This window comes from Oryzias latipes, chromosome 21 (assembly GCF_002234675.1).
Source record: "Oryzias latipes chromosome 21, ASM223467v1".
Classification (NCBI taxonomy): domain Eukaryota; kingdom Metazoa; phylum Chordata; class Actinopteri; order Beloniformes; family Adrianichthyidae; genus Oryzias; species Oryzias latipes.
This window is the reverse complement of record NC_019879.2, coordinates 7179259-7306208: the sequence shown is the minus strand read 5'-3', so window position 1 is coordinate 7306208 and position 126950 is coordinate 7179259. Positions and strand designations below refer to the sequence as shown.

The 126950-nt window shown below is 38.7% G+C and overlaps 4 protein-coding genes across 6 annotated transcripts; all 4 read left to right on the top strand.

The window, feature by feature from the left end:
* The first annotated feature begins 5510 nt into the window (after nucleotides 1-5510).
* Nucleotides 5511-23236, top strand: cdc16 (cell division cycle 16). The gene is made up of 18 exons (XM_004081442.4): nucleotides 5511-5721; nucleotides 5913-5967; nucleotides 10671-10768; nucleotides 11108-11146; nucleotides 11268-11405; nucleotides 14244-14403; nucleotides 14533-14627; nucleotides 15467-15600; nucleotides 16662-16741; nucleotides 16826-16875; nucleotides 16958-17031; nucleotides 17167-17292; nucleotides 18157-18309; nucleotides 19358-19421; nucleotides 19536-19597; nucleotides 20190-20325; nucleotides 21049-21139; nucleotides 22514-23236. Exons 1-18 carry the CDS (start codon nucleotides 5674-5676, stop codon nucleotides 22765-22767), a joined length of 1857 nt encoding a protein of 618 aa, XP_004081490.1. The 5' UTR covers nucleotides 5511-5673; the 3' UTR covers nucleotides 22768-23236.
* A 2213-nt stretch (nucleotides 23237-25449) lies between these two features.
* LOC101167578 (regulator of nonsense transcripts 3A) lies at nucleotides 25450-34417 on the top strand. 2 transcript variants are annotated; one of them, XM_011489296.3, is made up of 10 exons: nucleotides 25450-25636; nucleotides 27227-27333; nucleotides 27434-27540; nucleotides 27693-27791; nucleotides 29273-29383; nucleotides 29499-29554; nucleotides 29638-29796; nucleotides 29871-30004; nucleotides 31726-32026; nucleotides 32962-34417. In XM_011489296.3, exons 1-10 carry the CDS (start codon nucleotides 25499-25501, stop codon nucleotides 33148-33150), a joined length of 1401 nt encoding a protein of 466 aa, XP_011487598.1. In that variant the 5' UTR covers nucleotides 25450-25498; the 3' UTR covers nucleotides 33151-34417. The 2 variants fall into 2 exon arrangements, with proteins under 2 accessions (XP_011487598.1, XP_020568604.1); XM_020712945.2 differs by having other exon boundaries at nucleotides 25452-25636; nucleotides 31726-32014.
* Nucleotides 34418-34543: 126 nt separating this feature from the next.
* On the top strand, nucleotides 34544-39348 carry LOC101167328 (P2Y purinoceptor 8). Its single transcript, XM_004081559.4, has 3 exons — nucleotides 34544-35342; nucleotides 36329-36640; nucleotides 38199-39348. Exons 2-3 carry the CDS (start codon nucleotides 36354-36356, stop codon nucleotides 38896-38898), a joined length of 987 nt encoding a protein of 328 aa, XP_004081607.1. The 5' UTR covers nucleotides 34544-35342; nucleotides 36329-36353; the 3' UTR covers nucleotides 38899-39348.
* Nucleotides 39349-41027: 1679 nt separating this feature from the next.
* asmtl (acetylserotonin O-methyltransferase like) lies at nucleotides 41028-62333 on the top strand. 2 transcript variants are annotated; one of them, XM_023950820.1, is made up of 15 exons: nucleotides 41028-41109; nucleotides 42338-42453; nucleotides 44935-45066; nucleotides 45154-45201; nucleotides 45284-45348; nucleotides 45439-45503; nucleotides 51502-51610; nucleotides 55300-55597; nucleotides 55685-55918; nucleotides 57902-58064; nucleotides 58761-58954; nucleotides 59067-59199; nucleotides 59286-59426; nucleotides 59507-59629; nucleotides 61282-62333. In XM_023950820.1, exons 2-15 carry the CDS (start codon nucleotides 42361-42363, stop codon nucleotides 61485-61487), a joined length of 2004 nt encoding a protein of 667 aa, XP_023806588.1. In that variant the 5' UTR covers nucleotides 41028-41109; nucleotides 42338-42360; the 3' UTR covers nucleotides 61488-62333. The 2 variants fall into 2 exon arrangements, with proteins under 2 accessions (XP_023806588.1, XP_023806589.1); XM_023950821.1 differs by having other exon boundaries at nucleotides 41079-41119.
* The last annotated feature ends 64617 nt before the right edge of the window (nucleotides 62334-126950 follow it).

Genomic DNA, 126950 nt, shown 5'->3' with positions numbered 1-126950 from the left:
TCAACAATGTGTGGATCAGCTTTAAATTCCATGTCACACAGCCACTTTGTACATTTTGTGCATTTTACATGTATGATATTTTTGGTCTTTCGTGATACATGCGTGATATGATGAATTCCTACGTTTTTCTTGCGTTCGTCATTCCTCGATGTGCACAGATGTCCGTTGAGGGTTTCCGCCGCCAGGTCTTTACGTAAATTCGGTTTTGAGCTGTTCAAAATTATTGGTCGGTTAACACAGTGTTTTTCAACCCTTTTTTGAGCCACGGCACACTTTAACCCTGACAAAAATCCCGCGGCACACCAGCATCCAAAAAAAAAAAAGCAGAAATTCATGGTCTGTATTGATCGACCGCCCCCCCCCCCGCGCGCAATCTCACGTGGATTTTTGTGATAATTGTGCCAGAAAAAGCAAGAAGTTGCGGCTGTTTTTTTCTAAGAGATGATATTTTTGTTAGAACTGAGCGACTTTATCAGCAGAATTAAGAACAAGGAAGTGAAGACTTTCACCACTTCTGATTGGTCAGACTGATGACATGTGATCAAGTCTTCAAGAATGATTGGCGGAGACAGTTAAAGGGCCGGGACTTTTCCTTACACAGTTATAGCTGCAGCTGAATCGCGGTACCGTGATTCTTATCAAAATGTCTTTAATAGAATTAAATAAACACAAATAAAAAGTAATTTTAAGATCTTTTATATTCCTAACTACTCAGTGTTTTATCAGGGCCTGTTTGGATGAACACAGAGCTGAAATCCTGGAGATGAAAAATGTTTTTAGATCAGTGAATGAGGGCAATTTCTCCACGGCGCACTTGACCATCTCCCACGGCACACTAGTGTGCCGCGGCACACTGGTTGAAAAACACTGGGTTAACAATTACATAGTTGCGCATATTTTACATAGCTTATACGCAAAATTATGTAATTCTTAGACAATTGTGCTTTATTTACCCAAATTTACACACGCATTTGTGGCTTTCCACAACTATTCCATGTGTGTCTAACAGACTAACGCCTGTACCACTGATGTAAAACTTTTACATCGCGAATACGCCACACTTATCATGTCCAAATTCGTAAATGATGCACAAATTACTTATGAATTGTATCTAAACAGCCAAATAATCACACACGGTTCATGTTCTACGTTGTTTCACATGTTCTTTGCGTGGTGTACACTTATCGGTACTTCTTCCGTGGTTTAAAGGTGGTTCATTTGTGATAAATTTGTGAAAATTTTACGTAAAGACCACTACTTTTTTCACCTATTCCACAGCTTTTAAATGTACGTAGTGACTGTGTGATATAACCTTCAGACAGTGGGGGATTTTTCCTGAACACTCATGTCAATATTTTTGCATCTTAAACTAACATTGTGAGTAAAGACATAATTGATACTATCTATGTGTAATAAAAAAATAAACAATATCTCAAAATGTTTTTGTGGATTTAATGAAACAATGAAAAAAATAAAGTAATTAAAAAAAAACATTCTGACCATACTTTTAGTGGACTTTTCAGGGTTTTTTTAAGATTCTTTTGAATCATATGATTTAATTTTTTGTTACATCACATGTAGACTAATATATGTATTCCACTCACAACCTATTTTAAATCATTTTTTTTAATCAAGAGTAGGCTGGTTTCTCTGTGTCTTATAATTAGAGCTCAATCGTACATGAGCTGTGTGTGTTGAATGTTTGCACAAAATATGTTATAAAGATTGGTGTCAGTTCACAAGTGGCCTAACTGTGAGGTCAGCAAAGGTCTGCAAGCCATGGGTGTGAAAAACCGTTTGGCACTCATTAAGAAAAATCGCTTTGGTTTCATCTGTAAACTGCATGAATCCCAGCTTTCATGCAGAGGCTCGTTTTAAGCCAGGCGCTCCCGTCTCCTCACCAATTAGCCTATCTACGTGCATCAGTGTGTTTCCTTTTGCAAAAATTACTTAACAAGCACATCATTTAAAACCATTAATCCTTTTCTGTGAGGCTGTTGTCGTGGCAACCGTGGATAATTGAATGAAAATCGCAATATCCAAGCTGTGGTTGGCTCAAATAATTCAATGCATCTTTAGGCAGATTAAGTTAATTCCACATTAAGACAGCTATAATACAGGTTATAGAGATTGAGTGAGTAGGTTACAATTGACCACTATGATTCATCTTTTCTTCCTAATTTTGATAATCATTCACAAAAAGACAAAAATTACATGTGAAGGATGTTAAAAGAAACTCTTGAATGAGTGTTTTAGTTTTCAATGGAAATAGGCAGTTGTTCAAACACGGTGTTCAATTAAATAACATGCATGTTTCTTTTTTTCTTCACATTTTTCCTTTAGTAAAATTTACTATAATTTCCTATATATTTCTGTGATGTCTCATCAAACACATTTCTGACCATTTCCCCATATTCACACTATGTTTTCTCCTTTAGCTAAATATTTGAGGCTTACTCCACGCTAACAATCCCACCCAAAATTCAGAAGCAAATTCTAATAAACTCCTGCCACTCTGCAGAAACCATCCATCCATCCATTCATCCATCTTCTTCCTCGAGGGGATAAAGCTAGCACAAACAACATGCCCTGAAAATAAAAACATGAAGGCTACACAGGGGCAATCGGGGTTTTTAGCACCACCTCATTAATTTCACCACATTAACATTAAAAAATATAGCATCATTTATATATTATAATATAGTGGCCTACATGGTGTATAGACAGGTTGCAATAGTTGTCTCAATGGGCTTCATACAGTTAATTGTATAAAAACATGAAATCAGTCACACAATTCAATAGGTAATGGCCAAACTAAACTGAACAGACTGAACTAAAGTGGGGATTCCTGCCCTTAGACCCTCCTTCTCAGTTAGATAAAAGCCCACCCCAAAAAAATGGGAACTGAACTGTGAGTTTCAACTCAGCCAGCTAAGCTGATTTTTATTCACTGGGGAAGTAGCCAGTTCCAATGTAAAATGGAAGGTACTTAGATCTGAAATGATGGGGTTATGAGGAAGGACACCCAGTTGGCTGATCTCTATTCTGAGTTAAAACAAGGTCCAGGGTGTACTTGTGAGAATGAGTGGATTCATTGTGTTTTGTGTGAAACCAACATTATCTAATAAAGCTGCAAGCATTTCCTATACAGCCACAAGGGTCATCAATGAATTTTAAAATTCACTAGGGCAGTGCTTATGCATTAGCGCACATGCATCAGTAACTGTTTTTCTTTTATTAGTATCCCTTACGTTTCATTTAACAAAGAGACTATACCAAAGCTAATTGTTTACTCACATTTTTTATTAGTCGGCTGTGGTTTCAGGGAGGCGTCCAAGAGGTCTGATGAGGTAAGTGTAAAACAAAATTGTTTTTTTTGTGTGTTAAGAAGAAGAAAAATCACAATGTAACTTGAAAAATATTTTATTCCTTTACCCACCACTAGATGAACCCAAAATTCAAGTTTTGCTTTATAAATGCACTTCTAAGTTAATAAACACAATGTAGTTAAATTAAATGCTTCATATATCTTTAAGAATATCACTAATGCAGATGATAATTTATTTTGTCACGAAGTAAAACAATGAATAAGTGAAAACATTCAAGTAAACATGTGTTAGTGTGTGTTGATATGACCAATCTAACAGAAGTAGCTTCCTGAAAAAGCCAGGAAAATTACTACATGAAAAAAAATTAAACAGTTTTGATAACTGTAACTAATAAATCAGAGTATTTCTAACTACATCAATTGTTACTAAAATTTCTAATTTTGAAATAAACATGTGTCATGGTCTGCTTGAACTTTATAAGGAAACCTGAAGAAGTTACTGCTACAAACCTGATGAAAAAGGAGGTAAGTTAAAAAAAACACTTGAATGTTAGTGGAGTTTGATCCCTTCTCATATAATAAAGTATATTTAAATTGTTCATTCTTACATAAACTGACAGGAACAACAAATCAAACAAACTCCAGGTTCAGTGTACACTCTATTATTACCATCTAGTGGTTTGTTGTAGCATTTACATCTTGTTCATTTAACTTTTGGCCAGACTTTTGTTTTATGAATACTTCATGTATCAAAAGTATGGCCTTTTTTTGGTGTCAGCTTAACAGTGATGGTTTAATTTTTGCATGCAGAGGACAATTAACAGCTGACAGAAAATTATTGACCAATTTAAAGTAAATAAAGAGAAAATTTTATGTATTGATTGACTGCATGAATCGAATGTTAAGAAAATGTCTCTTGAAAATTAAATAATCTTCTTTTGAAAGACTTTTTATAACACAGTTTCTTCCATAAATGCAATACATTTCTCAGTATATCAGAAATTGTGTTACATTCAGTTGTTGTCAAATGTAATGTTAACATTCAATCACTTTAGGAGAAAAAGAAAATCTACCATGGTCTTGTTTGTGTAATTTAAATGATACAGCTGATGTGGTCATTGTTTGCTGGTAGCTCCCCTGCTAAGTTTGCTTTTGAAATCCATGTGTTTTAAGGTGGAAATGGTCATGTGATAAGATTTGAAGATCAAAGCTGGCACTTTTAATTTGAGTAGCTTTTCATTTTTGGTAAAACCTGTCAACTTTAATTTTGACAGACATTTGGGAGCTGACTGGAATGAAAAGACGTGAGCATGATAAGACGTTAACCTTATTTTTTATTTTTTACATTTGATTTGTTTAAGGTATAACACTCCACTTTATAGATACATTCAAGTCCAACGGGTCTGATACTATTTACCACACAACTAAGTATTAATTGCACTTAATAATGAAATAAATGATGAGGATTATTATGCTAGTATTCAACTAATGCTATCCAAACACAGTGTCTGGTTAATGCGAGAACTTTTTACTACATAGTGCAAAGATAAATCTGTTAAAACCAGTTTTCTTTTTTTCTAAAGAGCTAAGGGTCTCAAGAGCAGGCAGGGAACCTCTGAAGTTTCTTTAGAAAAGACTGACTTGCAGCGCTGCTGATTCCCAGCTGTCGTATTGTTGCTTTTCAAAGACACCAGCCCTTCACCTCTGCCCTATATGTCACCTCACTGCGGGTGCATATCTTATCTGTGAGCAGTGGTAAGTGTTTTTTCCCCAGCACCTTGATGTTGTTCTGCTGTGCATTTATCTTGTGCACTTGCATGTGCGTCTGGTGCACATTGGTTGTTGAGATGACTTACATCCCTGCATGCACGCTAAAAACAGGTCGGGGGGTGGGAATGAACATTTTGCTCAGGGGGCACATTCCTCCGGTATACCCCCCTGCATCCTAGGGTGGATGCAGCGGGGTAAATCATAATTTATTTACAGGGTAATTTTTTTAAACCCTGTTGTAAATCAATGAAAAACCAAGTATGATAATAATTATTGTAATAACTATAATCATTATTCGTTTAAAAAAATGTGTCAGCATCATAAACATTTCTTATAACATTTAGTTGAGAATACTGGGCAAAGGTTAAGGTAAGACAACACAAGGGGAACGTTTGAACCACATTGAGTTTCCACCACGACATCATTTCCTGAAACACACAGTGCAAGAAGAAGCCGCGGGTTTGATTTTTCGCCGCTAGCATGCTAGTTTTTAGTGCTTTGTAGTGCTGTGTTTTTCCTAAAGTGAAGGAATGACACATTTATAATTTTTGGGAAATCCACTTATAAAACTAAACATGAATCTCGACAGGCTTCGAAAGCGTGTGCGGCAGTACATTGACCAGGTAGGAATATGTATGTTAATAAATAAATTAAGTGTAGTGCGAGTGGATTGTTGTTAGCCATGCTAGTTTTCATGCACACAGTGAAATGAATCGTCGAGTTTACCTGTCGAGTAGATTTTTTTGCTTCAGTTCGGTAAAGATACTTCAAAGAAAACGTGTATTTGACAATGTTTTTGTGTGTTTATTTACAGCATCAGTATCAAAGTGCTCTGTTCTGGGCCGACAAGATAGCGTCACTTTCTCGTGGTGAGTTAAAGGCGGTTGTGTGTTACTCATCTCTGATAGACACACACCGTTACTTCAGTTTGAATGTGTACACCGGATGTATTAGAACGACTTAACGCGTTATCGAAGTAAATGTCTAGTTAACCATCTCAAAAACCCAAATCTAATATCAAAATAAAACTTTTAAATATATTTGAAAATGACCTATTCCAATTCTAACAAGTAAGCAAATGTGTGTACATCCGGATGTATCTCTGTCATGGATGTTCTCGCACCTTTCCTAATATATTAACACGTTTTTAGTGTTCATTCCCATCTCCGTTAACTTTGAAATTGTTTCCCCAAATTGACAAATTTGTGGAAGGCTACTTATATTTGTATCGGATCTCTAACAGGGTTTTTTTTAAACCTTTTTTGAGCCAAGGCACACTTTATCCTTGACAAAAATCCTGCGGCACACCAGCATCCAAAAATTTAAAAAAGGAGAAACTCTACAGTCTTTATTGATGAACAGCCCCTCTGCAATCTCACATGCATCTTTGTGATAATTATGGCAGAAAAAGCAGGAAGTTGCAGCTGTTTTTTCTAAAAGATGTAATAAAAGTTAAGTTAGTTTTCAGTAATAATTGTTGAATAAATTATTTGAAATTTTACCCTGGTAGTTGTTTTTCCCTTCAGTTTATTAACGTGCAAATGTATTTAACCTTGCAAAAAAACAAATATATTCTATAGTAGTATAAGTATATGATCACAATATGTTTGATAAAATTCCAAATAACATGTGTGTTATCTGTAGCTATACAAAAAGTGAACACGTTGAAGTTTTATCCGTTTTTCTTTTGTCTTAATCAAAAATAAAGACTTTGAAAACTTTAACAAAATTTTTACGTCTTTTTAGATAATTGAATTGTTTCAATTTAGTTTTATTGTGTCTGTTGGGCACTTCACCTCAATTCTGTTTCTTAAATGTTGTTTTTACTTCTTCTTAAGTTTAACATAAAAAATAATCCAGATGTTATAATAAAAGTGTTTCAGTTAGAAAGATGACTTTGGACCAAACTCTGGGATGTTCGGGTGTTAATAAACACAAACCTTGAAGGAGAACTAAACTGTTGACCTCTGATTTCATCAAGAAGATTTAAAAACTGTTTGAAGTGTGTTCGTTGTGGTTTCAAGACGTTTAACAGTGAAGACTCTTTTTACGCTGAGACGCTGTCACTTTAACACAGTGCATCATGGGAAATGTGTGCAAAAACTGCAGCATCTTTTCCGAGCTTCATTGTTTTGTTCACTTGTTCCACGGTCTGACACCGGATCCCGCGGAAAGCTACACTACTAAAGACGAGCTTTAGCTGGTATTTTTGTTGGAACTGAGAGACTTTATGAGCTAAATCAGAACAAGGAAGTGAAGACTTTCACCACTTCTGGTTGGTCAGACTGATGACGTGTGATTAAGTCTCCAAGAATGATTGGCGGAGACAGTTGAAGGGGCGGGACTTTTCCGAAAACAGAGCTGAAGCTGCGGCTAAATCGCGGTACCGTCATTCTTATCAAAATGTCTTTAATAGAATCAAATAAACACAAAGAAAAAGTATTTTTGATCTTTCATATTCCCAACTACTCAGTGTTTTATCAGGGTCTGTTTGGATGAACAAAGACCTGATATCCTGGAGATGGAAAATGTTTTTAGATCAGTGAAAACACCCCGACTCTGGCTGCTTCATCACCGCGGTGATTAAAAATCCCACACCGTCACAGCTCTACTTCAGAGCGGGTTAATAATAATAATAAAGTAAAATAAGAAGGAATCAATCACCGTTCTTCTGGGGGAAACCTTCTTTTATTACTGTTCTCCTTCATTTCGTAACACCAAACATGACCGCGCACCCCCAACACAACACCGTGGTTATTGCTGCTTCATCACAGCGGTGATCAAAAATCCCACACCGTCACAGCTCTAGTTTAAACTTGCCTTCTGGAATACCCCCCTGAATACAAATAGCAACCAAACACAAGCTGTAAAAATGATTGTAAAACAACGCAACAGTATGAGTATGGGGTCCAGGGAGCCTTACTGAGGGCTGTCTGGTCTCTGTATGACCAGAGTAGGAGCTTGGTTCGCATAGCCGGCAGTAAGTCAGACCTGTTCCCGGTCCACGTTGGACTCCGGCAGGGCTGCCCTTTATCACCGGTTCTGTTCATAGTTTTTATGGACAGAATTTCTAGGCGCAGCCAGGGGCCGGAGGGGATCTGGTTTGTGGACCACAGGATTTCCTCTCTGCTTTTTGCAGATGATGTTGTCCTGTTGGCTTCATCGAGCCAGAACCTCCAGCGTGCATTGGGGCGGTTTGCGGCCGAGTGTGAAGCGGCTGGGATGAGGGTCAGCACCGCTAAATCCGAGGCCATGGTTCTTGACCGGAGAAAGGTAGCTTGCCATCTCTCGGTGGGTGGAGTATCCCTACTCCAGGTGGAGTTTAAATATCTGGGGGTCTTGTTCACGAGTGAGGGAAGACCGGTGCGTGAGATTGACAGGCGGATCGGAGCGGAGTCCGTAGTTATGCGGTCCAGGGCTCGACATAGCCATTTGTCCGCTGGCCCGGTCCTGTTTTTCGAGCAGTAGGGACCACAAGACTTTATTTTTTACTTGTCCGCTCGGGCCACTAAAATATCTAACAATTAATACATTTTTCACCTTTTACAATAAAGTATATTTTGCGAAAACGTGTAGATTTACCTCGTTTTTATAATTCACTTTTTCTGCTAGTCCTGTGTTCAGACTTCAAGGGTTTCTATGGGAAACCTTTTATCACTCTTCTCCTCCTCTCCCGCCTGCGCGCCCGGCTGTCACTGCCGAGGACCACGCGGCACGCGCTCACTCAATTTTTTTTTCAAACTTTATTGAATGCAACAATTCAATACTAAACAATGTTAAACAGCAACAACGAAGGAACAAGCCAGTGGGTTATTATTACATTTTAGGCAGATATATTTAAACTGACACACATATCAGCGCGCCCCCTGGTGGTTTTTCACCGCGATGATCATAAATCCAACACCGTCACTGAAGAGAGACTGAAGCATGTCAGAGATGTGGAAGACATGGCAGGAATAGATAGGAATATATTAGATGGAGTGACGGGTGGAATTAGTGCTATGGACAGCAAGATATTTAATGAATGCATTGAAGATGAAACTGTATGCACTAAGCTTTAAGCTGAATGTCAAAGAATCAAAGGCAACTCAAAATACCTGAATCTCAGACTCAAATGGAGTATAAGGTCAAACTACTTAATTTTGTTTTTCTTTACAACACTGTAAGCAGTAAGTATTTCTAGTTAGCTGAATGATCTCAGTAATTTAATTGTATTTAATTTTTCAATTATTTAATTTAATTAGGTAACTAAAGTAACTAAAAAGTAAATGTAACTTTGCAACAGTAACAAAAAGCAGAACCTTAAGGCAGTCAGGGCAAAAAAGTCAATACAACTTCTTAACTATTGATTACGAACAAATGTGAAATAGCAGTGATTAGAAGCAGCATGAAAACTTCTTAACTAGTATTAACTACTTCACTGCAGTGCTCTCTTCAAAACATCTGAAACAGACTAGAGCAGATTTAAGTTTGATATGCTCTATTTTTAGTCATTGAAAAGTGTATAAATAAGTGCTAGATGTCACCAGAATGCACCAAATTGCACCATATTAAAATTTTCCGGGGGAGCATGCCCCCGGACCCCCCTAAAGTTGCAAGCACCTGCGGAGCGGCGGGTCTCGCTGTGCGCGGTGTCGGGCCAGTAACTTTCAAAAACTACTGGCCCTGTGGGCCAGTGCAAATTTCTGGGCTATGTCAACCCCTGCGGTCGCTGTATCGGTCCGTTGTGGTGAAGAGAGAGCTGAGCCAAAAAGCAAAGCTCTCAATTTACCGGTCGATCTTCGTTCCAATACTCACCTATGGTCATGAGCTATGGGTCATGACCGAAAGAACGAGGTCCTGAATACAAACGGCTGAAATGAGCTTCCTCCGTAGGGTGGTTGGGCGCTCCCCTAGAGATAGGGTGAGATGCTCGGTCACCCGCGGAGAGCTCGGAGTAGAACTGCTTCTCCTCCACATTGAGAGGAGCCAGCTGAGGTGACTCGGGCATCTAGTCCGGATGCCTCCTGGACGCCTCCCTGGAGAGGTGTTCCGGGCATGTCCCACTGGGCGGAGGCCCTGGGGAAGACCCAGGACACGCTGGAGAGACTACGTCTCTCGGCTGGCCTGGGAACGCCTCGGGGTTCCCCCAGAGGAGCTGGAGGAAGTGGCTGGGGTGGGGGAAGTCTGGGGATCTCTGCTCAGTCTGCTGCCCCCGCGACCCGGTCCCAGATAAGCGGAGGAAGATGGATGGATGGATGGATGGATGGATGGATGGATGGATGGACAGACAACGCAACAGGTGTTTGGTGTAGAAACACTCCTCACACTCGACAGTCTCTTTCAATTATTGAAACAAATTTGTCCTCTTCCCACTTTTTGCAGCAACAGCCTTCAAACAGAGAGTGCATCATGTGGTTTGATGCTCCACTTCTGAAGTCACAAATCCGAACCAGTTCCATAGAACTGGAGAAAGTGTTGCTGTTTTGGAACAAGCTCCCCTTTGCCACCTGCCATTTTTAACATCTGCATGTAGCGAGAAGCGTAAGCGTAATAATATTTTTATGACACGGCTCTTCTGTTTTGTGTGTAGAGGACCCCCAGGACATCTACTGGTTAGCTCAGTGCCTTTACCTAACCTCCCAGTATCACAGAGCCTCGCACGCCCTCCGTTCCCGAAAACTTGACAAGGTAAGTTAGCGTCCCGTTTTTCCAAGCACTGTGTCAGCTTTTGACAACAAAGATTTTCTACGTTAGTGAACAGATTTATTCTTTAATGATTGTATTTTTTTTTTTTTAATTGTCGTATCTCTAATGATTCTAAAAACATATGAGTGTTACAAGCTTTTGTTGTTTGTGTTTTTAAAAAGTCAACGCTTTTATTATTCACCATTCTTATACAATTTATAAAGAACTTTGGACACAAAACACATTTAAATCTTTTAGATTATTAATTTGATTTTAAGCCCGATTGTTTGTTTATTACACAACCGTCTTTATATCAAACACATCATTTTATATCTTACACAGTTGTATGGAGCTTGTCAATATCTTGCAGCCCGGTGCCATGTAAGTACATGCACAATTTCTAATACTACAAATCACTTTTTGACAACTATTGCATTTTATTAAAAAAAATTGCCATATGTAATTGTTTTTGCTGGATTTGTTTTTTTCCCCCCTTAATTAGTATGCTGCCAAAGAGTTCCAGCAGGCCTTGGATATCCTAGATGCAGAGGAGCCCGTTAATAAGAAACTGCTGGACAGGAGTGGGAAGGTGGACAGTGAGACAGAATCCACTAAAGACTGGGGCATGTCCCCTGCCTCTGTAAGCGCTGCTTGCTTATTTAAACGATATCTGTTACTTTTGACGGTGTAGTCGACTTTGCTTCCTGAAGAAATGTTTTTCTAATATAGTATTTTAGTTAAACGTATTAAGAACATACAGTGTTTCCTTGTTTATCCTCGAGTTGATATAAAAATAACCCGCAGAGTAGGATAATAGATGTTTTTAGGCTGTAAAACCCCCTTACACAATTTGTACACTTTTCTCAGACAGACATTAACATTTTGACATATTTTTCTCTATAAACTTTCAAAGTTTAAACCTTCGTAAAAGGAAAATCCAATATAACTAAGTTGGATAAGATCACTGATTGTGATCGAACATTTATGTAAATTTAGCTAGATGGGTGCATAATGTACAGGAGACACGGGACAGAGGAGATCTATGTTCATTTCCCAATGTTGAGACCAGGGCTGGAAATCACCAATAATTTCCAGAATTGGTTCGATTGGATTCACGATTTTTTTATTTTTTGTTTATTCTTCTGATCCACTTGATTTGATTTGATTCAAATCAATTTGAAATTTACACGGTTTACAAATTTAGACATGTTTGTATAGAAATACATTTATAATCTGTATATGTTTTGAAGATTTTCATATTTAGTCAGCAATGTACAGTGGTGGACAGAATTGTTGGTACCCCCCAGTTAAAGAAAGAAAGTCCACAATGCTCACTGAAATGAATTGAATGGTATAAAAGTAACAATAAATTAAAATTTATTAAAAATTAAATAATCAAAATCAGCCATTGTTGATTAAAAGAATTATTTAAAAAAACAAACTAATGAAATGGGGCTGGACTAAAATGATGGTACCCCCATAAAAGACTGAGAACTAATTGCCCAGGGGGTCTTGATGAACTCAGGTATGTCCTGAAACCCTTGTGCTATCCTAGGTACTTTAACATTGGGAGTTGGGTCATCTAAACCCACTAGACAGTGCGCTGAATATGTTTTCTTCAATGATTTGTGATCTTCACTGGTGTCCATGGATTACATGAAATCTTTCCACCTTTGTCATGGTAGGGAGAACACGTCAATGTAAGGGTGGGGTCATCTAAGATAGCAGAAGGGTTAACGTCACAACTGTTTTCAAACCCATAATCAGTCAGTCTGCCTATTTAAAGGGAGACAAGTAGTCACGTTGCTGTTTGGTGAAAAGGTGTGTAACACACTGAACATGGACAACAGAAAGCCCAGGACATTAGAAACAAAATTATAGACAAACATTGTAAAGGTAAAGGCTATAAAACCATCTCTAAGCAGCTTGAAGTTCCTGTGACGACAGTGGTATATATTATTCAGAAGTTTAAGACCCACGGGACAGTAGCCAACCTCCCTGGACGTGGCTGGAAGAGGAAAATTCGTGACAAATTGAGGAGACGGATAGTTGGAACTGTATCCAAAGAGCCCAGAACAACCTCCAAAGACATTAAAGGTTAACTCCTAGATCAAGGTGCATCAGTGTTAGATCGCACCATTCGTCGTTGTTTGAGCCAGAGTGGACTTCATGGGAGACGACCAAGGAGGACACCACTGTTGAAAGGAAATCATCAAAAAGCCAGACTGGAAGTTGCAAAAATGCATGTTGACAAGCCACAAAGCTTCTGGGAAAATGTCCTTTGGACGGACTTTTTGGTAAGGCACATCAGCTCCAGCACTATGTTTGTAGAATCAAAAATAAAGCATACAAGGAAAAGAACACTGTCCCTACTGTGAAACATGGAGGAGGCTCAGTTCTGTTTTGGGGCTGCTTTGCTGCATCTGGTACAGGGTGTCTTGAAGTTGTGCAAGGTCAAATGAAATCTCCAGATTATCAAGGCATTCTGGATAGAAATGTGCTGCCTAGTGTCAGAAAGCTTGGTCTCAGTGGCAGGTCATGGGTCTTCCAACAGGACAACCATCCAAAACACACAGCCAAAAACCCCCAAGAATGGCTAAGAGAAAAGCGTTGGACTATTCTGAGTTGGCCTTCTATGAGCCCAGATCTGAATCCCATTGAGCATCTGTGGAAGGAGCTGAAACATGCCATTTGGAGAAGACACCATTCAAACCTGAGACAACTGGGGCAGTTTGCTCATGAGGGGTGGGCCAAAATACCAGTGGATAGGTGCAGAAGGCTCATTGACAAATACAGACACTGTTTAATTGCAGTCATTGCCTCGAAAGGTTGTGCAACAAAATATTAAGTTATGGGTACCATCATTTTTGTCCAGCCCTATTTCATTAGTTTGTTTTTTTAATAATTCTTTTAATCAACAACTCAAAAGTAATGGCTGATTTTGATTATTTAAGTTTCAATAAATTTTAATTTATTGTTACTTTTGAACGTTTCAAGTCATTTCAGTGAGCATTGTGGACTTTCTTTCTTTAACTGGGGGGTACCAACAATTCTCTCCACCACTGTACATTGCTGACTAAATATGAAAATCTTCAAAACATACATAGATTATTAATGTATTTCTATACACCACTGTACGTTTAGGTCAACCGGGCGTTAGCACCAGCCATCTTATGGGAAATTCCATTATGCGTTAGCATCAAGCTAACGGACTTAAGCTTTACTGCTGCCATGCGTTAGGTCACCGGTAAAGGAAATGCATAAAAAATCAATCTCTGCTTTTAAGGATCGATTACTGATTTATTAAGCCTGGATCGATACAGATCGATTAATTGATCCAACGCCCCTTTGGGTATGTGCATTTCTGTGTTTTTGTGGCTAAATGACTTTCTTTATGATGTAATCCTGTCTATGTATGTACCATGTGTTTTTGCTTTTCACCATCAGACGTTTTTTCTCGTCCTTTGAAAATGTTCAGATCAGCAGCTCCATCTGCCTCCTGCGGGGAAAGATCTATGACGCTATGGACAACCGGCCACTGGCCACCTCCAGCTACAAAGAGGCCTTGAAACTAGATGTGTACTGCTTTGAAGCTTTTGACCTTTTAACATCCCACCACATGCTGACTGCACAGGAAGGTGTGGTGGACATTTAGCAGTGAATTAGATTCACTTCATCTGTATTTAACGTATACAGTCATTAATTTTTTACTACATTGTTTTGATGTTTTTCCTTTGTTGTGAGACATATTTGCTTTACATCCACAGAGAAAGAATTCCTTGACTCACTTCCTCTGAGTCAGCAATGTACTGACGAGGAAGAGGAGCTGTTACACTTCCTTTTTGAAAATAAATTGAAAAAGGTAACTGTACTGTTTAAATGTCTTACAGAAATGAGACTCAACATGAATAATGAGGTTATGACATTTGTTTTTGTTGTTTCTATGGCCGAAGGAACAAAAATCATTCATTTAACACTTAAAGGTTAAAGGACCTATATCGTGCTTTTCTTGAGCCTTTCAGTGTTTAAACTATATTGGTATATATCATCCTTTATTATTTTTGGCACTCTAAAGAACAATTTTGAATTAAATATTAGTTATTTTTAGCCTATTTCCCTATCCAAAAGTAAGACGATTCGTTCTGTGAGGCACCGCCTTTCGCTCCTTGTGGGTGCCGCCCATTTCATGACGTCGGCCCCGGCAGTGTGTCTGCGTTTTTTTACCTCGAAAACAAACAACATCCGATCTTTGGAAAAATTGGATGTGGATATTTTTCATATTAAAGGAAAGCAGAGAAAGTGTTTGTGTGTGTTCGCCTGCGGGCTATGCTGGCAGCACACTCTTCCTGAAAGGGGCGGTTTTCACTTTGTGACATCACAATTTGAGGAACCGCTCGTTTTGGTGGGTTGGGTGGGGCTGATGCTGTAATTGCAGGTTTCTGCAGAATCAGTTAAATATATTAGAGGAAAAAGGGGAAAATACAGAACAGAGATATATAAAATGTTACCAACTATACTGATTTGTTTACATTCAGATTCATTAAGGAACGGTCTAGTTAGATGAACAAATCAATTCATTTTTGTCTTTGTACATGTATACATTTATATATACATATAAATTATTTTTATTTTTAATATTCTTTTGTGGTTTTTTTAAGTCTAACCAAAATAAATCCCTTTTCTTTTTCTTCTTCTTTGCAGTATAACAAACCCAGTGACCTGGTGGTGCCAGAGATGGTCAATGGCCTTCAAGACAACTTGGATGTAGTGGTGTCTCTAGCTGAGAGGCATTATTATAATTGTGATTTCAAAATGTGCTACAAGCTCACATCAATGTAGGTGGCCTTACCTTTCATTTTGTCTTTGGTTGGTGACGTATCCACAAAAGAGAACAAATACCCAGTCAGTGCAGTCGTTCGTTTTTAGTTTTGGTTCTCAGTGTTAAAGTTAAAATTTGGTAACTTTTGGGGGGGCTTGGTTGATAAAATCGATTAATCGACCTAAATCGATCCAAGCTTATTAAATAAATAATTGATCCATAAAAGTAGAGATCGATCTTTAATGCCTTTCCTTTTCCGGTGACCTAACCAATAACAGCAGTTAAACCATAGTCCGCTAGCCTGATGCTAACGTATCACAGAATTTCCCATAGGACGGCTAATGCTAATGCTTGTTTGACATTGCTCACCAAAAGAACAGCTTTATAAACTCAAAAGCATGAATTTTCCAAACTCTTTTTGAGAAACAATTTTTTTAAATGTAACCATTTTTACTTTATGCTCAAACTTCTGCAATAAATTGTAATGCTACAGCGCGAGCTCCACCTAGTGGCCAAATTGAAACACCCTCTAGGAGAGGCAGGACACTGTGATCTGGACGTTTTTGTTGGAGCTTTTGAGAAATCATGTAACCTTGTAATGTTAACAATCTCATTGGTTTATTATGTCACTAATGCATTTTACAGTATGTGAACTGTATCAGATGAATATGAAGATCTACAAAGCATATATAGATTATTCTTGTATTTCTATTCAATTCTGTCTAAATGTATAAACCGTGTAGACTTAACTGAATTGAATCGAATCTGGAAATTATTGGTGATAACCAGCCCGAATTTGTTTACGTGTTGACTTTTTTTTACTTGGATGTACTACCAATTTAACATTCTTCATATATACATATATGAAAATATCATATAGTTATAGTATATTCAAAAACTGCGTTTATTTTTTATATTTATTTTACAGTTAAAGATATTTTGATATAAAATTGATGACAAAATGTAATTTGAGATTTTTAAACTAAAAATAAAAAGTTAATTACGTTCCTTTGATTTCATGGCAAGGAGTTGAAAATATTTTTAAAAGAATCCAACAGTTTTTTGTCTGCTGTTCAGGGTGATGGTGAAAGACCCCTTCCACGCCAGCTGTTTACCCGTTCATATTGGAACGCTGGTGGAGCTCGGCAAAGCAAACGGTAAAATGCACCACACATCAAAATGTTACTTCACCTGTTTGTCCCGTGGATTAATTCTAGTTATTTTTGTTCCCTCCTCTGCAGAGCTGTTTTACCTTTCCCACAAACTTGTTGATTTGTATCCTAACAATCCAGTAAGTTGAGTTATTGTAATTCACATTTACCTGCTGGTGATAAGATTAAAAATATTTAACAAACGCATAAAATTGTTGCCAGGTGTCATGGTTTGCTGTTGGATGTTACTATCTCATGGTTGGCCACAAAAACGAGCATGCTAGGCGATACCTTAGGTATGTATCCACACTATGAAGGAGAAGTCCTCTGTTTAGTTTCACATTTGTTTTTACATTTTTTAACTGTTTAGTTTCACATTTGTTTTTACATTTGTTAACTCAGGTGTACTGGTTGTTGTGAATGTTTTGCAGTAAAGCCACAACCCTGGAAAGAACCTATGGCCCTGCATGGATCGCCTATGGCCACTCGTTTGCAGTTGAGAGTGAGCACGACCAAGCCATGGCTGCATATTTCACTGCAGCACAGCTTATGAAAGGGTTAGTAAGTGGAAAAGGGGTTCTGTTTGAGGTTAACAAAAACCCAATTTTAAGAAGACATCTGTTGTCTAATTATTTATTAATGCAGATATTGCAAAACTAAAAAGTTTAGACGTTCTAGTTTTATTTTTTAAGATGGGCACTACTAAAATTTAACAAGCAAAAGTAAACAATAAGTATTAGTATGACGAAGTATTAGTGCCACCATGAAGGTAAAGTATAACAATACACAGGAATTCATTTTTTTATGCGATTAATTTGTAAAATTATGAGAAAAGAAATCATAATTTTTTCATGGAAAAAACATGTTTTTCTGAAAATAAAGTTGGTAATTAAACCACCATCCACATTACGTTCTGCCTAAATCCATTAATGCAGCTATTTATGGCAATGTCACATGGCTTTGGTTTATCAAAGACATTTATGTCCCATAATGCACTGGGACCTCTGCTGCTAGAATGCTGATGACGCCCAAAAAAAAACACTCCATGTAGGTCAAGAATCTTCTTCTGAAGAGGCCCAGTTTACTGCTAGTTCTGTCCAATGTCCTTCTACTTCTCATAAAACAACATTAACTCACTAAAAGACTCAGTATTTCTTTATCTGTGAAACCAATGCTAGAGTAACTGGGAACAATGTGTTCTACCTCACTTCATTGTATTTTTCTTAGTAAATAGCTTTTTTGCTTCCTAAATGTATGGTTTTATTCTTGTATTGATAGAATTATAATTTTATTCTCGTAAAAATAAAGATTAACAACTTTATTATCATACATTTATCCATTTTTTCCATTTCTATGGTCGCCCTAATACTTAAACATGTGGCAGTGCTTGATCTTTGTATTTTCTTAACTTTCTCCCTCAGCTGTCACTTACCCATGCTGTACATTGGACTGGAATACGGTCTAACCAACAACTCCAAGCTGGCTGAACGGTTCTTTAGCCAGGCTCTTAGTATCGCTCCAGAAGACCCATTTGTAATCCATGAGATGGCTGTGGTTGCATTTCAAAATGGAGAGTAAGTATGCCGACATAAACACTAATTAAGTCCTGCATTGAGAGCATTGCCTGTCTATGAGAACTAGACCGAGGGACCCCTCCCCCCCGTGGCGTTCCAAACAGGAAATATCCGCTGGTTCCAAGAAGCCCAAATCACATGGGTTGTGTCCGAATTCCTTCACTACGCACTATATAGTGCGTTCGCCATTTTGTAGTACAACCTGTAAGTCTCTTTAAAAAACCAGTGTGCATCGATGCTCACTAGATTAGCGAATATAGACCACAATGCATTGCGGCAAAAAAAATTCTGCCAAAAAAATCTATTTAAATGCATTTTTTTAATAAACCATCAACGTTTTCATCTTCGGAACTCAGTGGATTCATAAAACAACCGTCGCTCATATTAATGAGATTTTCACTTTGTGAAACTGATGACGTCATATCTGCCGTTTTAAAAAAAGAAAAGTAGTCTGCATGGTGTCTGAATTGCTTTTAAAATTTAGGGGACTCAATGTCCCGCACTAAAAAGGTTTTTATTAGTTAGGGGTTAGGGTGGGAATTCGGACACAGCCGTAGACTTCTATAGAGAAAGAAACAGCTACTGTATTACTCAGTCATACTATTTGTTACAATTATTCTGTCACAATGTTCTTTCCACTTCTGTTTTTTTTTTTTTTTTTTTTTTCTGTAGCCAAATTTATTCAAGTTATAAACTAACCAATCAGACGCCTCAATAAAAGTTTGGACACTGGACTCACTCGGTCCAGTGTGTGACACGAATGTTGGGCTACATTTTTAGCGTAACACTTGTTACATTTGGTTTTAACTCTACTAAAGCAGATTTGTGCTACAGGTTCAAGAACCTAGGGATTACTACAAATGAGGTTGTAGTCAATCTAATCTGGTTGGCTTTGACTTTCCTCTGATCACTTTGCTAAAAACGAAAAAGTTATCTTAGAGTATTGAAGTATTTGATTTTAGCAATTAATGAAGATTATAGAGTGAGTTTTTTTGTCTTTTAAAGGCGTATTTCCATATTTGCTCACTATTCCCATCCCTCTTTACAGCTGGAAGACAGCAGAGAGGTATTTCCTTGAAGCAATGGAGAAAATCAAAGCCATTGGGAATGAGGTAGGAGTTCATGTCGTCATTACTGTCCGTGAGTTTGGCCCTCAAAAAGTGGAAACCTTTCAGTTGAACATTTTGCTATTTTATTTATTTTTTCCTGTGTTTTTTTATTTGAAGGTCACTGTGGATAAATGGGAGCCTCTGTTAAACAACCTGGGTCATGTCTGTCGGAAACTAAAGTAAGTATGAAGTCTGTAAAGATGCATTTAGCTTAAAAACTGCACAATTTCCTGTAAAATATTACTTGAATGTGTTTTCAATCTCCTTAGAGTTATCTTATAAATAAGCCCTTTAAATTTTTGGAAAAACCATCCAACTGGATCATGAAAAAGGAAGTATATACGCCTAAATGCATACATTTTTTATATAAACAGACAGAAGACACTGAACCCCATCTTGCCTCTGGTGGTAGGCGGGCGCCTGTGTTTGGCAGCGGAGCCGCCACTAGTGTGTGAAAGTGTGTGTGAATGTACGTGTGAATGGGTCTATGACTGTAAAGCGCTTTGGGCCTTGTAGAAAATAAGCTTTAGCTTTTAGAAAAGTGCTAAATAAGTATACGCCATTTACCATTTACGCCATTTACCATTTACGCCATTTAGTTATAGAGTCAATATGTAGTTTGTGATGTTAGGACAGTGGTAGCCAATTGAATATACAGCGGTGATCCATATATAATCAAGAAAGTGTAGTTATTTTTGCTTAAATTATCTATTTTTACGATGCATTTATCTGGATTTGTGGATTCAAAATGTATATCTTTGTTCAAACTAGGAAGTACGACCAGGCTCTGGAATACCACCGTCAAGCACTGGTGCTGATCCCTCAGCACGCCTCTACTTATGCAGCTATAGGATATGTGCACAGCCTCATGGGAGACTTTGAAAGCGCTATTGACTACTTTCACACAGTAAGTCTTAAGAGTTGCATTTTTCACTTTCTTTAGCTTTTCTTGGGTTTTGCCCTCAGTTGAAACCCATTCTGGCTAGTTTCTCTGTATTTTTTTAAATGTTGGCTACACTAATCATTAAAAAAAATATTTTTCAGCCATCTAAAGGAGATAAAAGTGTTTTAAGAAAGCAGTGCTTTCCACCCATCCATCATTTATACCAGCTTCATCCTAAGAAGGTCACTGTGGTTGCTGGAGCCTATCCATGCTATCATAGAAAGCAGGGTTACAGCCTGGATGATGTTGACAGGTGTTTTTTTTTTTACTTTTCATATTATAACGACTCTAAAAATGGAATTATTTCAAATCTGGTCTTTTCACAATGGCTAAAGACATGTCACACAAATAACAGAAGACTGGACTGAGGTTGGGTAAAAGGAAAAGAGAGTTATGGGGAAAAAACATGTTTAATGACAAACCTGACAAATATTTTTTTTTCTCTACTTGGCTAAACATTTCAAACCCAAGTTGGAGGCCGTAGCACTGGAAGACTCAAAGGGAAGCAGGTGTTAAGTGTAGTTTCACACATTACAATGAGGTGTCTTACAGTTGGGTGAATATGTTAATGTGTGTAAACAAAACATTTCTAAGTTTAGAACCTGAAACATGCCCAACCTGAACTGTTGGAACTATATTGCAGTGACTCTGATTTTTGTATGTAAATATTGCTTTCGTCTTCAACAGGCATTGGGACTGAAAAGGGACGACACTTTTTCCGTGACGATGCTCGGTCACTGTATTGAGATGTACATCGGCGACACAGACGCATACATAGGTTTGTTTGATCTCAAATATCCTAAAGAAGAGATTTTACTATATGAAATTATACTTTAAATTAATTAAATCAGCAAAGTTTCTAAAAAGGGTAATACTTTACTGTTAAAATCACTAAACAAATTTCCTTTATTTGCATTCTGGATGAACTTGCTTCCCACAAAATAAAAAAAATAACAATTTATTTTTCTCAAAAGTCCAAGTTTAGTGGAATTTATACATACCGACATTTTTTTGTTTAGTTTGTTTGTCGATGTTTTTTGGATGGTTGAAAATGTTCAGAATAAATCTTCTTGTGGATGATTACAAGTCATGCACACAAGATTTCGTAAAGAAAATTGTGTTTCCCCGTTTTGTACGAAATCTAAAGGATGTAGAAGCATTTATCATGGGAGTTGCGCTCTAATGATAACATGCAATAGACTAGATCCACAAAGTATTCCTGTTTATTTTTCACAACTGCTATAGATGTTTTGAGGCTACTATACTTTTCAGACTTTTCTCTTTTTGTTTAAATTCTTTAGGTTCAAACCTTCATTGAAAGATAAGTCCAGTTTTGTGGAACCTGAACAAAGATCAGCTTGCTAGATGAAAGCGTTCTGTCAAGGAGACACGGCTCGTAGGAGATTCATTGAAAATAGTCTACAACCAATCTGTATGTGCTGTTAAAAAAAAGCATACAAATTGAGCTAAACAAACACAAAACCTGTAGGCGAACCGCATTATAGCAACTGTATTCGTATATCTATACTTAAACACCACAGTGGGAAAAATACCGTTAAAGTCGGAGCAGTGCTAAACATACATTCCTCAACATCCTGTTTGCATGTGGTGTTCACACTGGACGAGCTGGAAGGGGCTTCTTCTTTCTCGTTTTCTATGGTTTACTAGCGCATGTCCACCACCTACAGTTGGAAGAGGCTTGGTGCCAAATATCAAAGCGGTGTGCATCTTGCTTATTTTGCTCCCGGCTTTTTCTGTCACAGCTCTAGCCTAATATATAAAAGACTTAGTCGTTGAATTCCAGTCGGGTACAAACGGCAATTATTCATTTCTCCTCCATGATCCATTTTCGAACAGTTGGCACTTTTGTGAATCAGAAGATACGTCACTATTAAATCGGAGTCCCTGATTGGTCAAAGTTCAACGTGGTTTAACTTTGAACGCGCATTTTATACTTGGCGCCCAAAGAGTTTAAAACGCGCGTTTACATAGACTTTTCATTGGAAGTGGCCACTTTAAAGTGCATTTCTGAGGATGATGTGAACGTATTCCGGCAAAACGGCAAAAAATGTAACTTAAACTCAGAAAAACACGGTAACTTTTTACTTAGATTAGCTTTATTCTTATCGTTCTGTGTGTTGTTTTTGTAAAGGGACGGACATTAACGACAAGGTGAAAGGTGACTTGAACACTCCAGCACTGATGAAGATGCTCAACACATCAGAGCCCAGCGAGACTCTAGCGACATCGAGGCCGGAAGAGGCTAATGTGGCGTCGCTGGAAACCCCTGTGTCCAATCAGGACAAGATGATGCTGGACACTCCTCTGCGGCTGTCGCTAACACTAGAGAGTGACATGTATGAGAGCGACATGATGTTGGAAACTTTATCGGACACCAGCACATGATCAAATCCTGACAGGAGGCGGAGCTGTTCTGAGCAACAGGTTGTCAAATGAACACATTTCAAAGCTCAAGGACAACATTCAAACCCACAACCTCAGCAGACCTTCTCCAAATGTGTAGACTCCCCTGTTTGTGCACTGTGGTTGTCCGATCAGCAACAGAACTTTGAGCATGGGCCTGTGAAAGTTGTGTGTAGCACCTGCTGTACACCAATTAAGTTAGCGAGAATGCACTTTAAAAGGAGAAATAAACAGTTGCCTTGGGTTCAAATGTTTTTATTTTAAACTTCAGCTTCAAATATCCTCAATACACTTGACAAAAGCCGCACAACTTTCATTAAACTCGAGTTCAGTCACTTGTGACTCTCGTGCCAGGACACTTGTTGCTTAACCTGTGGAATTTCAGCCAGAGCAAAGAAATGTTTTGATAACAGCTTAAATATTCCTACAATAAACTGTGCATTTAAAATGGTTTTATTTTTGAATTAGCTTTCCAAAAACAGTGATACTGTCCTGCTGCTGACAGCTAAGGCAAAGATTTTACGTTGGATTTCCTTCCTGACACAATCTTCTGTATTTATCCGGGCTTGGGACAGGCACAGTGAGACCCTGGCTTGGTCCCTTTCCTGTTTACATTTCGTGTTGTGCCATATTAGTGATCAACATTGCCGTGATGAGATGACTTGGGATACATGAACGACAAGCAAAACAAATACGTTCTTTCCATTTCACTGCAACAGTTTCATTTCAAGCAAACTTAGTTACAACTCTAAATAACCCACGTTCTCTAAGGAGGTGGACATTAACAAAAAATGGTCACACATCCGATTTGTCAAATGTGTAAAAAGCTATTTTTGATTCATGTCAAGTCCCCAAATTTTTCCTTTGTGGCCAAAATTAAGTATTTTATGCACACAATTTAATATTTTGTGCACACAATTTAGCATTTTGTTCCTTAAAAAATTGTGTTTTATGTGCACAAGTGAGCAGCTTGCGACAGACTCGGGGGTTAATTTGAGCAGACAAAAAGCTCAATGGTTCCCACAAATTGCTAATTTGTGTGCAAATACACCAAATTGTGGCCCCAGAATTCTAATTTGTGTGCACAATATACTAAATTGTGGCATCAAAATGCAAATTTGTGTTCAGAACACCAAGTTATGGCCATAAAATGCTAATATTTGTGCACTAACTACTAAATTGTGGCATCAGAGTGCTTATTGGTGTGCACAAAATACCAAATTATGGCCACAAAATGTAAATTTGTGTGCAAAAACACCAAATTGTGGCCCCAGAATTCTAATTTGTGTGCACAATATACTAAATTGTGGCATCAGAATGCAAATTTGTGTTCAGAACACCAAATTGTGGCCATAAAATGCTAATATTTGTGCACTTACTACTAATTTGTGGCATCAGAGTGCTTATTGGTGTGCACAAAATACCAAATTGTGGCCACAAAATGTAAATTTGTGTGCAAAACACTAAATTGTGGCCATAAAATGCAAATTTGTGTGCACAAAATACTAAATTGTGTCCGCAAATGCAAATTCGTGTGCATTCATTCATCTTCCATTTTGACCCTTTCGGGGTCACAGGGCTCCCGGAGCCTATCCCGCCAACTTGTGGGTGAAGGCAGGGGACCCCCTGGACAGCTCGCCAGTCTGTCGCAATTTGTGTGCAAAAAAATCCAAAATTGTGGTCATAAAATGCTCATTTGTGTGCACAAAATACCAAATTGTGGCCATAAAATGCAAATTTGTGTGCACAAAATACTAAATTGTGTCCGCAGAATCCATGTACCCTTTCGGGGTCACAGGGCTGCCTTAGCAATTTGTGGGAACCATTGAGCTTTTTGTGCGCTCAAATTAACTCCTGAGACTGAGGCTAACTTCTTGTCTGTTTAGAAGAGTCCTCTGTCTTCCATGTGAGGGGAGGAGAGACTTCTGCTTGAAGGGGCAACATCCCACCATCCTTTCCTGACTGTCTTTCCACCACTAGATCTAAGAGTGTTTGTTTCTGGAGGAGGGATGGGTTGTACTCCGTCCAAGTCCACAGGTATTTGCACTAATGAGCGGGTCTGCAGGGATCTGGACACCTGCTCCACGCTCCTCTCCAGCAGCCTGAGGAGCTCCGTTTCCACACCGGAGAGACCCCGAGTGCGCGCCGAGAACAGCAGCGGGAAGCAGGCGTTTTTAAATGGTGAGACTGATAAAAAATAATTAAAAAAAATTGTCAAATAAATGTTTTCGTCAAAACAAAAATATCTCTACCAGTTTGTAATCAATATTCCTGTCCCATATGAAACTTTAACAAATATGTGGTTTCTCCATTTTGGTTCTGTTTTCTCTAGTTCCCTCTCGAGATGTTCAGGGGTTGTCAGTGATTCGGTCCTCCAGCTTTGAGGGAAGCGCAGTTTCCAGTAATCCGATCACAAGCGATGGCGAACGGATCGCGTAGATCATCATCCCAGCTGCGCGGTAAGAAGAGGGAGCATATGGAGATGAACAGCGTTTATGTCAAAATATGTATTGAATTATTGTTTGCCTTTTTCTTCTACTCGTTACAAAATAAGTGTTAATGAAGGTCACACATAACATCATTATGTAACTAAAGTACTCAAATATATGTTTTCATTAAACATAACACCCGCATCCAACATCGATCTACGCGTACTCTCGCGATAACTTTCGTGAGTTATCGCGAGCACACAGCTCGTAGGAGATGTAGAGAAATGAGGTCTGAAAAGGACCAAATGGCCGTGGACACGGAGAAAAGTGTCGAAATACAATTTAAGGACATTCCAAGAGAGCAGGAGAGCCCAGGTTGCCATCTCAAACAAAAAGAAGAGAAGAAGGAGGTCTTTTCAAAGGTGAGTGAAGCAGCGTTTTGGTACGCGCCGTATTGTTTACTCTTGATGAAGACAACAGACATGGAGGAAGTGGCTGATCATTTCAGCACCGAGGACAGCGAAAAAGACTGTAAATGCACGATTTTCAATCATTTCCACTATGTTTAGCAAATATTTCATCTTTACCTCACAACAATGTCACATTATGTGGCTCCATATCTTTTAAAAATGAAAGACGGAACAAACAGTGGGAGTCAGCAGCCTTTAATACCAAAAGAGCCATTTGGGCTTTTTCTCACGGATTACCTAAAGTCTTTTTTACCCTTTCACATATTTTGACACTGCTCTGCATTCGTATCGTTGTTACTGTTGAAATATGTTGAAATTGTATTTATCCACTTATTTATTTGGCTTGACTAAAATTAAAAGCTGTCAGAGAAAAATTATTGGAAAAAAATGAAATTGTTTTTTTGTTTTTATTTTGATGAAGAATTGCATGTCTTTCTTTTAAATAAAATATATTCTAATAGGGTCATTCCTGTGTCGCTAGTACACTCCTATCAAATTTTAAAACAATGAGTCAATAAAGGCATTTTCTCTTGTTATAACCTAGGTCTTCCTTGGTGGGCACCTTTTCCCTATAACTCCTATTACTGCTGCTGACATATATATATATATATGTGTGTGTGTGTGTGTGTGTATGTGTGTGTGCGTGCGTGAACATGACTTTATTATTTTATGATGCAATAGACAAAATATAGAATCACAGGTACTGGACCTGTGATTTTATAAAACCTAACAAATTTAAATAAATCAAACAGACAAACCCTCACTTTAGGATGTAATTACTATCATTTTATTTGTCTTTAGCCAGCGAGCTACTATGAAAGGTAAAAGACCCACATGTGGGTCTGGAGCTTTAAGTTGCAGACCCCTATTTTAACTATTTCATAATGCTTTCTGAACCCATGTCAATAAATTTAACCTGCTTTGTTTAAAAACAACTGCACTCATTTTTAAGTGGCAGCAGTAATAAAACAGGCCGACGAGGACATGTTTCTATTATTCTTTTGGCACAGTAGACTGTTTTCAGGAATTGAATATTTAAAATGTGGAAACAAACAAGGGTGAGAAATCAGTAAAATAACTTAAAAGATCTTTCCATGTCACTCAAAACATCTTTTTTTTATTTTTTGGTTATTTAATTTTCTGCATATCCTGTTGCACTTCAGGATTTGTTGTCTGTTGACTGTTGCCCATTTTGATGCTGTTATATAGTAGGATAAACATATTTTGAAAACTAGCCAAATACATTTTTAAAAGTATCATACAGAAATACTTTTGTTGTAGCTTTAACTACATTTAAAATAATTGTGTATTCCATGTCATATCCTGCATCTTTCTTTTACAGGTTCCAGTATTTAGTTTTATTAGTCTGCTTAAATGAGTCGGTAATGATTTGAAAAAAATGTTTGAACTTGTCAAGCTTTTGGTCAGGACTGATAGTTTTTTTTTTTTTTTTAAATAAAGTTAATTCTGAAAGTTTGTGGAGAGACTTTACACTCATTGAGAACAGCAGTTAATAACCTTGGAGTAACTGGTTGTACACAGGTTGTGATCAGAAGACTGCCACCTAACCTTTCAAAAGAACAGCTTGAAGAACAACTAAGTCCGCTCCCATCGTATGATTACTTTGAGTTCTTCTCAGCAGATCAAAGGTGTGTTGTGATTTATTACTTGTTTGAAAAACTACTCATTTTTTCAATAAATATGTTTTATATTCTTAATTTTATTTTTTTCCTTCTTTTTTTATTGCAGTCTGTATCCCCACCTTTTTTCAAGAGCATATATCAATTTTAAAAACACTGAGGATATCGTGTTGTTCAGGGATCGATTTGACGGCTACGTCTTTATCGACAACAAAGGTATTGGTTCAAATTTCTTTGACTTTGTTTATAATAACTACAAATAACAAAACACAAACTGTAATATTCTCTGTAGGCACATTTATGGCCTTTAAGTTAAACTATTAACTTGATTATCTGCTAAATAACAAATTAAAAAAAAAAATTTTTAGGTCAAGAATATCCTGCAGTGGTGGAGTTTGCCCCCTTTCAGAAGATTTCCAAGAAAAAACTGAAAAAGAAGGATGCCAAAACTGGAAGCATTGAAGAAGGTACTAAAATGTTCTTGTGAATTTAGCTATTTCTAATATGTTCTTGCTAATTGCTGCATATAAATACGTCTGTGTGAGTTTTTTATATTTAAGACAAATATATTGTTGCTAAAGTAAGAAATCTAAAATGTGAATGTTTTTCTTTAAAAAAAATGTAAACTAAGAGCAATATATATTTGTTTTTGAGTGATGGAAGACCAAAAAGTACAAATTTTGCTCAAGTATGTCCGTCTTTCAGTCTCACCTTCCATTGTTGAAAATTCCTTTCTGATGCAGATATGCATCTAAAATACATTTCCTGATTTATGAGTTTAGTAAATCCATCATCCAAATGAAGCATTGTTGCCAGGTCTCTTTAGCTAGCATGTTTTTCCCCACAATGCGAGTTTTCACACTCCAAGAAAACACATAGTCTCCAGGAAAAAAAAAAAAAACTGTAGTACACATCAGAAATAAAAGCACAAAAATATTTATCATTGTTTGATGTACTTCCAATATTTTTTTAAGATCCACTCCTATGAAAATTGTGTTTGTGGTGTTTTTAACCCTTGTGCTATCCTAGGCACTTTAACATTGGGAGTTGGGTCATCTAGACCCCACTAGACAGTGCGTTAAACCTTTTTTCTTCAATGATTTGTGATCTTCACTGGTGTCCATGGATTACATGAAATCTTTCCACCTTTATCCACCTTAGTCATGGTAGGGAGAACACGTCAATGTAAGGGTGGGGTCATCTAAGATAGCACAAGGGTTAAAATGTTCTTGTGGCATTAATCCTAAAATTTCGGAATATTTCCTTATTCGAATCGTGACCAGATAAAAAAATTCAATTTGAAAAAGATTGTATTTGTGACGTAAAAAATACGCTGGGCGGGCCGCAAGCTTCCTGCTCCGCCCCATTGTGATGCATCCGCTTTTAGACGACTACATCCATGAACGTCTTTGTTTTCCTCATCTGGGCTGGAATCTGGCTCAAAACTGTATGGCTGGATAGCTCCAACATTGCTCGCCATTTTTGTTGCATCCATTATGTTTGGTTGGTGGTGTGAGGGGCGGTGAGCTAGTGGGGGAGAGTGCAAACAAAGGGATCATGGGAAATGAGAGAAGGTTTACGCTGCGTCAGGAGTGCCGCCTACACCTCAGAGGTGAATTTCAGATGAACTCCTGCTGCTCTGCAGAAACTATGTCCTAGAAAAATAACACGTGTTTTAGATTTTGGCTAAAAATGGCATAATCATAATTAAAAGACCACTGGGAACACTTTTACAATAAACAAAAGATGATTGAGCGAGACTTTGAATATTTCTGGTCGATTTTGTTTTGTAAAAGAGGAATTTTTGAAAAAAAAGTTTAGAAATGTAAAGGCTTACTTATACTGTGTCATCTATACAGGGTTTGAAATTTCCAGAAATCATTGTTGAACCTTGAGATTTTAAATCTTCACTTTTATTGTTTTAAATTGATCTGTTAAACTCTTATAGACCCAGAATACAGGCGATTCCTGGAGAACTATTCTTGTGATGAGGAGAAGTCTATGGCCAACCCTGAGACTCTACTGGGGGAGATAGAAGCCAAAACCAAAGAGCTCATAGGTACACAATGAGGATACTGTTTATTAAGCTGTTATCCGCTTTAGCATTATTAGTAGATCTTTAAAGCCCAAACCAAATATAACTTTCGTAATCTTCTTTTTGTTTTTTGACTCAGCCAAACGGACAACACCCCTACTGGAGTACATAAAAATTAAGAAAATTGAAAAACAGGTAAAAAAACAAACCTCATAATTTGTTTGTCAAAAAATTTGGAAGAATATTAGAAAATACTCACAAGTTTTTGGTCTGTACAGAGAATAAGAGAGGAGAAAAGAGAGGAGCGAAGAAGAAGAGAGCTTGAGAAGAAACGGCTAAGGGAAGAGGAAAAGAGAAAGAGGAGAGAAGAGGAGAGGCGCAAGCGAAAAGAAGCAGACAAGCAGAAGAAACTGTCGGATAAGGATGTTAAAATTAAGGTAACCTTTGTTTTCCAGTCAAACTGTTTGATGCTGACCTTTTCACCAAGTTCAGTCTCTATGTCCATTTCCAGCTTCTGAAGAAGACTGATAGAGATGACAATCCAGATTCAGACAGAATGAAGGACAAAAGCGACACTGGGGAGGCAGAAAGGGGCAGATGGGAGAAAGCTGGAGGACAAATGAAGTCCAAGGAATCCAAGGAAAAGTAAGAAGTGCACAATCATTAATCAGAGAATTTCATTATGTGACATCATTTGTCTTAACTATTCAAAAACTTATTCTACACCATGACACCACCACCACAAACCTCATAATAGATGTAGATACGTGCAACAGGTAAATATGCATACACCCTCACCGCGTACCTTATTGGATACACCTTGCTAGTACCGGGTTGGACCCCCTTTTGCCTTCAGAACTGCCTTAATCCTTGGTGGCATAGATTCAACAAGGTACTGGACACATTTGTCAGAGTTTGGTGCACATTGAAAGGACAGCATCACACAGTTGCTGCAGATTTGTCGGCTGCACATCCATGATGCCGATCTACTGTTCCACCACTTCCCAAAGGTGATCTGTCGGGTTGAGATCTGGTGACTGTGGAGACCATTTGAGGACAGTGACCTCATTGTCATGTTCAAGAAACCAGTCTGAGATGATTCCAGCTTTATGACATGGTGTCTTATCCTGCTGGCAGTAGTTATCAGTAGATGTGTTCACTGGTCATAAAGGGATGGACATGGTCAACAACAATACTCTGGTTGGCTGTGGTGTTGGAATCATGCTCAATTAGTGCTAACAAGACCGAAGTGTGCCAAGAAAATATCCCCCACACCATTATACCACCACCACAACCAGCCTGAACCATTGATGCAAGGCAGGATGGATCCATGCTTTCGTGTTATTGACGGCAAATTCTGACCCTACCATCTTAGTGATAGAAGGAAAAGAGAAAAGGAGACTTATCAGACCAGACAACGTTTTTCCAATCTTATATTGTCCAGTTTTGGTGAGCCTGTGTGAATTGTTGTCTCAGTTACCTAGTCTTAGCTTACAGGAATGACACCCGGTGTGGTCTTCTGCTTGTTTAGTTTAGATATGCTCTATCTCTTACTGTTGCCTTTTTTTCAGCTCGAACCAGTCTGGCCCTTCACCTCTGGATCTTTAAATCCAGTCTCAACACCTATCTGTTTAAGCTCGCATTTCTGGAACACAATTTCTCATCTTCTGTCAGCTGATGAATCTAATTTATCTATTGTTTTTAACATGTTGTGATTTTATTGTGTTTTACCTCTAACTTTGCACGGTGACCTTGGGTGTTTTGAAAGGCGCTTTTATATAAAATTTATTATTAATATTATTATTATCAACATAGCATTTCTGTCTACAGAACTGCCGCTCACTGGATAGTTTCTTATTTCTGGCCATTTTCTGTAAACTCCAGAGATGGTTGTGGGTGAAAATCCCGGGACATCAGCAGTTTGTAAAATACTTGTCTGGCATCAACAACCACGTCACATCAAAGTCACTTCAATCCCCTTTCTTCTCTGTCCTGATGCTCTGCTTCACCTGCAGCAGATCGTCTTGACCATGTCTACATTCCTAAGTGCATTGAGTTGCTGCCATGTGATTGGCTGATTAGAAATTTGCATTAGTAAGCAGTTGGACAGGTGTGCCTAATAAAGTGGCTCATGAGTGTATAATATTATGTCAACTTTAATTGATGTAAACTGTTTACAGATGTTAGTCAAAAGTAATTATTACATTAAATAACCGGAATGTATTTTGTTTTGTATTTTTTAATAATCTGTAAAATAATAATAAAGACATTGAAACTTGCTATAAAAGTGAATTCCAGATGTCAAAATAAGAATTTTGCATAATAAATTTATACAAATTATATGCAATTTGTATTCTGTCCACTAGAGGCCAGCATGAGAGTGAGAAGGAGCAGAGAGATCAGCATGGGCGCAGGCAGAGAGACAAAGATTACCGCGGAAAAGATGAAGAGAGGAAACGGCAGCAACACCACTATGACTTCGAGAAGTTCATGAGAAGGAAAGATGAAACCAAGTGGGGAAAGGGCTACTGCCAAGACCGAGCCAAGAAAGAAGGGCACCATCATGGTTTTTCTTACTGTGCTGATGGAGGAGACAAACTGGGAAAGGAGGAGAGGGAGGACCTGAGTAACAGAAAGGAACGCCTCCGAAACAAGGTGAGCGAGAAGGTGAGCATGAGACAATCAAAGGTCATGACGGGTTTTTCATGCAATGAGGATTCCTGAAATGTCTCAAATATTTACTTTAAAGACCCACTCCCATGAAAATTGTGTTTTTAACATGTTCTTGCAACATTTTTCTCACGATGGAGGACCTGTGTAACGAAAATTAAGCTCAAAATTAGATTTCTGAGTATGTCTTTATTCAAATCACGGTGAAACGAGAGCAGATGAAAAAATGTGGCCAGAAAAAGCTTGTAGGTGTGACAGTAAAGCTACTACGGCAAGCCAGAAGCTCCATTCTGGACTAGATCCATGTATGTCTTTTTTGTCCTCATCCAAGGATCAGAGTGGAACTTTAAATTCTTCCTTTTGAAAAATAATTGTACACATTAACTTCTGTAAAACGATTTATTTACACAAATTTAATTTTCTCTTTAAGTGCTTTAGAAGCATAGTGATCTTTTTAAAATAACTTGGATTATTAAAAAGTAGATGTTAAGTCAAAATTGTGATCATTCTGTCATTGGTTGATGTTCTTTAACTAAACTCATTAGAATATAAACAAATAAATCCATCCAAACTTCTATTTTTTTGTTTGCGGATGCAGCAGTTCCTTTTCGCTGATTCACTAAAATGTAGATTAAAGCATTTTCAATACTTTTTTCTCTTTCATCATCATTAATATTTAACAAGAAATGTGGGTTGGCGATATATTTTTGCAGCTGCAGAAAATATAAATGGGATGGGTTAGTTCTCTAGACTCTCTCTGCGTCATCATCTAGCATCCCACACCTCTGTCATCCCTCAATCTTTCCATGTTCTGAAACAAAGAAACTGAAAGTAATGAATGAAACCGGAGCTCTTTGCGTGTTGTTGTTTTTTTTTCATCTACATTTTTACCTGACAGTTCCGTTCTGCTTGCCCTCTCTGTGTCTCCGCAGGACCGTCCAGCCATGCAGCTCTATCAGCCCGGAGCTCGCAACAGGAAGCGCATGAGCTCATCCAGCAAGGGCTATGACTGCATCCATTTGGGCCACTCACCTGAACGTGAGACGGATCATTGTTATGAGGTGGTTACCATGGTAATGGGGCTGGACAGAGGCTTTGAGAAAAGCAAAGATGAACAGTAAGTTGTCACAATGTTAATGGGGAGGGGAATTTAAATTATATATTAAGTCATGTTGATGTTTTGCCTGATTGTCATTTGACTTTAAATGATAAAAACACCCTAAAAAGAGAGAAGAATTTAGTTGTTAACTTTTGTTTGTGTTGTGAGGAAAACCATAACTCAGTTTCCTTTTTAAGCATGATTTATTCAGCACTATAACATCTAAAAAAATATGCATATATCTTGAAAAAGTTCAATACTTCTTTATCAAATTCATAAAGTGAAACTCAAATATCATATAGAATCTCTACACATATTGTAAACATGCTGATATTTATGATTATGGCCTCTTAACAGCACAACAATTACATTGAATGTCTCAGATAATCATAATATGGCATTACACCGGTCAAAAATGTTTATTGTAAGCACACATTTCAAGTTTCATAAAATAAAAATATGTATTTGTTCATGATTGAGTGACTTAAAGATCAAGAATAAGAGAGCATTGAAAAACTAACAAAAACTTTACAGGTGTTTTGAATTAAGAAGCCGATTAGGGTAGGACATCATGACTTGTCAACATTAAATTTTTCCAAAATATGCAAAAAAAATGTTGTTGTTTTTTTTAAAGATATAGTCAACAAAACAGAAATAAAGATTTAAAGTATTTTACTTTATGTGTAAGGATTTCATACACAGTCTAAGTCTAAGTTTTTGAATTGATTAAAACAAAACAGCACAAAAATACATTCAGTTTTTCATCATGTTTAATATTGATCATTAGTATTAGTATTTTGTGACACTTCCCATAAATGTTCTGGTCTCAAATTTTCAGCACCTTTATTTATTTATTTGGATTTTTTTCTAGTTAACTTGCAGCACTCCATTGTTTATAATCCGTGGTAGGGTGGAGGTCGTATCTTAATTAGCACGTGTCAACTGTTAAACACTGACCTTGTAAAAGACTCTTTTGTTTAAAGTTTGTTATTTTCTGCTCAACCTGTATGTTTCTGATTATCATAAATTTTATTCAAAGTGAAAAATAAAAGAACTGTCAAACAATGGATGGAAATTATACAAAAGAAACATTTTTAGGGCATTGTTTTGTGTACTGTTGAGCAAATTGTCAACATATTTGACCTTTAGTCCATTTTTTTTTTTTAATGTGTCATACAATAAGGTTTTTCTGTGAGCCAATATTTGTATTTCATCCGTTGTGTAGCCTGGAAGAACAACTCTGTGCTCATTACCTTGAAATAAATGTAAGTGAAGCACTGAAAGAGAAAGAAGTACTAGTCTGGTCTGTTGCATATGTTTCTGTTAATGGGTGGGGGTCATGTTTTGTGGGTAAAAGGGGGCGGGGAGGTTAACTGAACTAGATGAACAAAAATGCAACAAGATTTGGGGTTAGATTTGTGGCTGTATAACTAATCGGGGTGAGGCATAAACTGCACGAGTTCCTCATGAAATAAACAGTAGTACTCTCCCCCCGTGTAGTGTTGACTTGCTAAGGCTCATAAGGGAAGTACTTTTTGCGTGGTGAGTTTTATTTACTATGAAAATGCTTGGTGGGAGACAATCGAGAAGCTATCAGTAATTTTGTCAAAAGGTGGTGTGGGTTACACTTTTACCCAGATAAAGCAGAACTGTCATCATCAACAGGAAGCCAGAGACAAAAGAGCACACACACACACACCATGAACTTTTGAAAGCCTGTTTTTTTCACTCTGTTTTAGAAAAAATAATGTATGTACCTGTTTGTAAAAGTCTGTGTCTGGATGTTTGAGTTTTTCCTTCTTTTTTTAGTGATATACCACAAGCCAGTCAAATCAGTGACGTGCCGACGCGTGTGAAAGTGAAAAGAGCTAATCAAAAAACGGATTTCTTACGTTTTAAAATGCAGAATGCAGTTGTCAAGGAGTTTCAATTACCATTTGGGGATAACTATGACAAAGAAAGGAGAAAATGTGAGTAATCTGTAGACTTGTTGACAGGTAGGGTGAGTCTTCCACGTTCTACGCATATTTAATACTTACTGATAAGTGTAGCCGTTTCTGCAGTTGGATCGAGTTGTCACATGGTGTGTTTCCTCTCTGGCACACTCAAACCCCATTTCCCTAGTAGCTGGCTTCTGCCACAACATCTGTGTTTCAATCAGTAACTGACACACGTATTTGCCAGCCTCCTTCGACTGCGTCTGACTTCACAAAGGTAAGTTCCAATCTTTACACAAATTCTGGTAAAAAACCTTAAAGTTGTCCATGTGGTACATCAGTGGGAGCACATGGCGGGTGTTTTTTTTCGTTCTTTCTTTTTTTTTTTAATTTAAGCTTGGAAATGACTTGAACTGTTATGTGAAAAACATGTTACACTTCTCTTTATGGTAAATTTGGGAACACAAGACAATAGGAAACAACACAAAACATTTATCACACAGTAACACACGGTTTTATGTTTCAAGTTAGTTTATGTACATTGTGCTCTAAGTATTGAATATGTGTGTACGATACAAAATGTAAGAAATAGTCTAAAATTTAAAATAGAATTTAAAACTTAAATTTCTTTAAATTTTTCATAAAAAAAAAAAGTTAAACTGTTTTGTTAAATGTGATTTTAGAGTCGAAACTAAGGTTGTTTTTGTTCATTCTGGCCAAAAGTTTGGGTACTTTCCACAGCTGAGCAGGAAAGTACTGTAACCTGAGGACACAGTTCTGCTTATTGGATGTTTGTTGTTCGTTATGGTGATAATTTTCCCCAAAACATTAAGAGAAAGGTGGTTTTCGTCCAGTGTTTGATTATTTTCATGAAAAGTAGTTCAAATCTGTACGTGCTTCACTCCACAGCTTAAAAAGTTAAATATTGTTTAGCTATTTAGAAATAGCTGCTGTGTGACTGTGGCCCATTTATTTTTCAAAGTTGCATTTGTACGCCATGTACTCGACAGTTGGCAGCACTCACCACAATTCAAAGATACCCTCTTCCTGTGTGAAAGCTCCACCCCACACGTGCTTTTCTTTTACGTAAACAACAGCCTAGACGTGAAAGCTATCACATTGAAATCAGTATCATTTTCACACCTTTCGTCAGAAAAAGTACAGATTGGTTTTCATTTTTTTGTGTGTGTTTTTTTATTCATGAGAAGGAACTGCAAAGCATGCTAAATCTAACCTTTTGATGTGTTAAACTTTGGCACACAGGTGGAAGGCCCCTACCCGCCCCAACATGACAAATACTAGTTATAAACTGGACAACGCGACCCTCACCCTGTTTCAGAATACACAGACCAGCATCGTCATCTCCGTTATTTACATGATCGTCACTGCCATTAACTTGTCAGGAAATGGCATGTCCATGTGGCTCCTGCTCTTCCGTACCTCCCCAAAGACGCCGTCCATCATCTTCATGATTAACCTCACGCTCACGGATCTGGCCCTGGGATCTGCACTGCCTTTTCAGATTTCCTACCAGCTGCAGGGATATGACTGGAGATTGGGTCCGAGAATGTGCAGGTATTTAAACCAAATATGGCAAATTTGTTATGAAAACAGTTCAATCACTCTTTTTCAAACATTTTTTCTGCACCGTAAATTTATTATGAAGGCTTATTTGTACTTTATTTTGTCAGTGCAGGAGCGGAGCTACAGGGGGCAAAAAGGGGGACAGCTCCACCCCACACGCAAAAAGCATCCGTCCATCCCTTGCCCTCCAATTTTTAAGTCAATATTAGTATCATTATTGACAAAGATTTAAAAAATCATCAAAACAAGCTTCTTAAAGCATTTGTTATTGCACTTTGGCTAATAGAACTGCTGTTTTAATAATAGAAACAATAAGAATAATAAAACTGTTTGATAGACGTTTTTTTAAACTTTTCATTTATAATGGCCTTCCACTATGCTGTTTTCATTTGCCACCTCTTCCAAACTCTTCTGCCCCTCCTGCCCCACCTTAGAAAACGTTCAAGCAAGCACTAGCAATGAAAAGTCTATGTAAACATGCGAATAATTGTGCTTTGGGCTATGGGGTTCGAAACTTTAGCATTCAGGCGTTGCTACGCAAGTTCTTAAAACCGTTTTCGGGCTCTACATACAAACCATGCAGCCAATGAATGCGCGGTATAAGGTAAACCAAGTTGAACTTTGACTAATCAGGGACCTAAATTTGACACACGCTATACTACATTGAAGTGACAACCATTTGAAATGTGATCATGAAGGACAAATCAATTATTTTGTTTTGTGCCTGGTTGGAATTCTATGACACAAAGTCTTTCAGATGTCAGAATAGAGCTGTGAAAGAAAAAGCCTGGATCGAGATTCACGTGCATTTCACACCAAGCCTCTTCAAACTGTAGGTCAGGGGTGTCAAACTCATTTTCACTGAGGGCCACATCAGCATAGTGGCTGTCCTCAAATGGCCAGATATAACTTATACACGTAACTAAATGTAATGAAAAATAAATTTAACTACTCCTTAATGTTAAATAACTCATTATTTATTTATAACTTTATAAGTGACAATTACAGTTGCATAGAAAACATATGTTTGCTTGTTGACACAATAAATCCTTTTAAATTTGATTCTGTCAGGTTATGTTATATGGACAGTGTTTAACTCCTAATGTACAGTAGCCCAATCCCATATTTCAAGTCCGATTCCCCCTACATATGAATAAATACACCAATTTTTCTTTTTTATCTTAAAAAATTAAAAACTTTTATGCTCTCGCGGGCCACATACAATGACATGGAGGGCCACATTTGAGTTTGACACGTGCTATAGGTGGTGGACATGTGCTAGTAAACTGTAGGGGGAAAAAAAGAAGAAAGCCCCTCCTTGCTTCTCCAGTGTGAACAACATATGCTGAAAGCACATTTAAGAATGCTCATATATCTGCCTTTTTTATACTTTTTTTGTCTGTGAACTGAGCAGTAACAATTTTCCTTTGTTTATTGCAGATTTAACTAAGTTTATTCATAAACTGACGTGAAAATCCTATCTCTATGAAATCTTTCTAATTTTTTAATTCACTACTAATACAACTTTTCCATATTTGAATTCCTTTAGTTTTCTGACCCTGGTCTTCTACACCAACATGTACTGCTCCGTCCTTACTATGATGGCCATTGGTATCGACCGCTACCTGGGCATCGTCAGACCCATGATGTTCAGACAAACCCGCCAAAGGAAGTCCATAGCGGTCATCAGCTGCTTTCTGATGTGGGGTCTGGTCCTGGGGGTTCTTTATCCTCTCATGACCACAGACTTGACCTATAACATTCCTGAGCTTAACATTACCACATGCTTTGATGTTCTGAAGAAAAATATGCTCCCTTCCGTGTCTGCCTGGGCCCTCTTCCTCTTCAGCATGGTGTTTATTCTCTTCTTCTTCCCTTTCTGTGTAACAACATTCTGTTATATCAGTGTCATCCGCAAGCTGGCCAGGGATTCAAAAACAGCCCAGAAAAAGAGGGCCATACGTTTGGCCATTGTTGTTCTGCTCGTCTTTGTTTTGTGCTTTGCTCCCAACAACATCCTGCTTTTGGTTCACAGTATTCTAAGACTCTTCTATGACAGGACTATCTACATGGCCTATAAACTGTCACTGTGCTTCAGCTGCCTGAATAGCTGCCTGGATCCTTTCATTTATTACTTTGCGTCTAAAGATTTCAGACAGAAGTTGAGAGAGATAATGCGTATGCAAAGCTTGAGTAGTGCAGACTCAATGAAGATGGAGCAAAAAGAGACTTTGTTCAGTGGTCAGTAAGAATGAGAGGAAATGACGGTGTCATAACTACCCAAGCTGGATAAAAAAAATAGTCAGAAAACCGTTGTAAAGCAACTGTGTAAAGCTATTGCAACATCAATTGTGGGTTAAAATTTCTAAATGACTTTCTCTCTGGATGTTACGTGACTCAATGCCAAGTATGACTTCAACTGCCTTTTTTGTTGCTGGAATTTTTGGACTAAACAGCCACCTATCTCTTATATTTGAAATATTGCTGTAAATACAAACTTTTTTTTTTTTACCCTATATATGTGCAACTGTAAATAAATGTAAATAAAGCGTGTCATACTGGTCTGCCTCTGTAAATATGATTTGAAGCTAGTTTTATTTTTGTACTTTTATTGTGAAAAATGTTATCCCCTGTTATACAATTGAGTTGAACATTTTTTTTGCTGCCATTAAAGCTTAGACAATATGTTTTGTTTTTTATGAAGCCTCTCTTTTGTTGTTGTTTTGTGAATTTTAATTTTATAGTACAGGGATCGGGAACCCCAGTTGGCACGCTGACGTGTGATAACAATAAGCTCTTGATCTGTCCTCTGTGTTTTTCAGATTTGAAAAAAATAGGGTTTGAGTGATCATCGCTTGTCACAATGATCTTTTCCCCCCCTATGGCGTCATAAGGGAAGGGTCCAATCATGCAGCGTTGTCATTAGGAAGTTATGAGTTCAGTTTGCTGAATAATTACCAAACAATGTCAGATTAAACCCAGACTTTCTGTCTGTTCTGCCAAATGTCAATATGAACTGTGATCAAGTTTTAAAAATGAATACTACACCTGATCGCCACTCTATTTACTGGGGTGTGTGTGTGTGAATAATTATGCAATCCAATTGATGACAATGTATCTTACTATAATTACACAAACTAACGAAAAAGTAAAAACATTTAATTTTACATGCATTAAAAGCACCATCACATAATGAACTTACATGAAGTAACTCAGGCTCTGTCTCATATTGTAGCAAAAGATGAATAAACCTTAAAACACTTATTTTACTGTTGGTTGTGAAGTTTTTAGATGGTATTTTGTTCTGACAGATCCAATCCTATTGCTGTTGATATGACATATTATGACATTTAGTTATGATGCATTATAGTTGGTGATGGCAATGAGAATATTTTAAATTAGCGATTGATTTGATTGATTTATTCAATTCAATTCAATTTTATTTGTATAGCCCAAAATCACAACAACAGTTGTCTCGATGGGCTTCGAAGTAAAACATGAAATCAAAGGGATCACGAATACAAAGAGTTCAATAGAAAAATACTAAAATGAACTAACAAACTGACTAAGCTATACTGGCATCCCTGCCCTTAGACCCCCCTTCGCGGTAAGGAAAAACTCCCCCCAAAAAAATAGTCAATCACTTCATGTCATAAACGTTGCTGACCCCTGGTATAGTATAAAAACAAATATATACGAGAAAAAAATCTTTGTTTTTTACACATTGGTTTGAGAGAAAAAAGTGTGACAAAAAATTAGAGATAAATAATCAGAAGAAATTTTTTTTTAAATAATGCACAAAATGTATCCCATCAATCAATTCATGCTAAGATACGTTAAAAGAATTGACCCTGACTGTACCTTTTGCATAGAGCCCCCTTAAAGAATTAACCATCATTTTAGGAATTGAGCTGAAAGTAGACTTTTGTGGAAAAAGTGCTTTCAATTCATCAAAGAATATATTCACCACAAGTCCACTCTGAAATTTGAACACACAATTTTTGGCTTTCATAGTAAAAATGTGGACTCAAATAAGAAACAACAATAAGTAATCTTATTATATTTGGCCCAGTTTATATTCATAAATGCAAATACTCATCATCTTGTATTTTTTGCCCATATAAATCAAACAAATTGAAATGCATCTCCGTACTATAATCAGAAAGCTATGTATATTTGAAAGTTGTAGAGCATTGAATGTTTTTGTGTAAAATGCATGTTATATATATGATCATTGTTTTCTGTACTGTAGTTACTTCCATTTTGTTCAATAAAGTTGTTTTAAAAAAGTATGAAAGAATTTTTTATTTTTTTTATTTGAACTTTAATGAAAGAATGACATGAACGGAAAGCAGGCTCTGCCTACTCTGTGAAACGTCATCTTTACGCATGCGTGAAGCAGGCTAGCCTTTTCTGGTTAGCAAACAGTCACTATTAGCAGGCGGTCTGGACCTGTGCAGGTAAGAGGCTGTGAGTTTTTAAATGTATTGTCGCTGTACTATTTAATAAATAACAATAACATATATTTATATAAAATACAGTTTTTGAAGACGTATTTTGGCGCTGTACAGTAAAGTTTAGCCAGTAAACTAGGCTTTTAAAAAAAACAACGAGTCTCAACAAACTTTCAGACAATAGCTGCCACAGAAGATAGATAGCTCATTCAAAATAGGACAGCAAAATTATATATATTTAAATTATTCTATGTTTTGTACAAAATAAAAAGTCTTTCGAGGTTTATGATAACACTTTTTACGATAAAAACCTGTGTTTATAATAATTACAATAATAATATCGGTTCATATTTAGCAAAAGTTTTTAGTTTTTTTCTTTTCTTTTACATAAAAGCCATTCGGGTCGATTTCTTATTAACTACTTATCCTTCAGAAAAACAAGACACTTATTTATATTTATTATGTTACTGTGACTACTATAAATATAAATGTACCATTTTTACATAAATAAACAATAAACATAAAGAAAAACTTACCCTTTATTCAAAATGTGAAAAATTGATGACTATTTTTGACAAAGGTTCACGTGATTTCCTTTCAAAATAAATGACACTGTGTCACATAGGATCATCTCATTGTAGCAAATGTAGTTGTAGGCAGTGATTTAAAAAGAATTATTTAGAACTATTTAAACAAGATTAAATCTGATGTAGATGACTGACCCATATTGTATTTTTTTAACCCTAAAATGTTCAAAAATGCAAAATCTGCTTTATAATCCCCTTTATTCTGGTTGTGCTCACTGACCCCCAATTGATTATCTGTGGTACACAGCACTCAGAAATCTGTCAAATTTCTGTTTTAGTTCGACTTGTGCTGTCCTTCAACTGTTTGTGAAGAATTGAATAAAGTTTGAGCTAGTTTACTTAACTACCTACTTCCTTTGGAGCTATTTTTTTAATGAGATCAAAAGCAATGTTTTATATGTTTTTCTTTAACCAAAGAGCTACAATGGAGGGGTAAAAGAGCCACATGAGGTTCTGGAGTCCCAGGATACAGAGCCCTGGTATAAATGATACTTTTATGTAATTGTTTGCTAACTAGTTAATAAAAAAAAGGAAAGTTTTAAAATTGTTGGCAATGCAAGCAAGAAGAGACCACTGGTCTTCTTTCTGGTCTATCATATGACAGAAATGAGGCCACCTAAGTAATGTTTAACCGTGTGCACTCACAGGGCAGCTCGAAACAAAGGCCACCATGGTGCTGAACCCAGTCATCTCCAAGCTCGCTGGTAAACTGGTTGTGCTGGCCAGCGCCTCCCCTAGACGACAGGAAATACTCCGCAATGCTGTATGTTCAGTTTTGATGGTGTTTATAACGTTTTCAGTAGATTGAATGCAAGTTTTGCCCAGACTGAATAATTATATTTTTAAAGAAGAAAAGTAAATATAAATACTTTAAAGTCCCACTCCAACAATCTTTGGGATCATTGGCGCAATGTAAGCCCGCCCCTATGGAGTCCTATACTGTTCATAATTAAATAAATAAATATTTAATTAAATAAATAAATATGGCCTCATGCAAAAACACAATAAGCCAATAAATCTCTCATAATTATATAAAAAGATCATGAAATTGTGAAAAACCTGCACACAGATTTTAAATTAGCCATTATATTATTCAATATATTTCATTTTGCTTTAAAAACCTGTTAATTATTTTATAACAGCATTTTAAAATATTCATTTTTAATCATGTGGAATATTATTATAATTCTGTTTTTTTTCAGAAGCTCGTATTTCAAAATCAATATTTTCCAAAGTAGCTTTGTTTTTATTTCATGTTGCTGTATTTCAGAATGGCTTATTTATTTCATGAAGAGCTTTTTCAGGAGAATGGGTCTGTCTGTCAATCAGTGAAAGTGGGCGGGATCTAAACGCTCATTGGCTCATCCATGGAAATCGACTCTTATTCCTCGATACCCGCTCTGCGGTGTGCCAGTCAGAGAGATTACATGTTTCAGGAATATCTGCGCGGCTTTGCTGACATTAGAGATCAAATAGAGACAAACAATCTGTCTGCTGCAGAAGAAGCAAACATCTACGACTCTGTTTTTGTAGTTTGAAGGTTTGTGTGGACCAAACCACAGAGGAGCTCCGGTCGTCGAAACACTCCTCATTCTTACGCCATTCACTCATAGCTCACATCGTGCCTTGTGTCGGCTCGCAGGAGGTGAGCTGGCGGACCGACAGTCAGTCCAGGCAGCTGCGCAAAGCGGGACAAGCCTGCTGAGGCCTCCTGAACCTCATGATATTTTTCTATTTTCATTGAGACAATGATTATAATTAGGTCCTCTGATTTTATTTTTCCCTCTCAGGGAAAATGTTGAACCTTTCCTGCGATGACGTTTCTGACATCTTAACACACTCCATGTACATTGTGCATCCATGCATTGTTACTGAGATAAGCACAAGCAACCGCTCCATGTGGCTATAAGGCTAAAAACATTAGCTTGTTGCCCCTCCCACACGCGGCATGGTGCGTCCATGGAAACTCCAGTTCATAGAAGCTTAGTGGAACTCCAACAACCACTCAGCCTAACTTAGGCCACTACTAGATGTTCATGAGAAGATGAAAATTGCCGAACCGACCACAAAATCACCCGAATTATGCAAACTCGCCCAAAGCCACTTTTATCCGCAAATTTAGAAGCAAAACTGCCCAATTTCATGCAACACTGTGGATGTGTCAAGGTGCATACCCCCCCTAGTGTTGAGGAGTGTGCATTGCGCCGTCACGTTTGGTGAAGCATCTTCGATCGATGTAGTCAGGGTGCTGCTGCTCATGTCTGAGTAAAGGAGTAGCCAATCACAAAAGTGTCTCCGCCTTGTCTAGTTTGATTGACAGACAGACCCATTCTCCTGAAAAAGCTCTTCATGAAATAAATACTCCATTGTGAAAAACAGCCACATGAAATAAAAACAAAGCTACTTTGGAAAATATTGATTTTGAAATCCAAGGTTCTGAAAAAATACGTAGAATTATAATAATATTCCACATGAATAAAAGGAATATTTTAAAATTCTGTTTTAAAATAATGAACAGGTTTTTTATAGCAAAATGAAATATATTGAATAATATAATGGCTAATTTAAAATCAGTGTGCAGGTTTTTCACAATTTCATGATCTTTTTATATATTTATGAGACATTTATTGGTTGATTGTGTATTTGCATGAGGTCATATTTATTTATTTAATTAAATATTTATTTATTTAATTATGAACAGTATAGGACTCCATACGCCCCCACTTCCTATCATCTCTCCGTTTACACTCTCTCCCTCGTTAGCTCACATCCCCTCACACCCCCAACCTAACATTACCAGTGCAGCAAAAATGGCGTGCAATGTCGGAATTATCCAGCCGCTGTTTGCTCCTGATTCACGATTTGAATGAAGACATAACTAAAAATGCAATTTTAAGATACATTTTCTTTATATGTCTTCCATAATCAAAACAATGCTACTAGAACATGACATGACAAAAACAAGATTTTTATCAGAGTGGGTCTTTAAATTATTTTTGTGAAGCATTTATTGTATTTGTATAAGTATATATAAGTTAGCAGACCTTTTTGGTTTGATACAGCTGTTGCATATTTGTCCCGATTTTACTATTTTTAATATGCTCTATATGTCGGTTTGAAGATTAACTCAGTAACAAAATCATAATTAATGTTTTAATACTTATATGTAAGTTTTATAGAAAATAAAAATGTAACGGTTTTATGGGAAACAAAACTTGATGTTGATTTTCTGTGTGTGTGTCAGGGCTTACGCTTTGAGGTTGTACCGTCATGGTTTAAAGAAACCCTGGATAAGGGACTTTTCAAAGCACCTCACGAGTATGCTGTTGAGACTGCCAAGCAGAAAGCCCTGGAGGTGGCTAGGAGGATGCCATTTGTAAGTTCAACTCCAATAAAAAAGAATAATAAAAATGACAAAACTACTGAGGTTTTTTATAACATATTGTGACTTCAATCATTTAAGAAACACCTGAAAACTCCTGACATTGTGATCGGGGCCGACACAATTGTTGTAAGTCCTAGAAATTAAAGTGCTTTACATCTTTACTGCTTGTAATTATTTTTGAATTAACTTTAGTTTGATTTTTACACAGACGGTAAATAGTATGATTCTAGAGAAGCCAGTGGACAAACAGGATGCTTACAGGATGCTTTCAAGGTCAGAATGAATTGCTTAGTTTTTTTAAATAAAATATTTTAGCTATGCATATTGATTGTATTTGCTATATTCTTGTCTTTTCTTTTTCAGCCTGAGTGGCAAAGAGCACAGTGTTTTTACTGGTGTTGCTATCGTACTCTGCCATGAGAAAGACAGTAAGTCTGAAATCTGGAACAGTTAAAGCTGCAGTTTACCTGGTGGTGACATTTGGTTATTAGGCACTTATGTCCCACACTTTTGCTGATTTACTGTGGGGCAAAGAAGCATTTAGTCAGCCATCAACTGTGTAAGTTCTCCCACTAAAAAAGATGAGAGAGGCCTGTAATTTTCATCATAAGTTATACCTCAACTATGACGAAGAAATGGAGAGAAAAAATCTAGATATTCACATTGTCTGATTGTTAAAGAATATTTTGTAAATTATGCTGGAAAATAGGTATTTGCTCAATAACAGAAGTTCAACTCAATACTTTGTTATATACCCTTTGTTGGCAATGACAGCAGTCAAATGTTTTCTGTAAGTCTTCACAAGGTTTTCAAAACCTGTTGCTGGGATTTTGGCCCATTCCTCCATGCAGATCTCCTCTAGAGCAGTGATGTTTTGGGGCTGCTGCTGGGAAACATGGACCTTCAAATCCCTCCAAAGATTTTTCTAAGGGATTAAGATCTGGAGACTAGCTAGGCCACTCCAGGACCTTGAAATGCTTCTTATAAAGAAACTCCTTCATTACCCGCGCAGTGTGTTTGGGGATTGTTGTTATGCTGAAAGACTCTGTCACGTTTCATCTTCAATGCTCTTGCTGATGGATGGAGATTTTCACTAAAAAAACAAACAAATCTGACGATACAAGGCCCCATTCATTCTTTCGTTTACACAGATCAGTCGTCTTGATCCCTTTACTGAAAAACAGAACCAAACCATGATGTTTCCACCCCCATGCTTTACAGTAGGTATGGTGTTCTTTGGATGCAACTCAGCATTCTTTGTCCGCGACGAGTAGAGCTTCTACTGGTTTCATCAGACCATAGGACAAGATGGGCCTGAAGATGTTCTGGCCTTAGCAGGGGGACACGTCTGGCACTGCAGGATCTGAGTCCCTGGAGGCGTAGTGAGTTACTGATTATAGCCTTTGTTACTTTGTCACCAGCTCTCTGCAGGTCATTCACTAGGTCTCCCCCATGTGGTTCTGGGATTTTTGCTCACCGTTCTTGTGACCGCTTTGACCCCAAGCGGTAAGATCTTGTGGGGAGCCCTAGATGGAGGGAGATCATCAGTGGTCTTGTATGTCTTCCATTTCCTTATAATTGCTCCCATAGTTGATTTCTTCACACCAAGCTGCTTACAGTAACCAACAACAGGGCTCCAGACTGCGAGCAATTGGTCGCATTTTGCGACCAAAATTTGAGAGTGTGCGACTGAATTTTACATCCAGTCGCACATGCGCGACCAGTAAATTTGCCTCCCCCACCCTTCGTATTTTTTATACATTAAACGTGGAAGGGGCACGTCAATGATCAATGAAATAATCAATGAGACGCGAGCGCACACGCACGCAGGCAGACACACACTCGCGCACATACTCATGAAACGCGAGCACGTACACTCTCGCGTGATACCTGTCTGTGAGGCGGCCACTGCGTGTGAGAAGAATAGGGAAAGCCACTGTGAGTGGCTAAAATGCGTGGAGGGGGCGGGGCCTAGAGATAATCGAGTGCGCGTAAACATCTGTGGGAAGGAAACGGAGACAAATGTCACAACCTGATATGTGCGTCTGAGCTATGGGTAAGCGAACTATTGATTCGTTATTCAGACCTGCGGCTAGTGTACCAGTGCCAGAGTCTACAGCAGGGGTCTCAAACTCGCGGCCCGCGGGCTATTTGCGGCCCCCAAGATGATATTTTGCGGCCCCCGCCTTAATATGAAGGTTTAATGTTACTGCAGGCCGCCAGTTTGTATGAATGACACTTTTTCATTGTCGTGCGCGGAGCTGACCAACCAATCACAGTGGGGTAAATGACTATTGGGGGCGGGACAATGACAGGGCTTGAAAGCAGGACACCTGACAGCCCCCTCCTTCCCCGGACCACATTAAGGAGTTCCTTACTTTCCTTTAGAACGTATTTATTCGCTCGTAATTTTCTAAATACATGCAGTCCATGCTGAACTTTTCTCTGGGCCGCACAGACCCGGAGGAAGGTTTAGGTTTTGGTTACGGCGGTGCATCAAAGGGTTTATGCACGGCCGTTACGGCAGCACACCGCTCCCGCTGGAGTCGGGTCAGCTGAGGAGAATAAATGTCCCCCACCTACATGCGTGACAGCTAACGGGGCTTGAACTTTAAACATGCTCGAGTAAAAACAACATTAGTTTTAGACACACTGAAAATACTTGGGGGAAAATGCAACGATAGACGTGTTTGAGATGAACCAGCACCTCGCCTGGATCGTTGGGGAAACCGGGGGGCCGGATCTGCAGTGCAGCAAGACTGAAGGAGAACAGGAAATTGGAGTTGTCCTTAACATTCAATTTAGTTTTAATATTCTTCTCCCCCTTAGTATGATCTGTGTTATTATATATTTTATGATTATTTTAATGTTTTATAATAGCCTATATATATGTAGCCTTTTTTAATGAATTGGTATTTTAAATTATTTTAATTAATCACTCCACTACAAAAACCATCAGGACATATGTCCCATAATGCATTGTTTTGTAGTCTGTACGGCAGCTTTCAGTCAGTTCAGTTTCCAGCTGTGTCCGGGTAGGTTTGCCCCTTGCTCCCACCCCTTTCTCGCGATATTTTTGTGATGATTGACAGTTGATGTTGGAGCAAAAACAAAAATATATGTCTCACACCAGGTGATCTGCGCAGCGTTGAGTTCACCTGGGTGATCTCAAACACGCTTATTGTGCATCTTGGCTGCACCTATTTGGTGTCACAAAGATAAATTTCCATCCGTTTTCTTTACTTATTTGTACTGTCATGACAGTGATGGTGCTGTCAGTTTACTTTCTTGTTGCATCTTCAAAAGTGCAGAATAAAATGTGACACTGAACTTGAAACAGCACATTGTAATTTCTGCATCTATTATTAATGTATTTATTAGTAATACAGTGGAAATTAGTAGATTTGGTTAGCATGTTGATTTACGGTATGCGCCCCTAAATTTTCTGGTTGCGCCCCTAAAATTTTCAGTTAGGGGCCACTGTGCTCCTAGTGAAAAAAGTTAGTCTGGAGCCCTGAACAATGTTGTTTCTGGTGTCCTTAGACAGCTCTTTGGTTTGTGTCATAGTGAAGTTTGGAGTGTGAGTGTTTGAGGTTGTGGATAGGTGTGTATTATATAGGTAACAAGTTCAAAGGTGCCATTAATACAGGTAACGAGTGGAGGACAGAGGATCCTCTTACAGAAGAAGTTACAGGTCTGTGAAAACCAGAAATCTTGATTATTTGTAGACGATCAAATCCTTATTTTTTTTTTTTTTTTTTTTTTTCTAACTTGTTCTGTCCAACAGCTGAGCAAACAGATTAGAGCTGAAGGCTTTTTGTGTTGGACAGGTTTTACTATCACAAAAAACTATCACAGAGAGGGCCCCCCTACAGGGGCCCCCCCAATGCCCAGAGGCACAAGCGAACCCAGTGTCCGGCCCCCAGGCCACAAGACAGGAGCGCTTAGCCGTACCAGGCGGCAGCCATGGGGGCCACCGGGCGCCGGACACCGAGACAAAGGCCAGGGAACAAAGCCAGGGCCCCGGAACCCATGAGCCGGCCACCACCCGACCGGCGCCCCGTCCCCGCAAGCCAGCCCAGGCACGCGACCCTAGCAACCCAGGGATCGCCACGCACCCACAGTCACAGCCACCCCCCTAAAACCCGACACACTACAACACCCCCCCCCCCCCCGCCATAATATCTGACCCCCCCTCCCCAACCCTCTCAGTGCCCTCCCCTCTCTGTGATGGGGAGGGAAAGCCCCAGAGGGTCCCAGCGAGCCAGCCCCCAGGTCGGTCCTACCCATGCACTCACACACACATACTCACAATCATCTGGTTACCCTCCCTACCCCCGCCGCCAAGCAGTAACCCCCCCCCCCCAGCCGGCCGACCCCCAGCGCCGCATGCCCGACCCTTCCCGCAGCCGACAGGACACCCATAAGCCCGGCCGCCCTGAGAGGACCAGGCGGGTGAAGACCGGCCGCCCCCCCCCGACCCCACCCATGTATGGAGGTGTGGGAGTGCTGTGTGTGTGCTGCAGGTAAAATAGGAGGTCACCAGTGTGGGGGGCTCCACCGCTGCCAAGCCGCAAAGCCCCCCACTCCGGAGTCCCTCTGTGAGTGGTGTGTATTTGCTGTGTGTGTGCTGCTAGCATGCAGTGTGTGTGTCTACAGAGGAAGTTAAAATTGTGGGGGGGCCAGCGAAAGGTGAGCACGGATGTTTCACCGTGCCCCCCTCCACCAGACCCTCTCCACAAGGCCCTAGATGAATCAGAGTGTCTAATATGCAAGTAAAAAGCGGGGAGGAGGGCGGGTGCCAACAAGAACCCAGAGAGGGGCATCCCCAGTGAGCCCCGCCAGCATACCCCTCCCATCCAGATCCCGGGGCCCTATGTGCCTGTGTGTAATATTTGTTTGGGTGAGAGCGGGGAGGAGCGGGCGGATGGGCACAACCGGGGGAGAAGGCTCCCCCGAGCGACTGGCCCCCCAGCCGGCCGCGGTAGGCGCCCCCCCTCCCAGAGCGGCCGGGCAGCCAGAAACGCCAAGCCAGCCGCAGTTGGAGGCCAGAGCCTCGCGGCGCCGAGAGACAGCCAGCAAGGAAGGGTCCCGGTGCCAGAACGGGGGGGCAGGGGGTCCAGCCCCACCATTCATACCCTGGCCCCCCTAAGGACTAGCACACTGCCCCCCCAGGCCCCCCCCCCAAAAATAAATAAATAAATAATAAAATAATAATAATATTAATATTAATAATAATAATAATAATAATAAAAGAATTAATATAATAATAATAATAATAATAATGAAATAAACCCACCCAAGTGAACCCATTAACCCCTGCTGTGACTGCGGCGCCGACCCCCGGGGGGCCAGGCCACGCGCCAACTACCGGCCACGGGCGAAACACCGGCCACGGGCAGACGACCCCAGGCCCCAGAGCCCCAAGCCCCCCCCCCCAGCCCCCGCCACGGCGACCTGCCACCCAGCACGGCACCCGGCCGCCGTTCCCGGTCAGCCGCACTGCCTACCCTGTGCCCAGCAGGCACCCGCCCAGGAACCCCTGCCAAGTTGCCGGCAGAGTGTGCGCCCCCACCACCACCCCACCCAGGCAACCAGAGCCCCGAGCCGGGAGAACGACAGGCCCGGCAGAGCCCACCCCCCCAAACCCACCCCGGCCCACCCAACCAGCCAGGACCCGGCTCAACCTATCACCATCCCACCCCCACTAGGTGATGTGACAAATCCTTATTTTTCACCGTAATTTACGAAGAGATTCTTTAAAAATGTGATTTTCTGGATTTTTCTCTCATTTTGTCGCATAGTCGAGGTATAGCTATGATGAAAATTACAAGCCTGTCTCATCTTTTTTAATGATCATTTTTTATTTCCGACGCTTCCTCAGTCGGGTCCTCCCCCTCTGTGTCAGCTGCTGTTCAGCCACTGCAGCTCTGGGTGGGAACCTGAATTACTGCTTTGCTGTGGTGAGGCGGGTCCCCATCTATGATGCTGCACTTGACTGGCCATGCGTTTGTCTACATAGGAGGAGATCCCCAACCACTAACGTTTCCAACAGCCAACATATACATGCTCAGGCAGTTTCCCACTGTCGATCTACATCAGTTAAGGGGTTTGGAGGTTTTGTGTGTGTACGTGTGTGTGGGGGTGGGGGGTTGGGTTTTTTTTTTTATTGTGCTTTTTTTTATATACTATTTATTTTGGTGTATAGCACTTTGTGTTACCTTTTGTATGAAAAGTGCTTTATAAATAAAAATTGATCGAAGAGGGAGAACTTGCACAATTTTTGGTAGACTAAATATGTTTTTGCCCCACTGTATGCTTTGTAGTGTCTTAAATGGTTTTGGTTGGATATCAGTTTTTGGAAATGTGTGTTTTCAGAGAAAAAAAGGCCCATTAATTCCTAAAACTCACGTTGCCTTTCACTAGATCAGGAGGTGGACTACCAGATGATAGCCTTCTACGAAGAAACAAAGGTGAAGTTTGCTGATCTGTCAGAAGATATGCTGTGGGAATACATCAATAGTGGTGAACCCATGTGAGTATGAACATTTGAACTTGCACCTGCATTATAGAATATATTGATTTTTATTTTCTGTCAATTAACTTTTCTAAGAGTAAAAAGCTGTTAACTCATGAGGCTCCTGTTGTATTTTGGACTTTAATGCTGACTTTTCTTTACATTTGTGTTTAATTGTTGCCTTTTAGGCCTCCCATGTCAGTTTTGGTCAAGTTTACTTTTAACTGGTAAATTAGAAACATTGCCAATCCCTGCTTTTTTTTTCTCCCAATGTTTTAAATAACTTGGATGTGTCCTGATCATCCTCTTGCAAACATTTATATGGCTTTTTGAGAAGTTTTATAGAAAGAGTAAAACGTTATTGATCTCACTAAGGGGAAATTACCCTGCTACCATAGCCTACTAAAAAAACAGCACATATCTAATGTAACACGAAAAAAATACACTTAAAGAAGTAATAACAGAAATGATTATTGTTTAGTGCAGGCCTGGCCACAACCCTGCCTGTCCTCCAGTTCCCTGACCGGCTTGCTGCTGATTAGCTTACTGGAGTGATTCCACGTCTTTGATTGAGTGAACACATGTGATTGAGGTAGTCAGCATTAAGCAGGGCAGGGAGAGCTGGAAAACAGGCAGGGTTGTGTCTCTTGAGGACCAGAGTTGGCTACTCCTGGACTAGTTTCTATAAAGGAGGTGTTTTAGACTCTAATAGCTGATAGGAAGAAAGATCTTCCTGCAGCGGGGTGTTAACGTTTTCAGGGTTTTGACTATTTCTTTAACAAAGAGAAGAATTTTGGTTCTTTTTGTTAGCCTTTTGCAGAAGGAGAAACCTGTCTGTCACAGCGCAACTGCAACAGAGGAGGTCTGCCTTCCCAGTGCATGGCGTCTATTTCTATTGTAGGCTGGGGTTGATGACATGAAAATGAGTCATTCAATCAGGCAGAACAGGAACATCCTATCTTGTATAATCGCCACTTTGCACATCTGTGTTGTGACTGAAAGACAGAACTGAGACACCATCATTTTCGGGTGATAAGAGCGTGTGAGCAAATTATAACAACCCAAACTCCAACAGAAGTCTCTGACTGAAGGAGCTGCTCACTGCACTTTTGGTCTCATGCAGGGGATGATGAAGATAATGAAGAGTTTAACATCCTCCTCTCACCCACCACAGTCACAGGCTCTAAGGGGCATCCCAGAGCAGAACCGGATCTCCGCACCAGTTTGTCGATCCTCTTCCTGTTCCTGTCAGTGCATTAGCCCCCTCAGCAGCTCACTTTGTAGAAGAAGGCTGTCTTTAAAAAAACTCTTTAAGTCCTGCAAACGCTGAAGGACCTTAGTCTTCTGTGATCTCCTGTCGTTTCTCCTGCAGTGTTTTGTTGTTCTCAAGCGACAACAGCTGATCGTGTACAAAATGCACCCGCAAACCATTTTCTATTACGTTTTTATCAGGTTTTTTGGACCAGTACCTCTGACTAACTTCCATTCTTTAATATATTTTATATTGTCTTTATACTCGTGCTATATGGTATCCATCCATTTATTTGCAAAACCCGCTAAATCCCTATTGGGTTTGCTGGTTTGAACCATGACCTTCCTGCTGTGTGGCAAAGGTGCTAACCACTGCACAGCTGTAAAACCCACTGCATAGTATTTAAATGATCAGAATTAATCAGGCGTCACAAATGTTAAGAACCACGAAGCAATTGTGATGAAGGGAGTGTTGTACAGTGAAACGAGAAAGTTTGGGCACCCCTGATAACGTTCAAGATTTTTCTTCATAAATCATTGGTCGTTTTGATCATCAATTTCAGTTAAATATATCATATTGCAGATGAACACAGTGATATTTGAGAAGTTAAAAGAAGTTAATTGGATTTAAAGAAACTGTGCAATAACTACTTAAACAAAAAAATAGGCATTTGGGTACCCCAACAGAAACATGCCATCAATGTTGAGTAGATCCAACTTTTGTAGAAATGACAGCCTTCAATCGCTTCCTATAGCTTCCAATAAGGGTCTGGATTCTGGTTGAAGGTATTTTGGACCATTCCTCTTTGCAAAACATCTCCAGTTCAGTCAGATTTGATGGCTTCCAAGCATGGAGAGCCCGCTTTAAATCACACCAAAAACTTTCAATACTATTCATGTCTGGGGACTGAGATGGCCATTCCAGAACATTGTACTTGTTCCTCTGCATGAATGGCTTTGTAGAAATAGAGCAGTTTTTAGGGTCATTGTCTTGTTGAAGTATCTAGCCCCGGCACAACTTTAACTAAGTCACTGATTCTTGAACATTGTTTGTAAGAATCTGTTGATACTGATTGGAATCCATGCGACCTTCAACTTTGACAAGATTTCCAGTACCTGCACTGGCCACACGGCCCCAAAGCATGATGGAACCGCCACCAAATTTTACTGTTGGTAGTAAGTGTTTTTCTTGGAATGCTGTGTTCGTTGTTTGCCAAGCATACCGCCCCCTTATGTATAAATAACTCCATTTTAGTTTCATCAGTCCACAGCACCTTATTCCAAAAGGAAGCTGACTTATCCAAATGTGCTTTAGCAAACCTCAAGCGACTCTGTTTGTGGCATGTGCGCAGAAAAGGCTTCTTCCGCATTACTCTTCCACACAGCATCTCCTTGTGCAAAGTGCGCTGAATGGTTGAACGAAGCACAGTGACACCATCAGCAGCCAGATCACGTTGTAGATCTTTGGAGCTGGTCTGTGGGTGGAGTTTGATTGTTCTCACCATCCTTCACCTCTGCCTAACTGAGATTTTTCTGGGCCGGCCACTCCGGGCCTTTGCTCGAACTGTGCCTGTGTTCTTCCATTTACCGTACTCACTATATTCCCTCACAGTGGAAATTGACAGCTGAAATCTCTTAGCAAGCTTTTTGTATCCTTCACCTAAACCATGATGTTGAACAATCTTCCGTTTCAGGTCATCTGACAGCTGTTTTGAGGTTCCCATGTTGACATTCCTCAGAGAAGATGCAAAGAGGAGAAAAACTTGCTCTTGGCCACCTTAAATGCCTCTTCTCATGATTGGCTACACATGTATATGTAGGTCAAGGGTCAATGAGCTTATAAAACAGATGTTGTGTTCCAATTGTTAAAGATAGTCAAATAAATAAAACAGGGGTTCCCAAATTTACGCACCTGCCTATTTTTGTTTAAGTAATTATAGCACAGTTTCTTTAAATCCAATAAACTTCATTTCACTTCTCAAATATCACTGTGTTCATCTGCTATATGATATATTTAACTGAAATTGATGATCCAAACAACCAAAGATTTATGAAGAAAAATCTTGAACGTTATCAGGGGTGCCCAAACTTTCTCATACCACTGTTGATGGTTGCTTTTATATTGATTACTTGTAAAACAAAGAGAAACCCAAAAACTAGAATGACATGGAAAAGTGTTTATTTCCATAATTCTATTAAAAAAATAAAACTTTCGTAGAAACAGATAAACAAAAACTTGAAATCAATTCAACAGTGGGCCTTGAATGTGTATTTTAAGAAAGTTTAATTTTTTGAACTTTTATATATTCATGATATTCTATTTTTTTGGAAATGTATTAATGCATATAAACAAGCATTTTTGCATTTTTACTCAGAAACTGCACACTTTGTTTGCATCTGATCCCTTCTCTTTTGGTGAAATTGTTGAAGGGAAATGTTTTTGTCTTGTTTTTTAGGGACAAGGCAGGCGGCTACGGTATCCAAGCTCTTGGTGGGATGCTTGTAGAGTATGTCCATGGAGACTTCCTGAATGTTGTGGGTTTCCCCCTCAACCATTTCTGCAAACAGCTTGACATTATTTACAACCATTCCTCTTCCTTTGCCGTTGAGAAAAAGGGGTCCGCCCACATAATCCCCAACGGGCCCCTCGGAACCTCGGTACTCGATCAGCAGCCGCACACCTTGGAGAAAAGTTCCTCTCCCAGCCTAACGCAGCGCATTCACAACAGTTCTTCAAACAGTCCCGCACATAAGGTTTCTTTGTCTTATCATGTGAACAAAATCTGTCCTAATTATTTTGCTCCCAATGTGTTTGACTTACAAAATGATTCCCTCTGATAGGTAAAAAGGACAAACCATGAGAGTGGAGTGGGTGGGGGTTCCTGGTCAACGGCCAGCAACACGTCAAAACCCAATGATGGAGAATTTAAGTCCCAAAACTGTGAAAATGTAATCATACAACTGAACAGACAACAGGAAGTGGAGCAAAGTGGGACAGAAACACAAGACAGCAAACCTAACAAACAAGATTTGGAGAGAATCTGTGAGCTGATGGATGGATTCAAAGCCTCAAAGGTAACAGGTGTTTAATGATGACGTTGCCTTTTGAGATCCTCATTGGTGATTTGTTCTTGAGGACGATGCTCTTTTATCTCATGAGAGTCAGTATTTTCTGGTGAGTTGAGAAATTTTGTTCCACAAAGATTGCATCTGCTTCCCTTTCAACCATGTTTTTTACAAACGCTTCCACTACCACCGGAGGATTTTACGAGGGTGTAATTAGTCCCCAAACTCCGTTCCAGCCCTTTCTTTGACTAGAATAAACCTCTTGAGATCAATGTGACACTTTTTCCTGCTAATTTGATGCTTTATACTTGAGAGATGTTGTTTTATTTTTACCCAAGAGCTCAAACTAACATATTCAGCAGACAGGAGTTACATTGTTTTCCCCTCTGTTAGCATGGTGACATCCTTGAAACATACTTTAAACATTGCTTTGTCCTCCTCAAACCCTTTTTTTGTTCCTCTCTGCTTCTTTCCCTCTAACAGATGTTACTACTTCCTCTTTCAGGAACAAACTAGTAACAACACAAAGTTATTAATACACAACACCACAAATATAAATAGGATTAAATGTTATATATGGGGTTTATTGTTAGCTGCAGTACTACATAGTTAGAAATATCTTTCTTCACATTGGGCTTAACAAGTTTTCCAAATAACAGCTACTGATGCCACCTTTCTGATTCATTCATAAACGGTGACAAAAACCTCTCTTTGATTTCAGAATGTATCAGCGTTCACAAACGTGGCACTTTTTCAAAACAACCACAGCTTAGTGCAAACAGCAAGAAACCTGAGGTAGTTCAACAGACACTTGAACTAACTCAGTTGGAGGTTTTAGCAAAGTAATGACCACAAATTTCACTTTTTTTTTTTTCTTTGAGCGAGCAAAAACTTTCACAGTTGCGTAACTTTGATGTAGACAGGGTTACGCCCAAGTTTGGCAATTACATTTTTATTTCCCCACAGCCGTTTGTTTTTCATCGTATTTCACTCATGGCTTCTCTATTCTTGAATGTTCTTCATTCTTATTGTCAGGACAGCAAGAGTCAATGCAGTGCCTCATGTATTTAAAGAAGAGTTTGCAAAGCAAAGTGTTTAAAGACCCACGCCACAAGAACATGTTAACATGTTCTTTTTCTGATGATGAATGGCATAAACTCTACTACCAAAAGTTTTGGTAGTAGAGTTAGTAGTTAGTAGTGGTAGTAGTTTGTCCTAACCATTTAGTCTGGCCACAGGTGTAAAGAAATCAAGCACTCAGACATGCAGGCTGTTTTTTTTACAGACTGTTTTCACAAACATCTGTGAAAGAATGAGCCGCTCTCCGGAGCTCAGTGAACCCCAGCGTGGAACTGTCACAGGATGCCACCTGTGCAACCAATCCAGTCGTGAAATTGCCTTGCTCTTAAATTTTCCACTGTCAACTGTCAGATCTATCATAACAAAATGGAAGGTTCTTGGGACAACAGTAGCACAAAGAGGTCACCCACTTTCTACACAATCAATTGCTACAGAGCTCCAAACCTCACGTGACGTTCAGATTAGCCTAAGTAGAGTACGCTGAGAGCTTCATGGAATGTGTTTGCATGGCTGAGCAGCTGCATCCAAGCCACACATCACCAAGTGCAATGCAAAGCATCGGATGCAGTGGTGTAAAACACGCCGCCACTGGACTCTAGGCTCAGTGGAGACGCCTTCTCTGGGGTGATGAATCAGGATTCTCCATCTGGCATCTACTCCACTCCAACAGTCCCGCCCACAGCTCAGAGGCAAATTTCTAATGAAGTCCTGCCGCTCTGCAGAAACTATGCCCTAAAAAAGGACACAGGTTGTTGGCTAAAAACAGCATCATCATAATGCAAAGACCACTGAGAACGCTTTGAAAATAGATCAAAAGAGGATCGAAGTGCGTCTTTAAGAATGCAAGAGCGATGAAGATACACATGCATATAAATGCACCTATATGACAAACTTTCACTTCCTCCTTTTCAGGCTCTTTTCACAGCCTCCAGTTTCTGCGTGTTTGACTTGTTACACAACAAACCCGGCCTGGATGCTGCACGAGTGGCTGAAGAGATCAAAGCATCCGTCAAAGGGACCGAATGTCTGCTGGAGGCATGTGTGTCTCTGGGACTGGTAAAGATTAAAGACAAAAGTTAGTCAGAACTTTTGGGATTATTATCTTCGGCGAAGCTTTAGAGTCGCCACAAAAAAAAAGAAGAAGTTGATATATTAGGACAAAGTCGTAAAATTATGAGCAAAAAAGTTGTATTTTTACAACAAAAAATCTGTGCTTTTTTTAAAATAAAGTTGGTGGTGTAAGCTTTCATCCACATTTGGTGCCGACTTAATCCCTCAATGCAGCCATTTATGGTCATAAAGCCTTAGTATATCATAGGAATCTATATCCCATAATGCATTTGGACCTCTACACTTCATATATTGGTTATTTTTATATTCTTTATGACTTTAATCTCTTAAATTCCCAGTTTACAATTTATGAAATTTTAACTTTAATTTCCTGAAATAGACTTTTTTTTCTCAATTCCATCGGTTTATTCTTGTAAATTTATGATTTTTCTCATAATTTTACCACTTTATTCTTGTAAAATGATGACTGTTCTCATAACTTTGAGTTCATTCTAGTAAAATTAAGACTTTTCTCATAATTTTACGACTTTATTCTCGTAAATGTATTCATTTTATGATTTCCCTAATTATCAGCTTTTCAAAGGTTAAATTTACTTAAATTTATATTGTGTGTTCTGTATATAGTTTATTCAAAACATAAATGTAAGGAATCCTTTTTTGTTTTTTTGTTTATTTGATGTTTTCTTGTGTTTGCCACCAGCACACCCAAAGGCACTGTTTGAGAACACAGATTTAGCCACGAGTTTCTTGCGCTCAGATGCTCCCTTTTCTCTGCACGGATACATTCGGCACTGCAATGAAACTCTCTGGCCTCTTTTTTCACATCTCGACAGTGCAGTTCATGAAGGAGTCAGCCAGCACGAGAAAGTGAAAAGACATAAGGAGCGCTGTCAGGTTAATGTTCCTCAGATTATATTTACTGCAGATTAGACCTTTTTCCAAAGAAAAAGAGGTGATTACTAAATATTTTCTTTCATTTGTGTACCACTTGTGTCTCTGTTTAAAGGATTCTGTTTGCAGTAGCCAAGAATTGAAACTGAGATTTATGAGCGGCATGCATAGCTTTGCAAAAGTCACAGCAGCGGCTGTAGCAACAGCCTTTGATCTCTCCAGGTTTAAAACAGCCTGCGACCTTGGCGGTAAATGTACAAAAGTTTGCATAACTATACTTGATCAAATATAAATGACAAAAACAAATGCTTATGGTCTTCACTTTGTGTTTTAGGATGCACCGGCGCCATGGCCTACGAGTTCACCAAAGCCCATCCAGGAATGTCGGTAACAGTGTTTGACCTGCCTGCTGTTATAGAAATGAGAGAGCATTTCCTACCTGCTAACAGTGACAAGAAGGTGTCTTTTGTTGCAGGTCGGTTGGTGTTTGTATTTTTAGAACTTTTGCATCGCTTTTAAACTTCCATCACTGAAACCTGGCGTTTTGTCCAACAGGAGACTTTCTTAAAGACGATTTGCCCAAAGCTGATCTGTACATTCTGGCCAGAGTGCTCCATGATTTGACCGATGAGAAGCTGCATGTTCTTCTGAAGAAAATTGCAGAATCTGCCTCCCAAGGTAAATATTTTACAGATACTTTTTTAGGCTAAACAGCGACAGCTATGATAAAAAGTCAACTACAGTTTTTCACCTTATATTATGTTAATTTTAGTTTAAAGACCCACTCCAATACAAACTGTGTTTTTGATATATTCTTGTGATATTTTTCTTATGATGGACAAGATCATGTAAAGAAAATTAAGATCAAAATTACATTTGGACTATAAGTCACAGAAGCTAAAAATGCATAATAACGAAGAAGAAATCTATACATAAGTTGCACTGGAGTATAAGTCAAACTTTTGGGAGAAAAGTTTGGTGTGAACACAGCGTAATCACCAAACGTGATTCACGTGTCAAATTGGCATCCATTGCCTCTTTTTCAACGCGTGTCAAATTTGATGCTCAGTACTTGTCCAAAAATGCATTCATAAATTATGTGTGTGGGAAAAGCGACCATCAAGTTTTTAGTCTCATCGCTACAAGGAAGCATTAACTGTATGGACTGTACGGTCTCCCTGTCCTTTTCCTTTTCTTTTTTGGCGGTTTTTACCATCTACTGCAGGAGTTTGCGTCTGAATATTGGCACTTTCAGCGGTACTACCGCCTCTCTGTAACCCGGTTTAAAGACCTGCTGTCCTGCATTAGTCAGAGGGAGGAAAACCATTCAAACAAGAATAAAAACGTCTCGATGCAAATTCCATAAAGTTCAGGAGAACAGTCAGATTCTCCTCCATGTTTGTTTTGGGTGGTGCTTCTTCTTCTGCATTGCTGTTATTAGCAAATACTGATACGCACACCAACAGTGCCCTCTAGTGGTTGTTAGTGGGAAACAACCACTAAAGGGCAACCGGTTGTTAGCAGGAAAATAACCAATATATGACCCAATATTTGTTTTTGTTTTTTAAATCACATATAAGTTGCTCCTGAGTATAAGTCGCACCCCTCAACTCAAATTTATTTATATAGCACTTTTATACAACAGCAGTAGACACAAAGTGCTGAACACAAGAAATAAAAGAAAACAAACACTAAAACATTTCAGAACACAAGATTAGATATAGGGAGATAAAAACAGTACAATAACACTACATTAACCAAAGTCTCATGGTGGATTAAAAGCCAGACCATAAAAATGAGTACCTTAAAGAAACTGGCGATTGTACAACAGGATAGACTCTGTTAATAACGTACTAAAGTACAGAAACAACAGGATTATGAACAACAGCAAAGGGAGAAGACGAGCGTCCACACACACACCGGCGCCATTTTCATCATCTGGGCTGGCATCTGGATCAAGACTGGACAGCTCCAATGTTGCTCGCCATTTGTTCCACCGGTAATGTTAGGTTGGGGTTGTGAGGGGCTGTAAGCTAGCAGGACAGCATGTAAACCGAGAGCTCTCAGCAAAGGGAAGGGGGAAAGCGGAAGGGGGTTGCTCTGCGCCAACAGTCCCGCCCACAACTCAGAGATTAATTTTTTAATAACTACTGCCGCTCTGTAGAAACTATCTCTTGAAAACGACATATTTTTTTTTAATTTAGGCTCAAATCGACAGTCATAATTAAAATACAGCTGGGAACGCTTTTTAAATGGATCAAAGATGATCGGAGTCGGAGTTGAAATCTTCTGCTGTTATCTGAACTTGGTTTTGCTCCTGAACACAATAGGCTGTGGACTCCTGCTCAGCGAGATCTTTCTGGATGACGACCGAGGCGGCCCAAGTCGTGGCCTGCTGCAGGCCCTCAGCCTGAGTGAAGGGAAGCAGAGAAGTGCCAGCGAGTACAGGCTGCTGTTAGAAAGGCATGGTTTCATCACGGCCCACATCAAACACACAGGCAACCTCCTGGATGCTATGCTGTCCATCAAAGCATGAGCCACAAGCAAACTCTTTCTTCGTACTACAAACGTCGCTGAAGGTTCTCATTCGTCCAAGTACCGCTATGAAGTTGAGTCATGGCAGCTGCACTAAAATCTTTTTCCTTCCATGGCCAAATGTTCCAAGGAAGAAGATTTTTAGTGCAGCTGCCATGAATCAACCTCAGTCAAGACTCACACTACAAAGAAACGTATGGAATATACTATAATAGAATCGCGGTAATATAAGTTTGTCAAATGTGATTTTTTTTTTTTTAAGACTTATGTAACATTCTTGTGTCTGTACGGTCTTTGGAGCTGTAAATGAACATTTCTCCTTATGTTCTCTGAAAATCTGGATGATAACACCAACATGCCTTTCTGTGATGTTCCATCTCTATTAAAAGGTAATGTTTAATTCCTGCCTCAGGTTTTTTGTTCATCCTAAATCCTCTTTGGTAAATAGTTGTATATACAAAAAAATAAAGCACAAAACTTCCTTTTTTTGTGGATAAACAGCTAGAGGTATGCTCTAAATTGAATCTAAAATGAGCATGAAGCATTTGAAGAAACAACAGACGGGCGGTGTTTGTGTGTGTTGTTTGAGACTGGAAAAATGTGGTTTTGTGTTTTCCTCAACCCTTCAAAGCAGTAGAGTTTCCACTAGTTCACTTGTGGTTGTGAGTTACCGGACTAATTTGAAAGTATGATTCATCCATTTTTCTGTACCCACTTATTCACACACCCACGGGGATGCTCGAGTCAAGGCGGGGGTCCAAGAAGAATCACCGAAAACCAATTCATGTTAAATCAAATTAAAATTGTTGCTTTTTGGTACTTGCAAAATAAAAATGGTAGAAAATGGCGTTTACTGTCTTCCTTGAAGGTTCTGAACACTTGAAAGTCACAGTCCCATTCACACACACTGATGGCCGCTCCCCTGCTGAACACTGGCGCCGACTAGAACCACCAGGACCAATGTGGGGATCAGTGTCCTGCCCAAGGACACTTCAACACATGGGGGGGCGAGAACTAAACCTGCAATCTTCCGATACAACTATACTGTATATAATATAAATGATACACGTATGTATTGAAGCCTGGAGTAACATCAGCAACCTTAAACAGAATAGAAGATTCTGTTGTGATCACACTAAGAAAAGGCTAAAGCCTTTCTGTATCTGCTACAATGTAGAACCTTCAAAATTGTGTAAAAAAATTACAAGATAAAAAACATTTGTGAACAAGATTTAAGAGGCCAAAAACAACTTAAAAAACACCTTTGCCTCTCAGTTAAGAGCATGTGCATTTCTTTTCTATGGCTAAACTGTTTAACATTAAAATGAGTTCAAAGGTCAAACGACTTTCAACTGATGTAGCCCTAAGCGGAAGAGCGTCACTTTCAGCATTACTTTATGTAGATGTTATTGTGCAGAAATAAATGTCAGGTTACATCTGCTGCTGCTGGCCAGCTGCCTAAATGTGGGCTGCAGGACATACAAACATACGGGACCAGAAGAAGAACCGAACCAGACAACAGATTAAGCAGAATCAATGACATGATAGAAGTGGACATCACAGTGGAAAAATCCCAGTGTGTTCTGGACTAGAGGAACATTTCACTAAAGATCTAAGTTGTCTAAAAAGATTCGTTTTGAAGTTACAGCTCTTAATAACTCCTTTTCTGTCTGTTAAACTCTCAGTTGTCTTGTCTTTAATATAAATTCAAGCTGAAGCACCTGCAAATAGTGTCTGTGTCAGTACGGCATAAAGATTATTATTATTATATTAATATACATGACTGATTTGGATTTAATGGAAAACCAACCAAAACATCTAAAGCAAACATTATGTTTGACTTGATTTGATTTACTCTTTTTTCAAGCATTATTTGTTGATAAAACAACAAGAAATCAATCAATCAATGCAATATATGAAATTCATTTCAGAAATAAAGAAATGTATTAATTAAAATGCAAAGAAATCAATGAAAACATAAGCAGATGCCATCCTCTTAACAGTGTAATTACATACTATAATAAATCGAGATTTTTGCAGTTATTCACACAGTATACATAAAGGTCACCTTCGATTAATTCAAAATGATTATTAACAAAAGGTTAGTAGAGTTTAATTTATTGATTGAAACTAACCTTATTTTATAATATATTTCTACATAGTTAACATAATCGTTTTTTTTAGATTAAGTGGAGACTTTTTATCAGTAAAGAAATAGATTTTTTCTATTGATTACACTCAAATAATTTCAGTAAACAATAACATGAATGATATGTGGTGTAATAGATAAGCAGTACTCTTGATTATGATCAGAAGACACGATCACAGTATTCCAGGAAATCGTCACCACTCATTGCAGATCAAGTAAAGAAATGTTACACAATGAAATCGTGGGGAAAGTTTGTTGCATCCCTACTTGATATGTTTGCATTGAAACTGTCAAACACATGTACGAAATTCAATATATGTTTGTTTAATTACATTACCGGGTTTAATAGAAGCCAAAAAAAAGGTTTTTCTTTATTGTTACTTGTCTATTATAAAAGTAAAAAGCCTTTGTTTTTGTTTTTTTACACATCACATATCAAACCAAATCAAAACCATGACCCCGAAATCTGAACTGAATCAGTGTATCAGTCTTCAGTGGCAAATCAGAAACACCCCTTTTTTGTGGTTGGGTAATTACCAGACAAACGTGTTTCATAACGTGGTTTCAAACATTTTAGTATCACTGCCAACTTTCCTTTAGCTCTGAGAGGCTAAAGGAGAGCTAGCCTTTTAGGAGAACATATGGTAGTGAGGAATAGCTCAAGTCTATGAAGTCTGTCAACGTTATGACAGGTTTAATGTTGCTGTGTGCAGATGTGTTGGAAAAAATCTGATCGACTACATCTGTTCTCGTGGGAACCAGCTAATGCTAATGAGTTTGTTCTATCCTGTTTGTGGTCTACGTGCTGCTGACTCTGCATCGTTTGATCTTCTGTGACAGATCAAGGGTCCTTTGACTTTCTTCAGATTCAGTTTTTGCAGTGTGACTGTTTCCTGCAGGTAACTAAGCTGCCTACATTTCCTGAAGCAGATGCTAAATGTAAAAGTTTCCCCTCCCTGCACACGATACAGCATGAATGTGCATGCATGTTATGCAAAATGAAACAGTGGTCTGAAAAAGCAAGAAGGAAACTCTGTGTTGCATGATTTGTAAAAGAGATTTGAGCAAAAAATGAATGTAAAAAAAAAGTTCTGTTGAACTGAATGACTTATTTCATAAAAAATAAAAAGTTTTTTTCTGTTGTGCAATGCAATGTAAATATCAAAATCTATATTTACTGTTAAATGCAAGCATTATTATGACAATAAAAATGGTTTTTAGCTTTTATTTTGAAAGGGATAGGAAAATAAAACACAAACACATTTATGTGTAATTTAATATTTTATGTGCCTTCATTCACAGCAAAGATAGATTGGTAAATAAATGTTACTGCCACAATAAAAGAAAGAATAAAAGCATATTAAATACTATATATATTTTTTCAAATGATATTATTCATGCATAAATGCAAAGTAACTTTCTCTTTTCATAAATTACTTAGAAAATAGAATTATAGCTCAGCTATTGAACGCTTACAATTTATAATACCAGTAGTTTTATTTTTTCCCCTATTTCAAAGTTTTAACACAATAGAGCATATCAAAGATTTTATTATTTTAGATATTATTTTTCTTACTCTACCAAACGAAGAGTCATACATTAATTTCATAACATACAGCCAAAATCTCTTCTTGAACTTGCAGCTAAAAACCATCTTAAAAAGTTATCATTTAGATTTCCGTCGTGGACCATCAAGACTGCGTTTTTTTACCCTCCAAATTAAAAATGCATCTGAAAGATTTTTTTAAAAAAGAGGGAAAACATTCACATCATTCATTCATTTATACATAAGTCACTGAACAGAGGATGTTTAGTGTGAATCCTTCACATCACAGAGCAGTCATGTTTCCAAACCAAGTTCTTTGCGGTGGAGCTGCAGCTTTTTCAAAGCCCTTCAGCTTTTACGTCATCTTGAAGATGGCTGTGGCCTGGGTGCGTTCGTTTAGCCTCCAATCTGTCAGCGAAAGATGATGCAATAAGGAAGAGAAGATAGCATCGATGCGGTGTTATCGTTTATCTGAAATGCACAGCAGTGTGTTGACTTTCCTCAGACATGACCTCATGTTTGCTTTCTTAAGAGACAGCAGCTGATGGTGAGGGCCAGACATCAAAACCTTTTTTTTTCCCCTCAAAAGTGTCTGAACTTTGCATTTGAGATCAATCCTTTCAAAGATTATTAACACGTGTTTTAGCCTCTGCCGTCCATCTATGAAGTAAGACTGAGGCGATATTTCTTTTAGGGAAGGGCTGGTTTGTCGGCACCAGACGCCTTCAAAAATTCTGAAACACTTGGATGGAGATTTTCTGTCAAAGCCTTGGAATTAATGTCACCACGTTTGGGAAAGTAGTATTGACTTAATGCAGTTAAATTCCCTGACTCCATCCTTTGATTCCTCAAAGATATGCATCTTGTATTTCAGTCCTGAAGCAGCCAAATAGCTGCGGGGAATGTGGGATTACCTTTGACCTTAGAAAACAGAGTGCGTGCAGATTGCCCTTCATTTTGTAGTATTTTCATAAGTTGGCTTTTGAAGGTAGTCTGTGTTATTCTTGGCCGTTTTCTTGACAGTGTGGGTTCAGTTTTTAGCAACATTTATCTGACTTCTATTACTCCCATTTTGTTTTGTGGATGAGAAAAATGAGGGAAGTTGGACTGAGGTTCAAACATGACACTATATGTAAATCACATGAGATTGAGTCCAACAGCTGAGCACACAGATAGGAGCTGAAGGCCTCTTGTGTTGGAGATATTTTACTGTTACAACAGGGGGTTGTGAATCTTCTGACACACAAGGTGTGTATTTGTATAAACCCCTTTTGTAATTTAGGCTGAATATTTTTTTATATTGATTACATTTATATCCTTTTTTTTGTTGGACTGGACAAAAAAGAGGAAGAGGACAGAAGGGAGGGATGTTGGAGACAGAGGGTAAGGGCACAGAAGAAAGGGGGAAAAGGGGAGTTAAGGAAATCTAGAAGATGATTACAGAGGTGGTGGTGGGGGGGGGGGGTACAATAACAAAGCAACAAGATGCTGGAGGATTATCATCATTGCTGTCTGGTGTAAATGTTAGTCAAAAGGGGCGGGGCCTGTGTCTACACACACTCAAGTATTACAAACATACTTGTTGGCTCCAAAAATACAATCGTGTCAACATGTACTCAACACAACTGCAGTTCACACACACATATGCACACAAACCAACACATGTAAAGTATTTAATTCTGTCACACATAGTATTTGTGTAAAGGTGAGCTGTGCTCAGGTGGGTGTTTATGTTCTGCTGAGGTGGATGATGGAATGTGAAAAGAGGGAGAGTGCCCCGCCGTCCCTACACCAAGACCCCCGGTAGACAGGGCCCCCCGACACCTTGAAGAGTGCAAGAAATATACGAAACGACAAAGCTCAATGTTCAGTTCTAATCGAATCACATCTTTTATTTGGCGTGTACTTGAATGCTTCTCCCACGGCCGTGTGAAAGCTGGATTGCTTCAATAAACTTGTATTAATTTGCTGTTTATGATCTGTTTTGAAGTCAACTGAAAAACACAGTGCTGTGGGAGAAAGTTTCCACTCCAATCATGTTTTGATCTGTTTTGTATTCCCAGAGGCCTTTATTATATTGATTTTAGCCTAAATAAAAAAAAAAAAACTGTGTAGTTTTTCAGGGCATAGTTTCTGCAGAGCGGCAGTAGTTCATTCCAAATTTGCATCTGAGTTGTGGGCATGGAGTAAGCCTGTCACCACTTCCCATCATCCCTTTGTTTACACTTGCTTGCTAGCTTACAACCCCAAACCCAATTTTTCTTAGCGGCGCAACAAAAAATGCAATATTGGAGCTATCCAATCGTACAGCTTTGAGCCAGATGGCAGAAATGCAATTTTGACCCTTTATAACCATTCGTATAATATTTAGAAGCATTTTTGAGACCTCTATCTCATTAGCATGATCCAAACTTTCTTCAAAAACCAAATGGATATGCCTTGGTCCCTGTTTTCTGCCCTGTAGTTCATCATCAGTCCACTAGAGGCAGTACACACGTTTTTCAAGCTCATTTAAAAATGGCTGCTTCTGTTAAATTAAAAAAAAACCTTTAGCTGAAATAGCTAATTTTTCAAACTTTGGTGAGAATAACTCATCTATTGTTAGTCATTATTTTAAATGAATTCTTGCCTTATTGAAAAAAAATGCAAAATGTTTGGAATAAAATTGAGACAGCAGGTAAATAAGGGGCTTTTTTTCCCTGAACGGTCAATATTTCTGGATCTTAAACTAACATTCTTTTGAGCATAAATGTACTAAATTACCCAATGCAGCACAATTTATACTATCTACATCTTATAAACAATCATTACCGGCATGTAATTTTTTAGTAGATTTTCTCAGAGGGTTAAAAAACTTACGGTACGGCAAATAAAAAAAATTCTGTCAATTCTTTGGTGTAGTGAGCTTGACAGGGTTAGGCTTAATTTTCTTTATACATGTCCTCCATCATGAGAAAAATACAACAAAATGTTAAAACCCCCCAAATACATTTTTTTTTATCAGAGTGGGTCTTTATAACTCACACATCCAAGCACAACAGGCTGTGTCAAAAACCACCACACCGTTTTTCCAAGAAAACATTTGCATATCCGCCCAGTTCCAGCATCCCAGCTGCACCCACTCGCCCTCAAATTCCTCCACTTTCGTGTACTAATGTTGAGAGCAAAGACTCTGTGAGTCCTTAATGAAAACCATTCAAGTCAATCACATTTACCAGAGACCAAAGGCCAGTGTAATTTTGGGAAAATTGCTGAAACTCTATAGCAATCTTCTGTAATGTGATCTTGCTTATTGAACACTGGCTGTACTGTACGTGTCGGATAAGAGCTCAGTCATTTTCTCCAAATGCAATCTTGACAAGCAGCATGGATGTCCACCTGCAAGTAATCATCATTCTCGTGTTAAGTGCTTTGATATTAAAATGACTGATTTAGGAGCATTTGCTGCAAGTAGATAGTGACTCAAAAGCGCTTCCATATGGCGATAGTGAGGATAAGCCGAGCGTGTGAACCTTCCATGATGTGTTTACTGTTGCAGAGCATCCAGTGCAAACACATTGTGGCCACGACTCCAGCTGTTTGGCGTCTCGGACATAGGAGCTGATTTTTGGATTCATCAGAAGTGATGTAATCAAATCCTGTTAACTAATGGGAAGGTTAAAGTTTCAACAGATTTGGCTTGATGGTTTAGAATTTACAAAAAAGAAAATCATGCAACAATCAAAATAAACACATGGGGGCAGCGTTGGCTTAAGAAAACATCCCATTTCTTTGCACACAGGTTCAAAAACTACTCTTTAAAGCTGTTTGACTGCTTTGTGCTCACACCTGACTGAAGACTCATTTACCAAAAACTTGCATAAAAAAGACCAAAACACTGCAATAATTTCCAAATTTTTGGTTTATTTGTGCTTTTATTGAATAATAACAATTATAATTTGTAACAACTGGGTTTCAGAACAGAAAAAAGATGACTTCATAATGATCATAGCAGTGAATTCCCAGGTTGAACGTGACACTGGATGCAGACCTGTTACCCTACAGGCTTTAAGATCAAACATAGATATAGCACATATGGGCGGCGGTAAAACTACTTTTATTTGCGGCCCATTTCTTTCATATTTAACCGATTGATACAAATGTGCATCAAACCACTTCAGCTCCAAAATGTCCTTAACGTATTATCTACTTAAAAGCAAAAACACAAGTGGAAATACATTCAGGCATGAAAAGGTTCAAATATAGATGTTTTAAATCATCCAATACGAGGATCGTTCTCATAGGTCCCTTAAGGTTCAGTCCACCTCTTTACGCTTTTGTTACACTGTCGATTAATGTCCAAATGTTGAGAAACTTTTCAAATTAAGCAGAGACTGGAAAACTCTTGAACCTCTATAAAAAAAACCAAAGGTCCAGCAGAAAATCTGTTTATACTTTTCCTCAATTTCTTTAAAATTACTTCAGAGCAACTCAGGAATTCTGGAACTGTTTGGAAATTTCTTAAGTCATATTGACAAAGTCATTACGACTGCAATGAAAATCAGAAAATGTTTGTCTTCATGTCTGAAAACTGTTCTTGCATTCACTTTGTGCACGCTAGAGTAACTCGATTTGAGAACTTTCCAGCTTTTTTTGACAAGACCCGCTCCAATGAAAGACTGTTTTTGAGCTTTAACTCTCAAAAAAACGATATCACCCAATCTGAAGCCAATTATGTGACATCAGACCCTAAACAGTTTTAAACATTAATTGACAACTTACCTTTTTAGAATATCTTTTATTACTCAGCAGTTGGTGGCATCTTATTTTCTTTTACTCTTTTTATTAAATTTCTGTCTGTCTTTTATGTATTTTATTGCTTTTTGTAATTTTAGTCTGTTTTTTTTTTTGTTTTTTTTAACATTTTCTTTTTAATCTTCTCAATTTTAAATGTTCTTTTTATCCCTCATTTCATTCTAAAGCACTTTGGTACCCTCGTGGTGTTGTAAAGTGCTATATAAATAAAGTTTCATTCAATTACAACTCACTAAATCTAAAAAATAGTTTGACATTTTTCTCTGCTTCAGGCAAAATAATAGGTTTTTGTGTAGCTTGTATACAAGATTATGCATACAATTCTTATCTAAAATTACATGTTTGTTTTTGTGTAATTTTGTCCATACATCAAATCTTTATGTTTAGCTCACAGAGTTTACATGAAAGAAATAAAAGATCATGTATAGATTAAAATTCCACTGCCATCCAAGCACTTTAAACAGTTTGTTGACTCTTCCTATCAACCCATTGGACGCGTGATTTGACATGTACAGCATTTGATCGTCTCGAATAACCATATTTAACGCTGTGTTATGTCAAACACAAAACAAACAGTGTCGCTGGTTGAGTCCAAAACTCTCTTGCCGACTTTGTCACGCTTAAACAGAACCAGAACAGCTGCTTGCTGAATAACAAACATCCTCTAATCAGTGTTTTTCTGAATTGCCTCTTAAAAACTGAACTCATGCTTGGGCACCTGTTTCAAAGAACGGGCTTGTTTATCAAAGTCCTCCTCTTTCAACCAACAGAATGAGCGCGATGATAGCTGGCTCCTCGGCCCACATCTGATTTCAGCAAATGTGCAATTGTTCAAAGTGAGTTGTGCCTCATTGATTTGTTTCAAGGCAGAGGAAAAATAACCTGAGGGCTTCTACCAGTTCGAAATAACAATGGAGTTCTGCTCTGTTGTTTGTGGCTTGTTGGCCTGACATCAGTGGGAGAACATGGAGGATTTTCGTTGCTCATTTAACTACTAGAGGGGACGGTGTAAGACACTAGTTTTCATTTGTTAAAAGACTTTATTTTATCCTATATTTGCACGTTTGCAGCATGTAATGAGAATTCAGGAGACTCTTGTAGGACTTTTATTGAAGAAAAACTGTACAAACTTTCAGTTTTTTCAAGGAGCTGCATGCCAGGTTTCTATCTAAGTGAATAACTGTCAAGATCCAGGAGTTGGAAAAGGTTTACTTTGATTTCATGCCTACAAACCCCACAGCAGATAGAGCATGTCTCCCTTTTATAAAAGCCCCCTTTACTGTAAAAAAAAAACAACAACAAAAAAACAGGATATAATGTGCTAACTTATTTGCATGACATGTGCCCCAATATAAATGTCACATAAAATGTTATTCTTCATGTTAAAACCATGAAAACAGATCTTTTTATCTGAATTTTGAATGAAAATGTGACTATTGCAAATGATTACTAAATTACACTTTTTTTCACGTTAGTTAAGGTCAGAAAAGGCGAGTTTTTCTGTCTGTGTAAGGCGTGGAATCTTATTTAGTGGTACATAAATGGGAGGAGACTCTCCGAGCTTGAGATGGTTGGTGACAAAGCTTTCATCCGACCCTCTCAGGGCTCTTTGTTGTTATTTTAGGATCTCTCATGCGTGCAAACCGAACGTTGACGGCAGACTGGGCCTCATCTTTGCATGTGCCAATGCACAGAGGTAGACAGGCATTTTTAGTTTTTGGACTTGATCCTGGATATGCAGAAAATTGCAACACACTGTCATGTTTGTACATTTTCTGCAGACAAATGAACTTGAGAAGCAGTCAATTTAATCAGAAAAGATAATTGGGAAATTAAGTGTTAATACAAATAATTGTTCTGTAGCCAGAATTTCCTCAAACCCTGTTTCATAAAAACTAAATTTTAAAGTTTAAATTCCTTAAGAGTATTAAGATTTTTTTAGGTAACTGGAGAGAAACAGCTTCAAAATTTACCAAATGATTAAAAAAATCTCCCTTTTATGTTTACACTTGGAGAAACATGTATGAAAAAAATTCAAATCATCCAGACTAACAAAATGTCTTAATCATAGTTAAAATTTCCTTTTTGTCATCTCAAAACCTTTGGAATTAGTTAATAGAGTGTTTATAAGAAAAAACTAGCAGAAAATTCAAATCTGTTTTTTTAATTGTTTTTTTCTTTTATAAAATTTAAGCATCTAGAACAAAAAAAATTGAGAATTTCTTGAATGATGTTAGAGAATAAATGTATTTTGAAAAGATTTCACTCATTAAACATATTTTGAGAGATTATGTGAGAAAGGAACAAAAGGTCCAGGTGGACTGTTACATTTGTAGGGGTTAAAGTAACGCCCTTTACTTGTTTACTCATGACTGAGGCGTCATTTGCCATGTTGAGAATCATTTAGGCATGCCAGGAATAAATTACGTGAGATATTGGGCTAGTACTTGGACTGCCTGCAGAAATCCATGTTTTCATTCATATCACTATAAAAGTTCCTTGTACTGATGCATAATCCAATCTAGAAATGTTAGTAGGGTCTAAACACAAAAGTATAAGAAGAATGTAAAAGGCAGTCTTCTGTCCTAGACTAAGCATTTCAGAAGATTCTTAATAGTGATATTTGGGGCACAGTTATCCCCTTTTTTTTGGAGTTTTTGTGGTGCATAAGTGGCGTTAAAGTGCCATATGACAAACAAAAAGGCATAAACTTTAAACCCTGCAGCTTGAAATTCTCCTTTTATTTGCCTTTTATTGCCATTCCTTAGGGGTCATCCCAGCAGAAAATATCTACAGATAAGGAGAAAGATTGTGGAAAGCAGAGCTAAAGTGCAAAGATGCTGGTAGATCCTGGGTTTCCGCAGTATAGGGGGCAAAGGATTATCAATCAATCAATCAATGGTCTATTTTTAAACTTATGTCACATATAAGGCGCACCGAACTATGAAGCACACAACGTTAGCCATGTTAGAAGCTATAGCGTATTTACTAGACCTGCAACTACCAATCTTGTACGTAACGTAACACGTAAAAAACAGACTGACATCGTTAAAACAAACGTTACTTTTCTACAATAACTCTCAACCTTGTCTGCAACTTATAAAAAAAAAAAAAAACAGACATTTTGACAGAGCACTATGTACCTCTCAAAATCGCCACGGCATCAGTAAACACAACCAGAATTAATCCATATATATAAGGGATTATAAGGTGCACAGTAGATTCGTTTACCCCCCTCCCAAAAAAAATGCAGAAAATACTGTAGTGTTGAAAAAAAGCTGTTTTTATTGCACAAAGTACTGTTAATAATAACTTTGTTATTAAAAGCAAACAAACTGGAAGTTATAGAGATGATACAAATTATCTGTAACTTTTTTGTGCTTGAAGAGTCAGAACTGCACTGCTAGCAAGACGGTGGATTGCATTACGTCACGTTCCGATTAATATTTGGTTGTATATTAAAAATTAATGTCCCTTTCTCTGTCTTCAACACAGACTTCAGGGCACCTTTTTTTGTAATTGCTTTACACCTTAATAGTCTTCTTTTGTTTTTTTTTAAGGTAGACGCATTTACATTGTTCACCATCACAGGTAGTTTAGCAATTAGCGTAGTTAAAATAAGGTAAATCTAGCTGCTAAAAATATAAATGCACAAGATAAAAACAACTAAAAAAAATAAGCCTAACAGACGCCTCTCCCTGTTGTTCTCTAGCATCCTGACAATGATAAATGAAAATCAAAGTCTCTGCCTAACTGCTTAAGTCTATTTGATTTTCCGATTCAAACAGAAACAGCCGTCGTAACCTCTGACTGTGTAAGATACAAAACAAATATTTAGCCTATCAGTGTTTTGTGGCGATAAAATATTTACGGGGTTGGTAAAGTTGTCACAGCGTCTGTCTAACTGCCTGTTATCACCGGCGGAAGGTGCTGCCGCAGTGGCCTTTGACACGCATCACAAGAGGGTGCCGTTTAAAACAAGTTAGGAGACATCTTCCTCTCACTGCGTGATGATGACCCTTGCTCCTCACCCCTTCCTGCAGCAGTTCATCCTCCAAACAATAACAATCAATTCCCCCCACATCTGACGGAGCCTGAGAACAACTTATAAATGATATGCATCTCCTGCTGGTCCCATGGCAACCGCTTTGACTTTATTGTTGCATTTCTTTGATCTTGCAAAGCTTTGATTCATTTCTCTTTCACCCTTTTAGCTAAACATATCATGTGAATTTGGAGCTTTGTTCCTGACAGGCCCCGTCTTACCTCGCTCTCTCCACAGGCTCCTGACGCCTCCCAGAGGAGCCGCGGAGGAGGAGAGGAATTCCACTGGATTCAAAGACTTCGCTGGGTTTGCTCTTGACTCCTCCATCGGCATCGCCCCCCACCCCCCACCCACCCCCTCCAAGCGTTGACCTGCTTCTCGTGATCTCCTGCCCGGCCATCTTCCTGCTCCTGAGGGACTATGCTGGATGTATACAAGCCTGTACATTAACAAGCTCCAGAGAGCTCCAGGCTGTTTTCCGAAGACCTTTTTATTAGAAAACTCCTCAGAAATGTGGAGTTTGAGGACGAGGAGAGCAATCTGTGCGATTAACGCATTTGCATAACATCTGCTGGTAATTTGCAAACTCTTAAAATTAAAGTCAAGATTTCATTGAGAAACTCCTTGAAAGCCGCATTCACGGGAAACCGTTAAAACCTTCGGTCACTGAGAGCGTAAGGAAAAATTAAGAGTCTTCGGCATCTGGTTTCTATTATGGCAATATCCTAAACATGACCAGTTTCTTAATTCAACTGCCCTCATTCTGCCTGCCAGACCTCTGGCACTCATTATTCTGGTCAGGTTTCTGTGACAGCCACACAATGTCAAACTTTTTTAATCGAGGCCCTCAGGGATGTCTGCCATAACTTTATTCAGTCCATAAACGCTGTTCATTGTTGTGAGGGACTTTACAACATTCTACCTATGATTTTTATAACATAGTTAGATTTTTAAAGCTTTAAAAAGACCATCATACATTTCAGTAATGACTATTTCTTTGCACAAACACTTAAGATAAAGATGTAATGTCACACAGCCACTACGTACAGTTTGGGCATTTTTCCACATATGAAATTTCCGTCTGTCATGATCCATGCGTGTTATTCATAAGTGTTTCTTGCGTTCCTCATTCGTCGATGTGTGCAGATGTCAGTCAAGGGTTTCAGCCAATGGGTCTTTACGTGTATTCAGTTTTGAGATGTTCAAAGTATTTGAGAATAATGTAGTTTATTTGCAATTATTAACATGAATCTTACACAGTTGTGTGTTATTTTTGCAAGGTGCACACAGAAATTTGTGGCTTCCCACGACCATTCCACCTATGTCTTACGGGCTTTTCATGCATGTACCGCCAATGTATAACTTTTAGATCACGTATGTCACATTAAAATTACGTAATTGATGCACGAATCATTGATGTCTTGCATCCAAACAGAGCAGTACTCACACCTTTTCATGTCCTACGTTGATTTACGTGTTCTTTGCATGGTTTATTCATACTTCTTCCGTCGTTTTAACATAGTTTGTGATACATCTGTGAAAGTTTTAGGTGAAAACCACAACTTCTCCCACTTTTATACATACATTCACGTATGATTAATTTTCATCTGTGCAATATGCACAAAATGTTTGTAGTGACTGTGAGACACAGCCTTCACTGTATGATCCTTTCCTAGATTGTAGCACATACTTTGCTCTACTGTTTAAACACTCCCATTGTAAATCAAAATAATATTCAAATGAGTGGGGGCTTGTTGGGTCCAGCAGGAAGGAGCATCTTTAAAGGAGAAGTCTGGTGCTGGTTTCATCTGTCACAGTTAATAAGAACCTCGGCCCAAACAAGAGAAAAGTTAAACGTCTTAGGAAATGTAGCGTATCACTTCTCCGCTCATCATTACTGGGTTACCTTTGGTGTGCGTGAGCTGGCAGAAGCAGCACAGAACATGATACCTGCAAGAAGCCCCCATGAAAATGGAGCGGGGCAAGAGTGCTGACTATGAGCGGGACAATCATGGTGCAGGTGCTGGACTGTACATGTATGAGGTTTGCACAAGGGCATGCATGGAGGACAGGATGTGTATGTTTTATACCTACAAAGCCTATTAAATCAACAAAATGACAAAAAAGATAAAATAAATCAAATTCATTTGGAATATAATGCTTTTTAAACACTTAAATGAAATCCACAAAAGGAAAATTGCAAATTTTAGTTTTTAAAGTAGATACACATAGCACATACGTAGGGGAATTTGGGTACGTTTTTGTTATATTAGTTTTTATAATATTAGTCTAAGATGCAAAAAAATAGTCATGAATGTTCAGGAAAAGAAAACGCCATTTTTACCCACTGGCTCAAATTTGATCCACACAGTTTTAACATGGTGTTACTGTATCATAAAGAATTAATTATCAACAAATTTTGCATTTTTTTCAATACAGAACTTAGTCTTTTAATTAAACTAATAGCAATAGATGAATTATTCTCACCATAAAGGTTTAAAAAATAGTAGAACTTTTCCCGCCAAAAGTATTTTTGAGATTTAATGGAAGCAGCCATTTTCAAATGAGCAGGAAAACCCCCTTTACTGCCCCTAGTGGAATGATGATGAACTACAGGGCAGAAAACATGGAGCATGTTAAACAATGTGCTTCACAATCTTTGGGTCATGCTAATGAGATAGTAGTCTCAGAAATGCATGTGTGAGTTTTGACGTTAGAGCTTTTTCAGTATCCATGTCTTAATAATGGTTTTATGATTAGTACAGAGCGTATCCAGTATTGCTTCATTCCAAAGAACTTTTGGTTGAAATGATGTACAAACGTCATCTTCCAATCAATGATGTCCCATTGAGACTAGGTTTTCTGAATTCTTATATTTTGGTTTTTAATTTTTAATTTTGATTTCTGAAAAATTATTTTTGCTTTCTGATACATTTAATTTTTACTTTGTTTAATTTTTTGGAATTATGCTTTTGTTTCTGGAATTTTGTTTTGATTTCTAAATTGTAACATTGTTTTTTTATTTCCTTTGCTTTTTTAATTGTCATGATCTTCAATATGTTTTTGTGCTGACTGATTTGTTGGTGTGATTTGCCCCTCAGGGCCACCGTAGTTAAGCTATTTGGCATCCTTCACTCTTAAATGAAGCTGCTGCTTTGTCTCTTTTGCTACATGAGCTATTAAATAAGTAACACATTACTTTAAACTGCAAACTCCGGAGAGGGTCACTTGTTAGGAGCCTGAACAAACCTGTGTCATAATAACTTTTTTCCATCTACAAACTAATTAAATAGACTATTTCAGTGATTCTTATGAAAAAGGAGGTGCTGGGCTTGTTAAAAAACCTGAGTTCACCTTGAAGGAGCCGTGGAGAGAAGTCAACTCTCACCATACAGTATGCACTCCTAATGATGCTTAAGGTGGGAGCTGTCCTGCTTAAGCAGGTGCAACAAAGCTAACAGGGTAATAAGGGAGATGTCAGTCAAGCTCAGTTACACTTTCATGAGTGTGTGGCACTTTATAAACAGGGAGCTTTTGTTCTGCTATCACCTCACTCTCATCTTAAATGAAGGTGAGTTCGCTCTCCTTAAACGCAAAAAAATAAAAGCTAAGCACTCCCATGATGCCAGGCGTTTGCGGCTCGGCTACAGTACATAAGTTTGAGCTGAATTTCTGAAACTTGTGGGGGGCAATTAGAAAATACAGATTTCTCTAATAAACCTTTGTTGCATTTTAGATTTCCTTTTCAAAATACTGCAGCTTTTTAAATAAAAAGCAAAACAAGAAAGCTCTTATTTTTCTTCTTCTTACAAATGATGGACAAAGTAAAACATTTTGAGATGATAAAGATGACAGGCAGCCAAAAATTGACATTACATTACACTACATTGACTTTACCTTCTAGTCAAATGTTTTCAATGTATATTTTCCAGTTTCTTTCCCAACTTACATGCCTGGATGAGTCAGCTTTTATTTTGGCGAGGTGAAGGAAGTGATGAGAAGCACTCAAAGCCATGATGAGTAGATATTCTTAACAGAGTTGGACGCCTTTTGTCAGTCGGTTTGTGTTTGGTGTGAGGTCCTTGTGTGTGGATAATATTGTATAAATCAAGAAATATTTAGGTGTTGTCTAAAAGGAGCTAACAGTAGCTTATGGCATGAACAGGGTTATATTATATCATGGCTTTGAGCGATAAACAGGGTTAATAATGCTTCAAAGTCAAAAAATAAAACTTAAAAATAACACAATTACAAAAAGGTTTGTGCCTCTGTCTTTGAATTTATTACTATCTCTTCATCACTTATTAATAACACAATAATAGCACAGAAAAACCACGGATCAATGAATGAAATCAGCTCTACTTTACTTCCACCTGAGTGTTGTTTGAGTTTTGACCAATAGAGGGCAGTATGAGTTTGATGACAAGTATCACCAAAAAGTTTCACTTTGTTGCTCTATTCTGAGTTGGATACGCTATAAACGGGGGATTTACCGAAATGTGATGCAAGTTTATATGAAGGTAAACACAATTTTTACGAAAATTTATCAAGAAGACAAAAGATTATGTGATTTCATAATAAGCTTCCCAACACAATTAGGACACTTTTTCTTTTTGGATTACGCTTATGATTAACCTGGAATTACTAATGCAAATTTGCCTTTATTTTACACAACTTCTGATCTAGTATAAAATATACTTATTTTTCCACATTTTTCTTTCTGATATAGAGGTTAGATTTAATACTATATTTTAACATTTTCTTTTATTTATAACCATAAAGACTACCCAAGATTATATTCCTGCTAATCTATGTACTCTTTTATTTTTTTTAAACTTTATGCTCCAGAAAGCATCTTTGTAGTTATGCTTTATTGGTAATCAATGTCCAATCTATTTTTATTTGATTATTTCATTGTTTCTTCACTCAGCTACATGTTCCTGTTTCAAGCAGTGTTTGAAGAACACGCGGAGCCCGAGGATAGCTAGAGGTGAGCCGAGCCCAGACGGGGGAAACGACACCTGTGTGCCGGCGCCAAACCTGAGGGCGAGACCCCCAACATGACCCCCTGAGAAAGACTCACAAACAAAAACCACTCATGCCAAAACCAAAATTACACAGACGGGGGCTCGTCTGCCCCCCCCCTCCATTTTTTTATAATAAGTGATCCAGGATTTCCTACAAGCCTATTTTAATATAAATAATTAGAACATCTCACCTTTTAGTCTCTCAGTTTTCCTGCTTTTTAAGAGGAATCGAACACTTTATTTCTCAAACTCTCATCTCACTTCTTACTGTACCTCTTCTTTATTTCTCTGAAGTGCTACACCAAACAGCTGCCTGATTAATAAGTTAGATTCCCTAAATATGGCTCAGAGTCATGTATCTTTTAAACTACTTAATAATGGTAATCAAGATTATCAACAATGTACCAATTACATCTTTACACTTTCCTCTCTTAATTATGTATAGTTCTCCTTCTCTGTGGATAAAAGGACTGCTCTCTCAGGTCTCAGGTGGATTGTTCATCTTAAGTGTTTATGATGGTGGATTTGTATCGCAGTTACGCCGCGCTCCCTTAAAGAGGCAGTGAGCCGAAAAGAGGCCCCACTCAAAGTGTGAATCAACCACAATGGAGTATGTTTTATTTATCGCAATGTTTTAGCGGGGGGAAGACCTAACATGTATTACCATAAAGGCCTCTAGACATCAAGTCGCACACAAAAGAGCCCGCCATCTCGCAGCCTCATGCTGATCAGCACGAGACGAGCAGGCCGCTTTGCCGCAGCTGCTTTTTCCCAGCAAGTGCTTTCAGTAACTGACAGTGTCAAAGTGTCTTTGTCTCTTTTACTGTCCCTGAAACTGTCGCTGCACGAAACATGTAAAGCGGGTTCTTTTTTCCTTTCTTGATGGAGGGGAAATTGTTTTTTCTTTTTTTTTTCCCTCTTGTCTTTTTTTCTGTTAAATATGTTGCATCTTTTGTGTCAGGGCCCTGAGGCACCTCCTGGTACTCCTGCTAGAGGAAGAGGAGGAGGAGGAGCATCTGTAAACCCACTAGAGTTTGACCACGTTGTACCTGTGCTCATCTTCATCTATTTTATCAGAAGTTCAAAGCTGCAAATTTCACACAACCGTCATCCAATGCGCAGAGGACAACACCGAGGAGGAACAGATGTGGGTAAAGTTGGATAAAACTCTAAAAAATGAACCCTGCAGAGACCTACTTCTCATTCTGTTCAATTATTCACAGCTTGAGAAAAGAGGACCGGGTAACATATTTCCTCACCGTGTTCAACAGAAACGAAGAAGGTATTTGTCTAGTCTTTATCTTCGCCAAATAGCAGGAAATAGAAACAAATACCTTCAGTTGGATTTCTGGCTCCGGTGTTGTGTACGGTGGCCCTGGATACTGGCTCAGATTAATAAATCAATGCAAACACATAGGAAAGATTCCAATAAAAATGAAAAAAATAAAATAAAAAAGCATGATTTTATTTTTAAAAAATCCACAAAAAAAATGAAGAAACATTTCTAAAAAAAAACAAGAATCATTTCCAAAAAATTAAAATGAAATGTTAAATCATGAAATACTTTAAGTAACCAGAAAAGGTAGGTACTGTGGGACATGTCTTTTGTCACGTGTATTAAAGTTTTTTGATTTTTTAAAAATGTTTTAGTGATTTGTTGGTGTGATTTGTACTGCATGGGCCACCGTAGTTTTGATACTTTCCTGTGGACCTGGACTCATGGAGGTGCTGACAAACCCAAATGTTTTCATGCGATTTCCATGTGAACTTGGCACTTTCCGACAGCTGCAGCTGCAGCTTTTCTGTTTCCATCACGGAAGGGAGGGAAGGAGAAACACTATGAGAAAGAGCAAGAGCAGGAAAAAGTGCTCCCTTATTTAATTTGATTAAAGATTAGAGAGAAGAATAAAAAAAAAAACAGTCACATTTCCTCCCTGACACATCTATCTGGCGCACTCTGACACCTGATTTTCATAAAGAGATGTCACAGTCAAGCGCTGTGGTAATGTCAGTAATTACTCTGAACTCAAATAAAAATAAATATACTTACTTCTTTTTGTGAGCCTGACAGGTCTTCCAACATCCTTGACGGAGAGAATTACAGTGTGTGCTCGTGTAGGTGTGCACCTCTGTTTTGTACTTGTGTGTTTTGGATGTGTATCTTTATGTAGGTGTGTGTTTACTTATAGTGAGGCACTTGAAAAGGAAACATTCAGACAGGATGAAATTTTGACAGCTACAGTATAGATTCTTTCCCGTCTCTCATCTTTTTTTATTTTTCTGACTGTGATAATCTGCTCGGCTGCGCGCGCTGCAGCCAAGAACTCTTGTTTGAGACTGATGCGGTTTGAGATACAGCTTTGTAAATAATAAGGTTAGAGTTTCTACACAGTTGCTAGTAGATCTTGCTCCTATTAGCGACAATTGGCTGTGACCTCACTTGCTCACCCGCGCTGTCATCGCAGAGTGTGTCTTTTTGCAGCAGCAGAAGGCGGCCATCAGATCCTCCACTCTGATCACAACAACAGATATCCAGACAGAAATGTTGCTCGAACCAAAGAAAGTAGAAAGTCTGGACACAAACATCCGGTTTTGTGACTTCAACACTAATCATTTAGAAAATGAAAAAGAAAGATTACTTTTAGTTAAAAGGAATTCCATTTTTGCAAAATCCCAGACTAGAAATGTCAAATACTCATATTTCAACTGTTTATACATAGAAATGTATGTTATTACAAATTTAGGCTGCTCTTTTTATGTACATCATTTGCAAAGGAGAATCATATCAGATCAAAAACCTTATGTCTGTGAATAAATAAAATACAATTTTGAATGAAATTACCTGAAGCTATAAAATGTGCAGAAACTCCAATGAAATTGTGTTTTTAACAAGTTCTTGTGCCATTTTCTCATGATGGAGGATATATGTAAATACAATTGAGAGTAAAATTGCATTTTTAAATATTTCTTTATTCAAAACGTGGTTAATCAAACACAGAGGAAAAAATGCAGAGTCTATATGAGTATATGTAACAATGAAAACACGCTGATTGGGCCACAAGCTTCCTGCTCCAAGCGCTCACCGGCAGGGAGGGGAAGGGGGGCGGGGTTGTCACTCGCCAACGTTCCTCTCACAGCTCAGTGGTGAATTTCTATTGAACTCCTGCCGCTCTGCAGAAACTGTCCTGGAAAACAACACAGGTTTTTAGTCTGGCTGGAAACGCATAATTATAGTTAAAAGATCACTGGGAAGGCTTTGGAAATAGATCAAAAGATGATCAGAGTGGGGATTTTATACAAATTGCTTTAGCTTAGTGATGTTTGTACACAGATTTGTATGCACCTTTCTCATAAACTAACACTAAACCAAGTGTGTTTACTAGGAAAATACCCAAAACATATTTTTTATGTTACTTATAAGTTGATTTTTCTACTTCAGTGACTCATCATTGTCTGACTCTGTGATAAAATTACATTTTTATTTTATCTTAGCATTTACTTTTTAAAGGGCCCATATCATACAAAATCAACTTTTTGAGCTTTTAAGTGTATTATAGTGTTCAGTCCTCACAAAAACAATCTCAAAGCGATATTTTGATCCATTTACATATTTCAGAGTATTTCTCTAAAAAACCTGCAGTCTGAGCACCAGCCCCTCCTAATCCATGAAAGCGAGCGGGTTATCATTTTGTGATGTATGAAAGTGAAGAACAGCCCCTTCCAGGGAGAGTCTGCACTGCCAGCTCAGCAAAAACGCTTTCATTTTCTATACATAATATGCAGATCTGGAGTCAGAGTCCCTAAGGCAGTTCGACGCTGCTTGCAGCCTCACTCTGGAAACTCCTGCGACGGCTCCCATGCCAAACTGCAGCAGCCTGCTGTTCCTTTGGATTCATCCACGACGTGGAGAGGGGGGACCCGCTACTCCATCCTCGCTAGGCGCTAGGCGCTATTCGCGCGGCCGACACGAACAAGGACGAGAGCTAGAATAGGTCATCAATGGTGAACATGATTGACGGAGGCCTGTGGGAGAAACGCAGACAGGCTGCCAAAGCGGACTCTAGGTTGACGTCAAGAAATGGGCGGCACCCACAAGGAGCGAAAGGGGGAGCCTTAGAGCAGTGTTTTTCAACCTTTTTTGAGCCACGGCACACTTTAACCTTGACAAAAATCCTGCGGCACACCAGCATGCAAAAATGTAAAAAAAAGGAGAAACATCCGTCTGTATTGATCTACAGCCCCTCCGCAATCTCACGTGCATTTTTGTGACAATTGTGGCAGAAAAAGCTGGAAGTTGCAGCTGTTTTTTTCTAAAAGTTGTGATAAAAGTTGAGTAAAAAGATTTAAAAACAGTTTGATATGTGTTCGTTATGGTTTCAAGACGTTTAAAAGGAAGACTCATTGTGCGCTCAGTTGCTGTCACTTTAACCCAATGCATCATGGGAGATGTAGTGCAAACAGCCGCCAAACGCAGATAGACTCGCTTCTCTGAGCTTCATGGTTTTGTTCACTTGTTCCACGGTCTGACACCGGATCCCGCGGAGAGCTACACTGCTAAAGACGAGGTTTAACTGGTATTTTTGTTAGAACTGAGTGACTTTATGAGCAGAATCAGAACAAGGAAATCAAGACTTTAACCACTTCTGATGGTCAGCCTGATGACGTGTGATTAAGCCTCCAAGGATGAATGGTGGAGACAGTTAAAGGGGCGGGACTTTTCAGAAAACTGATTTAGTTGCAGCTAAATCGCGGTACCGTCATTCTTATCAAAATGTCTTTGATAGAATCAAATAAACACAAAGAAAAAAGTATTTTACGATCACTCATATTCCTAACTTCTCAGTGTTTTATCAGGACCTGTTTGGATGAACAAAGAGCTGATATCCTGGAGATGGAAAATGTTTTTAGATCAGTCAATGAGGGCAATTTCCCACGGCACACCTGACCATCTCCCATGGCACACTTGTTGAAAAACACTGCCTTACATATCCAGTCGTCTTACTGCCAGTGTGCCAAAGGTGATATATGATCATGTATATGGATATAGTTTACTCTGAAAAGCTTAAGAAAAGCATGACACAGGCCTTTTAAAAAAACATCTATAATTCTACTAAATATTAAACACAAGTAACCCTTGTGCACTTTAACGTTGGGAGTTGGGTCATCTAGACCCACTAGACAGTGCGCTGAACCTTTTTTCTTCAATGATTTGTGATCTTCACTGGTGTCCATGGATTACATGAAATCCTCTTCACCTTTGTCCACCTTTGTCATGGTAGGGAGAACACGTTAATGTAAGGGTGGGGTCATCTAAGATAGCACAAGGATTAAAAGGCCTTTTTTTTTTCTTACTTATTCTGCACAGTTGCATCCAAACCTGGAAAACACAGAAGAACCTGTTTTGTTTAATTGTTTGGATCATTCTGAGTAAAAAATAAAATTAAAAAGTATTTTGAACATGCTACTGTGGTTAGTATGTAGCAGTGTCGGACCGTGTTTTTTTACGTGTTAGTAACAAGGTTGGGAGTTGGCGAAGTCACAGTAACGGTTGTTTTAGCAGGATCTGTCTGTGTTATTAAGAGTTGCAGGCAAGGCTTGAAGTTAGAGGTATTGTGGATACTCTAACGTACAGTTTTGGAGTTACTGTGAACTCAGTTAAAGTCTTAATGACTGACGTACTTATCTCTGACTCTTGTCCCGCTTAGTACGCTATACAATGGAGCGAAAAAGTATTTAGTGTCAGGATGAGGTGTGGACACAAATGCAGGACGCAGGATATTCCGAAGAAACGTTCAGCTTTTAATCAACAGACTTGACAAGGATGCTCGTAGCTATATGAATGCACATAACAATCCGGTAAAAAGGGCTGGGGAGACGCAGACTATAAACTGGAAGACTGATTAAGCAATTGCACACAGGTGCGCACATCAGGGAGGGCAGGTGAACACACTGTAGGAAAATTTACACTGGAGGGAAAGTCAAGACATCTGAGAAACACGGAGTAACAAAAATAAGGGCAGAACAAGAACCACCCTGGCCCCAATACCCTACGTGTAGTCAGTCATTAATTGTGCAAGTCCTCCCACTCTATAAGGGATGCCTGTAATTTTCATCATAGGTATACCTCAACTATGAGAGACATAAAGAGGAAAACCACATTGTTGGAATTTATTTGTAAATTATGGTGGAAAATAAGTATTTGTTCATCTACAAACAAGAAAGATTTCTGGCTCTCACAGACCTGTAACGTCTTCTGCAAGAGGATCCTCTGTTCTCCACTTTTTATCTGTATTAATGGCACCTGTTGGAACTCTTTATCTATATAAGAGAAAAGGAAAATGCAATCCCCTCTTTGCATTTCTGCTTTAATTATGTCACAGATGATGACATAGAAAATGAAAAAGCATTTTGAATTATTGATTTTTAATTTTATTTTTGAGTCGTTTGATGCAGTTATATTGTGAAAAGGAAAAAGCATTTCTGTTAATCAATTTTAATTGTCAAATTAGATATTTGTAATTGAATTTTGCTGGACATTTACTAGAGAACTTTTCAAAAATGAAGTGTCAAATACCGTTTTCTTTCTCATTTTAATTAAGTAACAGAATAAGCTGTGTTGAAGAAGAAAAAGAAAAACCTGTTTGGCGGATTGCTTTTTCTTTTAGAGTCAACAAACAAAGGTTCATTGTGAAAATGAAAAATCATTTCTGGTATTGACTTTTATTTTTAATTATGAAATGCTTCCATAGAAATCAACTGTGGGAACAATTATTAGAAATGGAAGATATACAAGACCACTGATGATCTCACTCCATCTAGGGCTCCCCACAGGATCTCACCCGTGGGGTCAAAATGATCACAAGAAAGGTGAGCAAAAATCCCAGAACCACATGGGGGGACCTAGTGAATGACCTGCAGAGAGCTGGGACCACAGTGACAAAGACTACCATCAGTAACACACTACCCCACTAGGGACTCTGGAGTGCCAGACATGTCCCCCTGCTAAAGCCAGTACATGTACAGGAGGAGATCTTAATGGAGAAATGGGGCAAATATCCCAGCAACAGTTTGTGAAAACCTTGTGAAGACTTACAGAAAACGGCTGTCATTGCTAACAAAGAGTATTGAGTTGAACTTTTGTTATTTATCAAATACTTATTTTCTACCATAAATTATAAATAAATTCTTTATTCATAGTTGAGGTATGGCTATGATGAATATTACAGGCCATATCTCATCTTTATAAGTGGGGGAACTGATGACACACTAAATACTTTTTTTGGCCCACTGTATATTTGACAAAAGTTTCAAAATACACTACTCATTAACAATGCGCTTTGTATTCTGTTGGGCCTTATAGTGGGGGAAATACAGTACTTGGATACCTAAAATTCAGCCGCATGCTTTATAACTCTAAGTTATGCAAAAAAGAGGAAACAAGGATAACGTTAACCAAGCTCTGATAATTAAGTAGACCAAAATCCACGACTTTAGCCCCTGTCTTTCCCTGGACTCCATCACACCCCGCTTCAGCAAACAACTGAGTTTTGAAGGCCTCCCCAACTTTATTTCCTCCAACTCCTGTTTTTCTTCCTCCAGCTGTCAATCGATGAATCCTCTCCTGGTTTAGAAACAAATACTGTACCTTCACGCTCACAAGTTCCTCAAGCAGCTGCAATTCCTCTGTGAGGCAGATGTTCAGGATGCTCTTTACCAGCACCACCCTGCATGAAATGAGACTAGTCTCTGTTCCTTGACAGAGCACTGCCATATAAATTATAGATGCTAAAACAACCTTTAAACATGTTCATTAAAGACAACGCCTCTGTAACAAAAAATCAGCTCATAAATATTTCTTCCAAGCAAATCTCAACACATCACCCCCCCCCCCCCCCCCCACATCCCCTCCTCTCTGCTCTAACGGGGTACTCTCTTTTCCCAGTCAACTGGAACGTGTGATGGGGGGGGGGGGAAGAAGACAGTGCCTCAGCGACCTTGACTTGAGACAAGCAGGAGACACATGCATGTCTGGATCGACTTGGCTTCTGACGGCTGTTAGCTAGCTGTTCCTCCAGAAGCAGAGCTGCCTGCCCGCCTGCCTGCTGATGTGCTATTACTCGCTCTGGAAGAGTTGCTTATGTGGAGGATGACACATTATTATCCTTTAATCTCAGTCTCAGCTTGTTGAGCATCAAATTGAAATATCCTGAACAGATGTAAAAACACATGTGAGCCTCGGCGCGCAAGCTGTGGAGCGCTTTGTTTCATCTATGCGTGATGTGAGCCTTAAGGAGAAGCTTTTTAAAATTTCATCACTATTCAAAAGGATAATTAATACGTACCCCCAGGCTTTGATTATGCGATACCCAGTGTGTAGCTCTGGTGTTGCCATAATGAGCCACTCATCAGTACTCTGTGCCTGTGCCTCCCCAACAAACATACAGTTTGCATAAGGTACTTAAGATTCTGCAAAGGTACCATCATGCCTGTACACCACATACCTGGGCCTTCATATATTTATACACAGATGCTTGCATCAGTGAGTGCATGGGATATGAATCCTCTTCTAATTTACAGCACAAATGCTGGAGTTTAGATCGCACTGCATGTTGCAGTTTGTTTACAAGAGGACCCCTGTCAGCCTGTCAGCATGTAGCCAGACCCTTTTCCTATAAAGCCTGGCACTGCCTACCTCAACACACAAACATGTCCGAAGAGGCAGAGAGGAGGTGGTGGTGCTTGTTGGTGAGTTGATGCGAGATGGACAGGCAGGTGGAGACTGACAGGCCATGGAATAGGAGGGGGAATATTTGAGTTCACACATAATGAGACCTGTCAATTTGAATGCCTCAAGGCTAAGAAGTGAGCAGGCGATGGCTGACAACTGAGGCAGCCATTTCTACTCTGAAGAAATATTTCAGGATAATACCTCACCTTTGACCCCGTTCGGTCTCAAAACAACAGCCATTACTGTTGTATGGATATATAAGCGTCAAAGAACTGGATTTTCAGAAGGTTTCTCGCAACAATTCCATTAACTTACAAGTTATCTTTGTGTTCACATGAAGGACATTGCAGCATCCCTGAGTTGGGATCTCTTCTTCCAGGTTCTTGTAAAAAAAAAAAAAAGAAAAAAAAGAAAAAGGTGCTGCTTCTCCTTGGAGATGCTCAGGGATCATGGCCCAAAGTAGTCGGGCACATAGGGAATAGAAAGTGTCATCTAAGATTTCCCCAAGATCACAGATAGCCTCTGATAGTGCTTTACCCTGTTAAGGGTTTAACATGTTCACCCAGTGTTAAAGTGACACGCGAGGGGGGCACTGGGACCTGGTGACAGCAGACGGACCCATGTAAGATCGCTGTCGCTAAATCCAATTCCATGCTTGACACTGGGCAGAATTAGCTTTGGACAGGTGACTGATAAGTTCTTTGGGTGCTTTTCACCAGATACATCTGAGCTGTCTTGTAAAAGGGCTGGACTTCTCATGTCTGCTTGAGCAAATTGAGCTGTAGAGGATATTCTAATCAGAGTTCGCTTTGATAAAGGAGACAAGCATTTGTGTTTATTTAAAGAGATGATCTTATCAATTCTAAATCAATACTTTCCTGCAGTTTAGGCCAGTTAAAATATACATTTGCTCCTTTGGAGAGCTGAGAAAATCATTGCATTTGGCTGCATTTCACTTTTTTTTCAGGGTTACTGCTATATTGACTTGTGTAAATGAACATTCAGCAGGGAAAAGGAAGGATTTTCAGCTATTAAATAATAAAAGAGGGAGCGGCAGAAACAGCAGTAAAAAGAGGAATTAAAACAGCACATCAAAATTGTACTTTCTGTGGCCTTTTTTTTTTTCCTGTCCTAGCCCCTCTAATTTTTTGAGTGACAGTCATGGTTATATTCAAGGCCTTCCAAATCCCTCTTTTTCTCTCCTTCCATCACTCTCTGGTCAATGGGTGTCAATCAGAACTTGGCCCTTACGCAGATTGGCAACAAGTATCTTCGTGCTCACAGAACAATTATGACTGGATGAGGTGAAAATGGATTCCCGCGCCGCGTCTTCATTCTGTGCTCCTCTTCCCCTGGCCGCCGGGGTCCTGCCATGGGAAGCAATTATCGCTAGATGCCAGCTGACAGCCCCATTCTATTGCCAGTGCGATCAGCCCTCATCCTCGGGCTTTCTCTAGGCAAATAGCATCCTGAACGCTCAAATCAAACCTCTTACCGACTCCTGGCTTCTGTCAGAGAAATGGATGGTTCCCTTTGTTCCCTTGGACAATATAGTGGTGATAAGGTAGATTCAGAGGCAGAGAATAAAGTGGTGTTTTGATTTTGGGAGCGCGCAACTCCAATCGCTCCTTTACCCCCACAAGAGGGACCTTCGGAAGGCCATGAGGATGTCACACACTTCTGTATGCCCACGAATATAGAGAGGTGAAGAAAAACTGAAGCAAGCAACTTTTGACACACAAAAAAAACTGGCACACACACCGTTTAACAGTCTGCATAAAGTTTTTTGATTTTAAACTTATATTATTTTTTAAAGAACCATTCGAATAAAAATTGTGTTTTTGGTGTTTATAACATCCTCTTGTGGCATTTTCCTAATGATGGATTAAGATTAAGATTAAGAGTTTATTGCCTTTTGAATATGCAAAAGCATCAGCAGCTCTAACATCAAGGTGAATTACAGAAGGACAACAAAAACTACAAAGGTTTATAAATAAAGACGGGGAACAAAATTTAAGAAAGAGAAGAGTAGAGTAAAAAATATGTGAATGACTTGCAGAGAGACATAATGCAGTTAAAACAACATGTTATTGCAGTGTCCCAACCTTTTCATCATTACACTTATATATTTATTTTTTATGTATTATATATTTGTGATATATTGTGGTTGTGGAGGACAAATTAAGCCCAAAATTGCATTTCTGAGAATTTCTTTTTTCAAATCGTTGTAAATCAAGAACAGATAAAATTTTTTTGCTGGACATAGAAACTAGCTCGGGAAACCACAAGCTGCCTGCTCGGCTCCATTCTGATGCATCCACTTGTAGACGACTAGATCCGTGTACGTCTGAGCCGGAATCTGGCTCAAAGATGTATGGCTGGATGGCTCCAATTGTCATCATTTTTGTTGCACCAAAATTGAGGGTGCCGTGGGAAATTGTCCTCATTAACTGATCTAAAAACATTTACCATCTCCAGGATATCAGCTATGTGTTCATCCAAACAGGTCCTGATAAAACACTGAGTAGTTAGGAATATGAAAGATCGCAAAATACTTTTTTCTTTGTGTTTATTTTGATTCTATTAAAGACATTTTTTAAAGAATGTGTTCATGTTCAAATCTAGACTTAAAACATTTCTGTTTAGCCAAGTATATGACTGAAAGGTCCTATCTGCACTTTTCTTTCCTTTCCTTCCTTTATTTTAAAAATCAATTTTCAAAATTTTTTTTCTTTTCTTTTAAAGTAAATTTTACGTTGATTATTTCTATGATGTATTGTGATTTTAATGCATTTTTCTGTTTTGTGAAGCACCTTGAATTACTTTGTGTACGAATTGTGCTATACAAATAAAATTGCCTTGCCTTGCCTTGCCTTACCGCGATTTAGCCGTAGCGTCAGCTGTTTTGGGAAAGGTCCCGCCCCTTTGACTGTCTTCACCAATCATTCTTGGAGGCTTAATCACATGTCAGCAGTCTGACCAATCAGAAGTGTTTAAAGTCCCAACTTCCTTGTTCCAATTCTGCTCATAAAGTCTCTCAGTTCCGACAAAAATACCAGCTAAAGCTAGTCTTTAGTGGTGTAGCTTTCCACAGAATCCGGTGTCAAACCGTGGAACAAGTGAACAAAACAATGAAGAGAAACAGAGAAACGATCTCCGGCCGTTTTCACACTACATCTCCCATGATGCACTGGGTCAAAGTGACAGTGTCTCAGCGCACACTGATTCTTCGTGTTAAATGTCTTGAAACAACAACAAAAACACTTTTATTACATCTTTTAGAAAAAACAGCTGCAACTTCCAGCTTTTTCTGCCACAATTATCACAAAAATGTATGTGAGATTGCGGAGGGGCTGTAGATCAATACAGACTATGAGTTTCTCCTTTTTTTTCATTTTCGGATGTTAGTGTGCCGCGGGATTTTTGTCAAGGTTAAAATGATGCCGTGGCTCAAAAAAGGTTGTGAAAAACACTGAGCTATTGCATGTAAACAGACGGATGTCGGGAAGCAGGGGAGGGCTTACTCTGCACCAACAGTCCCATCCACAACTCTGGGGTGACCTTCTAATGAACTACTGCCACTCTGTAGAAACTAGAAAGCAACACTAGTTGTGTTTTGGTTTTTTCTTTTGGCTAAAAATGGCATAATCATAGATAAAAGACAGATTTTACAATATTTTAAAAGATGATCAAAAGACATCTAAAGATATTTATTTCCCAGATGGAATTAATATAATAAGAAGCAGAACAAATTTGTGCCTGCATGAGAATATAAAGTGATGTTTTGCACAAATGAGAAAAAAATTACTCAAAAACATATTCAACTGGAGTTTGGTTTTTATGCCATTTTTTTTCTTAGAAGCAGCAAAAATTTCACTCTTGATGCACTGAAAACTGATTGTAAGACTAATGCCTCTAAATGAACAAAATATGATGCAATTAATTAGTTATAAAAGTCAAGCAGTCATCTGCCACTTTGCTCATTAATTGAATAAACACATCAAGGCAAAGTTCAGTTGATGCTTTAATCAGTTTAATTAATGCACATTGTTCTGTTTTCCTCTCTTTCTTTCCCTTGCTCACTCTTGCCGTCTCCCCGCGTACATATATTTGTGAAATAATAAATAAATCAGAATACACCCTGCCACCACCTAATTATCATGAAAATAAAGCAGCAACAAAGCATGGTGGGACTGTTAATCAGTGCCAGATCATAGCGGAAATTCCCAATGTATTCAGAGGTGTCCACTATGCAATTAGAGAGAAGAATGATTTAGGGAATGATTGAAGAGGAGAAAAAAAGGGAACACTGAGGGATGGGGTTTCACTTATGCACTAGAAATTAATTTCTTCTCCCTTTTCTCTAACAAAGTGGATCCAAACAGAGGCTTTCATTTTATAGTTCAAATTTTCCCTCAAAGCCATTTACCAATTTATAGATATCTTATACAAACTGTAATTGTGCGAACAATTTTAAGGTCATCAAATTCATATAAGTGCAACAACACTTATTGGCCTTTGTAACAGTAGTGCAAAGGGCAAAAAAGTCTAAAGCTACATTCACACCGCCCTCGGCAACACACGTTCAACCGAACATTTTTTGTGAAGAGGCTGTGTAAACGCACGATTTGGGCTTCCGTGTTCAAAACTGTCACTTTCAGCATAGCTACACAAGTCTCTACGATCGTTTTTGGGCTGAAGGTACAAAAGGTCCCAGTGAACGGACGTTGAAAGTTAAGCCAGGATGAATTTGACCAATCTGGAACCCCGTTTTTGTGGTGATGTTTTGATGGCGTCCCTTGTTATTCATGGAATCACCAACCTTTTCAAAAGTTAATCATGGAGGAGAAATTAATGACTGCAGTCTGTCCCCAGCTGGATTTCTATGATGCCAAGTCTTTCATATATCAGAATAGAGCTGTGAAAGAAAAAATCTTGAGCAAGATTCGCAATACCGGTATTTGCACCACATCAACATTTCGCGCCAAACCTCCTCCAACTTTAGGCGGATGCGCTGTTATCATTTAGAAACAGTCCAGTGAGAACACCACATGCTTAAGGCGCTCTCAATAACGTAGGTGTAAACGCAACTTAAGGCAAATCTTTTTTTTGGAAGCACTTAAGTGGTTTAACCATATACAGCTAGACCAATACATCAACATTTTCTACCAAGTGGAGGTGGAGGTATCATGATCTGGGCTTGATTTTCAGTTCTGTTCTGTCCTTGCAGTTTTTTTTAGTTTTTGTTTTGCCACACATGACCTCTTTTATATGCCAGAAAATTTGGCTAAATAGAAATCATGAGATCTCATCACATAGAGTAAATCAAGAACAGTCAAACCAGAACTTAAAGTCCCTGCACTCTCATCACCTTCTGCTCGTGGTTTTCTACATCACAAACAAACTTTTCTTCAAATGTTTTTTTTTTTTTGTCTGGTTCCTGTTTCATTTGAATAATTTTTTTTTTCAGAAATGCAGTTTAAAACTCAATTTTCCTTAAGCATGTCTTCCATCATCAGAAAAATGACACAAGAACATGTCAAAACACACCAAAAACACAGCTTTCATGGAGTGTCTCTTTTAAAAACATAAGAGAATCAATGGAATGATCCGGACCAGGACCAGAAATCAAACAAATTCAACCCTTGTGCTATCTTAGATGACCCCACCCTTACATTGACGTGTTCTCCCTACCATGACAAAGGTGGATAAAGGTGGAAAGATTTCATGTAATCCATGGACACCAGTGAAGATCACAAATCATTGAAGAAAAAAGGTTCAGCCCACTGTCTAGTGGGTCTAGATGACCCAACTCCCAATGTTAAAGTGCCTAGGATAGTACAAGGGTTTCATGCTATCTATGGACCAAATAAAATCTGTGAACCAATACCCTCAAATGGGGAAAATCATTCACTATTGGACTAGGAGACATGGAAAGAATAAAAGCCTCATTCAGATCTTTACTATTTACAGTTTTTGAACAAAGACTTCTTATTTTTTTCTCTTACTATGACTTTATTACTGTTAATCAAAAAAACAGATTTTTAATTTATTCATCTGAGCTCGTTTTTCTTACAAACCCTGGAAAACTCTTTGAAGTTTTTCCCTTTTTTTCATTATTAACAATTAAAAGAGAATCTAGTTTCTTTCTGTTCTGCATAAATCAACTAATCTATAAGTTTTAATGGAACCACTAAAAAGTCAATATTAAACAATGCAACTGTCTGGAACAAAACACACAGCTTTGATGTTTTCTTTGATGGAAAAAGAGATACAAATTCCTTTTCAACTGAGACTTTTTTCAACTTTTAACATAACAAACAAGTTAAATAAATGTACGTTTTTACAGGTTATGACTACCATGAACAGTTTTCTTTATCATTCTTATAAACTTAAAAACAAATAAGTAAATAAATAAAATTGCCTGTTGAGGCATCACAGTGCGCTGAAAGCATAAATGAAGCTCTTAAAAATTATGCTACAAAAACAACTGGTCAAAAACATTCATTTTCCAAATGGCAATAGGCCAGATATGCATTGCAAAACAAAAACAAACAAGAGAAAAGCTGCCTTATTATCTGAAGGCCCATTATCATAATGACCTGATTTGCCTAAATCGTGTCCTTATTAGGCCCAAAAGTCTCTCTGTCCCCTGCGGGTAATGAGAAGCCAGGCTGGGGTTCTCCCCTCGGCTCTGACATGTCTTTTATTTCCCTCACACTAAATGGAGGCAACGATGAACATTTCATTTCTGTGATGACTTGGTCTGTATCCTTGATGTCTGAAGGGAAAAGTTCTGTGCCCTCTTTTAATATTTGATTGTTTTTTTTTATCTATCTAATTTGTTCCAATTCATCATTTAAACCAGTAATTTGCTCACACTGTGACATTTGTCCCATTTGGATGCTCTGATTATTGGACTCTGATAGTGTGTTGGTCTTTGATGTTCATTTTTTTCATTGTTTTGTCCTAATTTTGGCCAGCGAGGCCACAAAACTTTCTTTCTTTCCACTTAAGATTTTAAATACAGACGATTCGCTGTGGCCTCCAACTGAATAATTCCCATTAATAAAAAGTTATTTTTTGAAATAGCATGATGATAGTTTTTCTGTTTTGTAGGGGATGATTAGTTCGGTTTAAGGAAAAGTGAAACAAGTTGAAAACGTTCTATTGAAACTGACAAGTTTTCATAAAAGTAATTTTCCATACGTTTACAATAAAGGACTGATCCTGAAAATAATGAGCTCCTATTTTTTTTGATGTTTCAGGAACCAGTCTGAAACAAACAACATCAGGTTTTTTTTTATAAATAAATGTTGAAAATGTGACAAATTGTAAACAGCTATCAAAAAGGGCAAATTATTTGTCCACATTGAAATCGAGACAGATGGATCATTTTCTCTAAAAAAATAAAATAAAAATAATTAAATGAATCCAACCTACTGTCTGGGGAAATCTAGTTTACTTTGTATCTACCAAGAATCATTAAAATGAAAGTACAAAAATGTGAGGGAATCATATTCATTATTTTCATTACATGCACCGAGAAATTGCATCAAGTTTATGAAATATTTCTTCCTCCTTTTCAAAGGCTTGCAGAGCTTGTGTTCAATTACAGCTGTAGCTTCAACATGCTGTCAGGTCTCTTCAGCCAATCATTAGCCAGGGACTATTCCTGCCGGCTCAGTCGAGCCAGCCAGAGAGCAACAGGACTAATTGTTGTTCGATGGCTAAAGGTCGACTAATGAACCAGTGGGCCGACTGAGGCTGTTCGTTATGATGGTGGCAAAAGAGGGAGGGAGGGGGGGGGGGGGGGGGGTGCCAAACTCTCAAATTGTGGAAGAAAATTACAGAACACAGTGATAAGGAGATAAAAAAAATAATAATAATCATTTATCTCTAAGTTTGGTAATGTAAATTAAAGTAATCACAAATGTTGATTGGAAAAATAAACGAAGTTGATCAAATATATCTGATGTTAACAAATTACAAGAGAAATAATTAACATAATCAACAAAGACTCCATTTTGTTACTTGATAAGAATCTGCACTCAATCTGATAAGAACTGGATTATGGCACCTGTAAAATAGAATAGAATAGAATAATGTTTTCCTGTCACCACACAGGAGCATGACTAAATTAAAGGCAGTCATTATGTTAAGGTGCATCTGGAGTCATAAAAAAAAGAATATAGTCCAAAGAAATGGGGAGTGAATGGACGCTTTAAAATGCTAACTGCCAAGCAACTACTAGTTCAATGTTCCAATATCCACAAATGGCAACTCCTATCGCAACTTGAGACTGAACAGGTATAACACGATTGCAACACCACATGAACACCAGGTCAGAGAAGGCTGTATCAAACTCTCAACCAGACATTGGGAACACTGCCCCAATAACTACCATTACGCTAAGCGAGGCAGCAACTTTACAAAAAAACGAAATAAAGTCTAGAATGAACAGCAAGCACCCCTGACACCAACTACAATGGTTAAATGAAGTACCACCTGAAAGTCTCCTGGAAACTGTGAATGAAGCACTGAGGGCAATCCCTACCACAACACTCACAGAAACCAATGGACTGGTTTACAGTTCAATAGTAGTGATCCTTGAGATGCTTGACTATAAGAGCAACCATGGGAAAAAGCAATACCCACCATGGAACCACCATGGTGGTTAAACTGAAGGCAGCTCGGAAAAAAGTGAGTGAGGCCCAAAGATGTGCAGTGAAAAATAAAGTACCTAATAGATGTAGCCAGAAGAGGTAGTAACCTGCCTAAACAGAATCCAATAACCATCACGGTGGCAGGCATCTGAGAAAGAGCCTCAGATGTAAAGAACTGGACAGCACTGGGTCCTGACACAATACATGCTGTGAGCGCCTGGCAGCACAAATGAACCATGTGCTAGGAGATGGGACCCACCCCGAATGGCTCAACCTGCCTCAGGAGCTGCTGACCATCTTTTACATCGCAATAATCCAAGCTGTCCTGACCACATCCATCACGGTCTGGTTTGGATCAACAACTAGACACGACAGGAACAGACTACAGAGAATCATCAGATCTGCTTCCCTCCATTCAGGACCTGTACCGGTCCAGGGTCAGGAAGCGGGCTGGCAGAATTGCAAAGAACACCTCTCATCCTAGACATTGCCTTTTCAGCCTTCTCTCGTCAGGGTGGCGCTCTAGGACTATGCGCACCAAAACCACTCGCCACAAGGACAAGGACAGGACAAGGACAGCTTCTTTCCCCGAGCTGTCACACTGATGAACTCCTGACTCCAGACCACTTAAGAACACTGAACAAAACCACAGAAACTGTCACACCAGAACTACTGTTGAATTTTTACTGGAAAGGGGCATTGGTTGAGATTCCAGAGGAGCCAAACCACCATCAGTCACCTCCTCTACATGGATGATATCAAGCTATATGCTAAGAGTGAGCGTGACATTGACTCCCTGATCCACACCACCAGGATCAACAGTACTGACATTGGGATGTCATTCAGGCTCAAGAAATGCAGTTGGATGGTGACAAAGAGAGGCAAGGTAGTCCACACAGGAGGGGCCTCACTTCCAGGAGACAGATGGATCATTTTCTCTAAAGGAACAATAGCAGACATTGAGGACAGTTACAAGTACCTTGGAATTCCACGGGCAAATGGCAACCTGGAACAGGCAACAAGGAAAGCTGCAACAGCCAAATACCTCCAGCGAGCAAGGCAAATCCTGAGAAGCCTCCTCAATGGCAAGACCCGGGCAATAAAATTATGCACCACCAATAATATTCTCAGGAATAATAATAAGATAGCCAAAGGAAGAGATACAGACCACGGATGTTAAAACACAAAAGCTCCTCACCGTACTTGGAGGTTCCATCCCAAATCCAGCATCTTGAGACTGTATGCTGGCCGCAAAGAAGGAGGCCGAGGACTAGTGAGCATGGAAGCCATTATCCTCGATGTAATATCCAAGATCCATGAATACATCAAGCTCAAGGCCACACCTGACAGTGTGCTCAGTGAATGTCTCAGGCAATGGAGAGCAGACGATGCAGTGCTGGAGGAATTCTATGTATTCAAGATCCTTATTAATTGCTGATACGAAGTCCATTGACTGTTCTTCTGATTTTGGGCTATATAAATAAAATTGAGTTGAATTGAATTGGAGGACAGATCCTCCTGGGAGGACAAGCCCCTGCATGGGATATACTACCCGACAATAACTGAAGTGGCCAATATAGAGATGTCCTACCACTGGCTAGAAAAGGCCGGCTTACAGGATAGCATTGAAGCACTAATCCTTGGCCACAACCAGGTGGCTGGAACAATGTACAGGAAAACATGTGTAAAATATGGACTTGATCCCCAAATTCAAAATGGGACATATACACAAATACATCTGTTTATGATAATGAGTAATTACACTGCGAAGAAAGCAAAATGTGCACAATTCTCTTAAAATATTTAAAAAACTATAACTGCTATTTCACTGTGAAAACGTATTTTTATTGATGTAGTGGATTTGCATTTCTTAGCTTGACAATAAAGGTACGTAAAGACAAAGTACACTATGCAACCCTTAAAATATATGAAGTAGAAGGCGCTTGGCATGAAATACTTGAGTAAAACTTTGTACTGCAGGCCCACTGAACATTCATGTAAAGATGTGAGCTTTAGCTCTCCTCTCTGATTCATGAGAACAATGCAGCACATCTTTTATGTTCAGTGGGCCAGCATGTTCAACAAGATCTACGTGATGTGCGCGTGTTCCTCACACAGACTTCATGCTGCTTTAAAAACTTTCCACCTGGAGTCCAAGCTGGTCTTTGTTGATTTTTTTCTTCTTTGACTGCTAAAGTAGGTCTAAATTATTCCTTTTATTTTTCTTTTTGTTGGAAGAAATTGGTGGAGGGACTGAAATGCACATCTTCTGTCTCTGAAAATAAACAATTTAATACAAAGCAAGCGAAAAATAACTGTACATTTTTTTTGAAAGATTGTTTTTCATGACACCTTTAAAAAAGTGAATAAAAAATGTGAAAAAGTAAAGTAAAGTGAGTCAATTTTGCATTTTTAATTGTCATTGTGATCTTTAATATGTTTATGTGTTTAGTGATTTGTTGGTGTGATGGGCGCTTCAGGACCACCATATGAAGAGGGTTATTTTCATTTTTAAGTTTATTATTATTTAAACAACTTTTCATTCCAAAAATTAAAATTATGTGATGGAATCTATATCTCTCTTGGCTCCAGTAAAATTATTGAATAGAGGGAATCCATTGCTCTGTTCGTTTCTACCACAGCAGCCAGAACGTCACCACAGAAATGTGTTCAGACACCAAAGGAGTGTAAATGAGTATTTGGATTTTTCTGGATCTTTAATATAAAAAAACATTACATCTTTAACGTTTATCTCTAAAGTTGACATTTTGGCACATTTCCGAATCAGATTTTCTTCTGATGCTCTAACTAAATAAGTTCTGTGTTGTAAAGTAGATCTCATCACCTAAAATCCAAAGTTCAACATCTCTAACCTTCTAAATTTCTTTCCTACTATTACAGTTGTGAAATTCACATAATTGGCTAAACATTTTGTTGTTTCTACCCATCTTCATGTGTGACAGATTTAAATTTAAAGTTCCCTGAAAAGTTTTTAGTATTATGTGCAAAAAGTAATTGATAGATATGTCGTCTGAATGCACCTGCGGTCAATGCAGATGATTGTCCGCTGAATGTGCCTCTCAGAATGAAAACCCTTAGAGTTCAAACCCTCCACAAATTAAGTCTCAATGATAACAAAACAGAGATAATAGTTTTTGATAACAGCTCCGGGGGGGTACTGCAAAAAGCAGGTTATCCCTTGTGCTATCCTAGGCACTTTGACATTAGTGGGGTCTAGATGACCCCACTGAACCTTTTTTCTTCAATGATTTGTGATCTTCACTGGTGTCCATGGATTACATGAAATCTTTCCACCTTTATCCACCTTTGTCATGGTAGGGAGAACACGTCAATGTTCATCTTGACCCCGTAGGATAGCACTTGAGTTAAGTAAGTTACCATGGTGAGTTTGAGGCTATAGGAAGTGGATTACCTCTGGTTTCGGTTCCAGAAATGGAGTTGCCATTGCAACTCATGCTCTGAACATAACCTGGTCTGGAGCAGGTTTAGTAGATGGTTAGTTTGTTTTCAGAGAGGTGAAGCAGCATGGCATGTCCATTTGAAGATGATTTAGTGGATGAAAAAGCTCAGATAATACTTTTTCCACTGTGAGAGGGTGATAAGACCATGTATCGATGTTGTAGAGATAAACTGTTTTATATTAATCTAACTTAATTATTTGCTTCAGTTAAGATAAATCTTTTTTTTAGTTAATTCAGTTTAAAAATAACACGTAGTTATCAAACATTTATTTTACTTTCATTCAAATTAATTCAATTAAGTAGGTGTAACTTTGGTGCTGCTGTTTGATCGGCAGCGCAAGGAATTGTGGGATACCATTCCCTTTGCCTGTCTGGATGGATTTGGGTTTAAATGAAGGTTTTTGTCTAAATATGTTTAGTTGTAGCTGTTTTACTGTGTTTTGTCTAGTTATTTTATCCTGTTATGTATAATTCTTTCTGCACCATGAGTGAGGAGGAGGAAGAGGATGATGAGTTTATTTAGCACCATAGTGCTTCAATATGGGATTAGACTTGAAGTTACAGTCAGAGTCATGATAAGTAAATGCATGGTGTATATTGTAAATTCATACTGTATTGTTTGTTTTAATTTGAATAAAAATGAGAAAATCTGCAGCCTCTAACTTAGACATATGAGAATCCAATAAGTACAATAAATTAATGTGGAAAAACATTTAATTGAATTGGAGTAAAATGACATTTAGTTAGATAAATGTCAATTTGAGTTGTTTAAACAACTATTTAATTGGATGGACATAAGAAATTAGGTTGAATACATTTAACTCAATTACTTATTACCAATTGAAGTAATTCATTTAAGTTCTATAAGTTGTATATACAGTATATACATCACAATGTAATTGGAAATAAGATCAGAAACTTGTGTACTTACTCTTTTTCTCTAAGCAGAAACTCTTTTTTTTGCTGATGCAGCCGTATTACTTTTTTGATGGGCGTATACTCTTATGCCGTCATTAAAATCTCCGACTCCGTCACACACTGAAGTACAATTCTCTCTTTCGTTCTCCACGTGTTTCCATGGTGACTCGGGATATCGGCGATCCATTGAGAATGCCTTCATGTACTTGCCATGCACGCGCGTTAACCCAGGGTTACCAAGTCGAGCGTAATTACGCTATCTCATATCCGGTGTTTTGGAACCGACATACTCAGAGTAAGCAAGTTCAGGCAGACTTCAGCCAGAGTTCAGGGTTAAAGTCAGGGTAGTTTAAACGTGCTTTCTGGAATACCCCCCAGGTCCCTCGCTGCTAATCTTGGTTATTTAAATGAATATGTGCCAGCTCATGCAACAAATTTGGGAGTCAATGTGGACTCTAAGCTGAGATTCAAGATACAAAATAATTGTAAAGTCAAGCTTTTTCCACTTCCAGAAAAAATCAGACCTATCATTTCTTTTAAGCAGTTTGAAACAGGGATCCATGCCTTTATTACCATTAGGCTGGAGTACTGTAATTCCCTACACATGGCGGTTAGCACCTTTCCCATTGCTCGTCTCCAGCTGGTGCAAAATGGAGCTGCGCGTCTCTTAACTAGAAAGCAGAAATGTAATCACATCTCGCTTGTTTAACTTAGCTACACTGGTTTCCTGATCCTTTTAGAATTAATTTTAATAATTCTTTTATTTGTTTTTAAATCCTTACATGGTTTGGCACCTCTTTACCTCTGAGCTCCTGCAGCCGTCCTCTTGGATCAGCTGCTTCTAAAAGTACCGAAAACAAAACTCAAACTTAGAGTGTTTTTGCAGTAGCAGCGCCAAAACTCTGCAATGATCTCCCAATTCATGTTGAGGACATTGTTGCCTGTTATTAACAAAAATGAAGAAAAAAAAACACTTTACTCAGGTTTTCACTTCCCTTTGGAAATTTTGCAAATGAGGACAGACGACAAAGATCCTGTGTTTTCTGTGGCCGAATCATCTTTAATGAAGCACTTCCTGTAATCCCTCCTGTAATCTTAAAGTACTATTTTTCAATAGCCACCTTTAATTGGACACACTAAAGCCTTCATGAAGCTAAAGTCCGATGAAGAGCGGTAGCTGTATTTAGACAGCGTCATAAAAGACGATCTTTCAAATCTTTACATCGGCTTTATGTTAAAATGTCAAATTTTCAAAGACACAAGATGTTAAAGATTATTATGCTGAATAAAACCCTTTACTGGTTAGTTTTGTATTTTTTTATCACTTTTGGCAATAAATAACTTCAATGTTACTCATAAATAGACACTGAAAACCTGAGCACATCACACAAAAGGATTTCAGTCAAGAATTTAGAACAAACGGCACAGACGAGTTGCTTCATTATTTCTAAGAATGTGCTTCCTTTATTTATGATAGAAATTGTTAGCTGGGCCACAGTTGTACAAACATTTTCAATTATTATTGATGAAACTGATGTAATCCGTCAGCCGGAAAATCCGTCGCATCTCCAGCTCCTGTATCTGTGTCGTTTGATGTGTGCTGTACTCCGTCTCCGAACATGCATCCTTTGGAGGTCCGTGCTTTTCTCCCTTTTTCCCCGAGAACAGCAGACCCTCCTACTGAGTCTGACTATGTCACTGCATTTCATCAGAATACCCTAGACTCACCATCAGTCTGAACCAGTTCAAATAGCTCCGCTCCGTCTCTCAGCAGCTGACACGGAAACACAAGTCCTAATAAACCCGTGCTAAATGTGATAAGCTGGTGTTTTGCCTGGATTACTATTTTTTCTTCTTCTATTCTTTTCTTCCACCCTGGTGATTTGCTCACCCCAGGCGATGTTTGCTTTTTGTTCAGTGCAGACTTCACGCCACAGAGCAGTGCAAACACATTTCTGTTTCAATTGGTCCCTTGGTGTCACAGTGGAAGATACTTGGACAGAAAAGGGATTTTAGCGCCGCAAATATTCAAGTGCTAAATCGTGGCGTGCACTCAGAGGAGGCCGACTTTAGTAGTTTTAAAGAGGCCCCCCGATGGAAACCGTGACTGGAGGCTGAATTCAAAATGCAGCGCGGCCTACTCATGAAAATTCAACCGCAGGTACCTGTGCAGAGGTCAAACTGATGTTTTAGGATGTTGCCAAAACACAAGGAGGAGAAATGTGCCATTTGGTTTGTGTTACAAGAACAGACACAATGAAGAAAAAAGAAAAAAATCGGCTTAAAAAAGCAGAATATAACGAGTCTCCCTGTGTATGCTTTTATATCTCCAACTGTTCATTTCTCACTTCTTCTTAGCATTTAAAGACAATGAGTCATTTATGAGTGGAGCACTCTGGCGTCTTTCCACCAAAAGGGTAGGAGTTGGAGGGGAGGCACTTTGACCAGCTGGTGGATTGCATAGCCAAAGAGATGAAAAGCAACTCTCTGCAATTCACCCGAGTGGTACTGATGGAACCTTTTAAGAGCAGAATTGCTTTAGTGAGTGAAAACATGGCAGGCACTCTGGCTGATGTCATATCCCAGCTGTTACCTCAATCAAAGCCGGTCCCACCACGACTAAGTGAGTCTCAATGCGACGCATTCCGCGTAACGCGCAGTTGTTCAATAAAGAACGGGCAGCCTTTTGAAGCGGCTGGTTCTCTTGCGACCCTGCTGCCAACCAGCAGGCCTTTGGAGACCTGCTGGTTAAAAAGAGCCAGCCTCAATCACCACATGCTTTGACTGGTGATGATTCCCATCCCCTTGTTGCTGTTAGTCCATCAGTGCTCCCTTGTATTACCCTCCATTTTCCATCCAGACAGCACTCCCATGCAGCTGTTGAGAGGTCGTCCCTGATGTCGCCTTAACAGCGCCCCGCCCCTCGTTTATGCATCCATCTTTTTCGCATGTATACCTAAGCATTTTTGTTACATGACATCTTATTTGTGGTTTTCACAGTTCAGGCTGCTGATTGAGCCCCTCTTTTCCATCAGCAGCGACCCTCATGGAATGTTGATTGTGCGGTGTAATAGCACAAGGGACTGGGAGTCCAAATCTGAGCAGTGAGTTTACTGTCTTCTCATGTCAACAGCCATTTGAGCCTCCCTCTCACCAGAAAGGGCACCACTTGGCCAGCACACAGTCTGAAAGGACAAGCAGTTATACCGTTTTGACAACCGGCACCAGGGAGACCCGAGTCTGACTGTCACTGTGTGTCTGTGAGTGTTTGTGAGAGGTCATGGATGTAATTGTCTGAGCTTTTTAGAGAAGCCAGCGGAGCAGAATGGCCCAAACAGCAGGTATACTCTTCACAACTCGCCCAGGGCAAGGTAAGGCATGTTGTTGTTCATAGATTCAAAGCACAAGAGGCCAACAGGCTGAATCAGGAAGAAGCTGACGAATGACATGCACATTAAACCTAATTCAGAGTGGACTAGGAGCTGGACAACTACCCAGATTGACATTAGATCATGAACATGTGACAAGTGTAAGTGTGTTTTATGTAGCTTTATTTTGAAATTTTAGTGAAACTTATGTTCATCCTTTTTTTGAAAAACTGAAAATCATTATTGGCGATGAAACACCCATGTGATCCTTTTTTAAATCAATTTTAAAAGTGTTCCTAGTGTTTTTTAAATTCTGAATATGCCGTTTTTAGCCAAACTCCAAAAAAGGCAACCCAGCCCCCCTTCACCTCACCGTTACAGATTGGCGCGGTTCCAGTCCATCGTTTCTCTTTCTTTTTTAAATGGTATTTAAATGTGCTCCTTATTTACGATTTGAATAAAAAAACACTTAGAAATACAGTTTTGAGCTTAGATTTCTTTAAATTTGTCGTCCATCATCAGAAAAGTGTTAAAAACACCAAAAACACAATTTTCCTATAAGGAACCTGGAAAGGAAATATTATTTCCGTAAATGATTAAAAATGCAATAGATAGAGAGCCATCAGTGATCTGTTATTTAGCATTGATCTGATTGATGGTTAAAGATTTACTGCTTATGTCTATGTAGTTAGATACAAAGGTTAAGAGTAAAGAAACATTCCAATTATTTTTAAGATTAGTTTCCCCTTTTTTAAGGAATTTTTGTTTTCTTACATTCTTGTTCACCTTTCGGCATATCCCTTCAGACCCCTGCTGGTGATTTGGCAGGGATTTTCACACTGGATTCCCTTCATGACACAACCCTGCATTTTATCCGGGCTGGGGACAGGCACAGCTACTTAAATGTACTTTCAGTTGCCAAAATAAATGTCCATAGGCCAGCAAAGCCCCCATGTGGTAGCTCTTGTGTACTACACCTGCAGCTAGCTTCATTCCTAGGTTTTTTGTGTCTTTTAAGATAAAATTTCAAAATTAGGCTTTGATGTATTATCAGGTTGGACACATAAGTAGGATGCCCACACAAACTATGCTCAGATTGTCTAACTTCTTCATTTCTAACAGTCAGGCTCCGTGCACAGAACTCATACTTATGACTTAGACACCACTGACTGGGTCTTTGTGCAGTGTGCAGGGTTTGGGGGGATTAAAAAAAATGAAAAATCTTCTCAACTATTTCACCCTGACTTACCCTTACATGCTGTTTACATATTCACTATGACCTGTCACCTGCAGGTGACACTAGGTTTAGTCTTGTCTATGATTTTGATATTTCATGCAGGCCGCTTGTGCTTCCTGTTAATTTCAGGATACATTTTAACCCTTGTGCTATCTTAGATGACCCCACCCTTCCATTGACGTGTTCTCCTTACCATGACAAAGGTGGATAAAGGTAGAAAGATTTCATGTAATCCATGGACACCAGTGAGGTTCACAAATCTTGAAGAAAAAAGGTTCAGCGTCCGTCTCGTGGGTCTAAATGACCCAACTCCCAATGTTAAAGTGCCTAGGATAGCACAAGGGTTACAAGTGTATTATTTTATTTTTTATTGTTTGGTTTTAAAGCTCTACATGGACTAGCTCCAAAATACATCTCTGACCTCACTCAGATTTATAAACCAGCACGTGGTCTGAGGTCAGAGGGCCAGCTCCAGCTTGTGGAGCCCATGCTGAGGCTCAAAAGGTGGAACGCTCTGCCTCCTCAGACCAGCGCCCTCTGTGGAGTGTTTTAAGTACCGTCTTAAAATACATTTTTAAGCTCTGTCCTCTGTGTTTTTATATGTGTTTTTATCTTATTTTTATTCATTTTATTGTTGTATTTTGCTTGTTTTTTTTTATTTTGTTTAACATTTTTTATCTAATTTTAGTCTCTGTACAGCACTTTGGAAACTGTTTGGGAAATGTGCTCTATAAATAAAGTGGATTGGATTGTGTGCCCTGTAAAGCTTTGCCCGCAGACGGCTTGTATCCACCCATAAGAGCAGGAAAGTTGACATCAAATGGATGATTTCTGCATTAAATGTACTCATATGATCGTGATTTATGATGTACTCATTCAAGTAAATGTTCTTAGCGAAAAAACATCTCAATCCTTCTCATGATTGTTTCTCCTCTTTTTCAGGGGCGTAACAACTGTGTGAACTTTAGGGGCTGCAGCATTCGATGACAGTGCAAAGGGAGAAAACTGTCATCTCTGACTTTATTAGAAATCACAGTCTAACCAAGCACAGTTTACTTATTTACTCCAACACTCCTAATGCAGCTGTGAAAAAAGCAGACGCAACAAAGAGGGGGCTCTTTTATTGTTTTAATTATGCTCCTTTTGTTTCATTTCCCCGCTGAAAGTCAGCAGAGAAACTTGTGAAAGGGAGTAAGCAGGCGTGTTTGGAAGCACCCTGGTGATTCTTCAGCAGGTACAAAAGGCTGATATGAAGGAAGTAGCTTTTATTAAATTCAATACATATACACATTCCTGATGCATAATTTATTGCCACTCCTCCAGCATTAGAGGCAGCACTGGAGAATTACTTCAAACGCATCATCATAGTTTGGGAATTTTTCAAAGCGTTCAATAAAAAAAAAAAAAATGCAAAATATTTCAAATTTGGGGCAGGAATTAAAAACCACACCGCGTTTAGGAAAAGCATGTGTGCATGTGAAGGCAACACGATTCATTTTTGGGGGATTTTGAAAGACCCACTCCAATGAAAAACATGTCTTTATTATGTTCCTGTTGGGTTGTTCTCATGATTGAGGACATATATGAAGAAAACTAATCCTAAGATTGCATTTCTGAGTTTTTGTTTTTTTTCCACATTTGTTTTCAAAACATAATGAATGCAGATGCTGTTGGAAAGAGTTTGTAAAGTATACAAGTCCCTCTGGAGCATAAGTCACGCTTTTAGTCTGGGCAAGGAGAAATTTAAAACAAAAATAATATTCTCTCTATGCAAATAAGAAAAACATCAGCTCAGGAGGAAGACAATCAGATTCTCCTCCATATTTATTTTCTTCTTCTGCATTGTTGTCAGTATAAAGTACTAATACATATATCTACGATGCCCTCTAGCGGTGGTTAGCGGGGAAACAACCGCTAAAACGCAACCACTTTGTAGTGGGTAAATAACAAATAACAAAAGCCAATATATATATTTTTTAAATCACATAATTTTTGTTGCACCGCTCATGTTATTTTGGGGGTGTGAGGGACTGTTAGCTAGTGGGGGAACTAGCTTATCATGTTGTAAACGGATGGGTGATGGGAAATGGGGCCGGGCTTACTCAGCACTGACAGTCCTGCTCACAATTTCTAATGACTGCCGCTCTGCAGACACTATGTTCTAGAAAACGACAGGTTTGTTTGTTTTTTTTGGGCAAAAAAACATAGTTAGCATAATCATAATTAAACGACACCTGTCAACTCTTTTACAATAGATCAAAAGATGGTCGAAGTGGGTCTTTAAACAAGAAAATCCATATTTTAAATGTGCAGAAAAAAACAAAAGGGATTTTTCTTTTTTACTTTGGAGGAGAAAACCTTCTTCTTCCTGACTCGCGTGTCCACTGTGTCAGACAACAGGTTAATGGGGCAAAACAACTCAATTAAATAAGTCAACAGTTTGCGGTTCCCATCATCAGTGGTGCAGCAGCGTAAGCCAAAATCTCTCACATTCCAGACAAAAGCAGGCCATCTGTTCCCACTAGTGCACAAAACATCTCTTTTATATCAAGTGTTTATTGTTGCGATAGATTGATGCGCCTAATATCGGCCTTTCAAATGACAGATTAGCATCACCTCCTAATCAGCGCAATTAGCAGATAAATATCAGTAATTTAATCACTGCAGCAATTTCTTTTACAATAATAAGATTTACAAATGTAAGTGATTAAGTAATTAGCTCACATCTCAGAAGATTACAATCCTCTGGACTCTGGTTTTTCTGAAGATTACAGAGTTTCACTTCAGTCAACTGCCTTCATTTTAATGTGAGCGAGATTTGTGTTTGACCTAAGCATAAAGCAGTTTGCAAATGACCCCCAAATCCCTTCAAGTGATCATTCTTTCTTTCTGTTTTTTTCTTAAGTGCACCATTTTCTGAGAGGGCAAAAGTACTGCACACAAGGGAGATAAATGCAGTGCATTTATTTCAATTGAAATTCAATTGTATACTTGATAAAATAAAGCCAGGCTGCTGGATGATGAATCTAAACACTTATCAAGGATTTCTTTGTTGCTGAGAGAACAGTGGCCTCTGGGCAACATTCTTAAGCTTTTTTTTTCTCTATTTACAAAGTAATTTGTCAGTTAGTGTTAATTTCCTAAATGCAACATAAAAGGAGCACAGTGTGGTGAGAGAAAAAAAATTAAAGGGGGAAAATCATAAAAAACAGCCGAGATTCAGGAAAATTGCTTCCATGTGCCGGTGGCTGCCAGAGTGAAAGGAAGTGGAGTGCTTCTTAAAAGCCCCTGACCCACCGAGACTGGGCCAGTTCAGTTTGAAAGGCCCGGCTCTCTAATGAAGGCCTAATTTTTATTGCCACTCCATTGACTTCAAAGCAGTTGAGCTTGCCAAACATAATTTCACTGGAGGTATTTTCAGGTGCACTGCAAATAGTTCATAAATAATTTCCCCATTAGTCCGCGCAATGCACTCTTTTGGGTGAATGTTTGGTCTGTTCGGTCCCAAGCACGCCACTCCTGCTCGCTCCTGACCTCAATCTCCAACTTGACCAGCAGCACATCAAGCGGCATCATCCCTTTCCAATCCTTACACCTCGTCAGCCTCTGACCTTCATCCTCTCAGAGTTTAAGGAGTCAAACGCCGCTTGGCGGCTGGTTTTCCACAGCGAACCGAGCTGGCAATGAGACGTTGCTGTCAATTCTCAAACGAGGAGCCCCACAACCAGGGGTCCGTGTGTCCGCCGTTACAGGATTAGAGATTTAAAACACATCAGGTCTGAATTGGTCCAATCAGCATTCAATTATTGCCTGTGACTATGCTGCCACTCTGAATGGGGATTTAAATAGATCACAGGACATGCAACATTCCTGGGAAACAATGAGGCGGCTAGTGCAACCCAGTCACTTCTCCTAATTTGTCTGAATGCATTACTGTTGCTTATAATTTATGGTTTTGTGTGTTAAACCAAGCGAAAAACTCAAACATCATCATTCAATCAGTGATGTCCCACACAAGTGCTTAGCTTTTCTGGTTTCTCATTGTGTTTTATCTTTAACATTTCATTTGGAATTTTGGAAATTACTTTTGTTTTACGAATTCTTTTATTTTACTTTATTTTATTTTATTTTTTTTGGTTTTTGGAATGTTGTTTTGATTTCTAAAATGAAATGTTTTCAGTTTGTTCTTATTATTACTATTTGTTTAGCTTTTTTTTTCGTTGTGATCGTTATTTTGGTGGACTTTGTGCTTCCGGGCCACCGTAGTTTTTATTTCATGCTGCATAAAAACTCTGAGGTTTAATTCTTTTCAAAAGGTTAGTACAGTGGGGCTTTTTGTGTGTGTGTGCTTCACAGGAACTAATCACACAAGCAGTGACCCCTAAACAAACCCCACGGATGTCTTGAAAACAAGCTTTTTTTTTCTTTTTTTTTTGAAAGGGTCACAACAATTCAGTTTGATCATTACTGTCTTGTTTTTGAAGGCATGCAAAGGCACTTATCCAAAATGCACTGCGTTTATTCAAATCAACATCTTAATAGGTTCTGAAAGCCTCCCAGGATCCTGCAATCACAAGACTAATTTAAAACAAACTAATAATAAAAAAAAATCAATGCCATCAAAGCACATATGTTTCCCATTTGTGTTCTCAGAGAACTTTTGGAATCTTGTGAGGCTGAGCTTTCACTTAACAAGCCGTTAAACCGCTTTTTCACTTCTTGTCCAATGCACTGTACAAAAAGACAAAAGAAAACAAAATGAAACACAAGCGTTTTGATAGGAAATAAACCAGGAAGCTTCAAAATGAGTTGGACAGCTCTACAATTGATTGGGCACCAAATCTTTCAGACATGAAGCCCATGCAAGTATTAACCATGCTCTCCCCCACAACAAAGCACATTCGTTTTTTTCTTTTTTTACATTCAAATGCTATTATTGTTTTGTAATTACATTTTCTTCCCTGCAGCAGACCAGAAAAAGGAAAAATGGAACACTTCTTTATTGTAAGCAGGGAGGTATTTTGCAATAAACTGGTGAGTTGTCATTGTCCACCTAACATGCTTTATGTGAAAACAGGGCATAAATCACAGCCGTGATAACTAGTTTCTCTTTCTTGTTTTCTTTGCTTGCATTATATTTAGTCTAATTGTTTTTGCAGTTTGTCTGATCCTGAAGAAATTATAGTGGGGAAAGGAGAGCAAAGTCTTAATTTTTCCCATTTTAGCATTCTGAAGTCAAGGTTTTATTAATTAAAACATTTTTTTAAATTGTGTTCAGTGTAACTACACTATAAATCTTGACTGTCCATAAAATTAATTTTACAGCATTTGGTTCTTGCTTTCATCTATTTCTTTATTATTGTTTTAAAGTTTAAAAGAAGGTAAATTATATAAATTATCCTTTTAAAAATCCCTAAAGGTATCCCCTGAAATACTTTTAAATAAGTCCAAAATTTGGACAGATGAAAATCAGAAACCACATATAAGTTTCATGTTTTATTCTATTTTTATTTTTATCAAAAAAATTCAGCTTCAAGACCAAGATTGTTTTTAATTTACCAGAATTACAACAAAACAAACCCAAAAACTTGTATCTAGTTTAATTCCAGATGTTAAATTTAGCTTCTGCTTAACCTGACTAACACTTTAATTTATTTATTTATTATATTCACCAACAGGCCGAAATACATTAATAGGCAAAATCACAGTAACGTGTGATATATATTTTATATATTTTATTTTTATATATTTTATACAAAATATATATCAAATACATATAATAAAACAGTAAATATGATAAAATTCCACACTTTATTTCAAACTCAGATGTGGTCCATAAAAGAAGAGAGACAAACAGAACATACAAAAAGAGAACTACAATTTACAATTTACAAAATAAGATGAAATCAAATAAAACTTGTTATTTTGAAAGACAGATGCTTCACTCTGATAACAGCTGCTCACAAGAAACACAAAAACGATTTTTCATCTCACTCGTTAGGAAATAAATGTGACATTTTTAGCGACAAATAACTGACATGAAGCTGAAACTGACTGATTGTGTGAAGGGTTTTACGTCATATTCTAAAGGTTTGGGCCACCTCCCATACAGACACACATCACTCCACCCACCCACCTTAGTTATAATGGACTTTAATTATTATTCTTTTACTTTTTTATACCCTGTCCTCATTTTCTCAAGAAAAAAGTTTTACATTTTGAAAATGAGGAAATAATGTTAACACCACCAGTATTTGAAGGCGGTTTTCAGTTTTGCAAAACAGCTGGTATTATTATGGGATTTGTATTAGATTTGTTTGTATTTCTTTTATTACATTTGTTGTCACTTTAAAGATTTCCCCTCTTTTAAGTCCCTTAAGTTTTTAAAGTTGTGTTGTGTATCAGTCTAAATTGAACACCAGCCCTCTATATCTCCAGATTTAACCTGTTGTTTTTTATTTCTACAGTTGCTTGCTTGTAATAATCAAGGAGTATTTGGCATCAGTGACAGGATCTGTATTCAGATATTCCCTATAACCACTCCGTAAACTTTAAACCACCCTTTTTATCTAACTTCAAGCTTGATAAACTGTAAAGACTCCTCGACGTGGGTTCAAGTGGCAACTTTCAATGAAAAGTCTATGTATTTTGGGCTTTCTGTGTTTAAAACTCTTGCCTTCATGTGTTGCTATGCAATGGTTTGTACTACCATTTTGGGCTCTACATACAAAACGCCCGGCCGTTGGATGCGCATTGAAAGAGGAACCAGGGGAACGTTTGTCTAGTCGGGGACTCAGATTCAGTAGGGACAAATGGATAGCGTCACTTTAAATTTGTAGAAGTGCCAACCTTTTAAAAATTGATCATGGAGGAGAAATTAATAATGACGGTTTATGCACAGCTGGAATTATATGACACTTAGTCTTTCATATGTCGGAATAGAGGGGTGAAAGAAAAAGTTAGGCGCAAGATTTGCTAGATCGTCACCACTTCAACATTTCCCACCAAGACTATTCCAACTGTAGGTGGTGGACACACGCAAGTAAACAATAGAGAACGAAATACAAGAAGAAGCCCCCCCTGCTTGTCCAGTGTGAACACCATGGACTAAATGTACTGTCAAGAACACGCCCATTTGCACGTTCTTGAATGCGCGTCACATAGTTGTGTGAATTTAGCATCAGAGTCGACTTCTTAACACCAACTCTATTGTTCTTCACCTTTCCGCGTGTTCCTTTAGGGGTCACCACTGCGAATCAAACTGGCTGCAAACTCAGGTCACCGTTGTAAATGAGAAACTGTTCTCGATCAACCTACCTGGATAAATAAAGGTTTAATTATCAGCTTTCACTGATTCACACAGGTGGTTTAGCAGAGGTTTTTAAGTTAGATGCCCCTCCTGACTCAACCGTGTCTTTTATCAAGGCTGGGGACCAGCACAGGGAGCCATAGACTTGGGTCCCCTTGTGGCTACATAGCTGGGCAGTAGCCTAACCTAAGGACCCGTACTGGAAAACCCTCATTGTGTCCTGGTTTCCCATATGCCAGTCCAACCATCCACCAATTGAAAGTGTTTAAAACCAGCTGTTCACATCTTGTAGCTTTTATTTATCTGTGCCTGACTGGAATTTGAAATTTGATCGATAGTAAAAGACTGATGGGCTTTATGATTCATGGCTTCAGCCACTCTAATTCCTTTACACTCACAAACTATCATAATGAATTATTATTGGAAGAAAGTGAGGCCTCAGTATCCGTTCAACACACGTGGGAGCTTTTAATGAGTTCCTTCTTTCAGAGCACATCGTCATTTTTCTGTCAGCTTTTGGTTTTTCCCTCAGATTTTTAAGCATCACTCCCAAAATGAGGTGGAAGAGGGCCATCGTTCCGCTCCTACAGGTGGAAATGTTCTCACCAGGTATAACAATTTGTACACGTCCCTGGACAGGAAATAAAAAGCACCTGTCTTGTCTGTGAGGACCTTATTGCTTGCAGCAGCTGGGATTGAACGGGCCTGGAGTTAGTTTTATTTTTGATGGATGGAAATGTGTCCAAACTGACTCTTGGTGCTTAAGCCGGCACAATTTTAGGTCCCAAAGGGCCCCTAGCCATGCCCTTCATCCAGTTTTGCCAACAACCAACAGGAAATGAGGGCTTCAGGGGAGCGCTAGTAAGAAGACAGGAGGCCGAATTACTGGCAGTTTTTGCAGAAAAAGGATCTAAGATTTATTGTGTCAATTAGGGCTGAGATGTTTTTGTCTTTATTGCAATTTCTTCTGTTTGTTGACACAAAATGCGTTTGTCTGAAAATAACGTGCTAAAGATTCACACTCAGTGACTTGCACCACTTATCTCTTTGAAAGCTGTTTCTTTTCAAAGAATCCTCAAAAGTTTGGGGGCTTTTGTCTTTGTGCAAAAGCCTCCCAAGCAGAGGCGACCATTAGAAGTTCAGACGTGATTAATGAGGAAGAGCGGCACAACACTGATCTGCATCAAACACACACACACACACAACCCCTCCGCTTTCCAGATATCTCCTCCAGATTTTTCACCAACACTTTCTAATCATAAATAATCACACACAGAAAAGACACTCAATTAGATTATTCTCCAAAGTCCTGACATTATAGGAGGGAAAAGGCATTTCTCCGGTCCTTTGCTGACTTTCATGCTGAAGTATAATTGCTCTCTGGTGATTCCATGCCAGTTTCAGGCTCAGGGTTTAACTTGCCTTATTAAGGGGTTTTCAGCGTAGCATTGATTTAATATGCTGACTTCAGACTGACTGGAATGAAAGGAAAGATTGGAATCATCCACATAAGAATATGGAGATTAGATTGGCCCTTGTTTTGATTATTGTGCGACATGGTGTGAAGATGTCTTACATACTGGCGTCGGCATCTTGTGCCCACACTTTTCAACTAGTTAGGCAGCTTTTTTGAAGGGACAGGGCCAGCCTTCACAAAGATGTGGAAAGATTTTTCGACATATTTGACGTGTTATTTCACGTGCATCGTCAGTCAACACGTAACTGACCAGTGCAGCGGTGTCCTTTCAAGAAAAATCTACTGTCACTTATGTCATTTAGATTTTGAAAATGAGGAAATAGCAGAACCACATATATGAACATTTCAATGTTCAAATGTCCAAAAGATGCCTGCTTATGCAACATTTGTTTGCGGTTCATACCATGCAAAAGTAACTTTCTAAGAAATTATTGTTTTGTGACAGCAGCTACTTGGCCTGTTGTTGCACAAGTGGACAAACACAACTTCAAATAGGAGAGATCGAATGCAAATAATAAAAATCTATTGCAATACAAAAATGTGCATGAAATGGTCCATAGTCTTTTGGCGGTTGGGCTCTGGGCAGATGACATCCCCATCCTAGTGGGATAAGCTTGGACCATAGATGGATGAACCCCGGAACCTAGACGCTCATGGTGGTAGAGGTCAGTCCATGACATAGTATTGGTCCAGGTGGAGAAATGGGAGAAGGAGGGCCGATAAAACCATCTAGAATGTGAAGAGATAAACATTCATGAATTTGAAAGAAGAAATGTGATTGTGATTGGCTGAGAAAAGAAGGCGGGGAATTTAGTCATTGGTTTATAGTGATGGCTTAATTGATGAGAGTGAGTGATGCAAGAGTCCAGTTTCTAGAAAGTGAGGTAGATCTTCCTTATTGAAACTGCACCAAAGCTTCATAACAAGACTTATGAACCCTATAAGACCAAAGCTTTAGCTCCAATGTTATCATTCTTTTGACTACCATAACCCTTCAACCGTTTATGCAATTAACGTAATTCCAGCGGATTCTATCACAGCGAAAAGTGGCTTTGCGCCATTACGTTTGTAAAATTATGGTACGACAAAGAGCAGATCACACATGCAAAGAAAAAGGGAGTATGAGAATAAACTGTGAGAACAATAATTTGGCTGTGCTTTCTTCAAATGTAATATCATTTTGAGATGACAATACATGCTTAGTGAATTAAGTTTAAACCATTAGTGTAATAAAAGTTAAAGGCAGTTTCTAACTATTCTTCACAGTGTGTATTATTTATCGGTGTTAAAGAGTTGATCCAAATATGTAGAATATATAGACAATGGATTCATCCGTGCTGCTTCCCCGCCAAGCACTAAGGCAGTGTTTTTCAACCAGTGTGCCGCGGCACACTAGTGTGCCGTGGGAGATGGTCAAGTGTGCCGTGGAAAATTGCCCTCATTAACTGATCTAAAAACATTAACCATCTCCAGGAAATCAGCTCTTTGTTCATCCAAACAGGTCCTGATAAAACACTGAGTAGTTAGGAATATAAACGATCATAAAATACTTTTTTCGTTGTGTTTATTTGATTCTATTAAAGACATTTTGATAAGAATGACGGTAACGCGATTTAGCTGCAGCTATAACTGTGTAAGGAAAAGTCCCGCAGCTTTTACTGTCTCCACGACTCCACCAATCATTCTTGAAGCCTTAATCACATGTCATCAGTCTGACCAATCAGAAGTGGTTAAAGTCTCTACTTCCTTGTTCCAATTTAGCTCGTAACTCAGTCAGTTCCGACAAAAACACCAGCTAAAGCTCGTCTTTAGCGGTGTAACTTTCCACAGAATCCGGTATCAGACCGTGGAACAAGTGAACAAAACCATGAAGCTCAGAGACGCGAGTCTTTCTGCCGTTTTATCGCAGTTTTCGCACTACATCTCCCATGATGCATTGGCTTAAAGGGACAGCGTCTTGAAAACACAACGAACATACAGTTTGTATGTAACTTAACTTTTATTACATCTTTTAGAAAAACATCTGCAACTTCCTGCTTTTTCTGCCACAATTATCACAAAAATGCACGTCAGATTGCCGGGGGGGGGGGGGGGGGGGGCTGTAGATCAAAACAGACTATGAGTTTCTGCTTTTTTTTTTTTTTTTTTTTGGGATGCTGGTGTGCCGCGGGATTTTTGTCAAGGTTAAAGTGTGCCGTGGCTCAAAAAAGGTTGAAAAACACTGCACTAAGGCACAAATCTGGTTCCTTTATCAGTCACTTCATATTTTTTTCAATTTAACTAACTTATGATAAACTGATGGAAAGGATTGAGGACATAAATCTAAGGACTAAACACATATTAAGGTTAGTTATTTTTGTTTTTATTTAAAAACAAACACTGTTGCTTCAACGAGCCGCAATGTGCTATGCCAGGCAGCTGAGATCGGACAATCGCAGGTTCTGTTACTTTTAAAGACCTGATGATTTGTTTTGTGGCCTTGAGTCAATTAATTTTAATTTTGGCTTGCACTTGTAGTAAAATGTAGTAGGAAGGAAAGTCTGCTTACAGCATCCAAACAGACAAATTAAAGGTCAATTTGAAATTTCAAATAAAGGGATTTACAGATTTTTTTGAAATTGTAATTCACGTGTCAAGATTAAAAGCATTTAATTCAATGAATAAGACTAACTGAATTAGTACATGTGCAATGTTAAATGAGTAAAAATGTATGCATAAAGCATAGTAAAATGGGGGGTTGAAATTAATAAGATTTTTCTAATATCTACTCCTTTTTCAAGCACTTTATCACTTTCTGTTTATTTGTTTATTTAACTATTTTAGTTTGTGTTTAAAAGCAAGTTCCCTCAGGATTAATTCAATTCAATTCAATTTTATTTGTATAGCCCAAATTCACAACAACAGGTAAACATACTATCAAAAGGATCATACATGCATAGAATTCAATAGGATAATACTAAACTTTAACTAAACAGACTAAACTAAACTGGCATCCCTGCCCTTAGACCCTCCTTCTGGAAAAAACTAAGAAACCTCAGGGGTGTCCACATCAAGGAGGGATCCTCCCAAAGGTTGGACAGGCGATGTACCAGAACTCATAGATAAAAATTAACTTATATAACCCTACAACTACATATTTAAAGTCCAGCAAATGATCTTCATCCAGATGAAGTTGGGGGACGGCTGGGGGCGCGAGACGAGCCGGAGACAGGATCCACAGCCAGGTGTAGGAGCAGTAGTAGAGGCGATCCAGAGGCGAGGTACAGGAGCATGGATGAGCCAACTGGAATCTGGAAGCCCCAGGAGGGGAGAGGGAAAGAGGGAGAGTACGTGAATCGCACTGCTCCAAACAGAAGCTTGGAGGACTAAATGATAAGTAATGATCAAGAATATGGAGAGAAGGAGAGTAGAAGTAGATGAGAATAGAGGACAGAACCCCAGTGCACCATAGTTTCCCCAGCTTCAAACTTCTAGCAGCCTAATAACAACTTTATAGTTATTGTTAAGTTTAATTTAAACACATAATCAGTAAGGTAAATATTCTCTGAACACTAGCTAAAGTTAATTTAAACTTTGAGGAAAATGTGTGTAAGTACACATTAAAAACTTTAGAAAGAAGTAATTGAAGAATTGTTTATAAAAATAATTATGTAGTGGGGGGGGGGGGGGGGGGGCGTAAAAAGAGAGCTCTAAGCATTGAGGAGGGGAAGGGAGGGCGGTGTTGCTCTGCACCAACAGTTCCAAATTTCTAATGAACTCCTGCCACTCCACAGAAACTCTGTCCTAGAAAAAAAACAGATTATTTTTTTACATTTTGGCTCAAAACAGCATTATCTTAATTAAAAGGCCACTGGGAACGCTTTGAAAATGGATTAAAAGATGATCAGACTGGGACTTTAGGTTGGATCATGGATGCCATGGGACATCCGGCACAGTTGATGTCAAACAGACATTTTTATCTTCACAGCTCAATCCCATTGATCTTGAAACAAGGTGATGGTGCCATGCACCCCTCTGTAAGCAGACCAAACATCCCATGTGTCATGATTGGGGTTCGTTTTTGCTCAAGTTTTTCCAGCTTTGTTTCTGTCATATTAGAGTGCTGCTTCCTGTTTTATTTTGAAGGTTTCCTGCTTGTCTTTGTTTTTGAGTTTTACTTCCCTGGTCCCAATCTTTCCTGATCATTTTCACCTGTGGTTTGTCAGTCCTGTTTGTATATAAGTCTTGTCTCTGCCTTCCGCTTTGCTGGTCCATAGTGTCTTCTTCCCTGTCTGCCTAGCGCTTTTTTGATTATCCCTTGTGCTATCTTATAGGGTCCAAATGACCCCACCCTTACATTGACGTGTTATCCCTACCATGACAAAGGTGGATAAAGGTGAAGCGGATTTCATGTAATCCATGGATACCAGCACTGTCTTGTGGGGTCCAGATGACCCCACTCCCAATGTTTAAGTGCCTTGGATAGCACAAGGGTTAAAGAACTAAAATCCCTTTTTACTTGGAACCACCTGCTTCCCGTCTCTGCATTTCGGGTCCTTTGTCAACCCCCCACCCTAACTGACACCATTATCAAAAAATGAAATCAAAGTGATCACAGCAGCCAAACAAACTTACCTTGAATCCATTTAAAAAAAAGACAAAAAAGCTTTTCCTTTTTTCATGCTGACCCATCTGGGATTTGAACAAAGACCTTCTAGCAAGGTAGGGGTGCTAACCACCAACCATGTACCCCTAAAATATACAAGTTAGTTTAAACTTTAAGCAGAATCAAAAAAGCCTAAAATTAAAGGCCATTTTTGCTTATAATCTTTAGCAAAATAAGTATAATTTCCAATAACGTGCAAAATGCTCATATTTCTGACTAAGATGCTTTGCTTTGATGAATCACTTTGCTCAATGTTGAGGATCTCTAATCTCCTGTGCTTCCATCTGACTTTGTTTTCCATTCTATTTGTCGATTACACTTAAAGTATTTCCAGGGACAGCATGAACATGGATGAGCCAACAACACCAACCCAACAGATCTGATCAGGGATAATTGGAGTGATTGGTGTGGCTTTGGAAGTGGTGTGTGGTTGTTATTGGCTGGCAACGGAAGGGCAGATTTTTGTTTCTTCTTATGCCAGCTGAGATCCTCCTTGCCCCGTCCGCTCGTTGGAAGAAATTGCATTGACCTCTTCTATCTATTGCTTCCATATGGGAGCAGTTATCTCTCTTGCAAATGGAAATGAGACCCAAAATTGCAACAAATGGGGCCATGCCACTGAATGCAGATGTTCTCTGCTTCTTGCCCAGAGTGCTCATGCCCTGTCAAATTAACTTTAACCCCTGCGTCGACAGAGCAGACGTCTCTTTTGCGAACCCTCCACTAAGGCAATTTGTTTGGAGTCAAGGCTCAAGAAACAACTGGACGTCCACACACGCTAAATGAGATGTGACGGTATCAAACACCTGCTGGTTGTCCGCTGGAGGGGCCCTGGTTCAGCCTGCTAAATCGTCCTCCCATTCGTGGACTCTGTTCGGCCTCCGTGCTGGATTTCCCTTTCCGTTTGCTGGAAGGCTAATCTTAGACTTGACAGTGAACACCTGCTGGTGGGGTCATTCTAAAGCTGCCGTCATGGAGGGATGAAAGAAAAGCAAGAGAGGGGCTCAGAGGAAGGACTTCCAAAAGCTAACAGGTGCTTCCTCTGTGAAACTCTGGGAAAAAAAAAAAAAATCAAGACTGGTAATGTATGTAAATGCTGCTATCCCTTCATCAAGCCTCTATCTTTCTCACTCTACACCCCCTCCTCTTTTGAATAATAAGAAAGGCCTATAAAAGTGGCCTCACAGATAATTTACCAAATTGGTTAAATGTTGCTGAGAGCCTGGAGTGGTAATATGCTTCCATTCAGAGCAGGCAGAGGTCAGAGGAGTCACTGGTTAGCGGGAACCAGACAGGAACACTCTGATGATCACTCACGGTGCCCTGTGGGGCTGTTCTGCAATGACCAACATGTCCAAGCACGTTTGCTGCCGCATACATCCCCACAACGCCAACCTTGTTTTGCTTACACACACTTTCAGCCTTGTGTCTATGGGTCATTTTCTGCAAGTTTTATTACATTCATGCATCTACATGTGCTCTTAAAATGAACAAATTCCTATTTTCTCCCATCCATGCCACCATCTGCTCTCCTTTACCGACACTGATTATGGTTAATGAACGCTTCTATGCCAAGTCCCTCATCCATCTCAAAACACAGAAAATGTCGCTGCTATTCCTCCACATGAAGCCCTTTTTTGCTTCCACAAAATCCATCTTGTTTTCCTCACACCACACACACAGCAGCAGCAGCAGGATCGCCAGGACTAAACCTAGCCAATCATTCTCGTGGCTGTCAGCTTAATGCACACAAATATTAAATGCATGTAGAAGGCATGCAGAATTGGAGCGTACAGGTGCTAACTTATTTAGCCGGTTCTGTTCCTGGACCAGGCTAATGAGGAGCAGGTGAGTGCCTGTTGCTTTAATCAAGTGGAGAGTTGGCCGCGCTGAGTTTTGCAGCTTGTTGAAAGGGCCAGTCGTACACATGGGCCTCATTATGAGGTCAAGGCAAAATCAGGCAAGAACAATTGTTTTCCCACTCCTGTCGCTAAAGTGAAATACTTCTATGTCTTTATGCCAACCGGAAACACACACACACACTTATGTGTGCACAAACTTAATACGATGATGCATTTCAACCCTTCTGAGCTGCTAAAATCAAAATTCCCCTGCAGCTCTCTCTGCCTTCTACATACACAAGCACATGTTAGTTTGAGATCTGCAGCAAAAAAAACCAAAAAAACGCTTAAAGAAAAAGTCAAGTTATTATTCACAAAAGATCAAGAAGCTCTTGCCTTTCTTTGAAAAGTAAGTAAAAAAAGTAGAGTAATGAGTGGTGCATTAATTTTTCAAATAAGTAATGGGTAAAGTAATTTAAATAAAATTCTGATCCAGTAACTAATCAAGGCTAATCAATTTATTTACTCACCACTGCCTAAAAGTTCATCAAAAACTCAAACAGAAAAAAAGTGTTTGCATTTTGTTGGCTTCCAGGGAGCTACAGCAGACAAATCACTCATCCAGAGCAGATAAATGTGCAAAAAAACAACAAATCTACGGAAGCCTTGATAGAAACATTTGAATGTTTAATAGAGCTGCTGCATTCCTTTAGTAGAGTCAAAACAAAAACTGAGAGGACTTCTATGGGGTAAGAAGAAATGCTACTATCAGTATAGTCATGTCACACTAAAGGAAACATTGTTAATTTGTTAAAATAGAACTTTAGAAAATATTGAGTTTATTCAAATTTTATCTAAAGATAACTTAAGGGAAAAGGTAGCTCCACTTGTAATTAATACCAAGCAATCATTTTTGTTTTTATTTTCATCCTCTCAATTCCCTCATTCTGAGAGAGGCTTTAGAGCTCATGCAAACCAAATCACTTCTGTTTACTGCAACAACCTAACTTCACATTCTGCATTTTTATGTATTTGTATCCACAAGAGGGACTTCCAAAGCACAGCAAGCTTCCTCAGACTAAACTTTTTTGACTACTAAGTGCTTAAAAACCCCACAATTTACCTCATCGCTGAACTTTTGGGTTGTAGTTGAGAGTGTGTCTGTTAAGTTTGACTTAAACTCAACAATCTTTGCATGTGTTGAAAAATGTTACTCATCCCAGCAATGCGTCTGTGAGTGTTCCTGTGAACCGCAGAAGGTCATCTCTAAGCAGGAGCGCAGTTTTGCATAAAACTCAACAGCGGCTCCATGACAAAGCTGCTTAATGCGTCACTCCACTGACAGGCTCCCATCAGTCCTCATTAGGTCCAGCCATGTCAAAAGTGTCAGCCGGAGCCTCTCAGCATACACCAGCACCCCTCCCAAATGGAAACAGGTGACATGAAGAGTTACCGTCATGGTGAAGGGACACTGAACTTGCACCAAGACCTTTGTCTGCTGTTAAAAACTGAAAAATATTGTTTAAGGCTGCATATATAGTGAGACCACATTTTTTTTTTCTTGCTAAGTTTCTTCTCAGAGGTGGCTAGCCTTTTAGGTACTTGTGCTATGACACCTTGCATCTGTAGGGGTACTTTGTGAAAAAAGATTGGACAGGGAGTGTAAAAAGAGCTGCTCTTCGACCTTTGACCCCTAACCTTGACACTTGAATATGAAAGTGATTGCGTAAGAAGATCAAGGAACCAAAATGAGAGTTAGAAGAACGGAGGGAAAAAAGCAGTTAGGTTGATGCTTGTCAGCTGAGTAGGGGGAAATGTGATAGCTGTGTGATGCTACAGAAAACTCCAAAGTCCTGCTTTGTTTGGATTTCAAACTTGTTTTAAGGGAGAAATGTTTGAAAAATAAAATAGTAGTGGGGGTACATTTAAATTACAGCAAATATAAAGTTACAAAAGTTACATTTCCCAGTTTGTTGAAAAGTTAAATGGGAAAATATGGTGCAAATCACGCCAACAAATCAATCAACGCAAAAACATGATGACAAACGTCATGATTCCAGTGATGTTCTATCTACCTTTTCCAGTTTCTTATTGTGTTTTGTTTTTTTGTATATTTCATTTTGATTTCTGGAAATTTTTCTTGTTTTAATTTTTTTTTCTTCCATTTTTTCAAGATTCGTGTTTGATTTTCTGGAATTTTGTTTTGATTTCTAAAATATAATGTTGTTGTTTTTTACTATTTGTTTAGTTTTGTTAATTCAGTCATTCATTTATTTTTGTTCCTTTCATGAAAATTGTTGATTTCCAAATATGTTATGCGTTGAGTGATGTGTTGGTGTGATATTGGATTACATTGTGGATTAAAAGTGCACTAGAACAAAAAAAAGATTTAATTTGATTTGCACCTCATCAGAGAAAAACCTCATTCAAATGAGTAGTGAACAAGAAAAAGACCCAACCCCGGCCTAGTTTAGAGTCAACGCAGCTGCAGCCTGTAAAACAGAGAAACAGACCTGTGTGGATGAAGTCATGAACAGTCTGAGTTAAGTTAATTTAGAAATGGTTTTAACAAGCCGTGAACATTTCAGGGAAGTCGTTTTGGAACTGAACCTTCAACACCAAAACAAACCGGCCTTCTTGGCATTAGATCCATTCAAAGAGACACTTGGAAACATTTTGTTTGGTATTCTGTTGAGTCTGATCAGCTTTCCAAGAAAATAATCGGATGCTGGTTCTTCTGTGGAACCAGCTGACTGATTCCTGTGTGCCCTATAGAGGTTGTTATTAAGCTGCATTCACACCGGACATGTGACGCACACACACACGTTTGGCCCATGGCATTCACACTGGACTGTTTTACAAGTGTAAGTCCACTACCTACAGATGGAAGAGGCTTGGTATGAAACATCTAAGTGATGGAAATCTAGCTAATCTTGCTCCAGGCTTTTTCTTTTACAACTTTTACTAATAAATGAAAGACTCTGTGTCATAGAATTCCTTCATGACCAAAATATCAAACGGTCGGCACTTCTGTGATTTTGAAAGGGACGCCAAAGTTCACCTTGGTTCAACGTTTTGTACGTAGAGCCCATAAACAGTCATAGAAACTTGAACAGCGAGAGTTTTGAACCCGGAAGCCCAAAATGCAAATATTATGTGTACTTTTCATTGGAAGTGGTCACCTGAACGCACTTTGCTTAGGGTGGTGTAAACGTAACTTTTTTTTTCAGGTCATCTAACTGGAGTGCTTACTTAACTTCAAGAAATTCTGCAATATAAAATGGTGCATAAATGTGGGCAGGTGGATTTGTTTTAGACCTTTTGGAGCAGGAAGTGTCTCCAGCGGGGCTCTGCTTTTAATAAGGTTCACTTCCTATGCGTACAACAGTTTTTCCTGTTAGGCGAGTCGCCCTCTTGGTATGCACTTGTATGATATATGCTGGACTAAGCATCAAAGTGTCGCAATATGCTCCTACACAAGTGTGTGTTTGGCTGCCCTGCAGACCGTAAAGCTGTCTTAACCTGAGCAGTGATTAATACTCCCATCACTTTCTAAATGCTGCCCGCCTGTTCTCCAGCCTCTGCCTGCTCACAGCACTCCAATGTTTGCCTTTCCCAAGGCACCCTTCTCAGACGACAGCACAGGGTCAGAGGGAAAAAAGAAGCTTTCTTTAATTTGATAATTTGTCTGAGGACTCTCTGGGGTGAAAGAAAAGGATTGGCCTCATTAGTTGTAATTGTCTAATTGCCTTTCATCCAAATGGGGTGTAATTTTCACTTCATGGATTATCCAAATACCATAAAGGTTCCTCTATGTTTTTTGTGTATCTTGAAATCCACATCTTAGCAACAAAGCCAAACCTGCTGGTGGAATGAGAGATGAGTGTGTTTAAATAGCAAGACTGTTGAGATTAATGAAAAAAATGGGTTAAAGATGGGGAAAGTCAGCTGCAGTCGTATTCAGAGCTAAACAAAGTGGGTTATTTGCCTAAAATATTACGTCAAAACAAAGGACAAAATAAATTTTGCAGCAGTATATCTAACCTATCCTCTATTCTACCCATCATCTATTCTACATATCTTCATACTTACAGATAGAAAACTGGGGCCATGACTTGGAAATAACTGGTCCAAAATATATATTATTTGAGCAAACATATTATATAGAAGGCTTTATTGTAGTAAACAGTATAGACCACGATCATAGATTTTATTCAAATGAGTTTTCATCTTTAGGTTGTGTTCAGATTCCTTTATTACTACTCAGTACACTGTATGGGGCATTAGCCATTTTGTAGTGCTGTCTCAATCTAAAATTCCAAAATCCAGAGCCCAATAAATTTCCCAGAAGTCTCTGCAAAAAGCTAGTGTGCATCGATGCTCACTAGATTGGCAAATTTAGGCAAGGCAAGGCAAGTTTATTTGTATAGCACAATTCATACACAAAATAATTTAAGGTACTTCACAAAACAGGAAAATGCATTAAAATCACAATATATAACAGTGCAAAGATTAAAAACATACATAATCCTTATAAAATGTACTTTAAAAGAAAGTAAAGAGAAAAGAACATGAATGGAGATGTGGATAAGGACCCTTCAGTTATATACACGGCTAAACAGGATGTTTTGAGTCTAGATTTGAACGTTAACACAGTAGAGGCCTGTCTCACAACCTCAGGGAATACCGTTCCAGCTTTTAGCAGCATAAGACTGGAACGCTGATTCCCCTTGCTAGTCCTGACTCTAGGCTCCCCAGAGGCCGGTCCCTGAGGTCCTCAGAGTCCGAGATGGTTCATATGGCGCTAACATGTCAGATATGTACTTTTGTCCAAGGCCATGGAGAAACTTGTAAAGAAGCAAAGCAGCTTTAAAGTTTATTCTTTGAGCTACAGGAAGCCAGTGCAGAGGACTGATGTGATGGTACTTCATGGTTCTAGCCAGGTCTCGATCAGCAGCATTCTGGATGTACTGAAGCTGTTTTACAGCTGGTTTGGGGAGGCCAGTGAGCAGGCCGTTACAGTAATCTAACCTACTGGAGACAAATGCATAAATAAGTATCGCCAGGTCTGGCTTTGACACTGTGTTTTTAATTTTGGCAATGTTTTTTAGATGGTAAAATGCTGCTTATGTTACTGACTTGATATGGGTGCTAAAGTTCAGGTCAGAGTCCATATTTACCCCTAGGTTTCTGACTTGATTTGAAGCTTTTAGAGACAGAGAGTGAAGGTAACTGCTGACACTTTCTCTTTGTTTCTGTGGACCAAAGACGATGACTTCACTCTTGTCTGAGTTTAGCTGGAGAACGTTGATTTGCATCCAAGCACTGATCTGTTGGATCCAACAACAGAGTGAATCCACTGGCACCATATTCACCTGCTGTCAGTGACACATAGATCTGAGTATTGTCTGCATAGTTGTGATAAGATATGTTATTACTAAAAATTAACTGACCTAGTGGCAGCATGCAGAGGTTGAACAAAAGGGGTCCCAGGATTGATCCCTGGGGCACACCACAGTTCCAGGCCATGCAGTCTGAGACACAACCCCCAATTTCAACAAAATATTTCCTGTCTTCTAGAAAGGACTTGAACCAACTAAGGGCAGAGCCAGAAATTCTAACCCAGTCTAGGAGTCTGTGTAAAAGTATCCTATGATCAACAGTGTCAAAAGGTCTAGGTCTAGCAGGTCTAGCAGGATTAAGACAGTGACTTTGCCAGCGTCAGTGTTTAGATGGATGATAGCCAAAGGCTTCTTGTTCTGGACATATGTTAAGCTATGTTCACTCCGCTTTCACCAACATGCGTTCAAGCGACCACTTCCAATTTGAAGTTTATGTAAACGCTCGTAAATGTGCATTTCAAGGCTTCTGCATTCAAAACTTGGTGTTCGGGCTCTACGTACAAAACGCATTACCGTTGAACATGCATTGAAAGTTAAACCAGGTCAAACATTGACCAATCAGGGACTCGGCTTTGGTAGCAGTGAATCGAATATCACATGCCAAGTGTGAAAGTAGCATTACTTTTACAGAAGGGGGTTATGAATCCTAGGACTCAACCAGAGCTTACCAGTAGACATTCACCAGTCAATTTATAAAACAATCAATCAAAATGTATTTAAATTAAAATTTAAAGAGAGCTTTTCTATCACTCTAACGAAAACTCTGACTCTTTTTTAAACAACCATCACATTTGAAAAATGTACCCGTAGGATTTAAAAGGTGACATCAT

Bases quoted from the DNA above. Each gene is read 5' to 3' on its own strand.
- LOC101167328 (XM_004081559.4), top strand. From the start codon at position 36,354: ATGACAAATACTAGTTATAAACTGGACAACGCGACCCTCACCCTGTTT. The intron at 36,641-38,198 runs GTATTTAAACCA...GAATTCCTTTAG, and splicing joins TTGGGTCCGAGAATGTGCAG to TTTTCTGACCCTGGTCTTCT.
- LOC101167578 (XM_011489296.3), top strand. From the start codon at position 25,499: ATGAGGTCTGAAAAGGACCAAATGGCCGTGGACACGGAGAAAAGTGTC. The intron at 27,334-27,433 runs GTGTGTTGTGAT...TTTTTATTGCAG, and splicing joins TTCTTCTCAGCAGATCAAAG to TCTGTATCCCCACCTTTTTT. The intron at 30,005-31,725 runs GTAAGAAGTGCA...TCTGTCCACTAG, and splicing joins TCCAAGGAATCCAAGGAAAA to AGGCCAGCATGAGAGTGAGA.
- asmtl (XM_023950820.1), top strand. From the start codon at position 42,361: ATGGTGCTGAACCCAGTCATCTCCAAGCTCGCTGGTAAACTGGTTGTG. The intron at 45,067-45,153 runs GTAAGTTCAACT...CAATCATTTAAG, and splicing joins TGGCTAGGAGGATGCCATTT to AAACACCTGAAAACTCCTGA. The intron at 59,200-59,285 runs GTAAATGTACAA...TTTGTGTTTTAG, and splicing joins AACAGCCTGCGACCTTGGCG to GATGCACCGGCGCCATGGCC.
- cdc16 (XM_004081442.4), top strand. From the start codon at position 5,674: ATGAATCTCGACAGGCTTCGAAAGCGTGTGCGGCAGTACATTGACCAG. The intron at 5,968-10,670 runs GTGAGTTAAAGG...TTTTGTGTGTAG, and splicing joins GATAGCGTCACTTTCTCGTG to AGGACCCCCAGGACATCTAC. The intron at 17,293-18,156 runs GTTAGTAAGTGG...TTTCTCCCTCAG, and splicing joins GCAGCACAGCTTATGAAAGG to CTGTCACTTACCCATGCTGT.